The sequence below is a fragment of the Drosophila tropicalis genome, unplaced genomic scaffold, assembly GCF_018151085.1.
Source record: "Drosophila tropicalis isolate 14030-0801.00 unplaced genomic scaffold, ASM1815108v1 contig_993, whole genome shotgun sequence".
Classification (NCBI taxonomy): domain Eukaryota; kingdom Metazoa; phylum Arthropoda; class Insecta; order Diptera; family Drosophilidae; genus Drosophila; species Drosophila tropicalis.
Genome location: NW_027173497.1, coordinates 601,798 through 723,693, shown reverse-complemented (window position 1 = coordinate 723,693; position 121,896 = coordinate 601,798). Strand labels below are relative to the sequence as shown.

Genomic DNA, 121,896 nt, shown 5'->3' with positions numbered 1-121,896 from the left:
GAGACAAATGGTTGGGCGAATTGACAATGAACAAAATTTGCCGGCAAAAAGTACCCCCACATTTATGCATTTTTCTCGAAAACGTTACGAGGAATTTTGCTGAAACTCTCTGAACATATTTGAAAAAGTAGTACCTAAATTCTGGCATTCAATCTTCATTGAGCCGTTACCATATAGTCGAGTTTTTGCCCAACAAAGTCAGCCCATTTTTTAACTCATTTTGTATGGGGCGAAATGGCCATATGTTGAGTGGCGAATTGAAAAAACAGCTGGGCCAATTGACATTAAAAAAAATTTGCGGGCAAAAAGTACCCACATATGTATGCATTTTTCTCGAAAACGTTACGAGGAATCTAGAATAAAATAACCCAAACATATTTGAAAAAGTCGTACCTAAATTCTGGCATTCAATCTTCATTGAGCCGTTACTATATAGTCGAGTTTTTACCCAACAAAGTTAGCCCATTTTTTCACTCATTTTGTAAGGGGCGAATTAAAGGAGGAAGAAGAAGAACATTGGCGAATTGCATTTGCTTAAAAAATCATTGTTTTCGGAAGGTACCCCCACATTTATGCATTTTTCTCGAAAACGTTACGAGGAATTTTGCTGAAATTTTCTGGACGTATTCCAGACAGTCATACCTAAATTCTGGCATTCAATCTTCATTGAGCCGTTACCATATAGTCGAGTTTTTGCCCGATAAAGTCGACGTAATTTTTGAAACATTTTGTATGGGTAAAATCATGGTTGGTTCAAAAAAATGCAATTTTCTCGAAAACCGTGTGAGGAATTTTAACTAAACTTGGTGGGAATATAGATGAATAATTGGGGAATAATCTGGCATTCAATCTTCATTGAGCCGTTGCAATATTTTGGAGCTATACGAAAACGAAAAAGGACATTTTCGTGAAGAAATTGTCAATACATGGAATGCTCAAAAACCCTCAAAACTGAATTAAAACAAAAATTTAATCTATTCTTAATAATTTAAGGCTTTATTTGTTTCAAAAAAGTTAATAAATAGCTGAAAATTTAAAATATAAAAATACAAAAAACTTTACAGAGGGTTAACAGAGGACCGTCGCTAACTCGAGTTTAACAGTGTCGCTAACTTGACGGACATCACATTTTTAATTTTATATTTTTCAGCTATTTATTAATTTTTTGGAACTAAATAAAGGTTTATTTGGTTAAAAATAGATTAAACTTTTGTTTTTTTGTTTACCTTAACGTGTATTTAGGTGTTGCATATATTGACACTTTGTCATCGAAATAGGCCATTTTACGTTTTGGTTTGAGATTGAATGCCTGTTTAACCCCCAATTACACAAGCAAACATAACTTTTGCTGACATTAATTTGAGAGCTGCCCCTTATTACTTTGGGTACGCTGATTCTGAAAATGAACTCTGTTTTTGCCTATCATAATATTTTGAAATCTGGAGATGTAAAATGTACACCAAAAAGTATGCTATAGAATTTGTTTTTACATTTTAAACAGATTTTAGAATGTACCGTTTGACAACAGTAGGTCTTCTTGTAAAAATTGTCTTTGAATATTTGGAATTAAAAAATAAAAAGATTCTTAGCAAGGAAGCACTTGTTTGATATTTTATTAATATTTCTAATTAAATAATAGTTGAAAATGAAGTTGAAGTATAAAATTCTGTGTATATTGAAATATTTCTTTTTTGAAAAGCTAAACTGATGTACAAAAACTTACTATTAAATTTAAAAAACGTTTTTATGAGCTCAAATGTCTATTTACAGTGGCAGCCTCTGTACAAAAATTTGATTCAGATGTTCTCCCAAGTAATCTTTGGCGAATTGAGATTGGAGAACAAATTACTTCCTACTGGTGGTACCCATGCACTTATGCAATTTCTGGAAACCTTTACTTTAACTTCCATAAAAACTGGAAAAACTGCTGGACCATGGTCATCGGGGCTCAATAATTACTTGTAACGGGGGCTCACTACTTACTGCAATACAGGAAGGTACACACAGATTGGGGACATATGTACGTCTATACTATTCATTGTGGTCAACAACCTTCTTAAGAAATTCGAAAGGACATCTTCTAGGATCACTTATGTATAAACAACATCGTCAGAGTTGTGGTAAATTTCCGGATTGAAAATAAATGCGAATAAGCCTGGGACTTATCTCTTCACCATGGTGCTAACGCCTAACAGACAGATCATAGTTGTCCTGGAAGGCCAATGTCGGGGAAAGGTAAATGAAAGTCTTTTATGTTTACAGCACAGCACAAAGTTTGTTGATGTTTGCACATGTGCATGCAGACATGTCTGACGCCCTAGATCTTTATTTCAGTCCTGCGACCTATTTTCTTATTCTAGTTTGGTAGTCAGACAAGCTACAGATCAAAAACTACTGGAAAGAGTACAGGAAAGACATCTCCTGTGTATAACAGGGGCCCGTAGAAGTACCACGACAAGGGCTCTGAAAGTGCTGCTTGGAATTAGTCCAGCAGCAACGAAATAATAATCATCTGAGACGATTTGTAAGTATAGAAAGTATATATAACCCTATTAAAAAAGCTATGATCTATAAACGTTTTCAGAAACAACTTACATATATCAAAAAAGAAGCAGATTGATGGCCATCCGTAAGTTGTTTTTTGAATGAATCGGCCTCTGCTTAAATTTGGAAGGAGCTACTACAGAACCCATTGCCGAGAAATAATAAAGTAAGTCAGAGGTGTCACAGAAATCGATAATGACCCAAAACCAATTGAAAAGCAGTTGTAGGGTGCCACAGAAATGTCGTTTAATAATATAGTGCTTCTATTGAAATATGAATGGAATAAAGTACGTACTGTTGAATTATTGACAAAACTTAATTTTAATTAATTGAATTTGGTATAGAAATACAAATGTACCTATGTACATGTATAAATGTATGTACATATGTATATAAGCACACTAAGGAGGGCTGGACCAATTTGCGCATTTCTATACCCTTCCAAAGCGTATTATAAAATTGGTCAGATGTTTGTAACGCACAGAAGGAGGCGACCCCTTAAAGTATATACATATATTCTTGATCAGCATAACAACTAAGAAAAATTCCAAAATGAGGTAGCCTTTTTTCCTACACTTTTATCCATTGTGGAGCTGCAAATTCATTTGCCAAAGAGTTTCATCATCAATGTCTTCCTCAAGCGTTATCGCATCAACACCCGAGGGTGGAATAGCAGTAACAATTTCAATGTCATCACCACCTTCCAGCTTTTCTAAAACATCAGCATTGGAAAACTTATTTTGATGCTGGTACACGGTGCTACCGTTGCAGCGCTTAAGTCATTTTTTAAAGTTGATGAAATCGAAATGTTTTGATGCCGCTTTATACATACATAGCTAAAACATCAGTGCACATTTCTGCATACTTGCTTTTTCAAATTTTTTCAACACTGGCGAGAAAAACGTTGTTGAAAACCAGTGTGGGGAACAAAATGAATTTTCTTCTGTTTATTGCAAATTGTTGCTTGACTTTGAGTGTATGTATATAACTTTGAAAGACAAACGTTATTGATGAAACTGTGGATGCTACTGAAAAAGTCGGGCTTGTACTATGTGTGAGTACAGGTAATTTGTTACAAATTTAGGTGTGTGTCTTAAAATTTGTGTCATTCTGAGCAACTCTCAAAAACAAAACTTATAACGAAATCTCAACTTTAGGTAGAGTTTTACAAAAATGTCTACCAGAGTCCAGTCTAAGACTTTTACTATTGGATAGAATAATCAATTCTTTGTAAAATATAAAAGTTTCAATGTCCACGAATAACCACTTTTTTGCAATTTAACTTTTTAGCGCATAACCTCATATTTCTGCATATGGACGAGATTTTAATAAAGCAGGAAAAAATGATTTAGGAATATACTATGTAGCTTATCGAGTTCATGTTTAAAGGTTGCAGCGCATGTACTCTACAGTGCTCCAGGTGAGTTGGATGCGAAATTATAATTGAATAGTAGGCGTTTTTTTTATTGCACCAAAACATATAGGACCAATTTGAATGTTATTAAGTTCAATATTTTAGATGGCAGATGCAAAGGACCTTTCCAATAATAGGGAATAGCTCCAATAACAGCACAAAATTCGTTTGCGCGACTTTAAGCTTTCTCTTGAAGCTTATAAAAAAGCTTTCAAATGCATTTCTCGAATTCCGCGGACGACAGAAGCAGTTGCTTGCTTCAAGTGTCTATATTACCTACTTATGCTGATAATGATATTGATCAACTTTAAGAACATTTTCTAAGAATCTTGGCCCCAAATTTTAAGAAATTATTAAAATCACAAAAAAGCAGACAATACTTGGAATCCCTATAGCATACTTTTTGGTTGAAATTTTACTCATTATAGAACTATATCCAGAGTGTAAGATATTATCTATTATAACAAAGAAAAAACTCTTTGATATTATGTAAATTTCTTTTCAATCAAGCCTAATATATTAATAGGATAAAATAATAATGTTTTTAATACAATATTATGCTTATATCATGGAATAATATATTGCAAATTAGGTAATTTTGAATGCATTTTTTTCGAAATCCTAACGTGATGGAGAAAAACTAAGTACAGGGCCGTGATTAGCAGCCCCCAATTACTATAGGAGACCTATTGAACTTTCATGACCTCAAAAATGTCGGCCTGTGTTATTAACGTCTTTTACTTACAGAGCAATTTACTTGAAAAACTTTTGACTGTTTGATGAGTGTTAAAATCTAGTAAAATTACGCCTTACGGCATTGTTAAAAAAAGATAGGCAAATAAATATGTTTTTTTGTTTACATCATACTTGATGTAAAACCTAAAAATGTGTACCTTTCATTTGCCTAGGAAATCATTTTTCAAGCATATAGTATATGGGGGCCTTCAACTTGTATGCCCGGTGGGCCCTTAGGGTCCCAGTCCGGGCCTGATATCGACCCAAGTATCATATCTGAGAAACTGGAAAACGACGTCTTTCGGATTCGCCGTACGCCTAGGGATTCGTCATCGTGGATAAACCGAATCGAGAGACTCGTCGCCTTAACAGTATTAAGGTCAAAATTCCAGTCCCTCTGCCAAGCATGGAAGAGCAATTTGCTCAGCTAGCTGGCAACGTCTATTTTATGCAACTTGATTTACGTGTGGGTTACTATCAAATCAAGATAAGTGAATCGTCGAAACAGTACACGGCGTTTGTTACAGCTGAAGGACATAATGAATACAACAAAATGCCTTTTGTACTCGTTAACGCTCCGGCAGTTTTTCAGTTGGTAATGAACCAAACCATAAAACGAATGCAACCAAGTGAGGTACTCGCATATCTAGATGTCGTAATAATCCCAAGTGAGACTTTGATATCTGGTATGCAACGAATTAAAAATTTTTTCCCGATCATGCAAGACAGTGGCTTAAACCTACGGTACGACAAATGCGAGTTTCTGCAATCTGAAATTACGCTCTTGGGCCAAATAGTCATTAAGATGGAATAAAACGTGGCGAATGTAAAGTAAGCATAATTAAAAATTTTTAAATACCTACAAACTTAAAAGAGGTAGGAAGATTTCTTGGTCTTACAGGTTTCTTCAGAAAATTCATTGAAAACTATTCATTAATATCACGTCCTTTAAAAGAATTTTTTCGTAAAACTGAAGCGAATACATTTAGTTGGGGTGAAGCGCAACAACATGCATTTAACGAACTAATCGATTTTACGATTTTTTTCACATTCTATACGATTTTTCGGCTAAACACGAATTCCACACCGATGCCTGTGCTTTGGGCCTTGCAGGAGTTTTACTGCAGTTACATAATGATAATGTTTGGAGTCCCGCTTGTTATTTCAGTCGACACTGTAGCAACGCTTGCAGTAGTAGAAACACTCCAAAGGTTCAGAGTGTACTTTTTAGGAAAATCATTCCGCCTAATGACCGAATGCTCCGATATTGCCAAGGTTAAAGCGAATAATGAACTCACTCCACAAGTGGCACGCTGCTGGATTAAAATAATGGATTACGAATGTGACTTTGTTCATCGAGATGGAAGCTAAATGGCTCATGTAGATGCGATGAGCCGTGCTTCAGATTTGCCCCCGGAAGCATCACAAGATGAAGCTGTTCGGACCATAATTTTTGACATCGACGACTGGTTGTTAACAAACGCAGGGAAAAGGAAAACGCCACAGTGATCAACTGAAGCAACTACGTTCTGATTATGTCATCGAAAATCACTATTGAGTTTGTTGTACCAAAGGCAATTAGATGGCTTGTTGTTAAAAGTTGCCATGATGATGTCGGACACTTTGGTCTTGACAAAACCATTGAGAGAATTCAAAAGCAATTCTGGTTTCCAAAGATGAGGAAGTACATGCATCCAATGCTGCTACTATAAGTCCAAAGGAGGAAAGCCTGAAGGTTGCATGCATTACAACGATGCCGAACCGGTCGCATTTCGTCGACTTCACGAGGATCATTTGGGTCCTTTTATTCAAAGCAAACGAGGCTATATCTAATCCATTCAGTAAATTTCTAATTGTAAAAACGGTTAAAAGCATAAAAACATTACCCGTTATATCGAGCCTAGACAAAAATTCTAGTTACTTCGGCTTGCCAAATCTTAATATAACAGACCGCGAAAAAGCGTTTCCATATTCAACACGTTAAGAACGCTGTAAGAGCACCCCGTGCAAATGGCCAAGAGGAACGGGCTAATCAAATAATCCAAAGGATTGGGATCTGACTCTTCATAACCTCCAATGGACCGTCAATTCGCAGAAGAACAGCACCACTGGACTCACAAGGGGAACTTCAGGTATGCGAATCACCAATTTGGACGAATTTTGGATGTAGAATACCCCGTCATTTGAAGCTGTGTGAAACATTTCGGCGCACTATTCTATATTTTCCTAATAAATCGCGTTTAAAGTTATAGCTTCGGCAAAGTTATAGCTATAGCTAATAGGTAAAATTCTGAGTGGTCCCCAAGCAGCTCGGCGGCCTAGTGGGTAGAGGCCCTGCCTTATCATGATGAATCCCATTTTTTATGCCATCATAAAAATAGAAATGTGGTTTAAAATAATACAAATAAAAAATCACGTAATTTCAGATAGAATTAATTTCTGCTTTCATATTTATTGTTGTGATAAAGATCATAAAAAACAAGAAAAACATAAATTTTTTCTACACCATGAACATGTTATAAAAGATGATTTTGTTCAAATACATGATACCTTAAAATCAATTTGAGAGAAACAAATAAAATTAACATTTTTGAAAATCTCTCTCTAATCTGTCAACTTTGATGCGAACCATGCATACTTGAGCATATCCTTAAAAATCGGGGATGACAACTGGAAATGTACAAGGGATTGTATTTTTATGGAGTCTTCTCTTGATGAAATTTCTCGTTTTTCTTCTATCAGCCGCTTTATTAAATTTTTAAATTGTCTAAAAAAGTACACGTCGCATGGTTGACACATTCATCATACATTGACGGGTTGGTTTGGCCTCCCCAGGAATCAATAATTAAAAGAAACTTTTCCTTCCTCACGTAAGACAAAAGAGCATCTTTTAAGAATGTCTTATAAATATCTGTGGTCAATTTTCCAGACTTCGAGCATGATACAATAACATTGGTGTGTTTTTCTTTAAAGCGGTTTATTTGCAGTTGGACGTTAGGGCCGAAAGCATTATTTGGCTCCTGCAGGCGTAGAAAAACATATGGCGTTAAGCTTCCGTCTAATGTCATCGCATATTGTGCAGTATGTATATGTATGCGTCACTTTGTTCATACTTTTTTTTTGCACCTCAACTGCTTTCGTACCTTTTTCAGCTAAACTTCTATTATATATCGACTGATAACTGCACCCGGTTAGGTCAGTATTTATGACCATTTCTTTTGAATAATTGCTGATAAGTTTCTAACAGGCCTCTTTTGCCGACACAAATCGTGCTATTTTTCTTTGCCGAATGCGATTTGCTACCTTAAATCGGTGCAGACAAGAAATCGAAGCATTAAACTGAAAATTGGTAAATTGGCTTGAGGCAGCCAACCCCCACTCCTGGAAATTTCTTGACGTCACTAGCTGAAGGTGATCCCTGGCTTCTTTAAATCGATTTAGAGTCCACTTATTTATTGCATCATATTTGTCAATAACTGATCCACCATTCTTCACAGCCTCTTCCCATCGATATAAGTCCGATATTCGTTTTAGGCGGCTTCCTCCTTTCTTCTGAATAGTTGCAAGATTCCACGATGTGTGCGATTTGGTCAAGTTAACTACCGAGACTTTGTAATCCAGCGGAATGTACTCCCGTTTTTTGGACGCCTTAACTTTTGGAACGTAACGCTCGGAATTCTTGCTACTTTTACTAACTTCAGAATCCTCAATATACAGCTCCTTTATTTCCTCTAATATATCAATGACTACTTTATAAATTTCCTCAGCCATTGTTACGGATTTTTCCGAAATAGTATTTGGTGTCTGTTCGGTTGATAAATTATTCTCTTGAAGGAGTTTATCAAGATGCAACAATGCACCTTTAATTGTAATTTTTAAATTATCAGAGTCCAAATTAAACAAAAAAATCATTTTGCTTGTTTTGCACTCTATTTACTGTGAATAAGAACTGTGAACTTTTTCATGTTATTAAAGATATAAGAAAAGTATAAAAGAATCAGGAGAAATACATGACAACCGTTATATGCATGACGAAAACGAAAAAATAAACCAAAACGAAAAAAAAAACCAAAACGAAAAAAAAAAAATTAAAACTATCAAAAGTCACGAGCGGGAGTTGAACCATGGATTCATCATGATAAAGCAGGGCCTCTACCCACTAGGCCGCCGAGCTGCCTGGAGACCGCTCAGAATTTTACCTATTAGTCACCGAAGCTATAACTTTAAACGCGATTTTTTAGGAAAATATAGAATAGTGCGCCGAAATATTTCACACAGCTTCAAATGACGGGGTATTCTACAACATATCCAAAATTCGTCCAAATTGGTGATTCGCATACCTGAAGTTCCCCTTGTCAGTCCAATTGATCTCGTATTTCATTTTAGCCCTATTGATGTTGTGCAGAACAACCTTACTGCAGCGATATACGCAGGCTTGGATAGGCCGAAACGAAAGCGTCACAGAACATCGAAGGTCAATATCGCAGGCCGCAGTCAATATCGCATCAGAAAAAGCTAAATTGAAGAAACAGTTTGATTCCAAACACAACCCCTTTGTTTATTCCACAGGTAATCTTGTAGTAGTCGTAAACTGGAACCACGATACCGAGGTCCTTATGAAGTCGTCAAAGTCCTTGGAGCGATGTCATGCTCCAATATTATCGATAAGTTGAAGAAGTTTTTGGAAAAACGTTGAAGAGAAGAGGTGCGAACGAATAAGCTCCTACGATTAGTGGAGACGCACGGCCATCACGAACGAATCCTACGGCATCGCTTTCCAAACTTCTTTATGTTGTTAAGTCTCATTTAAATAATAAACCTATATTAATTTTCTACCTAAACGTACGAGTATCGCATTTATATAGTTCCTGTAAGCCGCACTCCCCGCCGAAGCCCTTTTGACAACTTCTACAACTATAACCTTCCTCTGGGTAGTGAGAATTTATACGCTATTGCTCAGAAGTGGGTTTTATATGTGACAATAGTTTTTTTGTATAAAACATCAAATCCCGAAATTTCAATCAGATCGGATAATTAGAACGCAAACAATAATCAATTTAAATCGGCTCTGCTGAAACGCTGCTGGCAGCGCTGCCAACGAAAGGGAAAGTTTGATCTTTATCCGTCACAACAAAACCAGAATGAGATATAAAGAATTTATACATTTACGAGATGGACTGAATGATGTGGATGTAAATAAAATTGGACGTTCGACGATACACCCAAGTTCTCACGACATATGTTGGTCAATACGGCCGTCCAGATTTGCTCATCACATTTACTAGCAACCCAAAATGTATTAAAGTGTATGAATACTAATTTGATAATCAGGTGTCAACAGATCGATACGACATACCAGCTCGTATATTCTATTAAAAATCGAGAATGGTAATGCATCTGACTGTTAAACTCCCTTAATTATCAAGCTCAAAAAAAAAAATAATTTGCCGCACGATCACATTTTGATATAGTTTAATATTTAATATTTAAATACGGTAAAATCAACCCAACTTCACCATGTATGATAGACGGCAAGTGATTGCTGATACAATACATGATATCCGTTATATCGTCTACGTTGTGCGTAGCAAAGCTCGCCGGGCTCTGCTAGTTTTTAAAAAAATAACTAAAAATTTAAATTTTGATTGAGAAAACAAACCAAAAGACTCAGTAAAACAGCGTAAGTATGTACTTAGATGATATAAAGATAGTAGGCTTTGCTCTGAAGTGGGACTACATTTTTATCCAATGCAACAATAGGGTGAAATTGTATATTGAAGTCGCCAAAATGTATGCAACAGACAGAAGGACGCTTTATCGACCCCATACATACATATACATACATACATATATTCTTGATCAGGACCAACAACCGAGTCAATATTGGTACCCAAAAGAACAAAAATTTGATTTTCTCGAAGACCAACACCAATTAGTCATACTTATTTCTAATGAAGCTATTGGAAACATGGAAAATATACCTAGTTTTTTGTTTAACTTTCCTTACCTGCAGCTGTGAAAGTGCAAAGCATTTTGTTAAAAAAGTCTTATGTTTGCGAAAGAACGGAGTTGTTGATCAAAGTCACTGTTTACCACCGATTGTTCATATGTGAGCTATATGATATAGTCACCTGGTCCTGATCAAACTTGGCCGCATCGTTTGTAGGGGTAATGAACTCTCCAATAATTTCACGGCAATAGCTCAGAAAATAACGAAGAAAAGTCACTGTTCGTAGCTGTATGAAACAGTGGTCTGATCCGGCTGGATCCCGGGATATACAACCCGTGCAGTATAGCCCACAACAATCCTACAACTCTTAAGCTCTGTAGCTTTAACAGTCTAGGAGGAGTTTGGGTTCATCCAGACGGACAGACGGATGGACGGATGGACATGGCTTTATTAACGCCTCGTCGAGCTGATTAAAAATTTGTATACTTTGTATGGAATTGTCCTTTCAAGGGGTTTGGAAGTTCAGTTCTTTTTTTTCAATCAGCAAGCTTTATAAAGCTGTCACATGAAAACGATTGCATCCAGGACAAAATATTTGTTTTATTCTTAACGAAGTATCTACAGTGGCGGCAAAATATTAAGTTTACTAGATCTAAAACCTTTTATTAGTCTCCGAACGTGTACGATCAATTTAAAATTGTGTGTTTTTTTTTTGCAGGTCCTTTTGGGGCTTTTTACCGCTAGAAATACGCCCACAAAATTTGCGGTACATCATCTCGATAGAATGACCAACTCAACGCTATAAATTAACACATCAAAAATTTTCACTCATATTACATATATAACCAGAGGGTTCGACCGCGTCAAAGTTTGTATACCCTTGCAACTTTTTGGTAACTCTTTCCTTACCTATTAGCCATCAATGTGGAAGAACGTTTTATCTAAAAAGGCTTATGTTTGCGAAAGAATGGCCTACAATCATAGGAAATAACGAAGATATTGATCATAGTCACTGTTTTCAACCGATCGTTCCTATGGGAGCTTTATGATATAGTCACCCGATCTTAATTAAATTTGGCACAGTCGTTTATAGGCGTAATAAACTCTAATGTTAAGTTTCACGATAATAGCACAGAAAATAACGAAGTTATTGAGAAAAGTCACTGTTCGTGACTTTGGGGTTTGTATGGGAGCTATATGATATAGTGGTCCGATCCGAGATATACAACGCCTGCAGTATATACAAGCCTACGTGCAAAATTTCAGCTCTGTAGCTCTTACGGTCTAGGAGGAGTTTGCGTTGATCCAGACGCACGGACGGACGGACATGGCTAGTTGAACTCGCCTCGTCGTGCTGATCAAGAATATATATACTTTGTATGGTCGGAAATGCTTCGTTCTATGCGTTGCACACTTCTGACCAAAATTAATACATATACCCTTTTTGCAAGGGTATAAAAATCGAATAAAATCAGAATTTAAGGTCAACAAATTTATGCCTCAAATTTTTTGCTGCCACTGTATGTGTGATAATAATAAATAAAAATTTTGGGAACTGAGCGCGACGTTTTGACTATTTGTAAACGGTATTCAAGCGTAAGTCTAGTGATGGAGATTGCCAAAGTATCCCGAACAAAATGTCTAATTGTATGCCTGGAATGACAGGTGGTTTTTTAGTTATCCCCAGCGAAAGTTCTTTACCGCAAAAAAAAGAAAACACTGTTTAGTATAATGCGTCAAATCGTTTTGCTTTAGGGCTGGTACGCGATGCATTACAGGGTGAAGTGTAAAAAAAATTGTATATTTATTAAATAGTTAATGAGTACAAAAGTTATATAAAGATCAATATATAATATTCCATGCAGGAACCAAAGAAATAAATTTTATTTAATTGTGCCATGTTTTATTATTCTGATAATTTAAAAAAAAAATTGTTTAAAAAAATGAACAGCAAATCGCTTTGATAGAATGTTGCTTAACGAGTTTGTCCATTAACTGACCAATTTGAGTCGAAGCCATATGCTGAATCTGAATCAGAGTCAGCAGCGAATGATGCTACTATGTCCTTTGGAACTCGAATCTGATTAGGTGTGGTTGGCATACTGCTGTAGCCACTGTAAAGATTTGAACTGGACGTAGACGAGCAAATTGAATCACGTGGCGATTCTGCTGCATTAGAGGTGTATGATGAGCTTTTGGAACATCTGTTGCGTTTGTTACTATTATCTATAGATTTCGGTGGCGGCATTAGTTCTTCGGCTCGCTGCGTTATATTGTCTGCCGATCCCCATGACTTGTGAACGAAATCATAGATATTTCTATTGTTTGGAACACTCGCCCTTGATCCAAGCAGGTTGCTCTTAGCTCCGTACAGTGTGCTTTGCCCTACACTCTGAGTCGGATGCCGATTCCGCGTCGCACCAGTGTGATGAGCATGATGAAGCTGATGAAAGTGTCGGTGAGATTTCTGGTGAGAGCGACCAATTGCAGGAGCGACTCCCCCAGTGCTATATGCCAATTGTACTGGACCACTGCCGTTGCCCACTCCCAGAAAATTGCTGAAGGCTTCCGTTGTCTTCTTTACTCGAACATTCAGCGAACCAATCCGCAGGAATCCCAAATCTTTTTCGACTAGAAAATACCAAGAACAAGTGATTGCTTTGTATCACATATGTACATATGTATGTATTGTTATGGTTCAAAATAAGACTTACTGGTATGCTTTTTCCGTGCCTTGATTTCTAAAAAATTTAAAGAAATATATATTATTTTCAATAACCATGATTAAAACTTGAATGACGTTAAAAACTAGAGTAAAACATAGATAAAACGAACAATAAACCGGCAAGCAATGCTCTTCAAGAAAAAGAATTATAAAAGACTTACCAATAACAAATTTGGGATAGGTTCTAATTTAAAATAGTAGCTACTATCAAAACAGTTTTTATTAGTATTGCAATTACTAAATGTAAGAAAGCATGTGCATTGTGCATACATACACATGTATGTATATACATAGATACATAAATTGTCTACACATAAATACATATGTATGTACATATGTACGTTCATTTACAGATCTCGCACTAAATTATATATGTACATACATGTACTGCAACTAAGAAAAAGGAAATAATATACATTTTAAATACATTAAATATAATTCAAATAAACAAGCTATGTACATATATGATTTCAATGTATGAATTGGACAAAAACATCAATCAACGCAAATGCTTTGAAAACATTCAACATCATGGATTGTTTTCACCTGCCTCCATGTGCCGCTGAGTCCGCCGCAGAGCCGCATCGCTTGTATCTCTACATATAGTAAAGACAAAAATAATAAATACATAGAAGATACAATATAGAATGTGTTTTTAAGTGATCGCATGTTACTCAAATTCTATATTTTAAACCTATATAAATGCGCAGTAAGCCATACATACATATATGTATGTATGTATGTATATGAAGTATATTAAAAATTAATTTTGCCATTCATGAATAGGGTCCAACGAATATTGTGTGCATGATGGATGGGTTTCAGTAACATTTGCAATAATTGTTGCATGTGTGTTTGATTGCTCAATAGATTTCAGTCGTAATGTACATACATACATATCCCATAATTTAATATTCCGTGATATTCATTTATTTTGTATTACATTTCAAAAAACATGCTGGTATCAATTTTACATATAGGTATATTAAGCATATTCATATACGGTAGGATTAGTGCCTTTCCACAATCTACATTTGGGTTATAGACTTTTCGTAAAGAATAACTGTTAAATCTAAACAATTAATTACATTACGTACCCCTGCTACAAAGTGACGTGTAAATATAAGCTACATAGACATTTCTGGCAACGAATAAAAAGAAACAAACAAATGTCTGAAACAAAATGAGCCATAAGCTTCTGTTATGAGAAGCCAATTGTTTATACGCCACTTTGTAAATGGGAACAATTTATATTTACATGGATTACAGGATTAAATGGTATGTAGCGAGAGTGATAATATTATTGTAATTATAACTTTAGTGAAGGGTTAGTAACTACATCCTTTGTGGGTCGGGAGGCACCGGCAGCGGACCGAAAAGTTTTGCGAAGAAAGCTCTCTTTGCGCTTTGTGGAAACACGTCGTAGGTCTCCAGAATCTTCTTCGGAGCTCAAATCCGACGGATGGTTACAAGCTTTTGACTGGGATGTAACGTCACCAGGTACTAAGTTATCATCCTTTATTTGTTGCTTAAACAGCGATTGTACCGATTGCTTTTTAAAGCGTCGCTGCGACTGATGAGTCATCAAAGATTGCGAACGAGCCAAATTACCTCCACTGTTGCCACCACTTATTGTTGCACAGCGCAATTGAGAGCGTTTCTTGCCACGTGTCAGTGCGCTGCCCAGTGTACCGCCGCTGTATTCACTATCACCAGTTGAAAATGGGATTGCAGAGCTTAGGCCACCCAGGCGGTAGTTATTGTTTATCTCCGTGCTTAAGAAAAACTTTTGATACTCACTACTGCAAGTAGAAGCCGATATACTTGGTCGCTGCTGGCTATAATCCAGTGGCTTATTCCCATTCCAATCCATGATGTCCCGATTGGCTTCTACAAAATGAATAGATTTGTTAAATGGATTAATTATACATATACATTCAAACGAGGGGAAAAGCAAAGATTAAGAAGACGGCTCAGTTCTAATTTTGTGGGTTTATGTTATTAAAATATGTATTAGGTCATGAAGCTGCCAGAGTGCTATTCTCGTTTCGGTGCGGTTTGTCAAGCAGTCCTGCAGGAACCGTTAAAGAACACAAGGTGGCCAGGCAGACATCAAGTTCTATATTTATCTATTCGGGAGCTTTATGTAAAAAATCATACATAAGTAAAAAAAAAAGAAGAAGAAGCACACAAAATATTAAATCAATAGTGTAACTCAAAAATGTCAAACCATTCGCAATATCTTTGCGGCATTTCCTAGAGTCTAGAAGTTTGCCCTTTATAAAAACAGCGAAGAAAATCATACTTTAGCCCTATAATATAGAGGACAAATGATAATAAAACCAGAGAGCCGGGGCTAACTTTGACCGCGTCAAAATTTGTATACCCTTGCAACTTTTTTGGTAACTCTTTCCTTACCTATTAGCCATCAATGTGGAAGGACGTCTTATCTAAAAAGGGTTATGTTTGCGAAAGAATCGCCTAAAATCATAGGAAATAACGAAGATATTGATCATAGTCACTGTTTTCGACCGATCGTTCCTATAGGAGCTATATGATATACTCATCCGATCTTGATTAAATTTGGCACAGTAGTTTATAGGCGTAATAGGAGGTCTAGGAGGAGTTTGCGTTGATCCAGACGGACATGACTGCTGATCAAGAATATATGTATATACTTTGTATGGTCGGAGATGCTTCGTTCTATGCGTTGCACACTTCTGACCAAAATTAATATACCCTTTTTGCAAGGGTATAATGAAGTAAGTAAATCGACTCGCCGACATGGGTATACCATACACCAGGTGAAACAAATATTTCAAATTCCGAAAACCAAATGTATGTCTATTAAATTGTTTTTACATGTTTCATAGTATGTGCTATCTCGTGTGCTTGTGGACCGCTTAGTAAAATACGTTCATACGCATATTTTGCATGTTTCTAGTCCGATTTCAATAAAATAATTTGGTAGTTTGGTAGAAATAGATAAGAATAATTAGTCTGCCGAATTTGAATGCGATATTCAAAAAAATCGGTTTTTTCTTAATTATGGAGGCGGAAGTGGGCGTGGCAAAATGTGAAAAGATGTGTACTCTGCGCGCATACTAAGCCAGTGTACATACTAAATTTGGTGACTTTAGCTTTGTTAGTTTCTGATAAAATCAGTTTTGTTTAATTTGCGGGGGCAAAAGTGGGCGTGGCAAAATTTTTAAACAGCCAATATCTGCGCGTCTATTAAGCTAGTTTACATACCAAATTTAATGCCGGTAGCTATCATAGTTTTTAACAAAATCAGTTTTATGTAAATTCCGGGGCGGAAGGGGGCGTGGCAAAAGGTTTGAATAATTTATTTCTGCGCGCTAACTAAACGAGTATATAAACCAAATTTGATGTCTCTAGCTGTTATACTTTTTAAGAAAAATAGTTTTATGTGATTCCTGGGGGCGTAAGGGGCGTGGCCGAAATTCCAATTAACTCTATACATTTACATACTATACGAGTACACATACCAAATTTGGTGGCTCTAGCTCTTATAGCCTCCGAGATCTGGGTGTTCATACGGACAGACGTACGGACGGACGGACAGACAGATGGCTAGATCGACTCAGCTGTTGATCCTGATCAAGAATTTATATATACTTTATAGGGTCGGAGAATCTTCCTTCTGCCTGTTATATATGATGAAATTTAACTAAATGTTTTCTTGTGACGTTATCACGAAAAATCAACTGAACTATAAGGCTGCACTTTCTAGGAACAAGGAATAACATATGGCGACATTTTTTAGGTCATAAGAAAGTGTTTTATATTGAATTTGTGTCCTATAGTAATTGGGGGGTTGCTCCATACAATTTTTGTCCATCCAGATTTTCGAAAAAAATATGTTCAAATTATTGAAAGTTACTGCCTTTGCAGTACTTCATTGTGAGCATAAAATAATACTACAAATATTATTATTTTAACCTATTGATATATATACATACATTAAAAAGCAATGTACAAAATAACTGAAAAGTACTTCTTAATACATATATCACTTTGATTCTAAAAAGAGTAAAATTTGGACGCAAAAGTATGCTATAGAGAGCCGAAGAACTATTTGTTTTTATTTTAATTTTAAAGAATTATTAGAATCTCGTAAACCCTATGTTTATTAGAAGTATAATATATATAAGCCGAATAATATTTAGTTGTAAACTATCAACCTAACTAAACGAAAACTACATCCATTCACTAGCCTGGGATTGCCTAATAAAATTTTTACAGTAATTTATTAACAAAGCTGTACATTTGGGTGTTCGAATAAATGTTGTTCTGACTGTTTGTGCTGTGGAAGGTATTGTGGAATTGTACATATGTACATATACTGTATGTATATACTGCTCAATTCGCATTCACATGCAGTTTCAGCACTGTAGCTTTAAGGGTCTAAGAGAAGTTATCGTTCAGGCGGACGGAAATGGCTTAACGAACTAATCACGACGTGGTGATCAAGAAATTGAATACTTTATACAGTTGCATAGTTTTTACCAAAATGAATTTACTATTTTTGCCACCAGCGTTGGGGTTTGGGGTTGAAGAACACCAGTATTACAGTTAAAGTAGGAATCTACTTAGCATCAACTAGGCCATGTAATTCTTTAAGTATTTATACGTTCGGAGGATGAAAACGGTCAAGATTTATGGAGCCGCCCTTATTGTGTTTATGGTTTACAATAAAAATTGTGTACGTACTGTATACATTCCAAAGCAGCTCAAAAATATTATCTCTTCCGAACTGGGTAGCCAGGTGAAGTGGTGTATACCCCTGAAAATAAGTCACCATCAATAAAATTATTAAAAAGAAAAAAACACATGTGTACATACAACCCTCACCACTATTAGGGTAATAATAAATATAGATTAACTGCTGTCTTCTTAAGCTAATGGGTTGCGGCCATCCGGTTTGCAAGCAAATTCGGTCTTCAATAATAATTTTTAAACCAGAAGGCCGGGGATAACTTCGACAGCGTTAAAATTTTGTATACCGTTGCAACTATTTTGGTCATTTATAGGCGTAATAAACTTTCTAATATTAAGTTTCACGACAATAGCTCAGAAAATAACGAAGTTATTGAAAAAAGTCACTGTTCGTGACTTTGACGTTTGTATAAGAGCTATATGATATAGTGGTCCGATCCGGCTGAATCCGAGATATACAAACTGTGCACTATATACAAGCCTACATGCAGCTCTGTCTAGGAGGACGGACATGGCTTTTTGAACTCGTCTCAACGTCCTGATGAAGAGTATATATACTTTATATGGTCGGAGATGCTTCCTTCTAAGCGTTGCACACTCCTCACCAAAATTAATATACCCTTTTTGCATGGGTATAAAGAAAATATTGGCAATAATACAGTTAACAGAATTTGTGGATATTATTAAAGTTTAGCGATAAAACCGCTTGTAAGGCTGCAATGAAGCAAACTGTGAAAAGCATTTCAAAAGAGTTGTCTTCGAAATACTTAGTTTAGAATAAAAGAATAAAAAGACTAGGACATGCTCCTGTTCGGATATTTTATATTTCGCTCAAACTAAATAATAGTAATATTGTCAATAACACATATATGTATGTATATAGTAGCGGCCAGGAATTTATGACGTTTAAAGTAAAAAAAAACCAGAGGGCCGGGGCTAACTTCGACCGCGTCAAAGTTTGTATACCCTTGCAACTTTTTTGGTAACTCTATCCTTACCTATTAAGGTAATGTGGAAGAACGTTTTATTTAAAAAGGTTTAAGCTTTAGAAAGAAAGGCCTACAATCATAGGAAATAACGAAGATATTGATCAAAGTCACTGTTTTCCACCGATCGTTCCTATGGGAGCTATATGATATAGTCACCCGATCTTTATCAAATTCGGCACAGTCATTAACATATATATTAAATTAAGAAATGTTTAATTTAAAAGCAATCGCGTTAAAAGTAACGAAGTTATTTACAAAAGTCACTGTTTTCGACCAATCGTTCCTATGGGAGCTATATGATATAGTCACCTGATCTTGATCAAATTTGGCATAGTCGCTTATAGGCGTAGTAAACTCTCTAATATTAAGTTTCACGACAATAGCTCAGAAAATAACGAAGGTATTGAGAAAGTCACTGTTCGTGACTTGGCCGTTTGTATGGGAGCTATATTATATAGTCACCCGATCTTGATCAAATTTGGCATAGTCGCTTATAGGCGTAGTAAACTCTCTAATATTAAGTTTCACGACAATAGCTCAGAAAATAACGAAGTTATTGAGAAAAGTCACTGTTCGTGACTTTGGGGTTTGTATGGGAGCTATATGATATAGTGGTCCGATCCGGCTGAATCCGAGATATACAACGCCTGCAGTATATACAAGCCTACGTGCAAAATTTCAGCTCTGTAGCTCTTACGGTCTAGGAGGAGTTTGCGTTGATCCAGACGGACGGACGGACGGACGGACGGACGGACGGACATGGCTATTTGAACTCGTCTCGTCGTGCTGATCAAGAATATATATACTTTGTATGGTCGGAGATGCTTCGTTCTATGCGTTGCACACTTCTGACCAAAATTAATATACCCTTTTTGCAAGGGTATAAAAAAAAAGCGTCATAAAGTCGTGGCCGCCACTGTATTTATGGATATATGTTCTTTAATACCTTTTCAAGAATATCCAAAAATATTTTGAAAATGCTGTTCAATATAAATACAAATAATACAATTTTATTTTTTTTTGGAACAAAAAAGATGTTTATGAATGATTTTTATTAAAGTAAATTTTGAAGGGAAAAAAAGAAAATGGTGGTTAAGGTTGTATATACAGCATATAAAGTTAAATTCTAATATGTATTTTAAATATTAAAGTCAATAAAACAAATGCTTAAGGTGAAAAGCAAATCGTCTTAGTAAGTTTCGCTAAATTCTATTGGAAACCTTGTTTTGTGACGATTCTCATGGCAGTTCATTTGAGGGAATTGATCGAAATAAAGAATTTGTCTGTGTTCCTTACTTGGGCCACTAATATTCAAATTTCGTGTTGCTTATGTGTGCCAATGTTTACCTTATACTGCACGTGAAGTGCGTATCCAATCACTTGGAATGTGATTGACAATTCACTTTGTTTCAGTTGTGAAATTGACATTTGAGAGAATTTAATTTTGTTGGAACAAAACACCACTCAATTTAAAATATTGTAAACTCGCCTTTGGGTTGTGCCAAAGGGTTTGAGAGTTTGGGGTTGGAGTTGTTAAAACACAATTGGATATGGTCGTCACGATTTGTCACAGCCTGCTGTGCATCACGGGAGAGGTTGTGAGACAGCATCCTGACATGTGACGCATATACACGCGACTGGGACAAGCCAATAAGCTATTTCGTAGATTATTAAAAAAACCTCGCGATACATTTTTACAATACTTACCCCATTCTTCAATGAATACAAAGTGTTGGTAAATTCCGACATAAAAGAAACAAAAACATAGTTAGTTTCGAACTATAGAAACTACGAATAACTTAATCTTACCGTCTTTGAATTAACATCAGCTTTAAAGGTGCCGGCAATTAGTTTAACAACATCTTCATTACCGTGTTTCGCAGCCCAGTGCAGTGCGGTCTGTCAAAAAAGGCAGTTTTTGTTATATTCGTTCATCGCATCGGAAACTATAGGTTATCATCTCATTGTATTACATACATACACAGCTATATTTTGAAATGGCTAAATGAAAGGATTTAATTGCGTGCGGTCGAATCGCGATAGGAATCTGCATACATTCATGTAAATGTAAATGTTTGTTTCTCACAAAAAAATTTGATTTCATTTTGTAGCCCCGCCAAATTTTACAACTATTTATCTGGCTTCTAATTGACGCAGTGGCTTTTATGGGTATCCAAAGATAATTTAAGAACTGATGAAGACGGACGAGATTCTGCGATTCTGATATTTAAAAAAATGGACAGCCACTGTTGAATGCCTTTTACCTCAATTATTTTCATGTTAACATAATAATTTAGTACGGCAAAACGATTCGCTCAGCTGCGATAAGCTGGGTTAAGCGAAACTGGAAGATCGCCACCATACCCAGTACATACATTTAAACAAGCAGTGCATATTGACTGTCCTGTCTATAGAATTGTTTACCGTCGCATTGCAGCCACTACCATGTGTTGACAATGAAGACGGTCACTTTGTTAACAGCAACGATAAAACAAGAAGGGCAGACCGATTGGACCGAACAAATAGAGTTAAAACCAATTCCCATAGTCTGAGTCTGCGCTGCGATCGGTATGTAATTCTTTTCAAGGGAAATTTGTTTCATGTCTTCAACCAAAGATGTGCTCGGTCCGTACAGAAAAGCAGCCGACCAGCGGTGACGCAGTTATTGCTGTCGATGCATCTTAATCTGTACCGACTGCCATTTAATCTCTTCCATTGTATTTAGTGATCGCGAAGCAGTTAACCCTCGTAAGTTCCCTAGTGAGCCATCGAATGATATCGAAATCGATAGTATTTAGAATGTAATCTTGGTGTTACGAAGCACACAAAACACAGTTTTATATCTTATTAATTTTATTCAATTGCAAGCATTTTAAGGTTTTTTATTTTCAGAGCAGGTACACCCTTTTTCTTTAATATCCGCAAAGGTCATATAATGACATTTAATTCTAGCACAGGCAATTGACCCAATTTAAGTGGCTAATGAGCATGAATAAATAGGTGGGCAATATATGTTTACCTCTAAAAAAACAGTCCAGATGGCCCTTGTTATTATTTTTTAAGAACTGCTAACTTATTGTACTTTACTATATGGAGCGGATTACTTGTACCCATCCAAATGATTTTCTGGTCGTGATGCACCAAATGTCTGTAAACACGGACGGATCTCGCACGACTTGAGGTGCTCCTGGAATTCCTTCTCCACCTTATCTTGTGTATCCGTTTCCCAGGCCCATGCCCAGACCCAGTCGCCTGTAAGTACGGACTTTACGACAACCTGGAAGGTTGCTCCCAGTGCAAATCGTTAAGTTTTTTTTTTTTTTTTTTTTTTTTTTGTTTTTGGCGTGCCAATACAATGCCACAACCAAACGACACAAGAATTTATAGCATTTTATTTTCAAAGACACAGAAATTCTGTCCCTTGCCACCAATAATGGAATGAACAATAAATTTAAACGCGCAGATGTACAACGCTCCATATGTAAAGGTACTGCGGTGACTTTTCGATAGGGTGAAGTTGCTACATTAATTCGACGCGTGAGACGATTTGTTTATACAAACCGGTCGATCATACGGTTGTCGGTCGACAGATTCTGATAATTTGATTTTAGAATGCAAAATGACATTCCATCTAAAAAGTAGAGCTGTTTCCCGAAAGCGAGTAATCTGCATGGTATTTTCTTAATCAAACGTACATTAATTTTAAAGACTAGCAATTGTAAATTAATTATTGTTATTTTAAAAAGAAAAAGTTATTGGGAAGAAATTTCATAAATGGAAGATTGGCTATACATGTATGTGTGTACATATGCAGAAGAAACTAAGAAGTCAAAAACAATATCTCAAGGCTAAGCGTCAAGATATTGAGAAAAACGGGGTCAGTTAGCACACGGTTTTACACCGGGCACAAAAACTGTTGTTGACCTAACAAGGAAACAAGCAAATAGAATAAACGATAAAATTCTGGAAGATTTTAAAGGGAAGAAATAATGTACAGCAGCCCTTCTAGACATGTATAAGCTTTAAGCACTGTCCCTATGTCTATCTATGGACTGCTTAAGTCATATTCGAAATTATAAAGCGATTTCTAAACAAAACTTTGAAAATCTTCCCTGAAGCAAGACTCCATACTTAGAATCCGGGCTAAAGAAAGCCGAACTAAGCTTTAGATTAGTTCAAATAATTCAATTTTGTGTGCTTATTGTTTAAATATATTTTAGAGCAAACAAACAAGTAATTTTAGCAAAAATTAATCGTGAACTACTGGCCAAGTGGAACGAGAAATGACGGGCTATTTAAAATTGAATGTTCAATACACCGAAAATATAAAGTTTCTACTAGTTCGATTCGTTTTTATTTTGTTCGAATGTCAGTTATTTACTCGATCTCGGTTTTATGTAATTCACTCATTTCGTTTTAAACAGTAATTTAAAAGAGATTTGATTGATTCACTGATCAATGTCGTGCTTTAGAATGGAGGGATGTAAGGAAAATATGTTAAATTCACGTCCGTGTATGTATGTATGCATAGAGGTACTTGAAATATATTTAATATACTTACATACTGATTTACCAGATATCCAGATTTTCGCAGGCAATAAAAGAATGAAAAAAAAGTTATTGAGAAATGTATATACATGATAATATTAACTAATTAAAACAAACACTAAACTACCCTTTAGTAAAAATAATAAATTCAGACACGTTTTAGCCGTAATTAACTGCTAAATATAGAGCACATATACCTGCTGTTTACCCATAACACGTTAATAATATATTGGATATCCTCAACGGCAATTATGTTGTCCTCTCTTGCAAGATGAATATCAGTTTACTCTGTTGCAGCAGTTGAGTAGACAAACAAATGTCCTTGCCGCAGAGTGCATAAAAGTTCATCATGCGCAAAACATTTCCCTAATGGTGCCAACTATAAATACAAGTTCGAGTTCGAGTGCGAGTACGTAGCGTAGATAGGATAATGAGGGTCATGCAAGCTGGAATGTGGAGTGTCGCTGGTCATTTGTGACTATTGCGGATGCGCGCGATGTTGGTTTAGCGCCAAAAGTGAAGCGCCGGTGTTGCTTCTTCTCAGCGTTTTGATCGAAATTCGATATTGTGTTGATAAGGGAGGGACCTCTTGACAAGACCCTGCAATCGACTTTAGTTTTGGCATATACAGCGCTGCTGCTCAAAAGCTGTCATTTTGATGGATAGTAGGGGTACGAAAACTGTCATGTTTAACAAGTCTTTTTTGTTATAATTAAGACTGCCTGTCCAGTTTAGCTACTATAATTGCATTTGATCGGTGTCCATATGACCTTTTGCTAACTAGCGTTATACTTCGTTAAAATTACTTCGAAAACTCATTTATCATTGACCGCGAACCACTTGCAAACGCAACTTTACAATGTCGATATGTGTACTCCGTTTGGTACTTGGATTTCCCATTAATGAGAAATTAATTTGTGTTTGTTTTTTCAACTACAGTAATTAAACCTGCCGTGAATACTTACGCCCTATTTCAGAGAGATGCACAGATAACGCCAAAAGACCGAAAATAGAAAGAAAATATTTGAATTAATTATACATAATATGTACCTTAACGTATCGTATACACATGTACGAATTAATCAATGTTACAGTTAATGCAATTTTTAAGAAATATTAGCCTAGGCAAACAAAAATGTTGCAAAGGCCGCAATTATAACAAAATAGTTAAATAGGCTCACACCACAACACTGGGTTTTTATCTAGCTAGGTATAAAATAAAATAGCTAAAAAAAAAAAACGTATAATTTTTGTACAATGTTGGTAAAGTTAATTGCAAAATAGAACAAAAATACAAGGTCGAAACAATACGGGGATTTTCATTGATTTCACAGTTCCCGAAATACATATAATAGTTTTGAATCTATTAGTACCGTAAAACTCCGCCAAGATGAAAGACCCAAAAATTACATAATGAATCAGAAATTCTATTGGCTCCAAAGGAAATCTGGACGTATAGCGTGGAAAAGCACGTAAAAGACCCCGAAATGTATGTAGAGGCTTTTACGATCCTCCAAGGAATCTAGGTATATATTCTTAGTTAGTATAAACAGCCGATTAGCCACCAAATTTGCGATGAAGCACCGTGAAATGTGCAGACAGCTTAAATTTATTTTAAATTCTTGCTACCTTCCTTCCCGAAATTCTCCCGTCGCTCAAGAATACAATTATACGTTTGGAGATGCTTTGCTCTATTCGTTGCACTTTTTACCAAAATAAATAAACCTATTTTGAAAAGGTACAAAAATCAAGATCCATTTTCTATGAACTTACTTTTCTAGAAGTCTATGCTGCAATCAGAAACAAATTATATGGGAAATCATCTGATCACATGTTAAGATAAGCAAGTTCTATCAGTGACAATCTAGGATAATATAACCAAAATGTGCTTGGGTTCCCAGATCGTTGAAAACGCACATATTTTTTGTGACACGAATTAACATCAATTATTTTCTATACATGCTATGTTAAGGCATTCAATATCTTAACTTATTAGAAGTCCTGCCCAATGGCGAACGCAGCCCAATTTGAAAAAATAAGCTTGTCATTTGTGTTGCCACCAAGTTGCCCGACAAGTGCCTAACAATGGGTTTGCTTACGTTGACAACATATAGAGGGAAGCAATAATAATAGCACTTGCTAAGTCTGATAAAATAAAACAACAATAATGACAGGCACAGTCTTCGTAGCATTGTTATCTCCGCGAACCATCTAAATGAATTATTAAGCGCAATGAAAATAACGCTCTTTTTGTCGTCACCATGTCCTTTCTCTTTCCCTCGTAAGTTAAGTTCTCCAATTATGCGGATTATTAATTCAACTGGGTCGCTGGTTAGGAACGGCCTGTGTGCTGTTGCTCAAGTGCTGGTATGAGTTTACTTAAGGTTTTTTTGTTTTTGGCTGTTCACCATGCCAAGGTATTCTTGTGGAACCGCGGAAGGGACAGGGACAGGGACGGAGTCAAACAACCGCTGACCACTTGTCGTTTCACAAGTTGTCAAAACTTGTCATTTAACCTACAATAAGCCTTGTTTGCTTTAATCGTAGTTATTATGCGTTCAGGAGGCTTGGACTGATCACCGCTTCTGGTAACAGCTACTACTCAGAATTATTAATGATGCCAGAATAGCCGCGGAGTGACTGTAGTGTGTCGACCGGCAGGTGCTCCATACCTGGAATGCCTCTAATTAATCGCAGTATAAATACAAACGCATCCCCTAAATTTGTTTAGCTGCCGCCAAGTGGATTGGATTTGAAGTTTCATAATATTTCGACAGCGGATTGCTGTCAAAATTCAGTATACAATTTATTCTCATTAGACAATAGTCAAAATACATATGTATGTATATTCACGATGATCTCTTAATACTCTCTTAAAAGATGGGTGTTTTTTATCATTCATTATTAACAGTGACAATATTTTCATATGAATGAAGATTTGGAGCTTACATCATTTTGGGAAAGTTTGTCAAAAAGTTCATAAAATATAAATTTGGCCTAAAGACATCTTTTTTATTTGACCGCTTGGTTTTTATCAACCATACTCACATTGATCACCTATTATACTTCGATCTCGGAGAATATAAAAGCTAGACTCTTGTAGTATGCACGCAGATCAAGTATTTTTAAAATTTCCCCGTTCTCTTTATTGGAATAAGAATAACTATTTTTGGCGGCGATAGAGGGCTCATGTATTTTTAAATCTGAGATTGTTCTGCAGTATGTAAAATTATTTCTATTAACTTAAATACATTTTAAGTTATTTAACTTGCTATACCGAAGTCGGCGCAAGCTAGTTACTTAGTTACTTCTGCTAAGTGTACCATAAAATTATTATACTATTACATCTATTCGTTTTGATCATTTAGCCAAACAACGGTGAAATGGCAAGGGTATATAAACGCTGACAAGGCATGCAAGATCAACCGGCCCACTGGTTTTTAATTGGTTTCAAAACAGCAGGGTGGCTCATTTGTCAATGTAGCAATCAATAAATTGGCGAACAGGTGAAAACTCATAACTGCGGCTGGCTTTATATCGTACGCTTCAACTGATGAGGGTTCTCCCCTTTATCGACAATAACTCACTATCTCCTGACGATCGTCACCGCTATGTAGTCGGGTTAGTTGGTAACAGGTGATTGGAGGTGTTTTACTATTAAGTTGTTAAACTAAGAAATATAAGCACGAATACCTTTGACATACATACATATGTACATATACATATAGATGATATAGAGGTATTTCAAACATATTTCAGGCCTTTGGCTACACTTGAATCATGCAGTTATCTGATTCAACCCCTGTAAAAAAGAAATATTTTAGAAGCGAACCGGTAACTGGTAACCGGTAACTCAACGGGGGAAGTTCAGGTATGCGAGTCACCGATTTTAATAAAAATTTGGATCTGTTGTAGATTACTCCTTAATTTGAGTGAAAATAACGTTTGAAACTATATTTCTTAAATAATTCAAGCAGCTCGTGGGTAGGTCTGCTAAGAATGTTGGCAACTCTGGTTTAAACAACGCATTACATATTTATGTATGGACATTTTCGCCGAAGTGTCAACCAAGAGCAAAATTAAAACATATTGAATCTCTCTGTTTCCTTATAATTTTTATAAAAATAAATTTATATTTGATTATTTTATGCATTTTGATTATATATTTGTTAACCGTGATTAACAAATCGAAGGCAAAGTGATAAAAACAGTATTTTTTATTTGAGCACTTTTAATATTATTTTATACCATGCACCCAAGGGTTAAATGGTATATTATAGTCGAGAAAATGTAAGTAACAGGCAGAAGGATGCTTTTCCGACCCCATAAAGTATATATATGTATGCCTGATCAGGATGAGACGCTGAGTCGCTATAGCCGTGTCCGTTAGTAAGTATGCGTTTTACTCAACCATCTTAAAAGCTATTGGGTTGAAATTTTTATACCATACACCCATAGGGCGAAATGATATATTAAAGTCGCCAAAATGTATCTAACAGGCAGAAAGCTTCTCTGTCCGTCCGTCTGTATGAACCAGCAGATCTCGGAGGCTGTAAGAGCTAGAGCCACCAAATTTGGTATGTATGTATACTCGTATAGTATGTAAATGTATAGAGTTAATTGGAATTTCGGCCACGCCCCTTACGCCCCCCAGGAATCACATAAAACTATTTTTCTTAAAAAGTATAACAGCTAGAGACATCAAATTTGGTTTATGTACTCGTTTAGTTAGCGCGCAGAAACTAATTGTTCAACATTTTGCCACGCCCACTTCTGCCCCCGCAAATTGAACAAACCTGATTTTATCAAAAACTAACAAAACTGGCTTAATATGCGAGCAGAGTATATTCATTTTCATATTTTGCCACGCCCACTTCCGCCTCCATAATTAAGAAAAAACCGATTTCCTCCTGTAGTTTTTTTTGACTATCGCATTTAAATTTGGCAGACTAATTAATCTTATCTATTTCTACCAAACTACCAAATTATTTTATTGAAATCGGACTAGAAACATGCAAAATATGCGTATGAACGTATTTTACTAAGCGGTCCACAAGGCCAGAGTTGGCCGTTGGCTAGTAGCGGCGCTACAGTGCTCGTGTGTTCGTAGAGTGAGCGAGATAGCACATACTATGAAACATGTAAAAACAATTTAATAGACATACATTTGGTTTTCGAAATTTGAAATATTTGTTTCACCTGGTGTATGGTATACCCACGTCGACTTACTTGCTTCATTCTATTAGTCTTCAATATGTCGAGAACTATGCTTATAAGCCATAAATATACATAAACATTCGAGGTTGCAATTAATTTGTTACTATTTTTAGCAAGCTATCACTATCACAGCAATCTGTTCCTGTTGGTGACCGTTTTCAATTGCAATACGTACATAAGCAATAATTTATTTTTGTCGAGAAAAGGCGACAAACTCTTTTAAGGTAGGATTTGCATTTACAAGAGTAAATAAAGTAATTACATTCGTAATAATTATAATTAAGTTAGTTTAAAAATTATTATTAAATTAAACCTGTTATTTTTCAGATTTGTACATAAAACCTACTGTATACCACTTCGCTAAGCCGACACAGGTGACAATACGAAAACGAGTGACATTTCATACGAAGTTGAGAACAGCAATTCAAAAGCAGTTCGATTTTCATTGAAAAACGATTCGGAAACAGGAATATATTATACCTTATATATACCTTTGTGAGTGAATACACTGTTTTGTGCTGATTAATACAAAAATAAATCGTTGGCCACCTTACACATTTTTCAAAGGGTTACAACCTTACCTGGAGAAGTTATTAAAAGTATGCGTTTAGACATTTGACTTAGTTGTAGCTTACCGTCGCAGGATCCTGCAAAAAAAGAAAAAAAGATATTAACTATGTGATTTAATGAATCATTTTCATCAAGGCGGGCACGTTGTGGCTAAATGGGCTCTTTCCTGATAGAGTCTGGGCAGATAGGTTTAATTTTTGCAAAGTTATATACAAGCGAGCGATCGTCTTCTTGAAAGAATCGGCAAAGAGACGCACAGTTTCCGAATCCATAAGGTACATATGTATACATTTGTATATCTACAGTGACGCTCAATCGAATACGTTTGACTTCCTTTTAAGGTTTAAAAGCTAAATATATTTGAAACCTGCAGTCCTTGGTAGATGAGTTGTCTAAGTGTCCAAGTCAATTGATCAACGAGTTTTCGTCTAAGCCGAAGAGCCTTAGTTGCAAGTGCTTTTAAAATATGTATAGTTAGGTTGCTAGTTTTAAACAACTATATCCTGTTTATACTGATAATAATAATAATTTGAAACCTCTATAACAAACATTTGTAAAATAGCAAAGTTTCTGTTTTATATTTGATTTAATTTATTTTTTCATGCACCCAAAGGCTAAAATAGTATATCAAAATCCCCAAAATGTGTGTAACAGACACAATGAAGCTTTTCCGACAAAATAAGGTGTATATATTCTTGATCATTATCAACAACCAAGTCGATCCGTCTGTGCGTCCGTATGAATTCTAGATCCCACAAGGAGGCATGGGAGGAATTTAAAACATACCCGATAACTGCAAGTACTACACTAGTCTACATAGTCTTATATTTCCTTCAGAAATATAATTAAAACCTTATTTTTTGGTCTCAATTCTTTTGTATTTTAAAATTTTAAGCCACCGCTAGCATTTTTTGTAAGATGGGTGGCGTGAAAGCTTTGACCGACTTTGAAAAAGGTCAAATAAACGCTGACTCTATATCAAGCTCAAGCTCCACGTCATAGAGTGCGGACGCGTAAAAACAAGTGTTCTGAAGTGTTGAGGGGCCAAAATATATCATAATACAAAATATATTCAAAAACAAATCTTTTTTATAGTTATTCAGAAAAAATTTGACCTCAAGCCGGCAAAGCGAGTTACGAACTCAAATATAAGGTTATATTGAAACTGTGCAGTATGTACAAGCCTACAAGCAAAATGCATCAACTCTGTAGCTCCAAGGATCTACATAGGAAGAGTATGCGTTGCTCCACACGGACGGACATGCCTAATTGAACTCGTCTCGGCTTGCTGATCAAGAACATATTTGAATGGTCGGAGATGCTTCCTTCAATGCGTTGCACACTTCTGACCAAAATTAATATACCCTTTTTGCAAGGGTATAATAAAACTTCTAGCAATAACGGTCGCTGATAAAAAGTGATAGACATTATTATAATTTGTTGGACTTAAAAAAATTAATTATTTTCTGTCAAATAACAAACAGAGAAGTTTTTAATACAGATGGTCTGCCAATAAAATTTCTGTAATGAGAGTCATCAAATGGGAACGGGACAGTTGAATTTGAGCAGTGGCGTAGTAACGGGGGGTTTTGGGGATAAACCCCCCCCCCCGAAAATTGGTTCATTTCTTATAAAATTGATTCAGCCAATTCAATATCTTTGATCCTAAAACATGTTAACCCCCCCCCAAAATTTTCTGGCTACGCCACTGAATTTGAGGCAAAATGGACTAATTGTTGGTATCTTATGGAGGGAAGGAAAATGTAATGCAGGATTACGTCAGAGTTTTAACTTACAATAAATAGCTCTATTTGTTATTAAACAACATTACGGTTTCTATTTTCCATTCCTTGCCAAGTTAGTGATCTAAAATATCATCGCATATTCATTCTTCTCGTGTTGGTATGGTGTCACATATGTTTATATGGAAGCATCACGCCTGGCAATTGGCAAATTTCGAATTTTCGAAAACAAGAACACCCCTAATGTATGTACATATGTATGTATTTATGTCTGAATGTATGTTTATAAACGTAGTTAATTTTATTTCGGTTGCTGCTTTAATTAATTGACTAATTGAGAGATTTTTTTCTTGTGAAGTCCGGGAACTCCCAGGACGCATATACGAACTAGTTTGCCGCGTTATTTGCTCTGTTTGGCACTCGGCTTAATGACTTGATTTTGGAGCTCTAGATTTCAGTCGACTGATTAGCTTTCGTCAACGGCCTATAGGCAATCGTACGTGGAGCAACGCGCTCCCCGACAATATTGCAACATTGCATTAAGTTGTGGACTAGCAGAACGGCGACATTGACTTGCCATATATGCAGTGGATGGTTCGGGTGCTTGGTCGCAAAAAACCTTAAATTTCATGCAGAATTAATTAACTACTGTGGTATCGACTGCAGGCGCTTAGTTCGTGTCGTCGCCGCAGTTGCAGCCGCCCAAGTAGCGAGAGTCGACATTGTTTTTGCTTGCTCCGATATTCGATAGCTGTTCCGACAACGCGGGAACACACAGAAACGGTCGAAAAGAGCGGTTTGGAATTTCATTGAGAAACGTGCTTTGTACGCTCAGACTGGCTGAGACAGTGGCAAGGTCGTGTTCCTATCGTTTTGTCATGAACCTTCAGTGTCGTTCTAAGCAATTATATGTATACATACGTTCGATTGCTATATTGTGGCGCCACCAGCTACCAATTAAATTACAAGAATTTTTATGGATCACGGAATTGGCATTTGTATACATTAGAATAAATATATTTTGGCACTAAAAATATTTAAATTTTGTTTTGTAAGTTGCTTATAGTTAACAAAGGAGATGATACATTTAAATATATATGTTTGTGTGTATGTCCATAAATACATACATAGTTATGTGTGTCTGTCTAAAAGCAGCGGGTGCCACCCCTCATCGGATTTTCTGCCCTTTTTTTTGCTGAAGCGCAACTAAATTTTGGTGTCCTTGCTGTGTTGTTTGGCACGCCCTGGAAATTCGCAGTGGAAGCGCAGACTATTCAAAGATTATATTATGCAAGTAAATCACTTGTTGCCCCGAACTGGTTCAGCTTCTTTAAAATCGAATCACGTCTGCCCAATTTCAGAGTGCAAGACCAATGGCTACCAAAACGATACTGAACTGGAGCGATCTGGAGCGTCTTCGACAATTTAACTCCCTTGTAGGCGATTAAGTTAAATGCCACTAAACTAATTTAATAGTGATTGTGAATGCATTTTTATAAGTTCATCATTTCGGTCGGTTATGGCTGTGCTTAGGCTTCCGCACAGCGATAGAATTTCAGAGCACTCGCGTCACATTTGCACTGACAAACGCCTTGACTCCACTTTCCAGGGATTGGCCGGTACAAGTCCTTGGTCTCTCAGTCGCCGGGTTGCCAGTTGCTTGGTCGATGTTTTATAATTTGTCACGTACTCCAGAATATGACCATCACCGCAGATCTTTGTAAAATAAATACATGTGGAGCTGGACACGATTGCTTTTCTATATGGAATTTAATTTGCGCTGCCAGAAACATGTAATAACCATGCAATTTTGTCTGCAATTTCCCGTTTCTTCGGGTTATCCAACTCACATTGTGAAAAACATTAGGATACGCGAAAAAATAAATTTTTGAAATATTTTATTCATATTTTGATGATTTTGCAAAGCCTCAACAATATTGGTGTTTGTTTAATGCCATCTTTTCTAGAGTACACTTAGTAGAAAATCAAAAAATTAACCAAATTAAAACCGCAATCTTGTGCCGTCGCAAATGTAGTATTTAAATAAAAAGATCCGCCTTTGCAAAGGATTCATAATAAATCAATTAATTCTTCATCAAATAATCGATGCGCGCAACATCCTGTCCAATATAATCGTCGAATTGCAACACTAATATTTACATTTCATTGAAGTCCAACATTGCAATTGCAAAAAAAAAAATATCTAGTTTTGGCCACACTTTTTGAAAAAAAATGCGAAAATGAGATGATAAAAACAAAGAAAAGAATTTTAAGTTCCTAGTCAAAGTTATTTTAAAGGGCAAGCTAGGATTCAAGTAAATTTTAATATCCTTGCAAAAAGGGTATATTAATTTTGGTCAGTGTGCAACGATTAGAAGGAAGCATCTCTGACCATATAAAGTATATACATTCTTGATCAGCACGACGAGAGGAGTTCAAATAGCCATGTCCGTCCGTGTGGCTCAACGGAAACTTCTCCTAGACCGTTAAAGTTGAAATTTTGCATGCAGACTTGTATATACTGCACAGTTCGTATTTCGCGGGATCGGACCACTATATTATATAGTGGCAAAGTCACGAACAGTGACTTTTCTTAATAACTTCGCTGTTTTCAGAGCTAATGTCGTGAAATTTATTATTGGCAAGTTAATTACACTATTAACGTATAGCTCCCATAGGAACAATCGGTGGTAAACAGTGACTTTGATAAATATGTAACGCCCACTTTGCTATACCATGGCACCAGGTGAACACATATTTAAGGGCTAATTAATGTGACAATTTGGGTTCGATAGTCCAAAAATTGGGACAGGAAATCGGCGTGCCAAAAATAATAATCTGCACGCATACTCAACAAATCTACGCACCAAATTCGGTGGTTCTACTTTTGTTGGTTTTCGAGAAAATCAGTTTTATTTAATTTTCGGTAGCCGAGATGGTTGTGAAAAAAATTTTAAATAAACTTGAACACCGTAGGTATTGCAGGGGTCTAAGCACCTAATTTGGTGACTCCAGCTCTTATAGTCTCCGAGATCTAGATGTTTATACGGACGGACGGACGGACAGGGCTAATCAAGAATATGTATATGTATATACATTATGGGGTCGGAAATGCTTCCTTCTGCATCTTACATACATTTTGGCGAGTTTAATATACCATTTACCCCTATGGGTGAATGGTGTAAAAACAAAAATTTTAAAAAAGTGAATGTTAAGTTGAATGAATTCTTCAAAATATGTTTACTATCAGCCGCACTAGGGTGGGAGACGCTGCCTTCCCCCAGCTGACACCCCTTTGATGTGCCGTTATATAATATATATATACATATATGCGTTGTATTAGATTATTACTATTAACTTTATTTAAATTATTTCCAAATTATGATAAAAGTGCAATATTATGCAAACGTTACGTAGCACTAGTTTTTCGTTACCTTAATTCCTATACCTTGCGATTTAGTGTTGTCGGACGTATTCTTAATAAACCGTTATCTCTTAAACGCTTAAAAAAGATTGTTGTACTTTGAAGGCTGAGCGAGATACACAGTGAGATTTGCTTGCCAAGCAGCATTTATTTTTATAGATTCGGGAACAGATCTTTTTAAAGAAACGAATAATGCGACAAAATGTTTTCCAGTTTAGTTTGATTTCTAATTCAACTATCAGCAATGTTGCTGACTGGTCGAGAGGACCATCGTAAAAGTGAATGAGTTGGCCGAAAAAATATACTGTTGAGATGATTAATTTGAGGACTTTTACGACGTCTCTTCTGACGGTTCTGATTTATTACGGTAATGTATGTTTCACCCAAGTCTGAACTCAGCATCGGGGCATCTATTCATTGGCAATCGCTTTAAGATTGGGATATGTTGTGCATCTATTAATACATATATGTATGTATATAATGTATGTAGGTGTTGTCATAAGCATTGGTCGAGTTATCATATTTAATGACATGACTATGTAACACTAACATTATCGCATGTCCATGGTCAATGGGCTTCGGTATGACCCACGTCTTCCAGTTGGCGCATGTTGCCATCAAATGCATTTACTATTATGCATAAATCATAACGTAATCTGCATCTGGAAATGAAAATAAACCGAAGCCAAAATGTCCGAGTGGTTATAATTAACTGCGCATGAAGACTCTCAAGATATTTGCAGGCGACATGCCGGGGCTAGTTGCAGGATGTCTCTTTTGCTACAACCAGCATAACCATAAGTAAAAGCAAAAGCAACAGCATTAGCATGCATGCCAGCAGTGACTGAGTGGCTAACTTCGTCAATGAAGCATGGAGTTCGAGCATCAGGAACTACAACAGCATTAACAAGAAGTTCAATATGTTTTTTCTGAGTGTGTATGCTCAAGCTGTGGCACTGGCGGCCAGATATTTTCTTGAGAGTCAAAGACAACTACACTGGCAAATGGTTAAACCCTCACTTCGTGCACAATCGCAAAATCTACGCTACGCGCGGTCACCGGGCGCCTACCAAAACTACGAAAAATAATTTATGCTCCAGTCAGCGAAGCGGAGAAACACATTGGCGCAACATGCTTCGTGAAGCCCCAAGCAGCGGGTTGGATGTTTGACGCAGTAAAACTTAACCAAAATTATAAATTAATGAAATTTATGTACAATAAAATTGAAAGAGATATTATTGAAGCAGTCGTTCACGCTTTAAATGCTCTCTAAATCAAAAATACATTTGCAAAGTTATTAATATGACCAACAGTCATGCAGCTTCGCGATCAGATGGCGCTAGATGGCGAAGAACAAGCCCATCCCATGTCGTCCATTGGTTTAAATCGGTTGTTATATGAAAATACATACTTACATACATATGTATGTAGGTATCTTTAAATGAATACAAAAGAATACAAAGCTCGATCTTGCATTTAGACAAGTTTACTTTTACTATAACTATCAAAGTAAGTCGAGTATTGTAATCAAATTATCAGAGTTTAAACTATTAAGTGCATTTGGTCATTACCAAGATGGTAATTTGTTTTCTATTTACGAGCACTCTAGCGCCGCAAGAGAACAACAGCCATTTGGGCCCTTATGACTTACATTCTGAGATAAGATTCACCCATAACTTCTACTTATTATTTTAAAATATTAGTGGGACAAATTTATTTGCAATAGTTTAAAAATATTCGAAAACAATTAAATTCTTGGTAAAACTACTTACAAACTAAAATCTGAGGAACAAGAAGACAGAAAGTCTTTGAAAAAATTGGTTTCCTTCGAATTGCGGGAATGGAAGGGGGTGTGGCGAACATTTGATGTAACCTTTACTAATTTGGTGGCTCTAGCTTTATAATATCTAGATCTCGACTAGCTAACAGATGGTTACATGATTATCAAGAAGTACTTCATGTACCTTTTCATTAACTTTGGGGAGGATACAATCATTGGAACGATCGGTCCGATGAATGAAATAAGGAGTAATAGAAAAACTTGCAAAGGGTATACAAACTTCGCACGACCGAAGTTAGCCCGGCGCTTTGTTTTTTTTTTAATTTCCTCTATTAAAACCAACCTAACCTTATCTAATGGCCAATTTGGGATTGAGTTTCCACAGGGAACAACAAACTTTTATTTTCCATGAAATATGTGAACATGTATTTATTTATTTCTCACATGGACCGCTTGTACGTTGTTCCCAACGCTAGATGTTTCAAGGTATCGCCCCAAGATCCGTAACTTACGCAGAAATCGTAGCATTCGTGTTCAAGACAGGTAGCTCTGGGCTTATATCAGCAAGCTAAAAAATTAGTTCCTCAACGATGACAAATTAGACGTCATTAAGACAAAGCCTTTTCCCCGTTTACTTGAGAGAAGATAATAGCCAGTACTCCGCAACTGTGACCTCATCCTTTCTCAGAAATCAAAAACGGCCCTGAACGTGCAATGAATGGGTATCCTAGGTCGCCCCTACGCGTGGAACTGTTACTCCACATTATTTATGATAATCTCGATTTTGTGTGGTAGCAACACAGCCAACAGTCGGCTCGTCTGGTCTCATCCCCATTCCCGTCCATGGGCCACTTCCATGTCATGGCGCATGCGCGCACAGTCGCTGTGTGTGGCCGTGGCAGAAGATGAGATCGGGGAGGGGACAGCGACTGAATTCATCTCGTTTACCTGTTGCCAGTTTACCTCGTATGTCGCGGAGTCCAGATTAATGTGAAGTGACATGTTTATGTAAAAGATGCAGAAGCTTATCCGATAATGGACACCATATTTATTTAATACTATACTTAATTTGGCGTAGTGGGTAGCTGCTGCATGGGAAATGTTTAGGCCAAACAGATCTACCTAACTAAAAATGAATTAACCTGAAATAGTGTCGACTAATTTTATGCCTGGGCATCAAGTATAACATTTGATTAAGAAGGTTGTATAATAAGAGTCCAGAGATGAACAAGAGTGGTGCTAGACTTAGACTCACCCAGATGTGAACCTCAAAGCGCAGCTCATTTCCAGACGAAAACCTAAAGCTCTTGTCCCGACGAGCACGATTACTAAGAGAATTAAAAAGGCTCCACAATAATCAGTTGTGGGTCGGGTCGCTTCTTGATCTTAACAATGCACTGCGAATAGACAGAGGGATAGGGGTGGGTAACACAACTGAAGTCACTCATGCCCTGGTTTCGGCCACCACAGTCGTAGTTGCGCGCGCTCTTTGCAATACTCCTTTGCTGTTCCCGCTGCGGTTGCAGGTTTTTAAGCGACAACACGAAGATTAGCATGCGTGACTAACAGAATTTTGTTATTCTTAGCTACGCTCTGGCCAAATCGTGCAGTGAACACAGTCTGTCCACGGTTAAGTAATCGTTTTGTAATTTTGCTAATTAATTTTTTAGTTCTCGATTAGCGAGTTTTCTTAGTATGATGTGAATGAAATTTATTTAAAATATCGATGGTCGGAAACAAAAGATGCTTACATAACTGAGGCTGTACATATACATATGTACGTGAGTTGTTGGACCTTACAAGAACCAAATGTCGCGATTAGACCGTTGTTACAGGTACAAAACGGTTTACTGATGATCCTATGTCAGTGTGATTTAAATAAGTAATGGTTAATACATCCCCAATTTGATAAACGACTCTTCGTCGATCCTTGACGTTTAGGTTTGAACATCGCCAGAAAATTTAACTTGTTACTCGGTTTCTTTTTATGCATAAAACCTTTTTATTGACAAGCAAATGCACTCAAGCTGAAAATATACATTGTGCCACGGTACTACAGCCCAGCTTTCCGCAGATGCAAATATTTTAGACTGCGTGATCGCTACCCGCTGCATGCCCTACTTCTATCCCATCTCCACCGCCATCACCAACTTCATCGCCATCGCAGTATTCGCCCCTTATGCGCAAAGTTTATTTTCGTAATTTATGATGTCGCAAATTTCAGCCCAAGGATTTTTCGGCAACGTGCGAAACGAACAACGAATGGAGACAAGCAGACCAGACACACAAAGATTGAGAACGAGGTAAGTGAGATTGCAAAACTCTCTGCCACGAATATATATACAAATCGGATAGCAAACTATTATCAGAAGTTTTATGTAAATTTTGAATTACGTTTGGGAGCTCAGCAACCATCATGATTGGGTTTGGGTTTGGGTTGTTAGAAGCTCGCAGCATGCGAAATGTAATCTTCTGTTTTGTTGTTTCAAATTAATGCTTGTCTTTTTACGCACCTGTTCAAATTCCCTTATTAATTATACAGAAACTTGGCCTTACTCTTGTATAACAAACTGATACGTAACTGCACACGAGATACGCTACATCAGCAAAGTATTTATTGTCAAGAATGAACGGCGTAGTTTGATAGTTGGAAAAATTAAATTTTAATCAACTCACTGGAAAAATTCATATTTACTTATTTTGAACTTATTTTACGCTTTTACGATTCAGGTCCATAAATCTAAAATATTCTGTTCCCTCATTCTGACAACAGCAATGCACGCACCTTAGTTTGGGTACTGTGTGGACAGCACAGGCCCAATAAATTCTTTTTTTTATTTCTCAGAACAAACCAAGAGCAAGCCAAACCAATATAGGCGGATCGATGGGCGTTAAGCAAATGCTGTACTGGGCTTACACTAAACAGTATGAACGAGTATTTGGGAAATCTATACTGGACTTCAATCTGTTTGATACTCCTTCTCAAATAAAAAAAAGTGGATACGTCGTGGAACTGCCGAAAGAAGCAAAGCTCTTTACGTATTGACAAAACACGGCAGAGCCTTGCTTCGGTTTTCCATTGTGCACTTTGGAACACGCAGACATTATTCGATTGGTCCTGCACTGTAGAAAATGCTTTTATTTTTATGCTAGTGGCCTCATATACCAAATTATTGACATCTACATAGTGTCAACCAGTGTGTGAATTGCTAGGAAAAAGTGACAGTACCCTTTCCTTTTTTTGTCATTATAATAAGGAGAGACAGAAAGAAAGTATAGTGACGGTGACGTACACCTCTTTTACAATTACAGTTAATGCCATGGTTTGAATCTTTTAGTATACTCTCTCAGCCCATGAGTACAGGGTATGAAAATCGATTAAATTCGAATAAATGCTGGTAAATGGGATTTGCCAGATTTAAAAACTCATAACAAAGTGGCAACACCTCTTTTCGGGTGAGGTGTGGAGAACAATGCGTGAGGTACATACCTGGACAAAAAGAGCTAAAGCCGCTGGCGATTAAAAAGAAAAGAGCGGTCTGATCTGCTCTCTGTCTGAGCTGTATAAATCGGGCAGGTTTGGAGTGGAGCAGATTATTGTTATATTTATTTTTCACAATTTATGGCCTACCGATGGCCACGCAGAAACATGTATTGACAAATTTGCAGAACGCTTCGAGTCAATTCCGTTCCAGAATGGTGAAGTCCAGGATCGGTAGCCGGCGCTAGGAGGAGTACACGGAACGGTGGCAGTATGCTAGTCGTCAGGAACACGCATTTACCCAAGTCGATGGCTAATCGATATATGTATACACGTGTGTCGTATTAAAGCCATCGGCATCAAGCATATTTTTCTACCGTCGGCGCAAATTTATTTACAGTCATTGATATATACATACATACACACATTCATAAAAAGGAAATTAGAAACCAATTTAAAATGAGTAGCCCAATTGTCCAATCGCACGCAGGGGTACATTTCATTATATGTGACAAGTTGCTTGTCCTTATAAAGTAAGTAAAAACGATAACCTCCATATAGTCCAAAAGGTTCTGACTCAACCACAACGGTAGCTGGCAACCTGTAGTTGGAAGCGTAATAATCGAAGGAATAGTGTCCCATAAAATGCAAAGCGTATTTCTTAAAATGATTGCAAGAGGCAACCAAGTAACAATAGCTGGCCTGTCAGTCAATCATTAATCAATCTTCGTCAATAACGAGCATGCTACCATGCAGTAAGATAGTCAGTGACTCCTTGGTGGTTAACATGGCGCCTCAGTTTGTCGTTTTGGTCACCGGATCATCGTCAGGATGATCATCAACGACACTGACGCTAGCGATGTCTTGTTGCTATTGCTTTTGTTTCTGCTGGCGTCGCGACGCTGGTGCCGGCGGTAAATGGATGTCCATTCCAGGCTCATGAAATGTCAATCAAGTCATAGAAATCAATGGTGGACTGTTGATCGACTTTGTAGAGCTACGTCTTAAGGGGAGGACTTTAGTTAAAAACAATTCAATTGGAGAAACGAATAAATCACGCAGAACGAGCTGCTTCTGAGTGATGCTTTAGTTGTGGCTGCTCTTTTGTTAATGGCTCTTTTTTTGTGTTTCTTTTCTGGCAGATCTTTGTTGGTCTTTTCGGTGGAGCAAAAAGGAAGTTTGTAGAATGATTTCAAAATACCCTGTATAAAAATATGATTTTAATTTCATGTCATCACTTTTTAATCTAAAAGAATTCTATATACTTATAAAGGCATTGATCCGGACATGTTACATGTACCGCGATACAGGTTACAGAAATCAATCAGTATTATAAATCAATATTATTATAATGGAGTTGCGCAAATCAGTATATTCTTAAGTTCACTCTTTCAAGCTAACACAAGGAAGTTCCAAATCTGCCTTTTATTCTGAGGGACAGGGTATAAAAGGGCTGTAACAAATTTAACTTTTTAGCTTGCGATTTCCGTAGTTATCTTGGAAGTTTTTCGAATGTCGCTAATTTGAAGACTGCACGATTGTATCAAGTCGCCAAAGAAGTCTGGACAAACTCCAACCGATGAATTTGCAGATAAGCTCAATTTCGTTTTTGCTGACACTTTACCGCAGACAGGAGTTAAGAGGAGGAGGAAGCTTGGAGTTGTTCACGTTTTTAAGACAAGTCGCTTTGCTGAGAAGGCACCAAATAAAAATTCCAGCAGCAAGTCACGGAATTAACTGCATTGCAAAAGGAAACAATATAAAATTTTGGCTAGAATGACGCATGCACATGTACAAATGCTTATATATTCTTGATACTCGGTGGTGCAATAGAGACCCACTACATCTACAATACTGTTGTTCTAAAGTTCGAACCCCGATGAAGACTGCGTTTTGCTCCCCAATGAAGCACACTTATCTTAGGTTCATCAAGGATAATGGGAAAGAGTATAGAGGGTAAGTAAGTACAAACGACACCGTGTGAAAATAACCATATATCATCACTAGTTTTTTTTAGTTATTTTCCCGCTGTCTGCAATAAAACATTTTTCCGTTTCCATAGCCAATTTCTCCTTAGATAATATTCACCCATATATGTATCTATAAAATACTTTTTTTGAAAGCAGCACCAGAACCATGACCAATGAACCTCACTTTTCACTATTTTGTCACCTCGTCTCAATTGTGCATCTAATTTCAAGTACGCCTTTATTTACTGGTTTAGTACTAGAGACATACTTAAACAAATCAAAACCTACTCAGTCTTTGGTTTGGTAACAAAGGGCTTTTGCCAATCACCATTGGAGAATTGGAGAATCCCCTACGTAATATTGCATCTCGTCATCATCGTTCGATACATACATCGATGAACAAATAATTTGGACCGAAATGAAGGAAAAGAGCACTAACAGACATGTTTTTTTCAAGCAATCAACGAAATATCAATAGATATGTATACTAGGAAGCCCGGCGAACTCCGTTTCGTTTGGGGATTTAAAGATTAAGAAATATGATTTGTTTTGCTTTGTAGTTGAAAAGGAAGAATTGTACTTCATTTCACAACAGTAATAAAATCATTTCGATTACAAAAATGAAGTGTAATTTAGTTCAACGTTAGTTAATGCGGTATATTTGTCCGCAAATTATCCGTTTCAATGAAATGCTCTTTGGTAAATCTCATTTGTTGTTTTTTGGTCTGACATGTCCACAAACAAAGCGGATGGTTTCCCAACTCGTGAACACGCAACGTATAGCTGCCCATGTGAAAAACAATGATTTTCTAAATTTATCCTGCAAGCACTAAGCGATTGGCCTTGCGATTTGTTAATTGTCATGGCGAACGCAAGGTAATGTTGATTACGACAGCCAAAAAAATGCGGGAGGCAATCGGCTTTTACTAAATTATGGAAGCGAAAGTGGTCGTGGCAAAAGATGTTGTTAGTTTTTGAAAAAATTAAGTAAGTGAGTCGTCTCGCCGACTTAAGTATACCATGCACCAGTAAAACAAACGTGTTTTAAATTTATAATAACAAATGCATTTATGCATTTATAAAAAATTATGTTCAAATGCTTTTCACAAGCATAACTCAGTATCTCGCTCACTCAAGCATATGCGCACACTAGCGCCCCCATGAGCCAAAATTGCCGGGGCGGAAAGGGGCGTGACAGAAGTTGAAGATCACTTAACAAAATACACGAATCTGCATACCATATTTGGTGGCTCTATCGTTTTTAGCCTCCGAGATCTGGTGGTCAGACGGACATGGCTAGATCGACTTGGCTGTTGATACTGATCAAGAATATACACGTATATACTTTATATGTTATATAAAGCTTCCTTCTGCCTGTTACATACATTTTGACGACTTTAGTATACCATTTCATTCTATGGGTGCATGGTATACAAACAAGCAATATTATATACTGGTCCGATCCAGCTGAATCTGAAACACATGCAAAATTTAAGCGTTGTAGTTTCAACGTCTTATAGGGAGTTTACGTAGATCCGGAGTTATGGACAGACGGATTGCGAGCCAAGAAAAGCAAAGCGGAAAAGAAAGCTTTCTATACATTATCTTTACAGGTGATCAACCATTTGCTTCATTTTAAAAAGATCATATTAAGATGCTCGACTGTGCGAACTGTGTGCATATGTAATCAAAAGATGGATATTAAAATAAATAAAATATGATACATACATATATACAACTAAAATAATATTTCGACTCGGTAGCAGATGAAAGCTGCTTGACATCGTAAGTGATCTCCCCAAGGAAAATCCTTTCACATGTCGACTAACAAATACAACAATTGGTAACGGCAGCGCTGAATGAGCTCTTGACTCAAAATTACCAAAATGTGCATGTGTGTGTGGGTGTATGTGCATATTTGGGTATGTCTATATTAGGAATACCTTTTTCCGGGAATATTTTTGTGACATTTATGCCAATGCAGACGATGGCGGCAATGACAAAACACAAATCTAATTAAATTAAATAGCTAAAATCACAGCTTCATGTGTAAGGCCACTAAAGATACAATGACCCATATCGAGGACTCATGTTGGGAGGTCGTAAACACATCTAATTTTTCCTGAGGGCCGATGTCACAGCGAAGCTGTGTTCCGCTGCCGTTATCACCCTACGGTACGTCTCGGCAGACTGCTTTCTTTTCGACTATTCACACGCTTTCTTATGTCACTTGGCTCAGGCGCCACCACCGCATATAATCTGAATTTACTATAATATGTCTACAGTCGCTGACAAAGGTGTCAGACTTTTTATTGCTGCTTTATTGTTGCTATTGACAACCCGTTGAAAAGTCTCTGATCTTTGAAAAAAAACCCCTTTTTGTCGTCTGCGTATGCTTCTCTAAGAAAAAAATTAAGACTAAGATTAAGAACGTCCACAGATTTAATAATTAAGAACGCCGCAAAAATGCTTCCAATTTAATTTAATTGTACATGCAGTGGCGACCATGTATTTAACAGGTCGCGTGTATTTTGAGTCTGTTTTTCTCAATCTCAGGTCTTTTTATAGCCGTGCAAAAGGTCTATATTTATTTTGGTCAGAAGTGTGCAACGCATGGAAAAACATCTCCGATCATATAAAGAATATATATTCTTGATCAGCACAATGAGACTAGTTCAAAAAGCCATGTCCGCCCGTCTGGATCGACGAGAACTCCTAATAGAGCGTTAGAGCTATAGGGCTGAAGTTTAGCATAGAGGATTGTATATACTGCACAGTTTGTATATATCGGATTCAGCCGTATCTAGATGATAGATGAATGGTCCGATCCTGACAATTTTTGTACTTTATCTTCTCCGGGCTATAAGTAACTCAAATTTGCACAGTCGGATGGACGTACGGACGGACAGACGCACTAGGCTATATCAAATCAGCTTCTCATGCTGATCAAAAATATATACACTTTATGGGGTCAGAAACGTCTGCTTCTGTGCGTTACAAACAGAAAAAGTAAAATACAACGAGTTTTACAACTCAACATATGGAATGTCCATTGCTATTCCGATGTTCTTTATAAAAGTCTGTTAATGATAGAACTTGGTGTTGATGCGCATAGAAGGAAGTATCTTTAACTATATAAAGCATATATGTACATTCTTGATAAGCAAAACGAGACGAGTCGAAATAGCCATGTCCCTTTGTTATTTTCTGAGCTATGAAAATTAATATTGGTGGGTTTATTACACCCATAAACGACTGTGCCAAATTTGATTAAAATCGGGTGACTATATCGTATAGCTCCCATAGGAACGATCGGTGGGCCGTCCATTCGCAAATATTAGACTTCTTAGATAAAACGTTTTTCCACTTCGACAGCTATAGGTAAGGCAAGAGTAACAAAAAACTTGCAAGGGTATACAAACTTTGACGCAGTCGAAGTTAGCCCCGGCTCTCTGCCTTTTTGCTGCACTGTATACCGAAGCCGGTAAGACGACTTATCTACCTCCTTTTTAAAACTTTTCTGCAAAATGTTAATGTACACCTTTTTGACTGTCAATTGCGTAAAAAATATGTATGTATGTATTTATTATATTTATAAAATTCATGATGTGCCAGTACATCGACATCATTTGAGAAGGGCTCAAATTGCCAATTCATTTTTCCTGTAGATAATTGAAGAGAAAGCACAGAATTAAAAGTATAATTTATGAGATTTGTTTTTGGCAGAGTATACACAAATTTGCAAGCTACCTTTTGTATTACCTGTGTCCAAGCTATGTCAGCAAAGAGACAGGGTACTCAAATGAGCCACTAAGGTCCCACCCTGTATTCAAAGGCACCAGTCACTTTCAAACATTGTGCTGCACCTTGTTGTAGGCACTATTGCAGGTATGCAAGGTGCAAACTGCAATGTGAATATGACTGTTCAGTTAGCATAGCCGTATTCCAAGATGATGGAATTTTATTATAATGTATGCAGTACACGTGAAAGTCAATGTGCAATATAGTACATGTACAGGCTCAAAATGCTTGTACGTTACTAATAGTAGCAGCTTATAAAATGTTACAAGTTTTGTATTAATTAAAAACTTTAGGTGTGTGTATTTTTACCAATTTATATTCTCCGTTGTTTTCATTCAGGTGGTACATCCACGTATGTATATGTGAACATGCATACATACATATATGTACATACATATATACACACGTGTGGTTTTGTGTGTGAACGTTATTAACGGGGTGAGAGCTTGTGCGTTGTTTCACTGCTCGCTGGTTCTCCGGTCAGCTGGGTCAGGCGGAGGGACCGCCCCAATAGACGAGACGAGACGATGCATGCCTCTTTTTGCAATTTTAGCTTGTAGATGCTGATGTTGGTAAAATACACACATACGTACATGTACATACATACACACATCCTAGAGATACTAGCGATGCGCACGGGCCACTCTTTTGACGCAGCACGGACGAAATATATTGAGGCCAACACGGGATTTCTTGGGAAGCACAGCACGGACGTAGTTTAATTGACAAAGTTTTAGTTCCTTATCGTATTAAAAAGTTACACAAACTCGCGGATATCAATTTACGAACTGTTTATAATTTTGCGTATTTTAGATCTCTTCTTTTCGATTGAATGAGATTAAAGATTTTTTTTAAAATTTAAAAACCACATTTGTTTATAAGAGTTCTTGCACTAAATTAATTTACATTTAAAAGGAAAAACATAAAAGCACAACTGTTTTTACACTTTCGTGATTAGCTTTCATTTGTTTAGACTTGACGTTTAAGTATGCCTCAATATTTTAAAATGAAATCCATGAAAATGGCAGAGCAAAGTATTTGAGGCTTTTATGGCTTTTTAAGTCCTTGCATTTTAATGACGTTTTACAACACAATTCAATTAAAGTCACTACTTTCTCCAAAAATACAAAAATTTAATAAATTGACCGAGAAAAATGAGCATCGTTAAATAAAACGACCTTTTAAAAATTTCAGCTAGTCCAAATTAGCGCATCAGAGTCTAGTTTTTTTTCACGTCTAGCATTTGTAGTACCCAGTAGAATGGTCAAACATATTTAGGCCACGAAGAACGTATTCACTATATCCATTGCATTATTTTATTCACTGTGTTAACTTCTCAATTGCAGCAACTCTTTCTCATAGTTAAAACGATAACGACGTTCCTCTATTGGTTTGGGTAAGAGCTCTTACAAAATATAATGAATTTTGGGAACCTTCTGAGGACAACATTGTTAACAAAGCATTTGTAGGAACAGTGACGATTTTCTCATTGAATTTTTTAAGAACCATAATGAGCTTAATGCACAGCATTCATACATACATATGTATGTATATCGTTTTATGCTTTGCGCAACTGGTTTAATTAGTCAAAAAGTTATTTCAAAAACTATTACCTTACATATGTACATACATATGTGTATTTTCGATTTTTAAACACCAAGCACAACTCATACCGGGAAGGCACGGCTTGGCCCATGCCCATCTCTAGTACATACGTGTAAATGTATTTGTGCTTCCCTTTCATTCGGCCAGTCGTGCATCCATCCATCAACATGTTTGACCTAGCCAGCAATTCGGTTTGACATGCGGCTAAATTGAATTTTCCTTGTTCGCATTTGTTTCAACTTGTTTTTCTTTTTTTTTTATTTTATTTTGACTGTTGTTTGAATTACTTATTCAAATTAAAAAAAATATTTCGCTGTAGGGGCAATGACTTTGCAAAAAAAGTGGCCTGGGTATTTCCTCCAACATTGTTATAATCAAACCAATGGGTCAATCAGGCGGCATACCAAATTTTAGTATGCACATTCATATTTGTATATACATACATACATACACACATATGTACACATATGCATGAATATTTATTCATGAGTTATATTCTAAAAACACAAATTTTGGGAACTCGTATCGTTCATATATGTACATATAACCAAAAATCAAAGAAGCTAACATCGGCTATGCCGAAGTTTATATACCCTTGCAGTCCTTGGTAATAATAATTTTACATGTTCAAAATTTGCTTTCTGCAACTCAATTCATCAATATACAAATTTTGGGATCTGGGGTTTTATATCCAATATTATCACAAATAAATAAATTTCATAGCATACTCGATTTTTATGAAAATGTTTCTTCTAGTTCTTCTAGAGCTATATGATATAGTGGTCCGATCCTGATGGTTTTCATACTTTATTTTTGTCGGGTAATAAAAACCCCCGGAAAAATAATTTCAGCCCGATAGCTCTTAAGACGGCTGAGTAAAACGCGTACGCACAGACGGACGGACAGACGGACATGGCTATATCAACTCAGCTTCTCATGCTGATCAAGAATATATATACTTTATACTTTATATTTACTTTATATGGTCGGAGATGTTTCCTTCTTTGCGTTGCACACTTCTGACCAAAATTAAAATACCCTTTTTGCAAGGGTATAAAAATTAAGTAAGTCGTCTCGCCGAATTAAGTATACCATGCACCAGTAAAACAAACATGTTTTAAATTTATTTTAAGAAATGCGTTCATGTATTTATAAAAAATTCAGATCAAATGCTTTTTAAAAGTATATCTTAGTATCTCGCTCACTCAAGCATAAGAGGACTCTAGCGCCCCCAGAAAAGTTGAAAATAAACTCGATTACTTTAATCTTTTCTTACCTAAATACCTCGAAACGGAAAAAAGTTTTATTTAAAAGGTCAATTTTACGAGAGAGAATGGCCCTCAAACTTAAGCTGGACCAATGAAGCACATCCACTATATTAATGTATGTTTATATGATATAGTTATCAGATTTTGATCAAAATTACCAGAACTATAGAATATTATAATCAAAATGAAATAACATTGTTTGGTGATTATCTCATAAAAGCAATAAAGTTTTTTTTTCCCGACCTAATTAAATTTCGACCGATCGCTTCTATAGTCATCTAATCTTTATGAAATTTGTAACAGAGAAGTATTAATTTTTATGCCAATAGAAACAACGGAGTTACGGCTTAAAGCCACTGTTAGTGACTTAGTAGTTTACATTCGATTGGCCCTATCCGGCTTTTGGGCCGATCCGCCTGAAACCGACATTCTTTGAGTTCTATTAAGAAAACGTTCAGAAGCACAAGGACAACATACATATGTACATAGTTGGTTGGATACCTCAGCCGTGCCCTGGCTTTAACAATCTCTGGGCTTACCTTAAAATCATTTTACTTCAATAACAATCAACCAAAATATTATCACATAGCTATGATGATAATTATGAAATTAGCATTTTGTTCACTTGGTATACCCTAGCAAATAGGGTCTAATAATTTTAGTCAAAAGTGTGCAACGCATAGAAGGAAGCGTCACTGACCATATAAAGTATGCATATATTCTTGACAAAACGAGATCATATAGTCATGTCCGTCCGTCTGTTTCCCGCAAGCTTCTCCTTTACAGTTAAAGCTACGGGTTGTAGGCTTGTATATGCTGCACAGTTTGTATATCTCGGATTCAGCCAAATCGCTCCCATACAAATGGCAAAGTCACGAACAGTAACTTTTCTCTACAACTTCGTTATTTTTTTAGCTATTGTCGTGAAATTTGGTGAGTTTATTACACCTATAAACGCCAGGGCCCAATTTTAATCAAGATCGGATGCCTACATCATTTAGCTCCCATAGGAACTATCGGTCTGTTTTTGTCGAATCAATAGGATTCACAGACCTAACCTATGGGACTACAAAGTCTGCAGCATATGTACATATATTGAGTGGTCCTGGACGGACGGAAATGGTTACATTTCACACGTCTCGTCGCGCCATTAGTTAGGGACATTCAGCGCGTGGGGCGCTGAGCCGGGTCAATCAAATTTTCATGAGAACGTTGATTAATACAGTAAACGGTTAAGTGTTCTAAATATTGTACAACTTTTTAAATTCTATTGCTCACGACTAGGGATGAGATTCTTTAGAGGAGCTGTCGACTTTTAAAATGTCTTAAGTTAAGTGGCAATTGCTGTCTGATTTATTACAATTTCCGTCTCATTGCGAATCCAGTGATTCAGAGGAATTGGAAGCCCTGCTAATGAACTGCCAACCATTTCGTTGCAATTTCTGTTGCGACTTCTTGGATCTCCACGCGCTTTCATTAATTTGTTCAACGTACATATATATGTACATACGTAAAAATGTATGCACATTGTACATTGTACATACATACATACATATGTGCCTCAAATTTTGCATACATAAAAAGTAGGAGTGCAACGGAATTCATTATTTCCGGGAACAGTGCATTTGTACGGCAATTAGTTCGCTTTAAGATATAATATACCACGCCCTTACCGCAGACAGTCCGATGTTGCTGCTTGGGACTCACATAAATCATGTTAAGACAAACCCGGCGCATCAGTATTTAGAGTAGGAGTGGAACATAAGTATGTACATACTTGCTATGACTGGGAATCTCATCTAATTGAGAGCCTCTGCAGGGGCAGGGGCACATAAGAATACTATGGCGCAAGTTTCAAACTGATGAGCACACTTGTGCTTATACAAATTGGATAATGTCGATAGAGCAGTTATTTTCTTGTCTCTTTCTCATCCCTCGTATCAATAGTTATTTCTGGGGAGCTTGAGAGTGATCCAAGAAGTTTGACAAGAATCCGCACAGTTATGGTAGGAAATATTGCAGAAAATGAGACAAAGATAATGACGATGCACTTAAATATATATAATTTAACCCAATATATATATATTTTTTTTTTAAATACATACCTACATTTGTTTTTTAACCTATCGTGTGTAGGAAAACTGTAACTTTTATTTGATTTAAGGTATGAATTCTATTGAATATAAGTATTTTAACAAATACAACACTTTACAAGGATATAACGATTTGGTTAGGTTCACTGGACTGGACTGTCTATTTGAAACTCGCCTGCCCAATGGCCACTAGCAATTGGTCTGCCGTTGTATTAGTTGGTGGCAATCCCGCCCGCACGCCTATTGCTTAACGTGCGCTACAAGTGCTAAAAATGCTGAAAACACATTTTACAATTAATTGTCGCAGTGGCTGTCCCGTTATGCTTTTCTCGGTTTTCAGCCGCCCTCTTTGTTCCCATTCATACCCCGTCTCCGTGATCGTCGTTTCATTTTCTTCACATTTTTAAGTGTTGTTCGACATGGTAAAAACAACACGTTGCTACTTAATTTGTAATAATTAATGTTTATGAATAGTTTGTACTTGTCGTATATGTTGAAGGCACTCAAGAAAACGAAATAAATAAATTTGTTGTAGGGACTAGCGAATTGAGTGGATTGGATTGCTGAGCTGTCTGAGCGTAACTCATGTCAAAACACATCAGCTGTACAAATGACATAATCTTAAAACTGACAAGAGAGAATGGAAGTCATAATGTACATATGTACATACATACATACATACATACATACGTAAGTTCATATCTTACCTGCAATTTCACCAGCTCCGGGAATTCGCCAGCTAATTTAGCTAACTCTTGGTAATTAGCCTTCGCCATTGAGACAATCCATTCCTTTGCTTTGGGATGTGCCATTGTAACTTCGGTCGAATCCTTCTCCTCAATTAATTGCTGAAACACATACAAAAAAAGGAAAACAAAAAAGCATAAATTAATTATACATGTTTCTGCTTCTTTGTCTACGAGGGTAAAAACACAAAAAATAGAATAGAATAAAAAGAAGAGATGAACAAAACAACATCGACATGAGACGGGAATAGAACATAGAAAGCCCATTGAGAGCATTAACGCCAACACAGCCGTGTCTTAGAATACACGATTCTAACATACACGCATATGTTATGTGCACATGGAGTTTTCCCCAATCAGTGTGGATTTGTTGGAAATGCGGATATGTGGATGTTCTAGTGTGCTTTTGTGGGGTGCAGACATGGGTGTAAAAGCTGGCATAATTATACGCACGCATTCGACGGCGCCATTGCCATGTTTTTCCATAATTATGAAGGTAATAATTTTTATTTATTAGGCGCGTGCTTTAGGCAGTGTGTAAGTATGTACACACAGATACATATGTACATATGCGATGCGATGGGTTTCTTTTACGTCGCGCTAACTGAAAAAGAGCTCAAGGACCCGAGCGAAAATGATTTTTTGTTTCTTGCTTTCGGTGATTTACATACGGATGACTGTGGCGGCGGCGACAGTTTACCCACCACACACACTTCTACTGATAATGAGCTCTCTAATGAGCGAGTGGCTATAGACGGGGCGGGTTGGGAACACATGTGCCAGCGACAACAACAGTAGCAGCAGCAACATGTGTGGCTCAAATTTATGAGCGCGGAACACATTTTCGGCAACTAATTATCCATTCACGTCATGTTAAAGTTAACAAGAGGCTTCGACTCGGCTTACCTGAACATCGAAACATCACTAAACCCACTCCATTAGCGTCATTAAGCATCCAAATATTACATAGCCCAAGCTAATACATACGGCAGAACACAAAATAAGAAAACGGACGGCGTTAGGCCGCAGGATGCGGCAACGCGTGTGCCACACCGTTGTCCGACTCTTTCATATTTATACGCCACTTGACTCCAGCAGTGCTCACGTTTTTCCAATTACACGTTGTGCGCCAAAGCACGCAGGATAATTTAAGTAACTTGGAGGCCGGCACCCACCGCTGCTTACACTTTACTCCACTCACAGGTGAGGGTTAAAGAAGCCGCCATTTGCAATTCCGGAGATCCAAACGAAAGCGACAGGCGTAGCAACAACAGTAACAGCAGCAAAACATAACCGAACAGTACAAACATTGAAAAGCAAGGCCGCTGGCAAAGTGGCCATGTCAACGCTAAACAAAAAGATTCGACCACGCATTTCTCCAGCCCTTAACATCACCTCGCCACGCCCTCGGTGCCAGAATATACCCCACCACCCGAACAATAGTATGTTGCTTTTTACGGCTTCAGCACTTATAGTGGAGGCAAGTTGGGAAAACCCCATAAAAAAAGGAAAAAAGAATAGCAAAAACAAAATTTAAAAAATGGAAAGCGAATGCGAAGCAACGAAACGAAGGGATATATGGTGGAGCGTCGGTTGTTCGATGGGTACTTTTGTCTATTTGCTTACTTTTCCCCAATCGCTTGTTTGCTGGCTGGCTTCCTTATGTATTGTGTCGCTTTATGCAAGATATTATATCACATGGCTAGCCCATGTCTTTTGTCTTTCCCTAACCAGGGTACAGCGAACTGTGAGCTGAAAACAGGGACAGGACATGTCCTTTGTTGTATCCCTTCCCTGTTTCGCCTCCTGAAAGTTACCTTTAGTTCACTTAAAGCGGACTGAAGCCACAAAATGGTCGTGTCTGCCATTGCTATGTACCAGTACTCGCACCAACATTGGTTCCCTTTACCGTTACCATAGATATTTTCATTTTCATTCCCTTTACTGTCTCCGGCCATCAGTTTTCATCACTGTTTGAAGCGATAAACGGAGGCGGAGACGGAGCTGCACCGGTTAGAGTTTTCTGTCCAAAGGGTCGCCGGTGTTACTGTTGTAAATTCAACCGCTTCGGGACACACTCCGTTGTTGTTTAACAGCAATAACATCTTTTGGTTTGTTTCCTTACATTTTTAATTGGGCCCTTTGTGGTTGTTTGGCCGTGATGAGAATAGCTTTGCCTAACTAATTTCTATTGCTGCTTATTGGCTATGTTAACATGTTTTACCAAGTTGTTTTTATCCAAAGGGTTCGCTACGGTTCGCACTGCCCAACACAAACCTCATCTCCAAACCATATGTGGCTTGGGATCTGCTTTTTATATGCATATTGGGACACGGTGACAGCTACCAAGCCAAAAGTCTTAATAAAAATATATGTGGTCTGTTTGATGCTGTTGCCATTCTGGGCAGAACTTTAATTTACGAAAAGAGAACATTGTTCAAGGGACAAAACACATTCGAAATATTAAAGTCTCCCTTCTCAAACTCTATTAGTTTTTCATAAAATTCTATTTGTCTACTTTCAGAAAAGAGCCAAAGGTGCGAACTAACCCTTTACCTTTGAACGTTATCCTGTTACTTCTGTCTCACTTTTTCTTCGCCTACAAGTTTAAAAGTGAAAAACCCTTTAGTAAAAAATCGAATTTCCCCCAAAAAATGTCGTACGCTTGTATTCATCTAGGCCAATCAGACGAGCTTTGTACTTGCATACTTAATGTAGCTATCTGATAAAATACGAAAAATATTAAGTTTTCCTGCGGTATGAGCATGTGCTGGTAGCATTAGACCACCCGGCCTAAACGGCTGCAACAAAAGCCTAGTTAATTAACAGCCGGGCTCATGTATTTACAGCCCAATCATTATGCCCTTGCAGAGGGTGTTACAAAATTTCGACGCCTGAGTCAAGGGTTCATATATTTTCACGCCCAGGTCCTTAATTTAAGATCTACTGGTTAAAATCCTTTTTAATACCGTAGACTCTACACTGTATAGACACAGAGTACGGATCAGAATGGACTATTATAACATAACATAACAGTTTTTAATGTTACACATCATATCAGATCGGATAAAAAGATCATATACAATAGGCAATATAAATCGACAGTTATACCTCTGCCATTGCGCTGCAGGTAGGATTTGCGTTGCTAACCTCTCTTTTGCGATAATCGCATTAGAAGAAAACAAGTTTTTCAGACTCTATGGAAGCTATATTTTTAATGACGCGTATAAAAATAAAATAACGGAAAGATTTCAAATTTTTTTTTTTGTAAGATTATTGTTTAATAAACTTATTTCAAATGAAGAATGTGACGACCGTCTCGGCGACTTTGGTATACCATGCACTAGGTGAAACAAATACATATTTTAAATTTCGATGACCAACGTACATACACGTTTATTGAAGTATTTTACATGTTTCATCAGAGCATATGGTGTCTCACTCTTACACTCTATCTCTAGCTATTATTGGCTTTAAGAAAATCGGTTTTGTTTCAATTGTGGGAGCTGGTTAATCTAGCTCTTATAATCTCTGAGATCTACGTGTTCATACGGACAGACGGACGGACATGTCTAGATCGACTCGGCTGTTGATCCTGATCAACAATATATGTACATACATACATATGTATATACTTTATGGGTTTCCTTTTGCCTGTTACATACATTTTGGCGAGTTGAATATACCATTTCACCCTGTGGGTGCATGGTATAAAAAGTTGAAAAAACTCTATATTACATGTTTGCTCTTTGATAATACTAATTCGTTTTTCTTTTCATTTTCTAACTAAAAAAGTGCGTACCAAAACAAAAGAAAAATTGATTTTCTATGAAAGTAGTAGTAGTTGTAGAGTATTATTTGCACAAAGTAAACGTGTTTCAAATATTTTACAATTCCGACCCGTAATAAGAACAAAATGGCTCTGGTTTTTTGTCGCCCATCCGGACTATCTCTATCCCGATGTTATCATACTTATATGTACATACATATGTATATATGTATGAATATTAATAAACTTTATTAGTTTGTCAAGTTTCATTTTATGTATTGGGGTAGTAAAAAGAAGTCAGAAGGTATCTGACAAAAATGGGATGCACTTGCAATGTACCATGTCCAAAATGTACAGCACTGATTTTTGCGGTTTAGTTTTAGTATGATTAGTTTGCTCCCTTATTTAAATGAAAAAAAAAATCCCTGAATTTCTGTTAGTCGACCGACAAATACATTTTTGGAAGAGTGTTCAGTTGATCTTTTGAGTCAGGGTAGTTACCCTGGCGCTCATTTAAAAAAATAGAAAATGTTTGGCGCGTAATGGTGTGGCGTGATTATAAAACTAACAGGACCTACGATAGCTTCAGTCATCTTAAAACATAAATTTTCAGGGAGTTCCTAACAAAAATTGGCGGACTCAATAAAAAACAGAGGGCGGGGGTCAAAGTGGAAAAGCATTTATCTAAAAAGTCAAATGTTTGCAAAAGAACGGCCGACAATCTTAGCATGCCCAATAACGAAGTTATTTATCAAATCAATCTCGATCATATTCTGCACAGTTAATAGGTATAATAACCTGACAAAAAAAAAAAAAAACTGCGCTCAAGATATACATACATTTATTTAATATTATAAATTAAAAACATTTGCTTTACTTTTACTTCGCCTTTCTCACGTCCAATTTAGAAACTCTTTGTATGCACATACATATGTACATACATACATATGTATGTATGTACATATGTACATAAATCAGTGATCGGCACGCATACACATACAGTTTATGTATAGGTGCTCGTATAGCAGTATCATAGCAGGTTGCCGGTGGCGCCGATATATTAGAGTTACTATTACTTGTGTGTTTTATTTCGATCTTTTTGAAATTGGGTGGGTCGGCGCTTTACCAACATGAGACCAATTTTATAATACCCTTTACAGCGGTAAAAAAGGATAAAATAAAAATTGTTTACGTGGCATTTAGATATTCTGATTGGAGAGGCGATTGTAACGAAATCAACGCGTGTCAAAATTCATATGGATCTGTTCTATTTTCCAAGTCGTCTTTAAAAAATACATTTTAATAAGTAATAAGCACAAATTTTTTTAATTACAGTATTTATAACGTTATTTGTAAAGACACTATTTTTTGTTAAAAGATCACATAAAAAACATGGCGAAAGCCACAAAAACTTGTAATTTATATGGGTCATTTACATTCACAAGCCGTCTCTGAAAAATTTTTACAATAATTAGCCACCAGCTTATTGCTTTATAATTAAAATTTTCAGTGGTCTTCCTCGCTATTTTGTTGACGTTTGATAAAAATTTATGTGTTAAATTCAAAACTCTGGTCGGCCCAAAGCCAGGCTCCTAAGAGCACATAAACTTCTAAATATATTTTATTTAACATTTTTATATTTGGGGGACTTAACTTTGTGTCACAAAATATAAAAAATGAACTATTTTTAAAAGCATTGCTCTTTTTTGTACATATGTATATGTACATACATACATATGTACATACGTGTGATTTTTTGACTAACTGTTCGAGCGACGACTTTAATTTTTTTCAAAATTAACCTTTTTTCAAACTAAATTAATTACTTCTGCTGAATACTTGTTTGAAATTTTTGGTGCTGAATAAACGGAAAAAATGCAAAATCACCAAGATAATTAAAAACGTTCGAAACGAATTTAATTGATTAGCTAGCTGGGGTCTAACATTGGGATGCCTATTATTTTTCGATTCATTTTGATGGATCTCCTTCATCGTGCTGATCAGTGCTCGGCATCTTCGAATCACGGGAAACTGTAAGCCATTATTTCAAATTTCTTTTCCAATGATTGGACATTTTTTGATTTCGGTTTGCGATGATTAATAATATTTTTCGTAAAACAAAGAATTAAACCTATCCCAAGGTTATCTAATGACTGTGTGTGACTTGTAAAAGCTGAACGAAGATTGCTGGCGCCGTTAAGGAAAGTTGCTTCCATAACAATATTGTTCCTTGTTAGCGAACAAATTTGTATGTGTACATAAATACACTCGCTTTTGAATGTGTTCATTTGTACATACATATGTATGTACATACAAATATTTTGAATACTCGCACTATGTATACACTTTTATGTAGACACTTATAAATGTCTCATATGTAGCTTGTAAGTGTAGCTTGAACGAATGTAACTTCTTAAATGCTTTATATTATTTATTTTTTAATTTAGTTGTATAGTGTTTCATTTTGTTTCCCTTCTTTTGGCCTAACAATGTAAAAGTAAACTATTTTATATCATCAATTTTCGGTCTACCCACACCAAAACATCGGTTCGAACGCTTAAAGCGAAATCAGGGTGATCCGATCTGATTGTAAGATAATGTGAAGTTTGAGTTCAAAGCTGGACAAACAAATTTTTGTATTGATTTTAATAGTCGTCATACAACGTAATTATACATATGTACATATATAAGTAAATGAAGCAAGTAAGTCGACTCGTCGACTTGGGTAAACCATACACCAGGTGAAACAAATATTTCAAATTTCGAAAACCAAATGTATGTCTATTAAATTGTATTTACATGTTTCATAGTATGTGCATCTCGCTCACTCTACGAATACACGAGCACTCTAGCGCCGCCACTAGCCAACGGCCAATTCTGCCCATGGGGACCGCTTAGTAAAATACGTTCATACTCATATTTTGCATGTTTCTAGTCCGATTTCAATAAAATTTGGTAGTTTGATAGAAATATATAAGAATAATTAGTCTGCCAAATTTGAATGCGATAGTCAAAAAAATACAGGAGGAAATCGGTTTTTTCTAAATTATGGAGGCGGAAGTGGGCGTGGCAAAATGTGAAAATATATAAATTCTCCGCGCATACTATGCCAGTATACATACTAAACTTGGTGACTTTAGCTTTGTTAGTTTTTGATAAAATCAGTTCTGTTTAATTTGCGGGGGCGGAAGTGGGCGTGGCAAAATTTGTATATAGCCAATATCTGTGCGTCTATTAAGCTAGTCTACATACCAAATTTAATGTCGGTAGCTATCATAGTTTTTAAGGAAATCAGTTTTATGTAAATTCCGGGGGCGTGGCAAAAGTTTTAACAATTAGTTTCTGCGCGCTAACTAAACGAGCATATAAACCAAATTTGATGCCTGTAGCTATTATACTTTTTAAGAAAAACAGTTTTGTGTGATTCCAGGGGGGCGTAAGGGGGCGTGGCAAAAAGTTTGAACAATTAATTTCTGCGCGCTAACTAATCGGGTATACAAACTAAATTTGATGTCTCTAGCTGTCATACTTTTTAAGAAAAACTGTTTTATGTGATTCCTGGGGGCGTAGGGGGCGTGGCCGAAATTCCAAATTACTCTGTACATGTGCATAATACACGAGTATATATACCAAATTTGGTGGCTCTAGCTCTTATAGTCTCCGAGATCTGCGTGTTCATACAGACGGACGGACGGACAGACGGACATGGCTAGATCGACTCGGCTGTTGATCCTGATCAAGAATATATATACTTTATAGGGTCGGAGAAGCTTCCCTCTGCCTGTTACATACATTTTGGCGACTTTAATATGTATACCATTTCACCCTATGGGTGTATGGTATAAAAATGAAGTAAGTAAGTCGTCTCGCCGACTTGAGTATACCATGCACCAGGTGAAACAAATATTTCAAATTTCGAAAACCAAATGTATGTCTATTGAATTGTTTTTACATGTTTCATAGTATGTGCTACTCTACGAACACACGAGCACTCTAGCGTCGCTACTAGCCAACGGTCAATTCTGGCCTTGTGGACCGCTTAGTAAAATACGTTCATACGCATATTTTGCATGTTTCTAGTCCGATTTCAATAAAATTTGGTAGTTTTGTAGAAATAGATAAGATTAATTAGTCTGCCAAATTTGAATGCGATAGTCAAAAAACTACAGGAGAAAATCGGTTTTTTCTTAATTATGGAGGCGGAAGTGGGCGTGGCAAAATATGAAAATATATATACTCTGCGCGAATACTAAGCCAGTATACATACTAAATTTGGTGACTTTAGCTTTGTTTGTTTTTGATAAAATCAGTTTTGTTCAATTTGCGGGGGCGGAAGTGGGCGAGGCAAAATGTTTAAATAGCCCATATGTGCGCGTCTATTAAGCTAGTCTGCGTACCAAATTTAATGTCGGTAGCTGTTATACTTTTTAAGAAAAATAGTTTTATGTGATTCCTGGGGGCGTAAGGGGGCGTGGCCAAAATTCCAATTAACTCTATATATGTACATAATACACGAGTATACATACCAAATTTGGTGGCTCTAGCTCTCATATCTGCGTGTTCATACGGACAGACGGACATGGCTAGATCGACTCGGCTGTTGATCCTGATCAAGAATATATATACTTTATAGGGTCGGAGAAGCTTCCTTCTACCTGTTACATACACTTTGGCGACTTTAATATACCATTTCACCCAATGGGTATATGGTATAATAATTAATTTGTGAAAATAAAACTCCATTTATGAAAGGATTGTTACATATGTATGTATGTACTTTTTTAAGCTTTGGTGGCTAATTTTATGAAACTATCTTGTTAGAAAGGTAAAAACAATTAATTTAACTTTAGAATCATTGCGATAGTGCCATTATGAACGTGATGTACGGTTTTTTGAAATCGGTCCGTCAATTTGCCTACAGGATTTTTGTTGCTCAATTTATGTGCATGTAATTGAGTAATATTAATCCGGAAACATGAAATACGTGAGAAGTTGCCGCTATGACGATGGTTCCGAACGTTCCTTTTAAAGTACACACACTATATCATGTGTACATGTGCATGTAGGCACTTAAGCCCATTTCTTGGAGTTTTAGTGAGTTTTTATGGCGTTTGACGTACCGTTGACAATTTTAGTTTGATGTACAACCACTGCTGCGAACGTCAGCAGGCAGAATCATGTATGCATGTTCGAAGACCACTCAGCTTGGCGTTGTTTTTGGATGATTTATGCATTCGGCCTATACCTTTTCAACTCCAATTTTTTGATTGACAGCCCTAAGTGGTTGACAGTTGCATGACAATTCAACCCAACTGTAATTGTCATCTTCTTTACACTGAGACATTTCAGACGAAACGATTCTATCGTTACGCTTGACAAATTGTGTATGTCGACATGCGCTCTTTCTTCAAATTAAGATTAATATAATTCTTTTTACCAATGCCAAGAAAGGTTTGAGTAGAGTATACGATTTAATATTAAAATTGAAGGTTCATATCTCACAGTAGTATTTTGGAATCCATTAGAGCTTTGTACAATAATATAACAACATACATGTTTACCAAGATTAGTCCGCTATGGGAAAATCAACTAATTAATCTTGGCTAGACAACTAAGACGACAAGAAAAACACAATACACAATGTGACTTATAAGACAGTGCTTCTCACGGAGAGCACAGCGGAGTATGACGATGCAACTAGCACCCAATGCTGGCATTGACCAGGCAACGATGCGAGACTTTTGGACAACGGAATATACTCATTCAGTGCATCTTGCCGACACACACCCGCATGTCATGATGGTTCGACGCTAGTGCACATACGAGGTGTGTTCACACAGAATTTGCGGCAATCGGAATTCGCGGCAGTATTCGAATGTGACAAATAGAAATGTCCAAATAAAGATTTAATATAATGCCACAGAGTATTTTTAAATTTAATGAATAAGTAAGTCATCTCGCCGACTTCGGTTACCACGAACAAAATTAACAAATATTCCAAATTTCTTAGAGAAAATGTTTACATGTGTTTAAAATTCTTATCAAATGTTTAGTAGGACACATGGATCGTCTCGCTCACTTTTACAATCAGACAAGCACTCTAGCGTCACCACCAGCCAACGGGCATCTTCTAGCCGTTATAGAAAACACTTCAATGGATTTAATTTTCTATAAAGCCATTTTATTGGTATGAGAATTTATCAAAATTGGATCCGTTTATTTTTTGACGTATAGCTTGGCATACATAGTTTATAAAATATACTTATGTGGATAGATATAATAACAAGTATTAAATGTGATTTTAATAGTTTTGGGAGGGAAAATCAATTTAAATTAATTACGAGGGCAAAGCATGTCAAAAATTAAAATTATTAATTAAAAATCTTTATGAAAAATGAAGTAAGTCTCGACTCTTGTTATATATGAAAAACAGGTGAAGGAATCGAAAATTTACATCAGATCCCAAAACTTCAATCAGATCGGACAAATAGCACATACATATGTACATACATACATACATATATGTAAATCGGCTCTGCCGACAGCGCTACCAGCAGCCTACTACGCCATGCTCGGAATCAACAGAGCAGCAGGGCACACGCATACACACACAGACGCAACGCTACATAAACTGTATATTAATGCGTGACGATCGCTGACGTATGAATGTATGTACATATGTACATGCATGCACACATACAATTGGTTTGCAAAGGCATGGGGAAAGAAGAAGAAAAAGAAATTGCTAGTATAACGAAATAAAAAAACCAGAGGGCCGGGGCTAACTTCGACCGCGTCAAAGTTTGTATACCCTTGCAACTTTTTGGTAACTCTTTCCTTACCTATTAGCCATCAATGTGGAAGAACGTTTTATCTAAAAAGGCTTATGTTTGCGAAAGAATGGCCTACAATCATAGGAAATAACGAAGATATTGATCATAGTCACTGTTTTCAACCGATCGTTCCTATGGGAGCTATATGATATAGTCATCCGATCTTGATCAAATTTGGCACAGTCGTTTATAAGCGTAATAAACTCTCTAATAGTTTCACGATAATAACATAGAAAATAACGAAGTTATTGAGAAAAGTCACTGTTCGTGACTTTGGGGTTTGTATGGGAGTTATATGATATAGTGGTCCGATCCGGCTGAATCCGAGATATACAACGCCTGCAGTATTTACAAGCCTAGGTGCATTTCAGCTCTGTAGCTCTTACGGTCTAGGAGGAGTTTGCGTTTATCCAGACGGACGGACGGACGGACATGGCTATTTGAACTCGTCTCGTCGTGCTGATCAAGAATATATATACTTTGTATGGTCGGAGATGCTTCGTTCTACGTGGTAACGTGGTGTTCTCGGACGAAAAAAATTCAATTTAGAAGGTCCAGACGGGTATAGTTATTATTTCCATGATATACGCAAAAAACCTCATCATTTGGACCGTCTTCATAGCAGAGCTGGAGGTGTGATGGTGTGGGGGGCCATTTCGTACTATGGCACCTTTAAACTTAAATGTTTGTCATCAACAATGAATGCATTGTGCTACAAGGAAATTTTAGTAGAGGCTTTTCCACATTTCCAAACCCTTTTTGGGCCTCTCCCATGGACGTATCAGCAAGATAATGCGCCAATACATACAGCTCGGCTTGTAAAATCGTTCATAAAGAGCCAAAATGTGGACCTCCTAAGCTGGCCGCCCTACTCACCCGATTTAAATATAATCGAAAATGTGTGGGGATGGCTGACACGGGAGATTTATAGTTCAGGAAAACAATATTCAAGTGTTTCAGAATTAATAAAAGCAATTGAAATGGCTTGGGATTCCATTTCTTTGAATTATTTGGCCAGTTTGTACGATTCTCTTCCAAACAGGATGATTGAAGTCTTGGAACAGAAAAATGGCTCGACACATTATTAAATCTTTTTTTTTACTTTCTTATTTTCTATTTTTGTATGTTAACGAAGTTATGCATATGTTAAAACATTGAAACGAATTAAAAATGTATTTTTGTTGAGGTGTCCTATTCAAGTGACATACAATTTAACTGCCATAATTTGATGAAGTTTGAAAAACCATTTTTGTTATAAACTATAGCAGTATCATGAAGTTCTTCATTTGTTTAAAACATAAGTATTAAATAATCTTTAATTTAAAAAAAAAAAAATGGATCGCTAGCTTTATTGGTTGGGGAGTAGTGTGTCATGGAAAACATACGTTGGAGGTGTCCTATTCAAGTGATGAGGGAGTGTATACCCTTTTGCAAGGGTATAAAAACTTCGAAGGTTTCGTTTGTGTATTGATGAATTGAGTAACAGAAAAAGAATTTTGAACATGTAAAAATGTTATTGAAATATCAAAGAAGATATCTTTGGCCATGCCTTCTTTGATATTTTCTTTAATAAAATTTGGTTGAAATTGAAATTGGTAGAAATTAGTAGAACTAATTAGTGTGCTGAATTTGATTTTGATAGTCAAAGAATTGCAATCGGCAGTCTACACCCCAATTTGGTGGCTTTAGTTTTGTTGGTCTTCGAGAAAATCAGCTTTATGTAATTTAAACTCAATCACTTTACATATGTACATATGAACCACACAAGTCGGCATATCAAATTTGGTGTCTTATAGTCTCCGAGATCTAGGTATTAAAGTTTATTTAAAATTTTTGCCACGCCCCCGCAAATTAGATAAAACTGATTTTCTCAAAGACTACTAGATATAGACACCAACTTTGGAAAATTTACACTTTCGCCTCCATAATCTAGAAAAAACCAATTGCCTCCTACAATTTATCGACTATGCAAACCAAATTCAGCACAATTAATTAGCCCTATTAATATCTACCAACATACCAAATTTGATTCAAATCGGACCAGAAATATATGTACGTATAAACGTTTTACTATGCGGTCCATAAGGCCAGAGTTGGACGTAGGCTAGTGGCGGCGCTAGAGTGCTCGTGTGTTTTTGTGACAGTGAGCAAGATAGCTTATGCTATGAGGGCATGCAAAACGAATTCAATAGACATACATATGTATGTATGTATGAAAGAAGCTAACTTATAATAATCTTTTTACATGTTCAAAATTTGTTCTCTGTAACTTAATTCATCAATACACAAACAAAACATTACAATTATTTCTTATTCTTCCGTCATTACAACTTACGCATGTACATACAGTTTATGTAGAGTTGCGTCTGTGTGTGTATGCATGAGCTCTGTTGATGACCAATGACGTAATAGGCAGCAGGCAGCGCTGCCGGCAGAGCTGGGAGCAGACCCGATTTATCTTGGCTGTATCTTGTGCTCTATTAATCCGATCAGATTCAAATTTTGGGATCTGACGTTTTATATCCAACACTATCACATTAGTTAATTCCATACCATTAGTTAATTCCATAGCGATACTCCAATGGGTTTACATACTTTTTGTATATATGTACCTATACGATATAGTGGTCGGATTCTAGAGGTTTTTATACTTGATCTGACCTAGATAGTTAAAAGCACAGAAAAAAATTTTAACCCGATAACCGTACCGACGGACATGGCTATATCGACTCAGCTTCTCATGCTGATCAAGAATATATATACTTTATGCGGCACAAACATCTAATCAATTTAACAATAGCCTCTGCAAAAATAGATAAGTTACTAAAATTAACAAGTTACACTTTTGAAGCCAAAAAAGTAGTTGGTTGCGCTTAATGAATTTTTTTTTCTTATATTTTTTTTGAGTAAATATTTGAAAAGTGGTGCTATTTTTTAGTTTCGGGTATTTTTATACCCTTGCAAAAAGGGTACATTAATTTTCGTCAGAAGTGTGCAACGCATAGAACGAAGCATCTCCGACCATACAAAGTATATATATTCTTGATCAGCACGACGCGTCGAGTTCATATAGTCATGTCCGTCCATCCGTACGTCTGGGTCAACGCAAACTCGTCCTAGACCGTAAGAGCTATAGAGTTGAAATTTCACGTAGGCTTGTATATACTGCAGTGGTTGTATATCTCGGATTCAGCCGGATCGGACCACTATATCATATAGCTCCCATACAAACCCCAAAGTCACGAACAGTGACTTTCCTCAATAACTTCGTTATTTTCTGCGCTATTATCGTGAAACTTAATATTAGAGAGATTATTACGCCTATTAACTACTGGGCCAAATGAACAAGATCGGATGACTATATCATATAGCTCCCATAGGAACGATCGGTCGAAAACAGTGACTTTTGTAAATAACCTCGTTACTTTTAACGCGATTGCTTTCTAATTAAACATTTCTTAATTTAATATATCTGTTAATGACTGTGCCGAATTTGATAAGGATCGGGTGACTATATCATATAGCTCCCATAGGAACGATCGGTTGAAAACAGTGGCCATTCTTTCGCAAACATAAGCCTTTTTAGATAAAACGTTCTTCCACATTGATGGCTAATAGGTAAGGAAACAGTTACCAAAAAAGTTGCAAGGGTATACAAACTTTGACGCGGTCGAAGGTAGCCTCGGCCCTCTGGTTTGAGTATATCAAGGTTTTTTGTAAAAATCTTTGAAAACGTTGGATTTTGATAGAATTTTTTTTCTGCTTCCATTAGTAGAAAGTATTTTACTTTCAAAAACGTATTCACATGTTCCTAGAAACTTAAGATAAGCCTAGGAATCCTTTAAACACACTACCTCAGCAAGTGGTGCTATTATTAAGTTCGCAACTGTACATATGCATATGTATACTTCATGGGGTCGGAAACATCTCCTTCTGTGCGTTACAAACATCTGACCAATTTTAAAATACGCTCTAAGAGGGTATACAAATTGATCAAATTTAAAAAGGTTTTTTCCAAGGTACAATTTAATGCAAAAACAGCAACTTGGATTCGGCACTATTGGACAAATTATCTGGAAATCTTACGATTGACAATGCAGTTATGAACTTAGGAAAACGTTGTAATAACTCAGACTGTGAATGTGCCAAATGTCATCAAGATGGGGAACCGGGCAAATGCGGTGTACGATTTACAAGTTTATGATATAATATCCAGCTTGATATTTATCATACAGGCAAAGTTGCTAACACTTAATTATATAAAAAAGATTATCCGCTAAGAGTAATATGAAAGTTACAAACCTTTTCTTGTTTTTTCTTCGCTGATGGCGAAATGATTTTTGCCTCTTCCTCTGATGCCATCCGGTTAAATTTACGCGTTGCCTCTTTTACGCTGATGGGGTTTTCAGCTTCGTCCGCCCCCATCTCGGCGCCGGATACTTTATCCGTGGCGGAACTGTCAGAAGATGCTCCCGATGAGAAGGAGAATCGCGATATGTTTTCCGCGTTAATTCCCTCATCCAAAGGCTTTTTACCGAAAACCGACCTGTGTGTGCTTGAATCAACATTATCAATGCAAGGCTGAATCTCATTGCGTTGCATGGGTTCAGCAAACTTGTTTGCACTATCCCGATAGTTCTCGTTTTGGTCTTGGTGCATTGTTTCCTTAGTAGACTTCAGCTCAGGCGGCGGCCTGCATGGCGAAAATTCGCAATTGAGTGAACTATCGCCAGGACTACATGGTTCTAAGGTAGTATTAGCGGCTTCGATAGCTTCTACTGAGGGGCATTCGTTAATGTATTTTTTTCGCAATATTAAAAATTTTTGGTTATTTTCATTTTTGATGGTTGAAAGCAACGTCACATAAGTTTTGAAACGTTTGCGCGCTTCAGCTGAAATTGATATAGAATTGCGGATTCCACATTTTAATTGTATGTCACATTCAACAGGTATCACAAAGCAATGTAAATATATCAGTATATGTTTGTATGTACATATGTATGTGTCTCCATACATATGTATGTACGTTTATACATGACTCACTTTGGGTATGCGAGTTGGTAAGAAATTTTTTAAAATGTTTCACCAGGGCATGGTTCGTCACCTTGCCATCATTTTGCAACATGTACTTCCGGATTTCGGCAACAGAAAGGTCAATCGGCTGATCCATTGCAACAACACAAAATTTAATTTTAATTTATTTTAAAATGCACCAAAACAAACAACCAGGGTAGCGGACTACTTTTATACACACAAATATATGCGCGACTGCTATATCCATCCCTGTTGATGCACAGAAAAAAGCTCGCTGATACGTTCACATGACAGAGCTCTGCTTGATACAGAACGAAGAATTTTTTGAAGTGAAAACTTCTTTAGGTTGTTGTAAGGGTTGTGATGTAAGAACAGCGACAGGAGAAAGACATTTTAGTTTATAAGCTTTAAGGTAGAAGAATAGAAGCAGGAAGCACTATTTCGGACAGAGAGCATATGTATACTTCATGTAGGCGAATACCTCTCCTTTACTGCTTTACAAATATCTGATTAATTTTCTAATATCGTCTGTAAGGGTATACAAACTTAAAATTAAGAAGAAGAAAATTAGTATAAAAATATCAAAGAAGTTAAATATGTCTATGCCGAAGTTTATATACCCTTGCAGTCCTTAACAATAATAATTTTACATGTCAAAAAAAATGCATCAATATATGTATGTACAAACAAAACAATTTTACTTTTCATACTACAATTTGTTCTTTTTCTTCCCTCATTCTCTAAGCAAAGCAACGCACGCATACACATACAGTTCATGTAGCGTTGCGTCTGTGTGTGTATACAAGAGCTCTGTTGATTTGATGATGACGTCGTAAGCAGCAAGCAGCGCTGCCGGCAGCGATTGAACCGATTTAAATTGACTGTAACTTGTGTTTTATTTATCCAATCGGATTGAAGTTTTGGAATCTGAGTTAATATATCCAATACTATCATCGTAGTGAATTTCATGGGGATACTCCAATTTTTATGAAAATGATTGTTCTGGAGCTATATGATATAGTAGTCCGATCCTTACAATTTTCATACATTATCTCACCTGGGTAATAAAAAGCCCCCTAAATTTGATCGCGATAGCTCTTAAGATGGCTGAGTAAAACGCATACGCACCGACGGACAGACGGACGGACGGACATGGCTATATCGACTCAGCTTCTCATGCTGATCAACAGGGCGGCAGTGAGAAAATCAGGGCCCGGGGGTATCCATGTTCGGGCCCCCTACTTCACTTCAAATAAATCCGCTATTTTCGACTGTGATGTATCGCGGACCATTCTGAAAACTGCGGGCCCGGGGGAAACCCACCCGTCACCCCACCTGCTGATCAAGAATATATATACTTTATGAGGTCGGAAACGTCTCCTTCTGTACGTTACAAACATCTGACCAATTTTATAATACCCTCTGCAAGGGTAAAAAAAATATTAAAGATGCTAACATAGGCTATGCAGAAGTTTATAACCCTTGCAGTCCTTGGCAGTAATAATTTTACAAGTTCAAAATTTGTTTTCTGCAACTCAATTCATCAATATACAAAACACCAGAAGGTCGGGGCTAACTTCGACCGCGTCAAAGTTTGTATACCCTTGCAACTTTTTTGGTAACTCTTTCCTTACCTATTAGCCATCAATGTGGAAGAACGTTTTATCGAAAAAGGCTTATGTTTGCGAAAGAATCGCCTAAAATCATAGGAAATAACGAAGATATTGATCATAGTCACTGTTTTCCACCGATCGTTCCTATGGGAGCTATATGATATAGTCACCCGATCTTTATCGAATTCGGCACAGTTATGAACAGATATATTAATTTAAGAAATGTTTAATTTGAAAGCAATCGCGTTAAAAGTAACGAAGTTATTTACAAAAGTCACTGTTTTCGACCGATCGTTCCTATGGGAGCTATATGATATAATCACCCGGTCTTGATCAAATTTGGCACAGTCGTTTATAAGCGTAATAAATTCTCTAATATTAAGTTTCAAAATAGCGAAGTTATTGAGAAAAGTCACAGTTCGTGACTTTGGGGTTTGTATGGGAGCTATATGATATAGTGGTGCGATCCGGCTGAATCCGAGATATACAACTGCAGTATATACAAGCCTACGTGCAAAATTTCAGCTCTGTAGCTCTTACGGTCTAGGAGAAGTTTGCGTTGATCCAGACGGACTGACGGACATGGCTATTTGAACTCGTCTCGTCGTGCTGATCAAGAATATATATACTTTGTATGGTCGGAGATGCTTCGTTCTATGCGTTGCACACTTCTGACCAAAATTAATATACCGTTTTTGCAAGGGTATAAAAATGTTTATAAATGTACGTCATGTATATTTAAATGTATATACACACATATGTATGTAATATACATAATGTACACAGGTACATATTCGAATTGAATGAAGTGTGTGAGAGGTATCAATTAAAGCGAATTAAATGCGGAATAATGTAATGCATTCATTATTAAGCTAGAATCATTCAAATTACTCGAGTTGCAGAATTTGCCCATATTTTGTGTATTTATCTCGTTAGTATCATTGAAACGCAGCAAGAGCAAAAACGCAAGGATAAAAAATAACCACTTCGAAAAACCAACTAAAACCACGTTGTTTGTACTTGTTTTCGTTTTTCTTTGTGCAGAACGAAATTGCAACAAAGGCATTGACATTCATACTCATACTCTTCTTAACATTCTGCGGTCAACTGTAACGCGAGCTAATCCACTCACTCCTATATGTATGTATGTACATACATATGCATATTCGCTTTGCATAGATACATATGTACTTGGATATGTATATATGTATTCAGATGGTTTTTTCGAACTCCTGCAGGTGCTTAATGTATAAACATATAACCAACAAATGTACATACGATCGCGAAGGACCAAGTTCATTCTTTGCACTAAAAATGGTTATTTAACTTAGTGTACGATACAGAGTCGGCTCAAGGACTTATGAAACGTTGTTCTGTTTCTTTTAAATCGCATCTGACGTTTTTTGAGGCATAGAGGGATACAAGAACTTGTCCCTAAAGGACATTTCCTTGATCTTGCCTTTGGCTTGTGGCTAAAGTCAAATGTATTATGTCTAATGTCTAAAGTGTTGGGACAATTCCTCGATTAAAACAGATGAACTTGCACGAATCTCGGTAAATACCGTTTGCCACCATATCGCAAAAACAGATGCTGCGATTTCTGGAGTGCTGTGTCTTTAACAGCCTTTTAAGTAGTCTGAGCGTCATTATTGAACCATTACCAAATGAGCAGTGCGCATTATAAATGAGCCCATAAAACATAAACGGTGTCGTTCTGTATGCTGAGCCCAGAAGCCGATTAATGGAAGTTAACACCCCCTAACTCTCAGTTCTCAACTGTCGACTTGGCCCTGTTATAGCACAACGGACTTGCAGTCGGCATCATCCTTGTCCCTTTGGACTTGAAAGCACACGTCAATGTCGTCGGCGACATCGTCATATGTTCCTATTTCCGCCATTAGCACGGGAAATCATTCACATGCCATGAGCAACTTGCAGGCTGCGGTCAAACGCTTTAACTCACACCAGAATTTCGGTTCGTTTCGCTCGGCTTAGCTCAGCTCAGCTCCCAAGAGGGATTATGTCACTCTTCTGTGACATTTGCATTTTGATTGACAAACACAAATACATTTGGCAACTTTGTGAGTATTCGTTGTACGCTCGCATTATGACGAGATTTTTACGATTATACCTAAATCAGGAACAATGCATCCAGGCTTTACCCCTTGATTAGTTTCCATCCAAGTTTGAGGGTGTGCCCAGAACAATTTAGTTTTTCAGTGTTTTAATTTTTTTCAAATTATGGAACATATTAACGATACTAAGTGAATATTTGAAGTAAGTGAAAGCCAAACTTACTCAAATATACAGTTTCAAGCAAAAGTCTAAGGTAAAAACCACTTGATCAATAGTTTTTGAAATTCTTTTTATTTATACATAATTAAATTCAATTTAAAGCCAGATAACATTTCAGTTTCGAAATTTTTCAATAGTGCTTTTAAGTTTAATTTAGACCGTGTTTGTCTTTGTTCACCGAAAGTATTTGTTCCTAATGATTTAACGCAGAAAGTTAAACACTTAAATTGAATATTGGAATTCAATTGCATGCATACATATATACATATGTACATATATGAACATACATACATACATACATATATGAATGTATACAACGGCGTGGTTCCTGTGGTGTTCATGAGTGCCCGTGTACACAAGTTCATGCGAGAATATGTCTACCCATGCCAAAACGGGTATATTAATGTTATTACAAGAAATGTAACCCAGTGTCGGCCTGGCCATCCCTCGTATTTTGGTGGTGTCAGTATTAAAGGGTATTTCAAAGTTGGCACTCGAAACTACTTTGCAAAATTGTAATGTTACCTGACAGCCATTAAATTTGAGCGCACTGAAAATGACAACAATAATAACAGAAACATCAATTGCAACAATGCCAAAAACAAAAATTAAAATACAAATAAATAAATAAAACAAAGGTCGCATAGTGCGTGTTCTGGTACTTTATTCCCGTCCCCCGGACAGACCCTTTTTCATTACGATCCCGTGCAGCCCAGCCCTTGTCTTTATCATCGACGACCTGAGTTCTGCCGTTCTCGACAGCCGTCAGTAGCGAGTGTTGTGACAGTTCTGTCGCATGAGTTTGCAAACGAATAATAAAAATAATTCATTTTTCATGGCGTGCCTGTCGTTCCGTTGCGATTGTGAGTTTGGGTTTGATTTTCGACCAAGACAACGGATTCGGGCTGCGACTTCGATTCGAATGCCCCTATCCAATTTCCGGCTATTTTGAAACCGATATATGCATAAACCACAGTGACAGATGTTGCAATTAAAATAGCATAAAATGTGCGTTTCCTTCCACCGTGCTAATGGCTGGGAGGGGTGCGGTATGATTGGTCCGGGATGGTACCAAGGGAAATTGGCGGCAAATGTTTTACATACATATAGTTCCCGTTTGCTGAATTACCGCTGAACCCAACAAAGATTCAAATGACTATATCTGGACCGACCCAAACACTGTAACTGTGCAGGGGAATGGCGTGAAAAGTGCGCGCTGTCAGCGTGACATGTGAACAGCTCAATTGTCAAAATAGATTTTAAGTGCCGCCAAGCGATTTGTAAGTGCAGCGCAGGTTTCTTTGCCAAAAGGATGCTAAATGAACTTGAAGTCGGCACCAACTTCACATTGCTCCTTCAAGCCGAATTCGAATGCGGTGGTCAGTCAATGTTGAGGCCGCAAATGGATACGCCCCATGTGGTTGAACACGTCTGCTCTGCGTGCGTGTGTGTGCGGTGTGTGTATTACCATCATGCTGACCCATTGATTGATGGCCTCCCGATACCACCGACGATTGCAAAAAAGCGCAAATCGTAAAATGAGCAACATAGCAAATATTGTACTTAACACCCATAGGGCCACTTTGACTGCGTTCCCTGTTTGCTCACCCTCAATACCACCCAACTCGCCGTCTCTCCTCGCCCACCATTCACTTATCCAACTGTGCTGTCTGGATTCCCTTTAAATTAATTTATGTTTTATGCTGAGCTATCGGAAACTGTTTTGGTCATTTGTTGCTTAAAGCTAACATTTTGCTATTATTTTCCTTACTTCCCGCCATTTACTCTCCACAGCAGTATGTGGGTAGTACGTATGTACATACATACATACATATGTACATATGTATGTAACACACACACACACACACAGATAAGTACGCATGTGTATATACACTTACATACAGGGCAAGGTTACGCCCAGTCCTTATGGCACAATTCCGTCAAGTAAGTCGTCGTTTTTGGCTTTATAGGTTAATTTTGTTTTATTACATTATCATAAAAAGGAAACAAAAACCGAAAACCAAAACACACACACATTGGTTAGTATATTTACGTACATGTGAGTGCATTCGTGTCACAAAAGAACATTTGAGGTTTACCTCAAAACAACAAAAAAGTCAACTCACAGCTGACAGGACCTCTATTCCCGCAATGCTTGTCATGGGCCGGCTGCGTATTAGTTTTCCCAACGATGCTAAGTACAATTGCCACTGACTCATCATAAAAAATAGCTCATAAAAGGGGCACTCTAAAAAATGTTTCTATGCATATGTACATACATATGTATGTACAATGTAACTATGTACATATACATAAATATGTATGTGCTAAGATTTTCCGACTATTATAAACCATTCAAATCCATAAAATTTTTCAAAAGAGTCTTTCAGCATATACTTATGTATGTATCTATGTACAATTATAAAGTATACATATTTTGCGGTTGGCTACGCCCACGATATGTTGGACTTTTAGCAATGTAACGGTGCCTTTAATATTAACTGCTACAGAAACCATTCGTTGAATTCGAAATGTCAGTGTTTCCTATCTTAAAAAATCAATTTTCGCACTCCAAATATTCTTTGGATCGGACTACCATACCACATACAGTAAACTCTCCACTAAACCGATAATATTGTTCGCTAATTGGAGCACAGTAAAAACCCTCATTGGCGAAGACTTTAGGGACGGACGAAGTTGTTTACTAATTGCAGTATTAGCAATTGAAAGTGCAACAACTCTTCAAATAATCTAAACGATTATTTCAAACCCGCTTTATACCCAAATTTTATCAAGATCGGATGACTATATAGCTCTCATAGGAACGATCGGGCGAAAACAGTGACTTTTGTCAATAACTTCGTTATTGGCCATTCTAGAATTGTGGGCCTATACACTATATATTTTAAATGGGTAGGAAAGGAGTAACAAAATGCAAAGGTATACAAACTTTGACGCGGTCGAAGTTAGCAGCGGCCCTGTGGTTCTTAAGTTCAGATCATTTAATATCGGACTCCATACTACAAACTTTCTTAAAAACTTAATTTGACCGAACTATTATTTTACAACTTTTGTTCTTTAAAATCAATATTTATCCCGTTAGATTCTGTCCCAACTATTTTGTATTTTGTGTTTTTTAACTGAAATCAACTGAAAAATGTTAAGCCAAAATGAGTGTTCAGTGTCGGCTCTTGGAGTGTTCGCTCATAGGAGGTTATTTCTTTAAAAAATGAAGCAAAAAAGAAAAGCAGAGCTCCGAAAATAAAGATGTCATGGAGATATTCGCCTATTTTGAGGCGTTCGCAAGAAAAGATTTTCGAACAATAAAAATGGGGTAAATATTTACTACAGCTACTCGAGATTTCAGTGTTGGAAAGGGGAAAAATCGGGTAAAGCTAGATTTCAGTGTTGTCAAACGCTATTTTTTATTTGGCGCGCTGTTTGACTGCCCTGGTAGCCAAATATTTTAATCTAATCTCTAAAGTCGAGGAGTGTCGAGTGTATTCTAAACTATATTTGTTCTATAAAATCAAGAAATATTGCAAACTCAACAATATTTTCGTTTGTTGAGAATAGTGCGAACAAAAGATTCAAAAAGCCCGCGTATTCGAGTATCCAAAATTCGGCATTTGGCAACACCATCTCAAAATTGAACACCTTTTTTAAGCCGGAAACAGCTACTTTTAGCTATAATCCCGCTAAAAACATGAATTTTCTTTTGTTAATTACTCAAAAACTACGAAATAAATCGCCAAGAAATTTTTTCTCTTTCGTTTGATACCAAATTTATGTAGTTTAAGCGTGTTTTGGCCCCGAGTAGTTGTGGTAAATATTTACCAAAAATGGCAATCGCAATGAAGGTCTTAATGACAGCTTTTAAACCCAAACGTTGCAGATCAGTGACTTACTTTTCTCAACAATTAATATTTATAACTGGTCATTTTATATTAAAATGTCGATTTAATCTAAAACCTTTAGCTACCAATATCGAATCTAGACATTAGTTCTAAAAAAATATACACACATATATATAAATATTATGGTTTATTCACAAGTCAGGAAATAAAAACGATTAAAGTAAATGCGGCGGACAGCCCCGTCCTCCCCTGTACAAGGCCGCCGTCTGAATCTATATGGAAACAACAATTATTTAGTTTGATTTTTTCATGGTTCTTCGGTTAGATATGTTCTGCATTATGACTTAAGTTTAACTTCTCAAGGGGTGCAGCAAAAAACCCCATCTTGCTATATGGCTTATCCGGCTCTGCTACTACTACATCACACCGCTTCCATAATCGGTCCTGAAAGTTCTTTTAGTTCTATTGTTTTTAAAGTGAAAACTTTTTTTGAAATAATTGGGATTTGAAACTAGATGTAACAAAAACACAAAAAACGGCAGTAGCAAAAAACATTTGTCCCCTATAAAACACTAAAATTTGTGGCTATAAATTGGCAAACAAATACAAAGATTATACTGTCAAAGATTCGAAAAAGATTGTTTGGTCAGATGGGACCGAGATATATAAATAGATATAATTTGGACTGAGGTCTATGGATGTGGAAAATGGCAAGGAAGAAGTTGCAGCGCACCCATGGCTGATAGTGTCGGGAATGTCTTTTTTTTTAGCGCGGGGTCAAAGGAAGTGTGTCATGTTGCAAGAACCCGTTTCGCACATAGTTCTTCACAATAAAATGACCCTAAATACACTTAGAACAAAGTACAAAAGGTTTTAGATTGGCCACCGCAATCCGTCGTTCTTTCCGGACAAAAAATCTAAAAAAAAATCGTGCCATTTTTTGTATTCATCACTTTTAACGATATTCGGGAGCAAATGAATTGTCGTTGGTGAGTTTGGACTCAGTAATTGAGTGAATGACCAAATAAGTTAATGCAAAAAATGTGATTTCTCTCTTCAAATTAATTAACGTCATTGAAAAGAAAAAATGTATTCTTTATAAGGAATGTTTATGAATGTTTTTATCTAATTGTAAGTTCATTTATTGCTAAGCTAAATAGCTAACAAGGTGTCAAAATTGTTCGCGGCTGTTTTGTCCAAATACTCTGGAAAAAAAACTTATAGACGCGCAAAATTTCGTTTTACTTTGTGCATGGTATAGCGAATTCGGGCAGACGATCTACTTATTTCATTTTTCTATTGATCATTCCAAGTTGAAAATTGATTATGCTAAACCTAACCGAGGGGGACGACGTTTCTGTTGTTGAAACAAACAAAGAACATCTTGACTGATATTTTTCTCATCTCCACATTCTACATTAGATTTAAAAAGCAAATTTGAACTCTTACATGAAGATGAGTCAAATGATACACTTTGCTGACTGTCTAACTGTGACTTATATTTTTACTATTCAGTGAGGGTCAGTTTTTTAAGGTAAAGTTCTCACACTACTTCTTGGTTTACTTGTAATTCCCAACTAGTTTTGGCAAAGATGGGGAAGGCTTTTTATTATTAATATCCATCCATTGGAAACGAACGAATGAAGCTAACCAAATTGTTAGGCGGAGTCAAAAAAATCTCACTTTTAGGCGGCGAAAAGACAGTAGATGTTGCATTTTTATTACGTATCCTCGGTGGTAGCCAATTTTAGGGGAGTGGCTAATCAAGAACCGTGTGACCACGTTCAAACTTATTTCATAAACTTTTACTGTCGCCTTTAAAGTAGAGATTAAGTGCTCTTTGATTTTGTGTTCCTTACAAAAATGACCATCGAATTGCCGACCGATTTTGTTCATTTTTCATTTTAATAAATCTTCGTTGCCTGTTCTAATAAAGCAAGAAAGGCATCTCACGGATCGAAAATACTATATATGTACCTATATATCTCTCTTACTTTTTGAATCACTAACTTCTTTTCCCAAATATTTGCTTGTTACTCCTTTAAGGCTCTGTGCGATGTTGTGTTGTGCGATGTAACAAATGTTTTGGGGTCAACAATCTGATTCCAGTCAATATCGTGAACTGCAATAAATCAATGTGTATTCGATCCTAAGGCGACAGAATCAACTTCTCTTTACGAATACTGCGGAGGAATCAAGTTCTTCAAATATTTTAAAGTGCGCTTAGTGCATGACCGCAAATCTACAAAATTAGGAGAGCAAGATAGAAGTTTTTCCATATTACTCGCGATTATGGTTGGTTTCCAAACGATCTATTTTTGGCACCAGAGGTCGATTGAGTCAGATGACATGCGTGGGCTTCGATAGAATTTCGGTTTTTTTTTTTATAAAAATACGTATTTATCATTTTAACACCCGTGTGCATTTATCGATGTGCTTAATATTGAAGATGTTTACGTTGAGTCTATCTCTCTCTCTTGTGCGATCGTTTATGTTGAACGAGAATCGGAAGACAAAGTTAGCTGATTTGAAGACCAAACAAACAACCGAATGACAAGCCATACACAAACAAATGGGCGTTTCCCAACATAGCACAACCTTTCTCTTCGGAAGAGTAAGTATAATAGTCGCATCGTGATTCCAATTCGTTTTGTTCTTTTTTCCCTGGGATCATTTGTGTAGTGCTAACAAAAGTCGCACCTGTCAAAAAGTCTTGAAAGAAGAAACCTATAATAAACGAACTGAAAAAAGAGATTCGTTCCCATTGGTGGTTGTGAAGCACTTCCAGTGCTAGCAGCCGTCTGTCATTTCCCCTCGCGGAGGTACAGCTGAAAGAGCATTTAGGCATGTGTTGAAACGAAGAAGCCAGTGACTGTGCACCCACCACCACTACCAAAGCCGTTCGGGGGGCGTTGCCATTGCTTCGTCTCCACTTCCAGTGCCATCTTGAACGACGCGAGATGGGTTATTCGGTCTAGCCGAGTTGATAGTTGGACTGCGGCAGGAAGTATTGTTGTCCCACTCTCTTGCTGGTGCACGCCGATTGCAACGGAATGCGAGTGTGGTTAAGGTCAGAGCAACGGCATTCGTTTTAGCTTTCGTTCGTTCACAACCAGTTCGTTCTCGAGCGTAGATAGGTGCACATCTAGAGCGCGCTGTCGCCGTAGTCGACCCGCCGCCGCCGCAGTCTCGTTTGCGTGTTGAATTTCATTTGGGGCCTTTGCCGTTGAAAATTGATTTATCGATAATTTGCAATTGCTTTTGTGTTAAATGCTATAGGAAAACAAAGTGGCAATTTGCAATATAATCTTCCAATGTAGAGTCTGATTGGCGGCTCGGTTTGACCCATAATCAATGTGAATTGATTTTTTTTTAGTGAATTGCTCAATCAAGAATATTCAACGACGTGTATTTCAAAGTCAGTTGGGTGAACTCACAAAATACACATTTTGTATTAACTTATGCTCCTGACCCCCCACATCAGATAATTACGAGAGAGTGGACAATTTGACAATTCAATTCACAATTCAAGAATCCTAAATCAAACAACTACTTCTAATGGCTGCATATACCCAATTTGGATATGGAGGTTTTCCGCCGGTTTCGCAGGTAAGTCTTGGCAGAATTATATATGTATGTATGTACATACATACATATGTACATATGCATACAAATGCACCACTAGTTATTGTTAGTATAGGTATTTACAACGTGTTCACACTTCGTACGCGATTCATGTTTTCTGTAAAGCTAAACTTGATTACTCGGTTAATAGTAGAAGCATTTTGAATATTATTCAATTTCCGATAAAGTACTTATACATGTGCACATATGCCTAATACAATCTATAACTACTTGAATTTTTTCTAACTTACCATCGGCGTATATGAAAATCTGATGTATATCAAATTTGCCACTTAAAAACGTTATTAAACTATTTAAACAATTATTATCAATTATGTATGTATGTACTTACATACATAGAATGTGCACACGAAATGCTGCATTCGATCCTTTGTTTCTTTTCTTCCTCTATTTCATGCTTTTGTTTATTTACTTTTGGCTTAGTAGGTTTCGACCAAAGCGTATCACTAGTGAGGTTTTACATACATATGTATGTATGTATTATTGTATTAGTAATTGGAAAAAGAAATCAGTGAACAAATTTGATTTGTAATGACATGTAATTACAGCTAAAGAATGTATGTAATATGTAAGTACATCATTGAGCAGAGAAAGAAGAAAGTATGTGAATTCATAAATACATACATATGTATGTACATACATTACATCTCTTTACCAAAGAAGATGGTATTCGAGGTGTATCACGCATTTAATAAAAGAAAAGACGGAAAAAATTAATTAAGTGATTTATATAATATTGTGCCTCTCCCTATTTACAAATGTACATACATCACCTGCCGATATCTAGTCACTACGGCTTGATCATTTTGGACCACACTCCCCGAATCGACGGCAGATAATTGTTTCGACAAAAAGCATCCAGTCGGCAACGACTGATGGCAATCAGGGACGACACCATGGGAGGGGCGGATTGGAGCACGCATCCCTAGCGTTTGAGCAAATGAAACTGTTGAAAAGTCAATAAAATTCAATTGCCACGATCGTAAATCATAAAATTCATAACCGTAAAGTGACAGCTCAGGGCAACCTGTAGGTATGCGGCTGCGCTGAGTACGTGAGTGGCGATTCAATGAAATATGGTCAGCATCCTGATCACCAATTGCAGTTTGAGCTCAGCCGATAATGGCCACTAGAGGTCCTACATACGATATATGTACATGTACATGTATTTGTATGTACATACATACATACATACATACATACGTAGGTATCTATGTAGTTATGTACCGGTGTACATTTGTATCAGGCGACGACGCAATGACTTAAAGCTTGTCATGTGATCTATTTACATTGCCCTGCATTGCCATTTCTGCAATCAATCTGAAAAGCAAAGATACTGTCTGACCTCGGCTAGTCTGATCTTAGTTGGTATTTCTTCGTTGATGCAGTTTCTTCTGTTGCGTGAGCGGAGGGCTTTGTGGCGCTTGTTACGCGGAGTTACGCTATCAACTTGGTCATCGGTGGCAGCCTCTTCCGTCTGCACCTCGCTTTGTGGCCAGTCAGAGTCTCCTTCACAGGGGACGCAAATACAAGTCGAGATTAGATCACAGAACTCCGTTTGTAATTCAGAGAAATTGGCAATTGGTATAGTAGATGGTAGTGCACACATGGCCAGCGATCTTATCTGCGCGCTGACGCCGCAGTTGCTGGACAATCGTCTGCACTTGTAGCAATGGAGCTGGCGCTTCTTTCAGTGGTCAGGTAGGAAAACGCCTTACTCTCTTTTATACAGGATCGTTCATGAATGTGGATGTGGATGTGTACGTGGAGCTGCTCATGAATAATGCATTATTATTATTTTTTTCGAAAAACCAGCGGAATCTGCCAAGTGTATAAAGCTCCTTATATGGTGTCGTCTATCAGATCAGTTGTCATAATTCTCATATTGTCTGCCAACTTTTAGTCGTTATGGAACTTAGTGAGGGCTACTCCTTGGCGAACTCCATGGGAACTGTGTCTGCAAGAGGTGCTTTAACATAGCTGACAACCAATATAGCTCCACTGATTGCGCATTTTCATGTTATTTTCATATGTATGTACTGTCATAAGTATATTCCTATTTATAACTACACATACATATGTATACATACATATTTGTATTTAGTACATACAAGCTACATATGTATGTATAGCAGAAGGAAACCCTCCCTCAAAGTACTACTCAAAAGTTTCTGATTTTTTATAAATACTTACAATTTAGTCAATAAAAGACGAAATTGATAGTAATATAGGTACATACATATGTCTATTTGGAAAACTCTTTTCTCTATTTTACACATGTCTCACTCTTACCCGCTCTGTGAAGAAAATTTGATCTGCTTACTTACTACATGAGGGTACACCTCTTGTAGTCTTGGACGTCTATGGATGCAGTTGTCATCTCTTCATATTCTGCTGGCATTTCGACGGCTTTAATATAGTATTTCCCACTATGGACGCATAGATTTAACAGTTACTAGTTTACACAGTTTTTTGTTTTTGCCTAGAAAGTTGTTGGGACCGAACTACTATAATATGATTCCGCCAGAGGCGATCGGTCAAAAGGACTACTGACACTACAACCTAAAATTCGAAATATGATTAAAGAATGAATGTGGTCAACACCTCATCATATAGAAAATCGTATGAAAGAACTTATTCGAGAAAAGTTAATAAAGGATTTAAAGGGGTTAAAACTACAAACCATGTGAATTTCAGCGCAGTCAAAGTTCTTTTGTATAAAAATGTAGCTTCTTCTACATACATACATATGTACATACATCTATCTAGACAACGTTTTAAAGAACGCATAAATTAGCTGTAATTTTGAAAACTGCCTTGAGTCGATGTGTATTTGCAAGACATTTTAGTCATAAGACCTATTGCGAGATTATGTTAATGACGCTTGCTAATTATTAGTTAGGTTAAATTTAATATCTTGCAGAAAACTGCGTCCCTTCCATTCCAGCAACAGGAGCTGTAAGAAATGGAAAACGTTTTTGACCTCTGGGTCCAACTGAGGTTTTTATTCCTTCTTTTCAAATATACTAAAGTCAGCCGCGACGGCTTTTGATCAATTTGTAGCTGTCCATCAGCAAAGTATTCAACTTAATTATAGGCCCATCGATACTTTCGTGAAGATACAGTAGAAAAACACTATGAAATTAAAGCAGCGGACAAGCTCGTTTTGCTGATTGCCCCAAGGCAATTTTCAGAAGCATTCGTCTGCATGTTCTTGTTGCTGCGGCGACCGTGGTAGAGATGGAGACAGAGACGAAGACTAAGACGAAGACGGAGTCGCTGTCTTCATCTTCATCTTCATCCCTACCTCCTCCGTCATTTCGTCAAAGTGCAAGACGAAGCCGATATCGACGTATAAGCGTCGACTGCCACACCCTCATTGATTTTAGGCATTTTACCCAGCCCTGTCTTAGCCTGGACTTGGGTATGGCGTATTTTGCATATTAATTGCGATGCAACTGGCGCATGCCATAGGCGAAACTGTCCAAGATGGACGTCGTCAAGCGAGCTTGGCTGATGCCTCACTTTAAATCGGTTTGGAATATAATTGAAGTAGCCGCCATTGCGAATGCCACGAATTCGTCAATGGAGAGTCCTCATCGCTTACGAACAATATACATACAGACTGCTTAATCGAGGTAAGATTATAAAACTGGCTTCTGTGCTCTTTTGCCTCTGGTGCTGCTTTTGTGTTAACACTATATTCGCTTACATGTAATCGCAGCATTGTGTTATTGTTCCTCTTCCATATTTTAATTACAGCAAGCTACTGACTAGTAGTCAGTTTTCAATGAGTAGTTGGTTATTATTTATGATAGGTTCTGAAAGAATCTGTGTTAGTTACTGTTAGTGACTTGGCCGATTCTCTTAGAACTAAATGATTTAGTGGTCCGATCTGGATAAATCCAAGATTTGCGGTCTCCGCAGTATATAGATTCAAAATTCAGCTCTGTAGCTTCACACGGACGGACATGGCTATATGAACTAGTCAAGACTAGAAATATATACTTCACATGCGTTGCACACTTCTGACCAAAATGAATATGCCCTTTTTTGCAAGTGTATAGAGAAATACAGTGATCCATGGAAATTGATACGAGACGGCATTTGGATATGTACTTACATACATATGTATACTTTTGTCTTTTTCTATCTTGCAGCTTATGCCGCCAAATGTGACACATGCTTCCGAAGATGCCTCCTCTAATGTAAACGAGTCGTCGTTAGTGATGACAAACGCTCCAGCACTGAGCCCCACGGGTGGTATGGACAGTCAGACGAATCAGCAGGCCCCAGGCAGCGGAGGCGATGCCTCCTCAGGTGCCCTTAGCCCCAACTCGAATGCCGCAGCGGGCTCAGCAGTTGGTGGGGCAGCAGGAACTGACTTGGCCACTGGCGGCTCCCTGGACGGCAATGCTGTAGGCACAACGCCTACAACAGGAAGTTCATGCTGTGAAAACGGGCGTCCTATTATGACCGATCCTGTGTCAGGGCAGACCGTCTGCTCTTGCCAATACGACTCGGCGCGCCTTGCTCTCTCTGGGTACTCCCGCATGCCGGCCGCCAGTGTCGGAGTGTACGGCGCACCTTATCCCTCAACGGATCAGAATCCTTACCAGAGCATTGGCGTAGACAGCTCCGCCTTTTATTCACCGCTGGTAAGTGAAAGCCAAGAGGGCTAAATAATTTATTTCAACATATGACTTTAATTGTATTCATAGTTATAGTCAGTGGCTTTTGGATGACGCTGATGTTGATAGTGTTTTTGGAGCATTTGCCCGTGGCCAGACATGGTACATGTCGATGGCTTGTCACTGTATTCATCTTAATCGAATTATCATTATGGCTGACTGGCGCACTGTCAAAGCTCATTTAGTAGCGGACGTCTATATGGGAGGTTAACTGTCCCTCTCTCGTTCATCTTTGCCTTTCTCTCTGTTCATCGCTTTCTTTCAGTCTCTCTCTCTGCCTGTCCCTTCGCCCGAATTCTACCATTTATTTTGCTGGTTTTCTCTGCCGTGTCTACTATTGTTTTTTTCAATTTCGATATTTGATACTTTTGCCCAAAGGAAGGCAAAATCATTGCAAACAAAACATGTTGCCCTATGGCCTCAATTACATTACCGATGAAGCCAGTGTGTACCTATGTATGTATGTACGAACATGTATGAACTAAGTTTATATTGTGTACCTGTTTCTTTTGTTTTTTTAAGTGACCACAGAAATGTACACGAGCAGCTTGCTCATTTTTGACGACGCACAGTGGTCGCTAAAGTTACTTACAAAAGTCTTTAACGTTTGAACCGACCTATGTATCGATTGTATATTTAAAAGATATGTACATACATATGTACATATATCCCCTAACATCAAAAAATTCCGTTATCAAAACTAAAATGGGCTTAGCGGAAATGTTGTTTCTACATTGGCTTTTTGAAAATTTCATTTCATTTCATTGTATACTGCAGTTTCTTAAATTTTACATTTAGCTCAAAGTTAGCTACATACTTTAATTTTGGAGATTCTACTTTTTATATTATATCAGCTGAAATACTGATACTTAATACATTAACTACTAAAAGAGCAGGTACTCAACCAAGGATCATGATAAGGATTGCTTACTGATTTTCTACACATTTAAAGGAAATTTTTGTTACCTAAAAAGTTTTAAATACTTCAAAAATGTGTGTTAAAATTGCATAGAGCCAAATAAAATTAGAAAATTTATTTAATTTTTTAAAACATTCCTTAAATATACCCGGAGGGCCTGGGTCAATGTTTCTATATCCTTGCAAGCTTTTTGTCACTCTTTCCTTACCTGCCTTAGCTACTCAACGGCTGAATCTGGGACATACAAACTTCGCAGTATATACAAACCAAAAATCTCAGCTCCATAGCAATTACGGTTTAGGAGGAGATCGGTTCGATCCAGACGGACGGACATGGCTACTTAAACTCGTCTTGTCGTGCTGATCAAGAATATATGTACATTATGTACTTTACGTTGCACACTTCTGACCAAAATTAATATACCCTTTCGCAAGGGTATAAGAATGCCAATCCTTCGTAGAGGGGGCTAGGAAATCTTAAAGAACGTTTTTTGGAATTCTTCGGTTTTTTTGGCTCCGTACAAATTGACCCAACCTAATGTGTATATGTACATACAATTATATCTATGCAGCTGACATGAAAAATATTGTGGCCTAACACCGCAGTCTAAGTGAAGTGACGCACTTAATCCAAGAACTTGTTAAGGTCAAAATCATTTAAATTGATGCACAAAAATGCTGGATACACCCCTTTTTTCGTTCGACAACAAACTTGCCATAGATATATGTGTGTATTTTATTATTTTCAACATTGATGAATTTAACACATTTATGTATTTTACCTAAAATACTGCTTAGTTTAAGAAGGGACAACTATAACTATAACTATACTAGGTTGACCTCTTCACTCCAAGTAAAACGGGAAGGTGATCTAGAGTTTTCAATTGCAGTGAAACTTATTTCGGGAACCGTTTGGCTTTTTTCCATAAGAATGAACGTCTTCGACTGTACGATTGCCCACTGCTGTCTGCAGAATTGCAGAAAACGGCGAAAACCATTTGTCCAACAAAATGGCACTCGAAATAATTATTTGCAAGAGAGGAAATGAATTACAAATTCACCCCCTGTGCACCCTGTTCCTCCTGTTTACCCTGGTGTAACAAGAGACATCTTGTTGCTCTCTACATTGCCAAATCAAGAAATTCGGCTCGACCTTACAAGAACGGTTTATGTGTTTGTATATTGATGCTTAGGCGCAACTTTGAGGGGATGGGGTTCGGACCCCGATCTTGACAAAGAGAAGCTCTTGAGAAGCTCTAATTTGCTTTTGTTTTGAAAGCAGGGAACGGCACAAGGATAGCCAAAACAAGTTGTTGGTGTATGCGTGTGGAAAATGGAAAGTAAAAACATTTTGCCTTGATCGAGGAAACAAACGCACCCGATTATCTAATGCAAGAAATAGATGAAGCTAACAAACACACGATCAATTTTTCCATGGGTAGCATTTAAAGTCTACTCGACAACTGGCAACCTTCTGCAGTCGTTCACACGCAGTAGAGATGCCGGAGCAGTGGAGGATATGGGGGGCAGTGTCCTGGTGTAAGGCGCATACATACATATGTACATCGACAATTTTTGCTGGCTTTCTTTGTGCCTACCTCCGGACTAATTTCGTCGCTACGCCTTTCCGTGTTCTTGGTGGTGGTCTCGGAATGCACACAGATGCCAACACGAGCCTACCCCTGCTCTAGGTCATAGACCAGGTTAACAAGCAGTACATCAACAGTTTTCGTTGGCTCTCTTTATATGTACCTTTGACATAGAGTCTTCGCCGCTTTGATATGAGAATAAAGGAAGCTTTGTCGAATTTATAAAGTATGTACATACATATGTGTATATAGTACAGCGAGGCCATTTGCCAACGACCAACTTAGCCATTACGACCTAGGTGGGTTATGTCTAATGTTAACACACATACGTACACGTGGCGGCCAAGAATTAATCACATTTTGTGTTTTTGAACTTTGGTTCTGATTTGCTCGACTCCCGAATAACTCAGTAAGAATAATTGTTTATTTATTTGTTGGTTATTGAAATGGGGTCCGCAAATTTAATCATCCCAGCTTTTGCCCCTTTCGTCTGGTGTTTTTTAACACAAAATTACTCATCCTCGAATGAGATTTCATTTCAAATGAAGTAAGTAAGACGTCTCGCCGACTTAAGTATACCATGCACCGGTAAAACAAATATTTTAAATTTAAAAGAACAAATGCATTTTCAGATGCTTTTTACAAGCATTTCTTAGTATCTCGCTCACTCCAACATAAGAGGACTCTAGCGCCCCCACCTGCCAACGGACAACTCCGGCCTTATGCAAAAACGTTTATATGCATAACTCGACTATTTTTTGTCCGATATTGATCAAATTTGCTGAATATAAGTATCATTTTAAGTGTGCCAAATTTGATTGCACGAGGTAGAAAAAATACGGGAGATAATCGAGTTTTTTTAAATTACGGGGGCGAAAGAGGGCGTGTCAAAATTTTGCCACATAAATAATCTGCACATTTACTAAGCAAATAGACATACAACATTTGGAGTCTCTGGCTAGAATGGTCTTTGAGATAAAGGTATTTTTTAAATTGCGGGGGGCGGAAAGGGGCGAGGCTAGATCGACTTTATGGGGTCGGAAAACCCTTCTTCTGCCTGTTACATACATTTTGGCTACTTTAATATACCATTTCACCTCATGGGTGCCTGGTATGAAAATTGAAAAATGTATTTGTAAAAGTATGAGTACCGTAAATTGAATATTTTATCTAATTTGAACACTAAACATGTTGCTGTAGTCAGGTAGGCTAGCGGTTTTTGAGTACCAGATCAAAGAGAACACTCTCTATGAAAGAGTGATGCAACCGAGCAAAGCCCACAGAGCAAATGGTGCGGACACGACGGCAAAGTGTCATGTTAAATTGATATTTACAACAGGAAATTCTTTTCGCGTCATTTGCTATCCCTACTCCACTGTTTCACTTCTCACTCCCTGTCTTTGTTTTTGTTTGTGCCCTGTGACATGGTCCCTCGAACCATTCGCTGCATGTACCTGACCGACCGCATCTTGGGTTTATCAACAGACCCAAAAAACATCTTTTAATTAAGAAAATATCATTGACGTTCTTGTGGTCGGTCACACATTGAGCTTGATAAGACGTCACTTTTTAATTCCGTTTGAGTGTTGGTTGCCGAACGGGCACCCCACACCAGCAAAGTGTTAAAGTTGGAGATTCAATGTATTAATGTACCTGTCTTACTGTGGGGGTTTCGATTGATGCATTCTACACATAAATCACACTTAATGTTCCGCCGCCCTTCTTTTGATTTGAAATGCGCAGGCTATGTATGTATGTATGTATGTATGTAGATATGATGATAACCAGCGGTGTTCCTTCGTCTGGTCAAATGGCATTTTGATAAATATATTTGTCACTCGAATGCGGCAGCATCAGTATAGAAATTTATAGATGTACATACATATGTATGTATGTATATCTGTATGTACGAACATCGGAATTGGCAGAGTCGAGGGCAAAGCTGGGTTAAATATTAATAAACAACGGAATACATGATGTTAAGCAATTAAAAATGTTAATATCGATTCATAAATCAAGAGTTCACAAAGGCTATGGCCGGCTACAGCAACCAGATTGGGCGTTCGATTGTCCCCTACCAAACCCCTGGCGATCTGGCCAATAGTTGTCGCTCATAAATCCGGCTGTCATTTTCCGAGGGCATAAATCGCATCACGCCATAAACAGAGACCACAGAAGCGGATCCAAAATTAAAATTAAAAAGTGTCAGCGTTTTTCTGCAACAACAATAAAGACAACAACAATAGGAATTCCGACTTCGATAATTTTGATATTAGAATAGCGGTTGATTTAAATTATACTTTGTATCTTATACTGCGTGGGTCTTTAGTTCTGCTGCTCATAAAATATGGTCAGCGATAAAATAATGTTGCTTTATTACGAAATATGTTGCTAAATTATACATTTTATGTCAACAAAATTGTAAAGTTTTTCAAAGTGTGGGAAAAAATCAATGCGAATAGATCTGCAATTTTTAAGCAAACGAACGTTGTGTTGTCGAAATCGTGCATAAGGATGCTGCAACTCCTTTCCCGATTCCTGGTATAGCATTAAATGATACAGTGGTCCGATCCAAATGATTTTCATACCTAGCTTTTATACATATATAGCTGAAAACGCAAGTTGCATTAGAACAGCTTTCGAATTGGCGGGGTAAAGTGCATACGCACCGACATATATCGACTCAGCTTCTCATGCTGATCAAAAATTTATATACATATCTGTTTGTTATGCTATGCATGAAATGGTCGCCAAAAAGTAAAAAGGCTTTTCCGACCCCATTATAAAATATATCTATTGATCAGCATGACTCGATCTAGTCACGTCCGTCTTGGAAACCATAAGAGCTATCGCTTATAGCCACCAAATTTGGTATATATATTCTGGTGTTACATGTAAATATACAAGTAGAGTCTGTTTAAAATTTCCGCCATGCCCCTTTTCACGGAGTTGGTCGTTGGCTGGTGACGGCGCTAGAGTGCTCATGTATTTGTAAGAATAGACGAAACACAACACATATGTATGTATGTATGTATGAATGTTTGGTGTGCAGCATGTAAAAATAATTTTATGTACATTTATTTGGTCTTTTTAATTGAAAATAGATGTTTCACCTGATGCATGGTATGTACACTCCTTTTAATTTTGTCTTTGATCTTTGGGGATATCATAATTCGTCATGAAACAATACATATGTACATGTTGTGCATTTCAGTTGCTAGTTGTTTCCCACATACCGTACTAGCCTTAATACGACATTAAACCAATTCACATCTTAATTAATCTAATATCTCAAGCTGATGCTAATGTGAACTATGTATTCTTCATTTCAGAGCAATCCATATGGGTTAAAAGAGACTTCCGGAGGGACGGAAATGGGAACATGGACATCGGCTGGCTTGCAACCGACTACTGGTTATTATTCCTACGATCCAATGTCAGCATATGGGTAAGCAAATTTTTTACATTTTTCTTACAGAATTGCTTACGTGAAAATGAACCTAATGCAATGTAGCATGATTAAACACAAGGTTTTGTTTGAAATGGCATGAGTCCTAGTGTCCCTAAATTGTAGGCATAAACAGATAATGAGATGGCAGATGGGATACTTGTATTTCTTTTGATTAGTATATCGAATTATGAGTCGTACAAGACCGTATCAAAAATTAACTAACTAACATTGTACATACATATGTATTCCGTATACATATTTAGTGTTTTTAAAATCAAGTTTATATTGAATAAAGACCGCCCTATGGCTATTTGAACTCGTCTCGTGCTGATCAAGAATTAATATACCCTTTCTGCAAGGGTATAAAAAGGCCAAAGAACAGCAAATTATTCTAGCAAACCTCAATTTCATGAAGCTCAATTTAGTCAAATAAATGCCTCTATTTTTTTCAAAATAAAATGAATTCTCTCAATCCGTAAAACCAATTTTTTCATATGTCTGGTCGAAATTAATTGACTTTTCCAAATATCTATAAGTGTTGGATGACGCTGTTGTTTTAAAAGATCTTTGGGTGGGTGTCGCAAACAAACAATCCTGCACACAAAGTAGAGAAAAATCTATAATTATTCGATTTGCCAGGGCTAAAACTGATCAGATTGCCCCGATTTTCTTGATGTTTTGGGAAGAGGTGTAGTTGACTTTATTTTTTTGATGTTTGTGGAGGAGTAGTTCCTGACTATGTGCATGTAAACAAATACTTATGCAAATTAATTACCCAAACTTCTCGGATAATCGAAAATGTTTTTTCTATTGAAAATAAATGTTTGTGCCACCAAATCAAAGGCAATTGTGCATCCATAATTAATTACAAAATATTTACGAGTACTTAAAATTGATTTGAATTTAATTGCTTTTGGCGCTGTGACACCTTCCACCGCCGCGCCGGACGGAGATGGCCAGAGGGCCGTTGGACAGAGTGGCCGGGGGAATAGGTGGACAAAGGGTAGACGATAATAAAATTTGAATTGCGGAAATTGTCAGAGCGTGCGAGATTATTTATTTATGATTGCGGCGAAAATAATAGCAGTTAATTGCACGCTAGAGCGCCACCGGCTCACAAGCACATCCTCACAATCGTATATGCAAGCATACATACATACATACATACATACATACATACATATGTATGTAAGTATCTGCAGATATATATGTACATAGATACATACGTGCGAGTGTACATTTGTAGCAGCACACATGCAATTGCGTATTTATATGTATTTCAAGTTTGTATACACATGTGTAAATATATACATACATACGTACATATGTATGTATGTATGTACATATATATCTGCATGCATAGATACACAGCCATTGGCACGCATCAGAATTGATACGACGGCCGGACCGGTATGGGATCCGACTGACGATTGCACCGGCTGTGGCTTGCCGTTGAACGGTTGGGTTTGCGTGAGGAATTGCCATGAAATCGAGCTTTTTGTGGGACTGTAACTAAGTGAACAACAACAACAACAACTATGGGGAGAGTGAATTGTGTGGAGGTGGGGTGGTTGGATGAGGTGTGAGCGAAATAAACGCCATATTGGCGGCCATATTGAGCGAAAGTACATACTTCTTGTTTACTTATACATACATGTTTCAAGGCATGCTCGTACACACACCGTGAATGCAAGTCTATATATGTATGTATGCATGTGTGTATGTATGTTTATATAAATTAGGGTGGGCCGAAAAACGCGATTTGTTGTGACTTGTTGTGCTCATCTAGCTCGAGAATCGGATCTATGCACTTCTTCCGGTCAAATTCACAATTTGTTTTTCCTACCTCATTCGCGAAATATCTTTTAAATTGAGTTTTCCTACTTAGGCTTTAGGCTTTTGACTCTGAACATCGTATACTATACAATACTTGTAAAGACTCTAAGAAAATAAATATGAATCGAATAGTGGCGGCTGATGGGGCTTCAAAATTGCAACTTTAGATACTTTAGACCCATATTTTGGGCCCACTCTAAATTAAACATGCACATGTATTTGTATAAAACAAATACATACGTATGTACATACATACATATGTATGGACACAATGACAAACATTAAAACGATGAACAATTGCGCTTTGCGCTGTGCAGCGTCACAGATTGGTGCGAGGGTGTGTAGAACCTAAAATGCAGAAAAAAACAAAACCCGACAGCTTCGACAGTATAGTGCAGTGGGTTGGCACGGCAATGTGGGCGTGGGTAGGAGCAGGCGGTCGTCGGGAATGGAATAGGGATGGAAAAATTTTGTAATTACTACCTGACAGGCATGTCCATGTCAGTAAGGCACTCAAGTCCCTTGAAGCTGGCGACAATGGCATTTGACATTCGCTATTATTTGTTTAAAACGTGTTCACTGCTGTATATGCAGCTTGCAGGTAATAAAACAACAATCAAGGCAGCAATTGTTGTAAGCCAAACCTGAATTGAATGTCGTTGTGCAAACAGTAAAGAACATTAACAAGCGTAAGCTGGTCAAAATGTAATGAGCGACTTAATTTTCATTTCTTTTCGCCTTGATCTACTATCAGCTATTAAAATATCATTCCGCGACTTATCGAATTGACATCGACATATAAATGGAAAACGTATTACCTTAGCTAATGTTTCCAATGGCAGGATACTGATTTTGAGACCTTCTAACCAGTGTTAACTCCTTATCCAAATTCTTGATGCAACCTTTGAGGTCATACAAATTATAAACTTTCGACTTTAAGGCTCAAGGCTCCCTATCTTCCTGATTCAATAATAATAATTGAATACAAATTACAGTATTTATTATAATGCCGACATCGGGAAAGGCCCGGACAACATTTACAATCAATAAATTTTTGATTAACTTCATCAATTCCTGAAGAGAAAATTGGGATACCTATTTACCCTCCTTTATTTCCGAAAGTTTTTGACGCCATTTCCCCATCTTGAGAACCTCAAGCCTCTGGCGTGATCTGAATAGTTCAGAATAGTTTCACATTTGCTTTAAGAACTCAAGACTCAGATAAATATGTACATACATACCTAGGCGGTGGCTCAATGGAGACCCACTAAAACTACAATACTGTTGTGCTCGAGTTCGAACCCCGACATAGGTGGAGTTTCCCCCGATGAAGCAATACTGCAAGGTAGTTTCGTCGGGGATAATGGAAACGATTGTGGATAACATATGTACATAGTAGGTACAAAAGGTGTAACATTTGAATTCAAACAAATACGAAAAACACTCACATAAGAATACGGTTTATGCAAGTTATAAAAATAAATTTCTTAAGTTTACCGAGGCGACTGACTTACCTCATTTTTTTTGGGTTTAAATGAAGTTGGTTGCTTGCTGCTAGTAAGTCTATTACCTTTAGTCAATCAGACACAGGTCTGTATAGTGTAATTAAAGAACCTTTTCCCATCAGCAAAAGTAGGTAACCACATTTTTTTGTTTTTGAAATATTTGTGGTTCTCTCCGAGATCTAGGTGTGCATATACATATGTAGGTAAAAGTGATAAAATATACAAAAATATGCACACAAAAATATACAAACAATACTGTTAAAGTAACGGTACAAATTATGTCTTAAATTAAAGACACTTTAATAGTCTGAGCAATTAGAGCCAAAACTCAAACATCAGACCCAACGCTGCATAAAATAAGTTTTTTTTTTTTTTTTTTTTTTTTGTCAAACACAAAGGAAACTTTGTTGTAAACTTTGTTCTCGATTGTCCGAATGTCCGTCTATCGAGCTTATGTCAGACAGTCGGTGAACGCTTTTTTTTGGCTTCATCTTGTTAAATCCACCGCACAAACTGTTGATTCTGTGGCACCATAAAAATCCCATAAAAAAAGAACGATGCGACGAAAAAGAAAAAAGAAAACGAAAACAAAAAAATAGATGAAAGCAACCCGAAAGTGAAATGTATAACGCGACTCTCCTACGGACGAGCCGGATAGGACAAGATGGGTAAATGTAAAACGAGTACTTATGGGTTGGGGTTTAATTTAGCTAGGAAAAGTTTAGGGCATGTTGCTTTGAGCGCATTCACTAGGCAGGCAAAAACCATTATTGCAGCCGAAAGACGCTTCGTACGGTCCGTGCGTTCCATGAAATGGGGTAGAGTAGGACGTGGCGAGGGTTGAGGTTGCCCACACTGTTGGGCTTGGGGATAAAGATAAAAAACGCTAAATGCAGAGCAGAGAAGAGTTCCGGCGATGCAGTAATCGGTACACTGTAGCTCGAGCCGGTCTCCGGTTGCATCCATTTACCATATGTTCATGGCATTGTCGTCCTCGTTATTGCTACAGCTTTATGTGGCCCTTTGTGGGTGTATTCTGTTTCACAACTATGTTTTACAATATTTTGACGTGGTACTACAATAGTGGCGTCGCGACGCGTCGTCTCCGCTGGGTAAAAGGGGACTCGACTATGGGCGGCATATGAAAACATCATTTTTGTCGTTTTTTTTTTTTGTGTTTTGTGCTGTAATTTTAATGAATTTCATGTTTGCTGCCTCGTTTTCGTTACTGCCATTTGTAGAGCAATGCAATTAAATAGCACAGCGCGGTAGTTTGGCACGTATACGAGAAGAGTTACACATTGTACTAACATATGTACATACTAAACTAAATTACTAACCAGATTTGCATCGTTTTGCAGGTACGGGGCAAGCTACGACCTGGCTGCCCGCCGGAAGAACGCTACTCGCGAGTCTACAGCGACATTGAAGGCGTGGCTCAACGAGCACAAAAAAAACCCATACCCGACAAAGGGGGAAAAGATCATGCTGGCCATCATCACTAAAATGACCCTCACCCAAGTTTCGACCTGGTTCGCTAATGCCCGTCGCCGTTTGAAGAAAGAGAACAAGATGACATGGGAGCCAAAAAATCGAGCTGACGATGATGACGACGCCCTAGTGTCGGATGAAGAAAAGGAGCGGAAAGAAGACTTGGAAGCAGACAAGGGCGATTTGGCGGGTGGCAGCTTGGTCAAAGGTAGACACAGGAGCACAGGTGGTATAACTTTTCGTAGGTAACATTATGTAATTTCCCGTTTTAGATGCTACAAAAGACGAAGACGATCTGACAGACGAGGACCAAAAGTGCATAGGCCAAGGAAATTTATTGCATAGTGGTTTTGGATACCCATCAAGCGGCTATCATGGCGGCAGTAGTGGGTCTGGGTCTGGCGGTGCTCAGCCAGCCGGGTACCACCCATATCACCATCAACACCCAGCCTATTACCAGACACAGCAGAGTTTGCCAGCTGCATTCCAGAGCAGCGACGATGGGTTGATCAACAAGCACAGTGAACACACCAATCCAAAAAACCAATTACGCCGGGACTGTGGAGTGCCGATTCCAGCTACCAAGCCCAAAATCTGGAGTTTAGCCGACACAGTTGCCTGCAAGACTCCACCCCCAACATACATGGCTCAAAGACAGCAGCATCAGCAGCAATCCATGCAGCAGCAGATGCCACCCCTGGTCCATCAACAACAAGAAGGCATGGACATGAACTCGGGCCAAGCGCAACAGTCGGCGGCCATCAGCAATGCACACCTATTCAACGGAGCACCTTATTTGAGACCGCATACAACGGCATACGGGGGTTTTCTAGGGGCTACGACACAACAGCTTCATACCACGAACAGTGCCCCATACACGAGTGTCCCAGTGCGCTCCCAGTCCAACATTCGGAGCAGCAGCAGCAGCAACTCCAGCAGCACGCATACTCCTACTATCCCTTCTACGGCAAACCCGATGACCCTGCCGCCGTCTCTAAACTCGCACCATCAAGAAATAGAGTTCCCGATCGTTCATCAATCACACCTGCATCCACATCCACATCTGCATCTATATCCGCACTCGCACCCCATGCATCAACATCCGCAAATCGAACCACAACAGCAGCAATCTCAGTCAACAGTGAGTCAGCGGGCGATGGGGTTTCCCGAAGCCCAACCCGATACTCCACCCCAAACTCCGCCGAATATGAAGGTGTTGAGCGGAACTTTGAATCTGCTGCCTACCGCTTCTCAAGTCCCTATGACCGTTACTTGTCGCAACAGTAATGTCAATGACCTCACAGCTGACAGCAGCGGTAGTTATCGAAAGAATTTCTCGACTCGACTGGGCGAGTTTTCTCCCAGAGATGATTTTACCAGCGGCAGCGGCAGCAGCATCAGCAGCAGTAGCAGTTGCTCTTCATCCCCGCAGTTGCATCGGAGCGAGGCGATTTTCAAGCCGTTATTCAAGAAGTATACCAACTGAGAATACCTTGCATTCGCCGATTCATATTTACCATAATAACCCATTTACGAATGTGTACATTATCCCGATATCTGCGTACATCAGCATGATGTAAGAATAATTATTATAAATATTTTTTTTTTTAAATTAATGTAATTTACATGTATAATATAGAACCGTGTGTGTTGCCATGTGTGTTTAAAATATATATATATATATATATTTTTTTTTTTTTATTTTTTTTTTTTTTTTTTGCACAAAACGTTTATAAATTGTCCAATGCTAATATATTTTGTAAACTCTTGGCCCCTTTACTAAATAATAATGCTTTTTAAGCATTAAACTGAATATATATATATAAATGCCTAAACATATTTTCAATTCACATGGCTAGAATGGTAAATGCAACTTTTGGCAGAAGGCGGGGGGGGCCAGTCAAATGTTTCATGCATAGTTCATTACACACACATGGGTACTAAATGTACAAGGATACATGAGGTAAATAGATAAATATACAAACACATACACATGCAATTTATTTAGAGGCCGGTGGACTCGTGCAAAAGCAAATAAGGATCTTGTAATATTATCTCCTAGATTTTGATTGTAACCGCATTATAGACTAATGTTGATATACATAAACACATATTTTACTAACTAATAATCACTCTAAGGCTTGCTAATTTTTTTGATCTAGATAAGTGAAAAGGCCGAAAAGTTATCTGTAACGTAACGCAAATAAAGGAAAAATGGGCAAGAAGTCATACATTATTTTTATATGTACATAAATACATAGATATTATGGCAGTATTTGTACCATCGCAATCTGCGGTGGTTTCGTTTCATACGGCAATATTCAGCAAATCATACATAATCTAACGATACGCATGACATCTGGACAAATATGAAAACGCATTGTTTTACAATTTGTAGGAGTCGAATTTGAAAAAATGTTTGCCCTGTGTGGAATGCATCTTTGCAGTCCGACTATCCAGAGTCAGTCAGACTAATATAACTATTTATGTATGAATATGTGTACTTCATGATGCTTCATTCTGTGCGTTATAAACATCTGACCAAAAGTAGAATACAGTATGTATTTACATAAACACTTATATTAAATTTAGCAATAAGTTTAAAAAACTGTGATAAAATTTTCGTTGTCTAATAGGCTCCACATTTGACTCGTCATCTTAATAAACATACAATGTAATTTTTTTTTCTTTTAATACAATAAAATCATAATAGTCCTGATAAATAAATATACATTTGGTTTTCTCATTTTCATGGAATCGTGTAGGACTCTTCGCTTTGTCGCGAGGTTGGGCAGACAAAGGGTCAACTCGGCGATCGGTGATGAAGTTTATGTCTTCCCGAAATTCGAAAAAAGCGATTTTCACATCCAATATTAAACTTGGCACGTTAATTTTATACTGCAATATCTATCAATATACCGATAACTTCAAACTGAGTTATGGTTATAACTATTAACGGTTTTCAAGGTAAAACCGTTGCAAATGCAAATCTTTGCAGCTCGAAATACCAAAGTCAGCGAGACGATTTTCTTACTTCACTTTTTTTTGCTTTTAGCCAATTATCTGCCAAACTAAACACAAGCTAGTGGACACCAGTAGGGGCCTTTCGGACAGATTCGAAGTACTTTATAAAAACAGTCACCCGTGAAAACTTTTATCCCAGGAACTCAAATGACTCTTCAAAAAATTATGTTTGAAACTCTTGAAGAAATTAAGAGGTTCTTTTTGGTTGAGAACTTTTTTATTCGTTTTTTTTTTGGCTAAATTATGCTTTAGAGTATTGAGAATATCGGTCCAAATAGTTCAGGAGGTCCGACAGTCTTTGTTTTCTTCATATGAGGCAATGTTTATTTGAAAAAAATTACTTCAAACCTTAAACGCAAATATACAGCCTGTAATTCTTTAATAAAGCGAAGTGCAATCGACGCAGAATTGCCACCATTATAATGCAGACCTCATTCAGAATTCACAAAAAAAAAAAAAAAAAAAAAAAAATGGCCCAAGAATAAATTCAAATATTTTACTGGGAGGGTTGTATTTTAACGCGTTTGCGTTATGTTTAATCAAACGTTTGTTCTGTCAAAATTGGCTCCAGGCGACCAAATCTTTGTCGACAAATAAAACCAAAGTTCAATGTATTTATGTATGCATGTATGTAGGTACATACATATGTCAAATATATTGATATTAAATTATTTCGAATCAAACGATCGATGTTGTGGTTACGGATTGTTTTTGTGAAAAGTAAAGTAATTTCTTCCAACTTTTGCCAAAAAAGTAATTACGCAAATGTTTACTTCAGAACTTGCTTTTGAGCATGCTTTTTAACACTTTTTGCCCAAATTTGCCCATTCTCTTTATAATTCTGAATTTGCGCCAAATTTTATGTTCTACTCGTTGTGCGGGAAAAAGACACGAAAAATCAACTTTTTATTGGATTGTTGATAAAATGCATTAAATTAAGCATTAAACTAACTTTGAAGCTTACATCTTCAACAAAATATGAAATATTATTTTATGTCATAAAAAACAACCAAGAAAATGCTTTGAAAGTATGCAAAAGATCAAATATAATTAAGCTGAACACATACTATCTACATACCAAATTTGGTGTTTCTACTTTTGTTAGTTTTGGTGAAAAACAGTTTTATTTAATTTTCGGGGGCCAAGATGGTGAGTCTAGCTCTTATGGTCTCCAAGATCTAGTCGTTCATACGGACAGACGGACGGACGGAGAGACATGGCTAGATCGACTCGGCTGTTGATCCTGATCAAGAATATATACACATTATTGTGTCGGAAAAGCTTCCTTCTGCCTGTTACATGCGTTTTGACGACTTTGATATTTTATTTTACCCTATGGGTGTATGGCATAAAAACTATGTTATATTATGTGTTACTGAAATAGAGCAACATAATATAATTTCCGCAGTCCTCTGAACTGAACAACGAGGACCCGGGTTCGAGTCCCCGGCGAGTGTATGGATGAAGTTATCGTCTAAGCCGAAGGCCTTAGTTGACAGTGCTTATAAATATGGTTAGGTGACAGTTGACAACTATATCCTATACTTATAAAAACAATAACAATATAATTTCCATAATAAATACCTTTTGGACTTTGCAGTATTGGTAGCCATTATTCGGTAAAATATCAAATATCCTTTTAAGACTCATTAGTTTGGAATGAAAATGAGAAAATCTCATTAGCTTTCTTTTTGGTTTCCGACCCTATTGATTCATTTGCACAGTTTTCAATTATGTGCCTTGAAATTTTTATGAAAAGTTTTGTGTTTTCTCAATCAAAACTCAAATTGTTCGCGGAACTTCACCTTTTACGGCGTAACAGGAACGAAAAATAAGTTGAAGCAATTTAGAGAGGGTATTTAAAAATTGGCGAGATGCAGATGAATAAGACGGCCGCCAGTATATACATATATTCTATGTTCAGCATGAGTCGAAATAGCCATGTCCGTCCGTCCGTCAATGCGTATGTACAATGCCAATTCAAAAGCTGTTCTAATGCAATTTGGTATTTAAGTTATTCATAGCTTATACTGCCCTCCAAGGGTATAAAATTAGCAGAGGCTAACTTGAACCGTCTGAGTACCTCCAAGTTTACAACAACATCTACATATGTACATACATACATATGTATGTATGTACATATGTATACACTAAATGGAATGTGTGTGCTTTTGTTTGTGTTTATGAGGAACAGTTTTGACTAATAAATTGATATTTAGCGAACTGATTGTTGAACAAATTGTCATTTAAATTACAATTGACAGCCGATGAATAGAATGAAACGGGCGAATCAAATTACCCATTTACTTGTGTAAAAAGGAAGAGATCAAATATTTGAATCCTTTCTAAAACACATCGTTAAACTGTTTTGGGCACAAACCAACAAGTAGCAACAAATTTCCCACTATATAAGACTTTTTCACAAACTGTCCAAGTTTGTATATCTTGCAAGTTTTCTGTTACTCTTTCTTTACCTGTGTCAAAAAGTTTTATTCAAAAAGCTGAATTCTGTTGTGTCAATCTGTTGTACATATAGTTTTTCGATTTTCAATCAGAATAATAAATTATTATGTGCTTCAGTTAATAACCTACTTTTGTGATGGTCGAGTGTGTAGGACCGATCGTGTCTATGTTATGTTAAGGGTCCTCAAATTTGCCACAATCATTAACGAACCATGCACCTATGGGGTGAAATGGTATATTTAAGTCGCCAAAATGTATGTAACAGGCAGAAGGAAGCTTTTCCGACCATAAAGTATATATATTCTTGATCAGCATCAAAAGCCGATACGATGTAGCCATGTCAGTCCGCCCGTCCGTCCGTCCGTATGAACACCTATGTAGATCTCAAAGACTATACTAGCTAGAGACACCGAACTTGGTATGTTTACCAAATTAGTATTTGCGCAGACTATGATTATTTAAAATTTTTGCCACGCCCACTACCGCCTCGATAATTTAGAAAAAACTGGATGGAATAGTACCTATATTAGAGTTGTCAGGTTGCAGCTTTTCATCTCAAAAATTTTCCGCGTAGGTCGTTACTTGATTCATATTTGCTTTTTGGCCGCATATTTCAAATATACATACATAGGAAATGTTTAGCATATATACACACATTGTATGTACATACATATATTAAGAAACAGTACCAAATTTCTTAAACGGCTTGGCTTTGTAATAATTTGATCGCCCATCAGCGGATCACTGGGTAGATTCGTTCCCATTCCCATAGCTTAGGTTGGCCGAAATGCCTTATTGGTTTTATGAGATGTTTTACAATACTAAACGACTGCAACGGGTATAAAATTTTTCATTATATACATACCAATGGCCAATCAGTAAGCCGGATAAATTAATCGCATCTCGGAGTAATGGTGAGTTAAACTTCCCAGTCAGAGTCCTTCTCAGCGTTTGGGAAGCAATCTCATTTATGGGCCATAAACCATGGGATTTGCCTACAGCCCTCAACAGTGCAAGCGTGGTTGTTTCTGTTGCGGGACAGTTCCAGCATTTTTTGTGATCGGTCACCAACGGCGAGCATACGACAGTTAACTTTTCTTGCATCCACTTAACGTCTTGGGGCAATAAATCAATCCTATGGTCAAACGCCCGTTGTCAGACAGCAGTCGAATTAATCACTTTGAGAATTGTTACCTATTTGGAAACTTGTCGCATTTACCTGCCAGCGTCGAACTACGGCTTACAAACTCAGATTCGGATTCGTGTGCGGTCAATTCCTCAACACCATTTGAACTTTCCGCATTGTTAATATAATATAATGTACCTATATTTAAGAACGCCATTGGGAGATCCGAGTATATGACACTTGAATTTGTCGTCGCTCGTTTGTAACTTTTACAGTGTGGCATATTTATTTAAGTTGTAAAACTTACTGAGAATGGTTATAAGGTTTAAATTTAATTACCTCTCAAAAAAAAAAAAAAAAAAAAAGATTACAACGAACGTTTTACATTAATAAATTGTTTAAGGGGATAGATGAACAATTCGATTTGTATTTGCATAAGTCGATCTGATGCCTTAGTAGAGTTTGAAATGTATATTTTGTCACGATTCCCTTACCTGCTGGCGTCAAAGTGAAAAGACGTTTTATCTCAAAAGTTTAATGTTCGCGAAAGAAGCAGCCTACAATCTTGTAATCATGAAGCATCGTTTTATCGTATTTTATATGGCAGCTTATATGTATAATTGAGACTTCGTCATCTCTATAGGAACTATGATAGAGTGGTCCGACCCGAGTGAATCCGAGATGCACACCCCGTCCAGTACATAGAAGCCTACATGCAAAAGCTCTGTAGCTATAACGGTCTAGGGGGAGTTTGCGTCGAACCAGGCGGAAGGGCGGACATGGCTATATGAATTCGTCTCGTTGTGGTGATCAAGAATACATATGTATGTACTTTATATGAGAGATGCTTCGAAGACGCTTTTTTCTATGCGTTGCAACTCTTTTTAGCAAATCACAAAACAAAGAGATAAAACCTGTATACTGAAAACATTAAAATGCAGTATGTAGAACAACTGTAATAGCCAAATAAAGTTTTGCACAAACATTTTACTAAAGGACTTGTCAAATTTTATGTATCCGACTTGTATGGTCTTTGACAAAATACAAATTACGCGTTGAAACTTGATGTCCGTCCCTGAAACACGAGTCTAGACACCGAATTCGGCTCTTAGATCTCCGAGATATAATGGGCGGGCGACGGACGGACACGGCAAGATAAACTAGACCATTGATGCTGATCAATCCTGTTACATTTTTTTGGCAACATTAATAGACATATGTACCATTTCACCGTATGGGTGCATGGTATAAAAATCCAACTAAATCAAAGTACAAACGGTTTGTCTAATGCGTGTCTGTAAAATATAAACAGTTTTCTCCAGGAGAACTGAAAGGAGGGAAATGGACGATTAAGTATTTGTGTGCAAAGGGGGCATAACAAATGCACATGTTTCAATTCTATTTCATGAATTTGAAATACTTATTTATTTTGTTAAATACAATTTGTATGATGAACAAACTTACCAAATGTTTCAAATTAATTAGAATGAAATGGGTAAGATAAGTTAAAGAAAGAATGTTAGGTGTTCCGTTTTCCTACTCTACTTCGTGTCTGGTATAATTAAAAAGGGCGGGTGGCAATTTTTCTGGTGCTAGCTGAAATCTCGGGATGCTTCGAGAATAAAGTGTCATTTAGAATTTTAACAAGATGAGTACAAATATACATATTACACAGCATCAGAATTCTCACAGGCTTTCGACTGGGTTGCAAAGACATCCAAGGAAAATCCATGCACAAGAGCATGCCTCAGCCCCATCCATAGTTGCACAGTCGCAGTTGTAGGCCGAATCAGGTCCTGTAGCCTACCTCAATATCATCCCTTATGCTGTCTACAAGATTGTGTACACATTTCAGTGTGTATGTGTGTCTGGTTGATGATGCAGCGCAGCCACATCCTTGGCCACGCAGCTTGCCTACGCAAGCTCCATAAATTATTGCTGCTGCTTGTCATGTACGGAAATCCTTGTGTCAGTGTAGCCGAAGTGCCTAGCTCTGGCATTGACAGTGTTAGGAATGGCGATACGTTTGTTATCAGCAACATTAGAATTTCGTTGCATTGCACAAAAGCCTTGGAAACAATTCAAGCAGACACATCTCGCAACTATAACAATTAATATCCTGAGATTGCTTCATGACATAAGTGTGTAGCATGTTGCCTGCTGCACGATCCGTTAGTACATAGGGGCGTATACGGGATGGCGTATGCTAATTTCCTTAAAACATTTCGCTTCGATAATTCACTTTAAGAAGAGTTAAGTTCATACATATTTGTGTATTTGTAGATATAAATTAAGAGCTGCAATCGGACTCTACTTTTTCACCAATAATTAAAACTTGTTCATCTGACAAAAAGATTCGTTAACGCATCTCGGAAACTACATATTATAGTTAACCAACACTAGGTTTTATCCGGCTTATGGTCAATAAATCTAACCAATTTTAATTATAGTCAGCACAAAAGACGAGCAGGTTGTCTTTATGAAGCGAACGGTTATGAAGAACGGTTAGTTAGCATTAATCACAACTATGATTTTAAAATCTCTTTTGGGGGACAAAAAACTAATTTGGGCCGACAACTTGTCCAAGTTGTTTGGTTCCGATCAGGCTAAAAGTCGATTCTATGCAGTCGTATGTTAAATAAATCTAAATATCTTAGGTATGCGACGGCGGCGCTAATGTTTTGTGTGTTTGTAATGGCAAATGCGTATATTCGTATGCATTTACTTATCAATAAGATCTTATGGATAAATATATGTACATACATGTAAGCAAATACATGGTATCCCGAAGACGGCGAGATGTCTTACTTGACAGGGAGCAGGGACCCGATTATCAAACATAGTAACGCGAGCTAGGGTGAGTAAATTTCAAAGGTTGATTTAGAGAAAGAGTGATTAAAATTTGTTTATTTTTATCAGATTTTATGGTAAGAAAGGATGGTCCAGTATACCATTTTGTTATTTTGTGACGGACAGTTGTCCGTCTGTCTGTCTGTATGAATAACTAGATCTCGGAAACTACAGGAAATAGAGCCACCAATTTTTGAACGCCCCCTTTTGCCCACGAAATCCTTTTTAAAATTGTATATATTTATCGATAAAAACCGATGAAAACAAATTGCAAAATTTGTTAACTAATGCAAGTATGTGAATTCGGCACAATAATATTAATTAATAACGTATTTTACTAGGAAGTGATTTTATGAACAAAAAACAGTTATTTTATAGGGTGCAGGATAAACCAAAGTCGGCGAGACGATTTATTTAAGTAATATTCCGTTTACTTACGTCATTTTCTAATTATTTCGAAAACTTCTATAGTTAAAATACCGTTATTCTTTTCGACTTTTCCCCATTTTTTGTCTATTTGATTTGGGTAGCAATTCGCTTGTGCCTCTATTTGGGGTTTTAAAAATTGATGTCATTGTTTATTGAATATTTAAATATTAAGTTTTCCTAACTATTTAGAAATTTTGACATAAATGGTAGATGATTTTTCAAAAATGTAAGTCTTCATGATGCCCCAAACTCATGTTCATTATCAAATTTCAATATAAAAATATCAAAGAAACTAACTTCGGCTATCCCGAAGTATACATATGTATATACTCTTGCAGCCCTTGGCCATAATATTTGTATACCCTTGCAGAGGGTATTGTAAAATTGGTCAGATGTTTGTAACGTACAGAAGGAGCCGTTTCCGACCCCATAAAGTATATATATTCCTGATCAGCACAAGAAGATGAGTGGATGTAGCCGGGATCTGATGTTTTATATCCAAGACTATCATTTTAGTAAATTTCATAGGGATACTCCAATTACTTCTCTATGTTTCTTCCAGAGTTATTTGATATAGTGGTCCGATCCTGACAATTTTCATACTTTATCTGTTCCGGGCTATAAGTGGCTCAAATACCAAGTTTCATCCCGATAGCTCTAAAGATGGCAGCGTGAAGTTGATTTGCACAGACGGACGGACGGAGGTAGGGGCGGACAGACGGACATGGCCATATCTTTATGGAGTCAGAAACGTCTCCTTCAAAGTGCTACAAATATCTGACCAATTCTATAATATCCTCTAAAAAAGGTATCAAAAATAGAGGTTAAAAAATTCATTTAGATGCAGTTTTCTACTGATAAATAGTCGGACTTTATTTTCTTAAATGCATGTTAATAAATATTAAATAAACAATGTACTCAACATTCCATAAAAATTTGTTCAAAATAACAGGAGTAGATTATGTTCGAATTAGTTTAATAGGGCATTAATATTGGGAGATTTTAAAAACAAGCATTACGTACATACATACATACATGCATATGTATGGGTATATTTGATTAGAGAACAAGTAAGATTTGTCGCTGTCTGCATGTATAGACAATTAATTATGGCCGAAAGCAGACATTTTTTGAAGCTCAGGCAACTCCGTCTCCTCTAATGGACATACATTGCTGGCTATCCATCATGGCATAAGAAAATTGAGCATAAAATGTCAAGCGAGAAAATTAACAATAACACGCCTACAAAATGTGGGACCAATGACCACCTCAGCCCGGCCAACTGATTATATGTATATACATATATGACAACGGTGTCGTACATGCAAGCATACAAATGTGTGTTTAGTGAACTGCTGATGATAAAGGAAGGTAAAATAATTATATCCATTAGTCGACATTAGGCAATCTTTGGTTGCGCCGCCACTTATAAGCACTTAAATGTGTCTTTCACGTTCATATTTTTCTGGTTGATCGTTGAAGGCGGCATAAAATCTCAGACATAAGTCAACAATTAGCAACAAGAAAAATCTACCGCCTATGTCTTAGATCAAGTTTAAGGGGCTTAGCATTTTCTACGTACTTTGACATACATGTTATTGGCATCGACTCATAGAAGGACATTCAAGTAAACTCGAACAAAATTTGTCCAAAAATCTGCAAAGTAAAAAAGAATGCTATCATCAGGAAGCAAAAACTAATGGAAACAAGTAACCTTCAAGTTGTCAAATATAACAAAAATAACTATATTTATATTATTTCCGAATACGAATTCAGCAATCTCTATCACATCCCCATCAACTGATTACAATGGCGTACCAAAAACCTTAATTTAATATTCCGAAAATGTCGCCACATTGTCTGCCATGGCAAATGAAGGCGATTGGGATAATAGTTTCTGAGAAATCTTTGGGAATGGATGAAATGGATGTTGGGCACCGATAGGCTCATCAATGCACAAACATTTGTATCTATAAAGAAATCTTAGAACAGGTATCTGAAGTGCCCTATCAGATTTCATTATCATCTTGGGCCCTTGGCGGTTTAATTAACATGACAAAGAACTGTCTCTTAGGGAAATTTATGGAAGAGCTCTCGAGTGACCGGCCATAGCACCAGTTGACCGTGATTATATTTACGAAGCCGTTTGATTATTTTACCAATTGATTTTCTTCCCGCATTGTATGCACATATGTATGTATGTATATCGGGCATGGATGTACGATTCCTGAGACAGCGATTCCATACAGACAATTTCACTGTCGTTAAAGCAGCTAATTTTATTAGTTTGCTGACATTTAGTATCTGCAGGTTTGTACCCTTGTCCCATCGTCCATTGACGTCCTATTGTTCAGAACGGAACCAAGCCGAATGCTGCGCTACGGCTTTAAGTTGCTTATCTTGTTTGTATATGTTATGGTCTTTCAAGATTTGTTGCATACATAGTGTTGAAAATAAATTTAAATTGTGTTACCGATTTCGAACTTCCCAATAGATTATGCGTTTTGTAGAACGATTTCCTTTATCTTAATGTCATTGGCAGTGCTTGTGGCCATCGCGTCAAGCAGACAGAGTGTCTGGTAAGTCAACTCGAACACTTAAAATAGCAGAATTGTTTAATGGAATTTTCCTGTAATGCGTTCCCAAATCAGTTTTTAAAGTGCGGGTCCAACATTTAATTTGTTTGTTAAGAACGCCAACACTATACACCGATTATTCCGATTCAGGTTTATGTTAAACATAGATGTATGTTCATTATGCACAGACACACATACTATTAAGGTATATACATACATACATATGTATGTATATGTGTATACAAATAAGTTTGCATGTCCATTCTATGCTGCTTATTTGAAAATACGAATTTACACTGTCTGGCCATATGCATATCTGGTCGTAAAATTGACTGTTGTTGCTTAAATCGGGCGTAAGCGAATCAATTCTCATTTTAATTTATTGACACGAACGGAGAATGTGCTGAATGGGCACAGCACAGACAAAGTTACCAGAAGTCGGAGTCCCAGGACAGTTCCACAACGGAGTCTAGCACATCCGTTCGTATATTGAACATTGCACCAATTATCCTATAACTCGACTACAATACAATTTGCATTGCATGGCAAATTGGAACTCCACTGTCTGCACAAGGAAGTCCAATGGCCATTTAAAAAATATGCATACGCCTATTGGTCCAGTTGCTCGCTCCTGGCCACCAAATTGGTACATTAACTGCAGATCAAAATATTCCCACCCACATGCAAACATTGTAACTCGTTCGATGCTGTAGCGATTCATGTACTAATGGATAACGTCCGCACCCATTGTTATTCCCGTGGCCAGCCAAAGTGCTACCGTGCAAAAGTGCAGCGGCAAAGCACAATTATTTATTGAATTTATACAAGACAGCTTAATTTTGTTTCAGGACTCCAGGCCACTTTTATGCAGTTAAAGGCGACCTCGAATTGCAACAAACCAAAATATAATTCACGTTTATCTGACATTTAAAATGTTTTTTTTTTTTTTTTTTTGGCAATTGTGTTACAAATTTAATATAATTGTTGTACCTTTTTCCACTGTTTCAGATAATTTCCATCAATCAATCTAGAGACTGCTTATAGCCACAGTTTTACCACTCGATTAAAGTTGGGTTTTAGCCGTCGGTATGCCCCACTTGATTGCTGTGTATGTGTATATATATGTATATACTAAATACTACCTACTTATATATGTATTGAACGGTCTCAATCATAAGGAAATCATTTAACTTTACTAGATTATGAAAATCTGCGTGCCAAGTAACATAAATAAACATAAGTCTTTTTTAGAACTAACCGCTTACCCTGATCTTTCTTATTAATGTTATTCCATAAGTTGTGGAACAAGAAATTACCTACTTAATTTCTTAGGTAGAGGTACAAATGGGGGACAATTGACAAACCATTTGCTTTAGTTTGGCACATTTATAAATACATATGTACAATTAAGGATATACATATGTAGGAAAGCATTTCGCTGGATAAACAATCACCTAATAACGTTGGATTCTCATTTGTATCTGGACCAAAATCGTCAGACTTTCCTTGACATTTGTATGAAGGAGTGTTCTACTCATATATGTATGTATGTAACTTGATAAATATTTTTAAAATTCCTCGGCAAATATTATTGTGGTTTATTCACTGGATAGATGTAAACTTTAAATGTCTCGTGTTCTTACAGGACGGTATCATTTAAATTGCACCTTAAGTACACTAATTTTTGTGTAGCGCAGAAATAAACTTGCAGTCCTAGACGCACACATGTCTTAGTATATGTTCATACATACATACATACATACATATGTATTCATATATGATGCTCGCTTAACCGAAGTGATGCAGTGTACAATTTGCAACTAATCTGCAATGTATAGAAGAAGTGCCACTCTCCCGATGCAGCATTACACACGGCTCTGCAGTTGCTGCCTATTCTCCGCACTCGCTCTTACTTATGTATAGTTGGCGTTATATCACCATCTGTTACTGTGTACTTGCCACTCGTCAAAATGATTTATTTTTGATAAATTGCTGTAGTCTCTGTTTCACTAGAGACAGCGTTGCTGCGGGTAATTTCGCCAACGATTTACAAGGAGTGACACGGAATTTAATTTTGAAATTCGCAATGTTGTGCACTTTGGGTGGCTCAATGCATCTTAAATTTTACGTGAAGGGCAATTTATGCCTAAAATTCACTTGTATGTCTCCCCTGTTTCTGTTGCACGAAAACAGACATTATTTATAATTGTGCCATCAAATCGGCCAAGTTGATTGCTGCATCATACACTATATAATATATACACACGCACACATATACATTCATACATATACAAATATGATCTCAGATAGCAATTACCTAGCCATGCTTATTTTTTTAGGAAAAACAATCACAGCAGCCGTTATATCCCAGTAAATGTGATCAAATTGAAGCCACCAGTTCATGTACCTACTTAGGTAACCATACATACTAACTTATATGTACATACATATATACCAAACATTGGTTATTGTGGAGCATGCATTAGTAGGTATATTAATGAATAGAATATAGACTTATCAAAATTTTATCGGATCAAGTTTGGGGCGAAACCACAGCATTTAAAATTTCAAACCCTATAGTTTTGCCTTTAAACGTACATATGATGCATTGCAAACATATGCCATCTCGCTTACTCTTACAAGCGAAACAGCACTTCAGCACCGCCTCCAGCCAACGGCCAACTCCGCCCTTACCGCCCACATAGTTAAGATCGTTCATACGCATAACTTGGATACTTTTAGCCCGATTTTGATTGTGATGGATTTAGTTATGTGTGGAGGAAATAGTTTTAGGGAAGAAAGAAAGTGGGACAAAGGGTTGAAATCAGCTTGATTTGCGATTCACCAGTTCGATGATGTACTAGATAATGTATGTACATAGGTCTGTCGTTGAGGGGGATCGTTAATGTGTTTTAATGTTTTAGTTTGTATGATTTGAATTTGGCTCACACAAAAGACAGTGAGTTGTGTTTGTTAAGAGATTATTCCAAACTGAGTGCAGTTTGTAATCCAATAAGATTTCTATTTAGAGGCTGGGATGTATTGTCAATCCAATTTTGAAGCCTTGACTCTTATAATTGGTGTCCGAGATCTAAGTGTATGTACGTACGGACATAACTGTAGATCGACTCGGCTCGTATGTATATGTTCTTCATGAAATGGGAATCGCTTCGTTCTGCTTGTCAGATACATAAAAGTAAAATTGTTTAATAACACCACACCCAATCGAATTCGTATAGTTCTTAATTGTTATAAATGTTTGAGCCCTTGGCTAGAACGTGAACTGAGCGATCAAAAGGAACTGTAAACTTCGACTTAATATGAATGAAACTGATCGCTGTCACGTTCGAGACACATGCCAAAACCAGCTGTCCATACAAAGCATCTACTTATAATTGCCATACTCCAAGGCTCTGGGTAGCCACTTATCACGTTCGAATGTGAGGCTTGGCACAGATAATACCTGAGTTATGGTTGCGGGTATCAGTACTTACCTGTGTGTATGTTTCGGAAACCAATTGGAAATTAGAAATCAGCGTCAATTGCAGTGACAATCAATCGTGACTGTTGTTTCCGAAATGCCGACAAAAGCAAACGCACGCTCAAAGAACTCAGAGGAAAGGGCTGTTGCTTCGTTTGTGGAACGGCAAGTTGTAGGTATGTATGTATGTGTATGGCCATCGGTTTGGACTTGGGCCTGGAGTTCGTCTAAACGATTGTCGATGGCACTTGAACCATAAAGAGCACCGATTTGTTGATTTGTTTTGAAAAGTGAGTAGATAAGTATGTTTCCATTTGTGATTGTTTGTAAAATGTTGTATACGCTTTAGTTTTGTTTGAGCGGCAATTTCATTTTCAAGTGGACGATAAGATGCCGGGTGTTGATACGATATCAACGTGGCTGATAACACAGCCCACAAATTGATGACGATGGTGCCATCGTCTTCGCCACCTCTGCGTTGATTGATTCCACAATGTCTCTCTATGCCATTGCACTGTTCGCTTACAAAATGGAGTAGATTCATACATACATACACACGCACACAATAAAGTTGGCTCAGAACGCAAAAAGTTCTCTGCGGAAGCAATTAAAATAGTCAAATGCGTCTATAAGGACCTATGCAATTTGTCACACAATCTTCAGTGTTTAATTATGAAACATGTCACCCCCTGGAGCTAAAGGAATGAATGAAAACAAATTTATTTTCAGCAATTTGCATTGAGTCCTTTTGTACGTGTTATGGCAACTACACATAGTAATATCTTGTTTATCATTTGGGAGATGATTTTGCTATGCATAGGTGTACATTTGTTTCAATAAACTTAAAAGCAGAGACTTTAATTTGGACATTTTTTTTATTTTTATTTTTTTATTTTTGCTTTCCCATCAGAAGAAGAAGCATGAGAGGTGTATCTAACTTCATGTGTGTATACACATATGTACATACATACATACATATGTATGTACATATATTCAAATGGATGAATGTGTGTATGTGGGTGTGCCATATACTGAAAAGCGACAATTTAATGTCCAAATGGTTTTCAGGTGACATGAAACAACACTTAAGTAAGCAGCAGAATGGGAGGGGTTGGGCTGGGAGTACTTGCACTTCTGTTCGTGCAGCTGGTGCTCTTGATTCTTCTACCTTAACTCTCTCACCAGGCTATGGGACACACACTCACACACACAACACACACCGACGCAAAGGACAATATATATACAATAAACGTATTTACATATGTATGTATGTATGTATGCGTATATATGTATGTACATAAGTGTATCTTCATGAGTGTGCGGCAGAATTGCCACACCTGGTGTCAAAGGATAATATTTCGAGCAAATCTACATTTAAATTGTTTCCAATATAATCTAAAGGTTGTGTCCATTGAAACAACAAAAAAGTTTAAGCCCAAGTTTACGGTGTAACGCAAAACGAGTGAGTGGCTGTCGAACAAATTGTCAATTTGACAGTAAAAAGCAAGTTTCCTGAGTCTTAGACAAGTGAAATGCAGCATATGGTCCAGTTCTCATCACCACAACCATCGAAAAATTAAATCAATTCTACTAATACGCATTTCCATTAGGCCGGATAAGGCTGTCCCCTGCATTAAGCTTTGTGGCTCGTGATTACGGATTTAAAGGAGAGTATTAGATTTCCTGGCGCCACCAAGCATAGAAGACAAGCACTCAGATCCAGACAGGCACTCAGCCAGTAATGATAATGATCCTAACAGTCGGGTATTTCTACTCAAGTAAACAGATCGTTTCACTATACGCATGTTGGTGTTGTAAATTTATCCCTATACGAAAACATGATATGCGTATCCATGTTCAAAGAAACATGCAAATTATAATAAATAATAGCATGTTAACACCCAAACTCTCAAACTCTCGTTTTACAAGAATTCCTTAAAATTTTTAGTTCATCCGACGTGCATTCGGACCCTAAATTTTCATAAATTAGAATTTGTTCAAGTGTACCGCTTCTCAAAGTGGACCAAGGCGTGCCTAGTTGCAGTGTCATTCTATTTTCATACTCAGTAACCACATAATAGAGAATGCCTCACATAGACACATGCATGTGCATACATATTTCTATACACATGCACATATGACTTTTATTGTAATTGTGCAACAGGCTGAGGCAAAAAGCGAAAGGCCCAGTATATGCAAACATGAAATCCAGTTAAGGTAAAAACTAAAAAATTTAAACTTATATTATAACGGTTGGAACTCATTACCACAGATTTTCCCAAAAGAGCTTTGTGATACAGGATTTTTAGATTTTATATTACAAACTACCAAATGATTTTGTACGTTTGGTTTATTCTGTAGGTAAGCCCAGAGCTCTTGTAATACACAAATATGGAACACCTTAGCATTCTCCGAAAGTACCCTGCAGGCCAGCAGCTCAGATACACCGGCCGGTGACTACTCAACCTAGACCAGCCCCCCCGGTCCAGCCAAAAGCCAGCCCAGGTTTATGAATAAACAATCTAAACATTCTTTATGCCATTGGTCGAGAAGCTCGTGAGGGTTCTGATAGAATATTAATATCCTTCGATCTAGTTTCTTATTTCCAACTATTCCAATCGATCTAGCACTAAACACTACAAGAGATGGACTGGATGGAAATGGAACACACAAAGATACCAAAATTAATATTTATGGACCTAGTGAAATTCTGTAAAGGAATGCCGATGTAATGGAGGAGCTTTTGGACAATACTTTGAAAAATCAAGCAGACCACCAAGAGTAATACGAAATATGTATGTTGATGGTTTGACCTTCAAAGTACGCCCAGAACATTAAACTCTTGTCACAGAAACCTAAAACTCAAAATGGAATTGGAATAGGATGAAAAATTACACCATCTAGGCTAAATAGTAATCAGACAAGGAAACAAACCTTAACCTAAATGGTGCGGAAAAGCAATGTCATCAGGACGAACACGTTCCAGACTATGTAATTAAAACACTATTCAAACGATTCAAAAATCCTGACAATAAACAAGAAATTAATGACCAACAAAAGAAGTTTATGTCTGTCATGTATGTATGTATGTCCCCCAATTGTCAGAAAGATTATCACAATCTACATTTTATAATAAAGAAGAAGACCTTTAAGGCACCGTTTTTACAAAACCAAGTCCAAAATTCAAATAAGAGCAACGTTATTTACGAAATCCTATGTAATGGAGACGACGAAGAAACGTGCGGAAAAGTCTATATGCTAACCAGAAAATCAAAGTTAAAACCTAGACTATCACAACAGAAATCGGACTAAAAAAATTTGGGTTTTTCTCATTAGTTATCAAACTTTAAAATTGACATCGAGTCTGTTTCAGTTCATCTCGATAATACAATTCTATAAATCAGAAAATTTTGTATTAAAATCAAATGATTATATTGTAAACTGACACATATGTACAAATGTATGTATAGCTTACATATGTATAATAAATAGCCTATCACAATTTTTTTTTTATCGTATATTCAAAAAGGTTAGTATGTTGATTGCCCTAATAGCTCCGCTAGCCAAAGAATACAGTTCCATATAATATAGTAATATGTATTTTTTTGTTGGCGGCATCGATCAGCCCTCATGATCATGTCTCGAGTACTTCAATGCATTAAAATAATTTAATGTCTATATGCTTAAATACCATATCGAACAGCTGAATTCCAGTTTTCTTTCACTAAGGTCTTAGTTAGCAAAATGTAGCCAATCAATGCTAATTTAAGGGATATTTATTCAACTTTATAACTTTACAAAAGCGTCTTAAAAGGATCAAATTCTATTTAGATAGATTTAAATCCAGCATAAATTCAATTAAGAATTAGTTATAGCCACAAATTCATTTTGGATGTACATATGTACATACGTATTCTATGATGTATATTTATATGTTAGGATGTATACATGTGGTGTACGTACATATGTATGTACATATGTATGTATGTATAAATGTAAATTCATAAATTTTTGTTATAATTTAAACAGGCGATTGGGAAAGGCGAGTTTAGTTGAAATTCGGTACCAATAAGAAGGACTTTCGATCACCGTTCGCCATAGAATTGTTTCCAGCAGATTGACATCGAGAAGGATGGGAGTAGAATCGAGTAATATACAAGTCGTCGTTGCTCGTTTTCTCTGCTACAACTTCCAGTCGGCAGGGTGGGCGTACTCCAATTCATTAAGCCCTGGCTAGAAGAATGCTCACGCAACCCGAAGGCACTCCCCGTTTCAGTTTCACCAATGCCACACACAACGAGCGAATGAAACAGAAACTGCACTCTTCTCTTTCTCGAACCACTCCAGCCAATCGAAAACGTTCAACTGTTTGCACAGCTGCCTTGTGCAGCTCTCTTCGGTACATGCCGTCTCTTTCTCCTAAGCGACCTCGTGCATGTGCTTGTGCTAGTGGCTGTGCCCGTGACTGTGACTGTGTGGCATACCAGTTTGTGTTCAAACGCGAATAAGTGCACAGCTCGGCAGAGCCTGTGCTGTAGCAGTTAGTAAAATTTCAACTCGTCGCGACTCGGTTGAGAATTTGAAGAACTCATTTCACTGACTGAAACACTTAACTCTTAACCGGAAGCAAGGGGAATAGAACAAGCGCAAAGCGATTTTTTTTCGTGTAATATAAGTTTACCAATTAGAATGTACGTTTTCAAATGCAAATGCGTACATTTGTTGGAAAAGTGAAACAATTTTTATAATTTAATAATTTGATAATTAACTGAATCTACTGAAGCGGTACTCTTGAAGAAATAACTCTAACCGATCACATTTACATTTACGAGTTTGTTCATTAGGCCGCCGACAAAACAACTAATCTGTTTGCCACAAACACTTTAAGCTCAGATTTGTATTTGTGGTTTTATTTGTATTTATACTAGTGGCTGACGGTGCTCAAACAGCTGTAGGAAAAGAGCCCAAAGTCAATACGTAAACATGAACTAAAAAAATAAAACGGTAAAGTCCCACATAACAAACAAAACATTTTCCGGCTCCGGCGACATTAACAGAACTGCTCGACATCGACAATTTGTTTTATCAATTTTCAACAAGGCCCGCAACAAGAACAGCATCAACAATAACAGCAAAAGCAATAGCAACAGCAATAGCACATAACCCGACAAACCAACAAATAACAAAAGCGCAAAGAGTGCTTAGTTGCTTTCTCGCAGTCGAGCACGCACGCGGATTCTGGGTACCCAACTACCCCGTGACACACCATAGTGGTTGGGCGCCGTGTGCCACAAGCCCTTGTAGCAGCATCATCCCGGCGGCTTCCGCCACCTTGCAGGGAGCAGGCCCCCCAGAGCGCGGCACTCTCGTTTTACTCGCGTTTTTGTTTTATTGCAGTGCTACACTCTCGAAAAGGAAAAAGACGAAAAAAACAGCTATTTAGGAAAAGAAGACGGCAACAATGGCTGCATATGCGCAGTTTGGATATAACTACCCGGCGGAAAACGAGGTAAGCACAAGGTCCAAAGCCGATTAATCAGATACAATATCTTTACCAAGTCTTAAGTAGTCTAAGATTTTGACAGAAGCTTTCCATTCAAGTATTTTGAACAAACGCCGCGTATTCAGATGCCTAGTCCTGCATTGTAACAGATTTCATTAACAGGCTCTATTGATAATTGGGTATCGGTATCTGTAGTAGGGATAACAAGCGATACAGTAATTCAAATTGCTATGCTTTTACCTTTGGTCGGTGTGAGGAGGAGAAGGACTATGACCTTTTGTGGCCTTGTAAGGTGATCTAGCGACGCGGTAGGCTGTGGGCCTGTGCTCTAGTTAATGACTCCAGCAGTGCGAATATCGTTGCTGCTTTTCCCTTGCCGCGTTTGTCAACAGACAATCTTGTGTGTATCTTGTCGTACGTGTAAACCTTATAGGCCATAATTTATGTTAAAATGACCGGAATGAGGTTGGCTATAATATGCAAAGTTACAGAATTATAGTAATTAAAATAATTACCGCTTAGTTATCGACTGTAATTATGGCTGAAGATATTCGTGCATCCTTACCGCTTTCTGTTCTATGTGCAAACTATGTACGATAATTTTGGCAGGGTGCGGTCACTTGGATGTGGAGATTCGTAACAGACTATAAAACCTCATTAACGGTACGCTGCACTTAAGACTTACGTCTCTTTGCTGAAACCCTTGATAATGATAATAGATAGCCTTTTAGTTTATCGACATTAGCTTACAAATGTAAATACACTTGTATGAAGGTGCACATGCGACAGATGTCTGAGTTCAAAGAATATATGTATGTACATACATATGTACGTTTATACAAATGGACGTAGGTTACTTTAATTTAAAAACGCATCAGACTTAAACCTATTATTATTCTTACGGTTAATTGGATGTATGAGCAATCAATTTGCATATGTGTGTACATACATATCTACACAAGTCTGCAAGTATTTCGAGATGGACTTGGCAGATCAATTCGAATTAAAAGTTGATTTCATTCATTTAATTTTAATTTCAACGCCAAGACGGCATTCCAAATATGAGACAAAAAAAGTTGACATATGCAATATATGTATGAATTTAATCAACGTCTGGCACTACAGCAGCTACCAACTGTGTATTTATATGTACACAAGTATGACGGATGCCCGGTTGCCAGTTGCCAGTAGCCAGTAGCCAGTTGCCAGTTGCCACGAAGTGTCTTTGCGTGGAACAAAATTCTTAGCTTCCCAAGCGAGCAGTTCACGCATTTTATTGCAAAATAACTAAAATTCTCAAGCTAAAAAGTCGTAACGAATTGAATCGAAACGAAGCGAAGCGTCAAAACATTCTGTCGGCCAATGTCCTGAATCCCTCTGCCTTGCATTAGCTTTGATAGGGGTCCGGGTCTGTAGTATGGTATTGCCAATGTGATTCCAAATGATGCGAGAAAAAACTAATATTTTGCAATGTGAATTCCATAATTGATTTATGAATTTTTAATGCAAACAGTGAAAGCCACTGCAGCAATAAGAAAAAGAGTTGTTCCATGGACCAACTACTGAAGCTGGAACTGAAGTTAATTCAATAAAAGAACAAAGTACAAAAAACGACGACGATGAAACACAAAACAAAAAAACATAAGGCAGCAACTCACTCGCATTAGCAAAAACACATCGGGATGTCTTGCGCGGATGCATGAATATGGCATTTTGGTGCTAGTGCTTGTATTGGCATGCTCGTACCTTCATTTGGACAGAGGACGGACTATCAGAGGACAGGATCAGAAATCGGGCCAGAGAGACGTAACATACAGGGGTACGTCGCAATCTTTTGGTAGAATGTGAGAATATGCCAAATACAACCGAACCATTGAGACAGGGTCCCCTTGTCTGGATCCCAGGCAAAGACTTCAATATGTACTCGTATGTATGTATATCTACATATACATACATATGCGTACATGCTTGTAAGTAGGAACTTGCCGGGCCTCTCCTCTCCCAGTTCGTTTTATTTAAGCTTATTGTTTTCCGTTGTGCGTTTATCCGTTAGTACGGACGCGTCGGTGCTGCAATGTTGGGGTTGACTGACGACAACAAACGCCTACCTACATGTGTGTACAAACATTTGTATGTGCATATATGTATGTATGTATGTACTGTGTGTACGTATTGTAGTGCTGCAGCTATCACTATTCCAGCAGTCTTCTTTGTTTGGCAGTTCTCGTTAGGAGTAAAGGAAAAAAGCAAAAAACGCATCCCAGCAGTAGCAACGAAACTGCAGCACCAATAACCACAACAGCCATTACCAACACACCGTCGCCAGCAACGGCTAAAATAACGACGGCTCCTGAGAGCCAATCCAATCTCCTTTTGTTTTTATATGTGCACCAGTCCCCATACCGATACGGGTACGTACATACATATGTACATACATACATAGAGACAGATGCAGATGTAGATGTACATGTACGAAATGAGCAATTGGAAATTGACAGGGTGGCCCTCGGTCTTGGAGGCGGTTTTGTAAGCTTCAACATAAATCATAAAATTAATAACCGTAAACTGACGGCACCAGTTTTGCAAACATCTTAGCCAAGGTTGGTGCGGGTGGCCACCACGTTTTCCATCTCTTTGCATTATGCTGTTCAACATCGTTGCTATATGGAATCGGATGTGCACTTCAAAGGCACTGCAGTGGCACCGATAGGCACCGTGGCAAGCATGTAGATTAACATACGAGACATGCTGATTCACCCATATTGATTTTTATACTACGTACTACGATTTCCTTTGGTAGCCCATTCAACAGCCAAGAGATTTTCATTCTCAAGTGTTGTTGTGTGGAACGACGTGCATTGTTTACTTTCCCGGATTGACAGTTTTGCTTTAAAATTGGACGTAACAGAACTACAGTTCCACAAAGTCTGATAGTTTAATGAAAATTGTCCAAATCGTTGAGCCGTTGGTCAGATATACATAGTCCTGACAATTGACTGAGAACAACCCAGAATCAGGTAGCTGCTGCTCTAAAAAGACAGCATGCAATAAAAGTAGTCTGAACAAGTTTTAAGTTTCATTCTTATCTAATGCTAACAAAGATAATCATAATATTAACAATGCTTTGGAAATCCACTTACAAGTATAATTTTTTAGATAAATGTTATAACATTTTGGATAGAGGTATCTACCGTAGTTAAGCTATTGTTGATTTGTATGTGCTTTGTGTTACAGCACGTATTAAAGACAAGGTTTTTTGGTGTCCGGCACTTTTTACATTTCCGCAATGTGCAAATCGAGACTGAAGTCAGTCATCTGCTCCTTTATCCTATTTATGTTTACCATGCGATAAACTTCGTCGGAGCTTTCATCACTACACTTCCTTTAGCCCAAAATGCAGTGGGTGAGTGAGAACCATTAAAAATAAACTGACTTGCGTGCCGATAATAACCACTGCTTGTCGGTCCTCTTCGCCTTCGTTTGACCACTTTCTACCAGCGTGTGCGACCGCGTCTGAATCCGCTGGTTGGCTGTCGTCGACGTTGCCGATATGCGTTTTTTATGGGCGACCACAAAAACTGAAATTGATGTTCGAATCGCATACAAAAATAAAAAACAATAAGAAACGAGCGCGCGCAGCGTTTTGTACGTTAGCAGGAGGCAATGTGGAAGATGGGCAGCCTGAGCCACTTGTCGTGTTTTTCTTTTCTCTTTCCGTGTTTTTTTATTTTTTGTGTTTTTTGTGTTTTTTGATTTTTTTAATTTAATTCAATGGCTTCGTTACATTTAGTGCGGAGCGGCTCTCTGACCACTAAGATTCTCCCGGTCAATGGTCGTTCATTCAGAATTCATTAGATTTCATTCATGAAATGCTTTTATTATGGTAAAGTTTTGTGATTTAGCTCGAAGGACAGGCCGATGACTGCCGTCAAAAGCAAATTATCTTGCGATTAGATACTTGCATGAGGTGTTGAAAACAGCTCATGAGCTTTGAATTACCATTATTATTTTACGAGACGATCGAGTTGTGTGCAGAAGCCTTGATGGATTGTGGATAGACATACATACATATGTGCATATAAGATAAAAAGTAAAAACAGTTGACCCCATATTGCTGGTCTTGTAAAATGCAATGATTGCGTTATATTACAGATTTCTTGATAATGTGCGTTTGGAATAAAATCAATCTCTTACATTAGAGTTGACGTCAGATCGACAGAGCGGCGGGTCGCCTAAAGTTAAAATAAAACCTACCCATACAGATGATTAGGCACATTGAGTTTTCGATTGTTTTGGTCTGTTTGTATGATTTCCCTAGCTGATCCAAGAGCCTGCATATACAGTGTTGCTGGCTTATATAACTTCTACGTTGTTTCATTAGGTTTCGCCAATTCACTGTGGTTGTCAGCCATGCGCATACCTGCGTGCCTACATCCTCATCCGATTAGATTGCCCTTTGCTCGCGGTGCCTCGTTCGAAAAAATGGTAGAACGGTTGATCGGACCTCCGATACTTGGGATATATACCCTCTTCAAATATGTGTCCCCGTTTCCGAGCCCCTGTGGCTGAACCTGAGCCTGAGCCTGAGTTTGAACCTTAGTCTCAACTGAGAAACAGCCTATCTCAAATCTGACTGTGATAAATTGAAAATTAATGAAGTGAAAATAGATGGAACGGATCGCAAAATGCGCCAAGCCAATAAAATATTTTGACATTTGAAGATATCATCTTAATCTGCTTTGTTGCTTTCGACCGGCTCTTGTGCTCTCCTCTGTCCTCGTCCCAGTCCGCATTCAAATTGAACATTCACTACAATGCACTGCATCACCTGTTTTAAGTATTTGATCGTGGTGAAGTTTTTTATACCCTTGCTAAAGGTATACTAAAAGTGTGCAGTATCCATCTGTTTTTCTGTTTCTTTATGAGCAAACTAAACCCTCAGTTTGTGGGCAAAAAGTATATAAGTATTGTATTAAAGCTTCTTTAAAATGTAGGTACACTTGCCATTTTTCGGTAATGTACGGATCAGGGCAACTATAAAAAATAGATGCTGAGGAATGTATACTTTTGGATAATAAAGACGTCAGAATTCGTCTGTATGAACATCTAGATTTTAGAATTGGTTTCAAAGTGTTTGTAGTTTGCAAAAAGGCATGTCAATTAATTAAAATTATATTTTTAATCGGACTCATGAATTCGACTTATTTGTCGCGCTGAGAGCAATTTTCAAATATGTGCATATATATTTTATAGCAGTTACATATATCTTGTTGATGTCCAAAATGTATTTCTATTGCTGTTTTTAGTTGCTGACGGCTACTACTGACAGCCAGAGTGCTCATGACGGATCGCCGTTATCAAATACGAACGAAGCATCGCTTAGTCCGTCAGCCGGATCCACTACAACTGGAATTACAACTGGTCTTTTAAGTCCAGGCGCCAATTCGCAGTCAGGACAGGGCCAGCAAAAGTCAGCAAGCGCGGGACTCGCCGATGACAAGTCTGGAAATGATAATAAAATGGCGACTAGTAAAAGTGGGGGAGGAGCAGTAAAAGTACTGGAATCAGAGGTCCATGTAAATGGCCCTGAGAGTACATCCTGCTGCGAAAACGGAAGGCGAATTATCACGGATCCTGTAACGGGACACACCGTGTGCTCGTGCCAGTATGAATCGACACATCTGACAATCGGCGGATACTCTAGAATGGCGCTACCTTCGGCTGGAATTGGGGTGTACGGCGGTCCGTATCCCTCAAATGAACAGAATCCTTATCCAAGTATCGGAGTTGACAACTCGGCCTTCTACGCACCACTGGTAAGAAAGAGTGATTGACACTGTCGACTGAGCGACTTGAGGGTAGTAATTAATAGCTGCTTTAATTATTCATCTGATCTTGGAACACTCAAACGATTCCGTGTACAGTCATAGCTCAGAATGCTGGGCGTATAATGATTTTCCGACTAATGCCTAATGACTTTTCGTTAATTGATTTCAGAGTAATCCGTATGGCATGAAGGACTCTAACGCCAGTACCGACATGAATGCATGGGCTTCAGCCGGTTTACAGTCAACCACAAGTTTCTACTCCTATGATCCAACACTCGCGGCTTATGGGTGAGCATTAAGAGCATTCGAGTTAATATATTTGGTTATTTAAACACAAGACGCCTAAGCGAAACTACTGTCTTTCAATTAAATCTTTATTTGTTGTTACTATTTATTAAGTAGATATTGGCATTGAAATGAATGTTCATACATACATACATACATACATACATATGTATGATGAAAACAAAATCGAAATGTAGACTTCATTCTTCCATTGTTTATTTTGTGTGTTTGAATAATGTTTATGGACCGATTTCACACAGAGTTTGTTTGTTCATTCGCAAATTAATCAGTAATCATCATTAATAACACATACTAATTTTAAAAACATAACTTAAACTCCAACCATATGATCATGGGTAAGACGGAGTTACATTTTGTTCAGTGTTCAGTTCCAGGATTTGACAACTCAAATTGTAATTTACTTAAATGCTGATAAGGAAACTCGCTTTAAATAACAATTCA

General features: G+C 37.4%; 3 protein-coding genes across 6 annotated transcripts in view; 2 read left to right on the top strand and 1 right to left on the bottom strand.

Moving 5' to 3' along the window:
- Nucleotides 1–12,428: 12,428 nt before the first annotated feature.
- sowah (sosondowah) lies at nt 12,429–67,200 on the bottom strand. Of its 4 annotated transcripts, XM_068302474.1 has the most exons (9): nt 66,988–67,200; nt 66,247–66,836; nt 51,304–51,444; nt 29,498–29,509; nt 18,103–18,175; nt 15,169–15,258; nt 13,919–13,964; nt 13,358–13,384; nt 13,017–13,274 (listed from the first exon to the last, which is right to left on the bottom strand). In XM_068302474.1, exons 1-9 carry the CDS (start codon nt 67,112–67,114, stop codon nt 13,151–13,153), a joined length of 1,230 nt encoding a protein of 409 aa, XP_068158575.1. In that variant the 5' UTR covers nt 67,115–67,200; the 3' UTR covers nt 13,017–13,150. The 4 variants fall into 4 exon arrangements, with proteins under 4 accessions (XP_068158574.1, XP_068158576.1, XP_068158575.1 ...); XM_068302473.1 differs by lacking the exon at nt 13,919–13,964 and having other exon boundaries at nt 12,429–13,274; XM_068302475.1 differs by lacking the exons at nt 13,919–13,964; nt 29,498–29,509; nt 51,304–51,444; nt 66,247–66,836; nt 66,988–67,200 and adding an exon at nt 20,445–20,540 and having other exon boundaries at nt 12,429–13,274.
- Nucleotides 67,201–77,957: 10,757 nt separating this feature from the next.
- ara (araucan) lies at nt 77,958–96,248 on the top strand. Its single transcript, XM_068302430.1, is given in 7 exon segments — nt 77,958–78,352; nt 82,549–83,046; nt 88,919–89,034; nt 93,740–94,077; nt 94,142–94,764; nt 94,767–94,811; nt 94,891–96,248. Coding segments are annotated over 7 exon segments (2,136 nt in total). The 5' UTR covers nt 77,958–78,301; the 3' UTR covers nt 95,356–96,248.
- Nucleotides 96,249–114,331: 18,083 nt separating this feature from the next.
- Nucleotides 114,332–121,896, top strand: part of caup (caupolican) — a 10,731-nt gene continuing 3,166 nt past the window's right edge. The window contains 3 exon segments of the mRNA XM_068302425.1: nt 114,332–115,327; nt 120,628–121,137; nt 121,319–121,437. Coding sequence (XP_068158526.1) covers nt 115,280–115,327; nt 120,628–121,137; nt 121,319–121,437 — 677 coding nt within the window. The 5' untranslated portion in view covers nt 114,332–115,279.

Bases quoted from the DNA above. Each gene is read 5' to 3' on its own strand.
- sowah (XM_068302473.1), bottom strand. From the start codon at position 67,114: ATGGATCAGCCGATTGACCTTTCTGTTGCCGAAATCCGGAAGTACATG. The intron at 51,445-66,246 runs GTTTGTAACTTT...TATGTGTTTCAG, and splicing joins CGAAGAAAAAACAAGAAAAG to CAATTAATTGAGGAGAAGGA. The intron at 13,275-13,357 runs GTAAGTCTTATT...GGTATTTTCTAG, and splicing joins GGCACGGAAAAAGCATACCA to TCGAAAAAGATTTGGGATTC.